The 126881-nt window shown below is 42.3% G+C and overlaps 3 protein-coding genes and 1 non-coding gene across 4 annotated transcripts; 1 reads left to right on the top strand and 3 right to left on the bottom strand.

The window, feature by feature from the left end:
* Positions 1–1272: 1272 nt before the first annotated feature.
* On the bottom strand, positions 1273–3538 carry lyve1b (lymphatic vessel endothelial hyaluronic receptor 1b). Its single transcript, XM_060922943.1, has 6 exons — positions 3457–3538; positions 3040–3208; positions 2779–2918; positions 2177–2584; positions 1974–2055; positions 1273–1852 (listed from the first exon to the last, which is right to left on the bottom strand). The coding sequence occupies exons 1-6, from the start codon at positions 3536–3538 to the stop codon at positions 1687–1689; spliced, it is 1047 nt and encodes a 348-aa protein (XP_060778926.1). The 3' UTR covers positions 1273–1686.
* Positions 3539–9475: 5937 nt separating this feature from the next.
* Positions 9476–18205, top strand: LOC132888289 (trichohyalin). Its single transcript, XM_060924359.1, has 8 exons — positions 9476–9751; positions 10220–10360; positions 10512–10712; positions 10856–11043; positions 11122–11335; positions 17259–17357; positions 17439–17506; positions 17629–18205. Exons 1-8 carry the CDS (start codon positions 9476–9478, stop codon positions 17786–17788), a joined length of 1347 nt encoding a protein of 448 aa, XP_060780342.1. The 3' UTR covers positions 17789–18205.
* Positions 18206–18284: 79 nt separating this feature from the next.
* Positions 18285–82791, bottom strand: eif4g2b (eukaryotic translation initiation factor 4, gamma 2b). Its single transcript, XM_060924358.1, has 21 exons — positions 82722–82791; positions 49652–49763; positions 49484–49549; positions 46187–46312; positions 45953–46055; positions 31604–31735; positions 31434–31500; positions 31198–31349; positions 30977–31087; positions 30696–30878; positions 30447–30585; positions 30172–30326; positions 29885–29983; positions 29486–29599; positions 29270–29374; positions 28907–29122; positions 27050–27308; positions 26675–26879; positions 25757–25965; positions 25540–25661; positions 18285–19493 (listed from the first exon to the last, which is right to left on the bottom strand). Exons 1-21 carry the CDS (start codon positions 82789–82791, stop codon positions 19428–19430), a joined length of 2811 nt encoding a protein of 936 aa, XP_060780341.1. The 3' UTR covers positions 18285–19427.
* On the bottom strand, positions 29677–29846 carry LOC132888502 (small nucleolar RNA SNORD97). The gene has a single exon (XR_009654937.1). It is a non-coding gene; the product is annotated as a small nucleolar RNA SNORD97 (small nucleolar RNA).
* Positions 82792–126881: the final 44090 nt, after the last annotated feature.

Raw genomic sequence — 126881 nt, 5'->3', positions numbered from 1 at the left:
TGACCCACTTTTAACGTGCCGAGTACCGACTGTAGCCGGTAACAAATGCTAATTAGCTTGCTGTCAAAAGTGCAAAGACCTTAAATTGCTCTGTGTAAATTAGAAAATGGCGCAACTTCCTCTGTAGCTGTCAACGGACAAGCACAGACTTGTCTTGAGTTTTGAGCCGATCACAACAGGGCAGCACTGTGGCCTGAGGTAAAACATGATAGTTTAAGTTTGTTTAAATTACAAAAATGAGTACACCCAATGACTGTCTCATATACTCTTCATATACTCATACTGTTTAAGTAATGCAATAAAACTAATCTTTAACAGTGGTACTTACTCAAACTGTTTGCATAGAATGAACTTTGGGGTTAACAGTGTAAGTGTTGCAGTGTTCTGCAAATTTGCAATTTAATATTTCAGATCTTGAGACATGAAAGTGCTATTTTAAAAAAATAAAAGGTCAGAAATGTTTTCTTTGTCGTCTATTTAGTTCATTTTATTTCCTCAATAATTTTCCTTGATTGAGAAATCGGTCTGGGCTCTTATGGGTTAATCAGTAGCCTGCATGCTAGTATATGTTCCATTTACAGTCAAACATTTTGATGTACTCCAGGCTCAATTTTGATTAATCAAAAATCTGCGTAGTAGTACAGTCTGAAGATGCTCTTGCACATTTGGTGTCAATTGAACAAAAATTATGGGAGGATATAGGTTTAATAAGTTTTTAAATTTTTGAAGTGAGTGATGGATTGATAAGTTTAGATGTGTTCAATATTTTCTTATCTTCAGATATAATAGTGTAGGAGATGTTTCTTTACCTGCTTGATAGCTTCAACTGAGACTCCAATCTTCCTCAGAAGAGTCATTAGTCCTTAAATTAAATTCATTATAGACGTGAACTTAAAATCATTGTTTTATTTTATGGCCTTGGTGCCCTGGCTTTTGGCCTTCGTGCCCTCAAAAAATTGACAGCATAAAAGGCCAAGTGGCCTTGCCCCTAAAATGACGAAATTCCAGGCCTGGTTTATTCTTTCAACATTCACTGGATATGAGCAATCACATGCTCTGATTGGCTACTCTACTACTAGGATATCCACTCATATACCATGAGTAGAGAAAAAACTAAATGGTGGCGCGTGTTGCCGAACCAACCGAGGAAAAAATAAAAACACTACTTGAAAACAAAACCCCAAAAAATAAAAAAAAGCAACATGGAATGAAAGTACTGAATGGTAAGAACATGTCTTTTTTTATTCTTCAAGAATTATTATTATGGTATTTTTCACAAATTGCTACTGTCATTTTGCCGATTTGTTTACATTCTAAGTGGAAATGATTTTGTTGGATGTTTTGTATAAAGTTTTTATTTATTGAATTTGCAGAAAAATTAAAATAAAAATGATCTGTTTCTCCAAAGCCAGTGAATGTGTATAGAATAAAACAATTATTCCACTCAATATTGTCATACATGGCTTATAGACTACTTGGCGCTACGTGCCTTGTCGGCTATCAGCTCATGTACTATACGACTTGATTTCGTGGAATAACTGTTAAGTATCTGATATTTACAATCTTTGATGTTGTTCAGAGCACTAAAGCATCCCTTCCCATCCTTTCCCATCACATCTCATCCCTTCCCATTCGATCCAATCCCATCCCATCCCATATCCCTTCTCATCCCAAGAAGAGCTGCTGTTAGGATGCTATTGTGTCATCTTCCATCTGGAGAGTTATATCATCACCACAGTTCTCACTGTCATTCTGCATGTTGAAATGTTGCTGCTCTGTGTGTTTCCACATCTCAGTTTCGAACATATCTTTGTGGCAAATTCTTTCCCAGGAAGAAAGACGGTGTGGCAGTCTACTGAAAAAGACAGCGCATGTTGAACATCAAACAGTAAACTATACTTGACCAGGTGTACAATGACATCTATGTTAGTTACTTAGGGGAGCATAGTATACACTGGCAATTTAAAACATACGTCTTGAAACACCAAACTGCTCCTGCTACTGTCATGGCCAGGAGGAGTATCCCAAAAAGGATGACACATGTCATGGACACTACTGTAGGGGATGGAAAGACAAAATGTTAGTGCTGAGAATTTTAATGAACACTAAGGAATTCCCAACATATTTACAATATGATATTATTTTAAAATGTTTATAAATTGTGATTGAGCTCTACCTCCAAAGGAAAATCCTTTACCAGAAGGGGGTTGCTCTGTTTCATTAGAAGAAATGGTTACAGAGGAAGAGTTAATGAATGGATGTGAAAAAAGTTCTGTAGAAGAGAAGGAAATAGAAAAAGATGAGGAAATGGAAGGCTGATATCCAGTACTTGGTAGGGAACTAGAAGGTGGAGATGTTTGAGATCTCTTTGTGGTCATAGGGGTGACAGTGGAGGAAAATATTGTGGGTATCACAGAAGTGGTGAAACCAGTGGAAATGGGTTGTGGAGATGGGGAGGAACCAAGTAAGGTTTTATTATGCTGAATCAACAAAAAAAACGATGGGGCGGTTGTTTTAGCATCAGTCCTGCTGACAGACACCGTCGTCATATTTGGTTTGGTGGATGTTGTTGCTTCAGTTTGATCTGCAAGTCATGGGATACATATTTAACCTCACATACCACACATCTTGATAGTATTAATTATTATATGCTAGATTTTTGTTCTGAAATCATTACAATACGATCTTAGAAATGTCAGAGATTGCAAATAAAATTACAACTAACCATGAACAAAAACAGCATCTTAATAATAATAATAATAATAATAATAATAATACCTGTTGAATTGAAGCAAAACACATCAAATAATTGGCTAGGAGGGCAAAACCAATCAACGAGTCCAACTTTGTCTTTGCCACACTTTGGATTTTTCTCAATTCGAGGAATAACAGCAACTTGCTCCATAACCCAACCATATCTGCAAACCATAAATATAGACTAATTTGAACATAACATTACTTATGATATCATTTCATCAGCACATTTGGTTCTCCATTAAATGTCAAACCATTATCCCAAATTAAAGTATTTAATTGTACCTGCAAGTCTGTAAGCCATTTCTCAGTGCAGTTTCCACTTGAGCAAGCGTGGCTATACTAACACCCAGACTTGTGCACACATCTATCGCTGTAGTTGCATTAAATCTGTATGGTTGGTTCTTGAGCTGGACTATAAATACTTTAGAGATTCCACCATTTTCTGGATAAACTGTAAAATCCCAGAATTACAGGCATTCAGCAACACACTGAGCCAATACAAGCTCCAAAAAGCAACTTGTTACATGTAGTACTATTATAATTATAATTGCAATAAAAGTCATCAACGTGGTTCTTTCCATAAAACCATTTCTTTCCTGTGATATATATATATATATATATATATATATATATATATATATATATATATATATATATTTTTTTTTTTTTTTTACAGTATATTAATGAATTTTGTCTTACCTTGGATCTGGCTGAGATCTACACCGGCTGTGCTAACCACCAGAGAGAGAAGAGAACACAAAGCTGAACATACTCTGGACATCATTGTATCACTACTGAAATTTTGTTTTGCACAGAATGCACTATATCATTATACAAACAGAAGGATACAGGAAACAGGAGACTGAGGATGTTCTGCTAGGAGACCTTCTAAATGAGGGCAAAAGGGTATGCATACACAAACCAAAGGTCATAACACAATGGTTCAGTACTGAATGCACAATACAGAATGCTTCAAAATGTTATCAAATATTCTTTCTTTTTCTGTGGTTGGCAGGTTTTACAGTTGCACAGAATAAATTCCTGAGACCTGTCATCTCATCACCCTTTTGGCTTATGCATATAAATATAATGAGGGGACTCATGATGAGCCAGTGTATGCAAAGTGCACTCCAAATATAGCTTAGTTAGCAATTCTATCAGAGGAATTTTACTTGTGTGTAAGTGCAAGGGCAGGACAGGCCAACTTCAAACTCAACAAATAAGTCAAATTTAACTTATTAAATCTTGCACATATCCAAAGCAGGAATTGGTATTAAAAGTACGTACTGTACATACTATATTTATGCAGTAAAAATGTCTGGAGTGGGGGGAAGAATGATCAGAATACCACAATAAATCAAATAGAGTGTTACATCTTTCAGGCACTCCAAGGTCCATGGTTAGAACCTGAGTTTGGGTCACTGACTAAGCATAAAATTGCATGTTCTCCCTGGCTCTATGTGGGTTGCCTCGCATTTCTCCTGCTTCCTCCCAAACTCATGCCAGTAGATAGATGGATTGGTAACACTGAACTGTCCCTTGGTGTGAATGTATGTGCACATAGGTGTCCCATAAAGGGTGTATTCCTGCCTCATGTTCAGTAGTCCTGGGAAAAGCTCTGCGACCCTGACTGGGATAAGAAGGTTACTGAAGATGAATGAATAAACAACTCTTTCAGACACATTGATAAGTAGTTCTTCCTCCTGCCTAATTACCCCATCCATGTTATATTTCCCATTTCTGTAGTTATTTTCACTCCAGGAAGCACATTCTTTTTCAACTTCCTGCTGCTGACCAAGTATAACATTTAGTATTACACAAATATTTCATGTTTTTTTTTTCTTTCTTTTTTTTAACTAAAAGATGAATTGACCAGTAATGCTCATATAATTGTGCCAAACTGAAGGCCTTACCAACTCACTGGCCTAAGAGTGCATGTGCTGCAGAAGTGTTGTGGTGTATTTAGGGCATTAAAGGCATTCTTAAGAAATACGAGATAAGAAATGTGAAATATTTTCTACAGGCCAAGATTCCATTTTGCTTGAGATTTTTTAGGCTTGTCTTGCACACTGACAAGTGATTTGACAGCTTTTCTATCATGGCAGTCATGTAATTTCAAATATTAAAAGTTCATTTGTGGGAATTTTTTGATCCATCACATAACCATCATTTTGACATCAACAAGCTTCTTAGGATGCAAACTTGCCAAGGGCGATGATATAACATTCAATGTGATGACATTTTTAGTTGAGAAAAGCTAAGAATCCCCACTCACAATCGGCTCTGAAGGTACAAACCACACTGCGACTCACATTTCAGATCCCTGTTTCATTCCATTTTAGGTGTTACTGTCTTAGATTACAAATCATAAAAGTAAAAGACCACATTAAATTCAATACTGTACGTTTTCAGTGCTTCTTTTGCATATAAAATAGAACCATCTAGAGTTGCAGACGGGTGACAAATTAAAGGAAAAACCAACATAAAATGTGTTAGTAAGCTGTTGTGGCAAAACAAGCTTCCAGAACAGGTTTACTGTAAAGGCCCAGTCCCACAATACCAGTGTATCAACTCCAAGTCCAGTCTCAAGTTCCCAATGCTCAAGTCCAAGTCATTAAAGAAAATTTCAAGTCGTGTCCAAAATTTCAAGTTGAGTCCGAGAACAAGACTCCAACCGTACCATTTGATGGTGGCTGTTGCTACCTTTATGTAAAACTGTCTCTGCTACTGTGTCGGACTAACATTACTGCTTGACTGCCCCATTTTAGTTAACAGGCTACAGATAAAAAGCTTGTTCATCACTCAACAAGCAACGCCCACTATCAACAGGGCAAATAACATGAGAGATGGTTAACACTAGCTAGTTCATCGCTCAGCAAGCAAGCTCCGCTATCAATAGAGTAATGAACATAATGTGTTACTTACTTCTCTGGTCTTGCCAAATGACGATTGAAGTTCAAGGTTGTCCCCATTGTCTCCTCGATAGTTCTTCTACATATGGAACACATAGCAGTGCATTTTTTCCCACTGCACGAGAAGTCTGTATAAGCAAAGCAGACAATTTTAGGGGCTTCTCTCCAGGCATTTTAGTGCCATTAACGTTAGTTTGTTCCTGAACATGACGTATGAATAGGTGAATGTGCATTCTCTTGCACAAAATTAGTCTCAAAATTAATGTAAATATAAATATCTTATGGGGTGGCATGGTGGTGTAGTGGTTAGCACTGCCGCCTCACAGCAAGAAGGTCCTGGGTTCGAGCCCAGCAGCTGGCGAGGGCCTTTCTGTGTGGAGTTTGCATGTTCTCCCCATGTCTGTGTGGGTTTCCTCCGGGTGCTCCGGTTTCCCCCACAGTCCAAAGACATGCAGGTTAGGTTAATTGGTGGCTCTAAATTGACCATAGGTGTGAGTGTGAATGGTTGTTTGTCTCTGTGTGTCAGCCCTGTGATGACCTGGCGACTTGTCCAGGGTGTACCCCGCCTCTCACCCATAGTCAGCTAAGATAGGCTCCAGCTTGCCTGCGACCCTGTAGAACAGGATAAGCGGCTACAGATAATGAATGAATGGATGGATAAAAATCTTACGCCAAATTATTATGGCATGTTACAAAAAATAAAGAAAAAATTGTCCTTGTCTCCAATTTACGAGTCCAAATGCAGTTAATGCACGAGTCCGAGTCATCAGTGCCCAAGTCTAAGTCAAGTCACGAGTCCTTAAAATTAGGGCACAAGTCAGACTCGAGTACTACAAGCCTGCACAATCCTGATAACTATAACTACAACTATAATGATAACTATAAATAAATTGGTCCCCTGCAGTTTATGTGGTTGGTGGTCACACCAGACAAATAACGATACCTATAGCCCAGGTCTGGGTTTATCAGTATCAGTGCGATTGCTTCTGGAGCCATTTTTCCAGGCCTGGACCTGATCTGATAAAACATCTGACCAATCAGGTAATTGTTTACATGTGACATTGCCTGAACGCGTGCTATTTTCCCCGGGTGTCTGTGTACATCCTTGTTGCATTATGAAGTCACGGAATATGGATTCACGGAAAGTAAAAAATATATAATACAAAGCACAGATCTTTTATTCTTGGATATGTGAATTTCCATGAAATATCAACAGTAAATTAATAAAGTAAACATATAAATGCAGGTAAGATATTTTAATGATTAACTTCGGTAGTCCAAACATTTAATTGTTTTAGACTTGTTAATTTTTTATCCATGATGCATCATCTGTTTGAAATCCGTAACCAATCTGTAATATACTGAAACGTCCGTGAACCAATCCATAAATTATTAGCATCCGTGATGCATCCGTATTAAAATCCATAACCATTCTGTATTTTCTATCCTTATTATATTTCTGTAGTCTGTGACCTATCCGTATTGTATCAACCACTGGAGTATGTACATGAGTTGTTTTGAAGTCCAAGCTGTACCGTATGACCCAGAATGACATGCTACTACTCAGAAAAAACTTCCATGACTATTCCTAAGTTGTATGCATTTATTTACCTGAGTAGCAGGACCAACCGATATTATAGTTGGGATTATAGTTGTGGTGTGACTGCTCCAGACTGGAACTAAATTCAGGCATAGGTATCATCATAGTTATAGTTATGGGTGTTGTGGGACTGGGCCCTAAGTTGTCATCAATTATACAAGTTTCTAGAATTGTACTGGAGAGATGAACACCATTCTTCCAAAGGATATTCCCTCCATTGGTGTTTTGATGATGGTGATGGAGAGCACTGTTAATCCAACACATCAATCCAAAATCTCTCATAGATGTTCAACTGGACTGAGAACTGGTGACTGCGCATACCATAGCACATGATTTACATCACTGTCATCTTCACCAAACCATTCAGTAAGCCCTTGTGCTCTGTGGATGTGGGAGGGGTCATCCTGGAAGAGACCATTCCCATCAGGATAGAAATGTTTCATCATAGGATAAAGGTGATCATTCAGAAGAGCGTTGTGTTGATTTGCAGTGACTCTTCTTTCTAAATGGGTAAATGGACCCAAATCATGTCAGCAAAATGCCAACAGAAGGATATTCTGTATTTCCTTACAGTGTGATTATGTCCTGCAGTTACATTTCAGGGCGGCACGGTGGTGTAGTGGGTAGCGCTGTCACCTCACAGCAAGAAAGTCCGGGTTTGAGCCCCGTGGCCGGCGAAGGCCTTTCTGTGCAGAGTTTGCATGTTCTCCCCGTGTCCGCGTGGGTTTCCTCCGGGTGCTCCGGTTTCCCCCACAGTCCAAAGACATGCAGGTTAGGTTAACTGGTGACTCTAAATTGACCGTAGGTGTGAATGTGAGTGTGAATGGTTGTCTGTGTCTATGTGTCAGCCCTGTGATGACCTGGCGACTTGTCCAGGGTGTACCCCGCCTCTCGCCCATAGTCAGCTGGGATAGGCTCCAGCTTGCCTGCGACCCTGTAGAACAGGATAAAGCGGCTAGAGATAATGAGATGAGATGAGTTACATTTCAGTCACCTGAAGAACAGCTGCTTTTCTGTTTTAACTTACGTGGTGCACAAGTATCACAGTTATCGAATATGTGCTTTCAGTCACCGTTTCCGAACTTGTTTATTGATGTCTTTCCCATAGACCCACAGGTCTAAATGTCACTTCAGTCGAGTCACTTCCGACTGAAACACAAGCCTGTCTTTGTGACTGAAGCTTCTGCCATCTATGGCCCAAGAATGACCCCTGCTTTTAAAGTCACTCTCTTTTTACCACTGGTCTTGATTCAAAATCAAGGTTAATTGGACCTGCATAGCATTTTTATACATATCACAGAACATAGACGCATACTGTATGTACTTAGGTAATATTTCCCCACTCTGTTTTTCCCCTTTGTCATCATTTGTACATGGTGAATTAAAAAAAAAAAACCTTCACACCGACTGGCAACATTTTACTTTCTCCTTGTACAGCCTTGTCATTTTTAAAATCACCCTGTACAGTATATGACTTCCAAGCCTATTCTTTACATTTTGGCCAGTGATAATTTCTCCAAAAAAGGCCTAGTTACAGCACTGCAGCCATGGTCAGTAAAAAAGGTGAACAAGACAAGTAGAGCTTGCTCAGCCTGAATAATACATTGGTAACGGAAACGCTTGTGAATCACTCATGAGCATGGCGCTTGTAGAGTTTCAAGTGCTTTCATGCAGCCTGTGATGGCACTGTTGCCTAGGAGACCTGTGGTATTTTTATGGTCATGCTACTATTTTAAAAAGTCACAACTTTTTTTGTGTTTACATGCTACTCTACCTTTGTAGTTTCACTATACGAATCAAAAGGTGTTTGAAAACGTTATCTCCTTCTGTATATAATGACATTTAAAATAACACATTAAAAGTTTAAATACTAGTGTAAATTATGTAATCAGTATGTTTTCTTTAAAGAGTAAGACTAGTTACAGCAGATGGAGGTGGATTTGCTGGTATTAGTTATAGTAGGAATGGGCTTTGTTTCATCCTCTTTGCATGAATAGAGTTTCTCCGCCTCATGAAAAGGTATCCGATGGCCTCATTGATTATTAACCAGAACTGTCAGAGCGCAAGTCTTCACATGCCTGACTGTTAATAGCAGGGAGTATTTTTGTAAACTCCAGCTCAGCATCAGCCACACACTTTACATTGTTATATTCCCAATCTTAAAAGCCTTGAAACCTGGTGTATATGAACAGCACCCAATCGCATCATGACCATGAGGACTGTCTCACATGGGGACCTACAGAATCTGTCTCTGTCAAAACTTCCAGCTTCGGACAACAGTATGTTCAAATCCTACTCGGGCAGCAGCAATGTGGGAAGTCGATTTGGAAAGGAGAGCGTGGAGGAGATCAAGGCGATGTCTAAACCGTCTCATCCCCCTCGGAGGCCTGTGAGAGCAGTGAGGCCGGTGAGTGCTCTCAGTGTCAGCGGCTCCTTCCTCCAGATTAACCATCTGCAAGGAGAGCTGGTACGCAAGAGGAAGGTGAGTGCTGACTGAGGCTAATCAAAAATGCACAGAACTGATGGTTATTTTTATGCTGTACTCCATGTCTTGGGCCATTTAGTATGATTTATGTGGTGGGGTAGGAAGTTCTCTGTGTCACACCATGGTTTATGGAGGGAGTTACACCACACAACTCAACTCTAATGTGCAGTTTCACTACCAGGGACAGACAAATCATAAATTTATTAGCATACTCACAGGGCAAGTGAAAGCTCTAAAGTACTTGCCCAGTCCCGTATTTTTGTAGCCCATTAACCTAACTGAGTAAGCCAAAAGTGGTACCTAACGTGTGACAACATATGGTGAGCTAGTTAATTACATTAATACAGGCTAAGTTAAACAAACGAGTACATGTTGCACATTAGGCTTGATCTCTAGACATAAAATCAGAATGTCTTGCTTCCAAAATCTACTTGTTCACTCCTGAATACCTTCCCATGTCATTAGGAATGTGAGGACCTAAAGAAGGAAAACAAGTACCTATCCAATGAGATTCACATGGAGAGGATCATGATGAGAACTGAGAGCGAGATTACCATGAGGAACCTTAGAAACCTCAACCAGGAACTACAGGCCCAAGTTAAAGAGGTACACGATTTCAGATACCCACCATTAAATCAGGATAAGTAGAAAAAAAACAAACAAAAAAACAACACTACTTGCTCTGATTTATTAGCAGTTTGCTAAATCCTGTACTATAGATCATTGTAGACTCTTCCGCCCCTCTTGGTGTTAATAGTTAAAGCAGAAGCTGCATGTGAGCCAGCAGAGGGTGACTTTGTGCTCCAGGGCAGCAGAGGAGGCAGACAAGTCACGATGCGAGGCAGAAAAGAACCGAACACTGGCAGAAGCTCGGGCACTCGAGAGCAAGGGAGAGAGAGATGCGGCACTGGTTGACAAAGAGCAAATCAGTGAAGAGCTGCACAATATGAGTAAAGAGGTACACACACATCTACAGTGGAGCGCTAGTGTGAAGTTACATGCCTCCTCTTTCTCCTCTGTATTAATGAAGGATGTTTGTCCAATGACACACACTGTGTAACTGTAATTAACCATCAGATTCCATCACACTGTTTTCTATAGCACAAAAACATGCAGCTGCTTCTAGCACAGAGTGAAAAAAATTATTTTGAGGCCATGTTGAAACTGGAGAGGGTGTCTGGAGAGAAACAGTTTCTCCTTAAGGAGACCAAGGGTTTGGAGGATGAGAGGAACACACTACGGCAGAAATTCAAAGAGCTGACTGACGAGCATGCAGCTATCAAAGAAAAGTGAGAACATTTATCATTGAATGTAGGAGATGCTGCTGATGTGAATTTGCACTAACATGTACAGTATTCTGGCTATAGGGAGGTGACCTGGAGACGCAGGGCTGCTGCCGCTGAGGAGCAGCGCGAGAGAGCCATTAAAGAGCAGCAGCAGGCTGAACATGAGAGCAGACTGGCCAAGAGAGAGAAAGACAAATCAGTTAGTGAGTGTCTCAGCTGGCGGGAAAAACACCAAGCTCTAGCAGACATCTTCAGAGCACAGGAGGACCTCGTATCACAGAGACAGAACAAAGCAGTAAGTCTCAACTAGACTGCATTTCCGCAGAGAAAATGCAAAGTGTGCTTGCTGAGCTGTAGCAGAACAGCTATCATGCTAGCATGCTAAAAGCTAGCATGCCAACATGCTAATGCTAACATGCTAACAGTTAGCATATTAACATGCTAACATCATACTAACATGCTAAAAGCTAGCATGTTAACATGTTAATGCTAACATGTTAATAGATAGTTTTCACTGACATCACGGCATTCCGGGGAATGCCCTCCAGCCGCCATCTTGTGGGGCAAACAAAACGGACCATCGCCATTACTGGCTACATTATCTCGGACGAATTTATGAAGTTATATAGTCAGTTTTCTAAAATAAATATCAATGTCGGCAAAATCAAGCAAACAGTAGTATATAGATACATTAGACGACATCTCACGACAATGGTATGCAGCCAAACTGGCCTTGATTGGGGGAATTGACCCCTACGAAGTGGAGAAAGATGCATTTTCAAGTGACTATGCAGGGCTGCCAAAGCCTGAAACTGCCAAAGCCTGCTCCAAAGCTTGAAACTGACTTCATCAAACTTTAAAGGCTGTCTGATATATACAACTTTATATATTCACAGCGCGCCTTTTGTCGGATGCCGCCTTTTTCACGGCTGAATCGCGCAGATCAGATTTTTTTTTTTAGGGGGGCGTTGGAGTGTCTGATTATAATTTCAAAGTAAATTCTGTATTAAAATTACTAAATAAGCAAATCCGTTACAGTCCATGAAACAGGAAGTATAAGGATGAGAAAAAAAACAGTTTAAATCGCAAAGCTGCGCATATTTGCGCAGTCCTGCACACCGCTCGGGCTGCGCAAATGTGCGCAGCTTTCCGATTTAAACTGTTTTTTTTTTCTCATCCTTATACTTCCTGTTTCATGGACTGTAATGGATTTGCTTATTTAGTAATTTTAATACAGAATTTACTTTGAAATTATAATCAGACACTCCAACGCCCCCCCCCCCCCCCCAAAAAAAAAAAAAAAATCGAATCTGTGCGATTCAGGCGGCATCCGCCAAAAGGCGCGCTGTTTGCATCCCAAACACAAATCAAATCATACAGAATAGACCTAAAATGTTTTTCAAAAATGAGAGCGAAGTGACAAGTTTCAAATAGAAATGTGACAAACGAGCGATATTAAGTGTACATTACAATGTAAACGTACACTCAGCGGTTCCAGTTAGGCATTCTCCAGAGATTGTTTACATGATGTTTTGGTTTCCAAAAACAAACTTAAACACAATTGATTGTTTATTTAAACAACTTACCACTTATAAAATGATCGGAGCAGACTTTGCTGTGTTTGGAAGGCTGACAATCCTTGCGGTTGATTCTCGCAAGCCATAGATTTCTCCTTTGTATGCTGCGTTCTTTGTTTACTCGCCTTCGTGCTCCCGTACAGTGGGAATTCCATAAAAGCTCCACTTGACGTCATCATCTGACCTATTACGACAGCCGTGAATACAACAGGTGTGCACCATTGCTAGCTTTAAATAGCCTGCTTGAGTTCTTTCGAAGACTTTGTACTCGCGCATTACAATGTGTGCTCAGTGACCCGTACGGTAAGCTTGACCTGCAAGATGGCCGCCACTAGGGAATCCCCGACTCTGTGACGTCATGTGAAAACTATCTATAGATAACATGCTAATAGATAACATGCTAACAGCTAGCATTCTAACATGCTCATGATTAACATGCTATTTGTTAAAATTCTAACACTTTAAGGCTAATATGCTGACAGCTATCATGCTAACAGCTAACAGGCTAACATGCTAATGGCTAGTATGTTAACTTTTAGCATGCTAACATGCTGAGGGTGACATGTTAACAGCTAACATGCTAACAGTTAGCATGCTAACATGCTCAGGTGAACTTGCTAACAGCAAACATGCGAACTCTGCATGCTACCATGCTAATCCTAACATGTTAACAGCTCTCATGATAACATGCTAATGGTGAACATGCTAACAACTTGCGAGCTAACAGCAGGCATGATATCGTAATGGGTAACATACTAACAGCTAGCATGGTAACACATGAATGCTTATATGCTAATTGCTATCATGTGTGTGTGTAAGTATTCCTAATAAAGTGGACATTGAGTTGAAGTTGATTTGCTGTCAAAGTCTCAAATGAGCAGATCCTTGGCAAATGCATCATCACCTATGGGGGAAGGGAGGAATGACTCAGTCAAGCTTTCATTGATTAGCGGCAAAATGGAGAAAAAATGGACGGATGAAAGGCAAGACAAAGACGAGTGCAGGTCAGAACCGATATCATGTGTGTGATGGGTGATTTGGCCTGAGGTGCCATATGAAGTTTGGTGGATGTGTGGTGAAGTGTTACTGAGCAAAGATGTGGCCTGAGGCATCAAATGAAGTTTCTTGAAGTTTGGTCACTTGGTTAAAAAAATTGATGGAGAGTGAAAGTTTTTCTCCTGAAACACCATTCATTAGTGTGCTTGCAAAAGCACACTATTGTTCTTCTTAAGTTTTATTTTTATTATGATTATTCCGTTTCACCCGTTTTTTTGGATCTACTACTGTTCCTAGGGCTTTCGAGATAGAGACACCGTTCCAATGCTGAAACGTGGGGCCCGATCTGGAATGGTGTGCTTGTTAAAATGGTTGCACTACCCCTTGTCGTTCATTCGGTATTCCCGTTTTTCGGCAAAATTCCGTGCCATTGAAATGAATGGGTAGAACTTTGGAGTGATGTCATAAGGAGCTCCTCCACTCTAGATGTTAGAGTGGGAGTAGCAGAAAAAAATTAAAACTGCGATTTTACAGCCAAACTCCATGTTTTAAACACTGTAAAACCTCTGAATTAAATTGAAAAACATACAAAAAGGGTGGAGGAGATTTCACTGTGCAAAGTGCAGTGAAATCTCCCTTCAAAATGATGTGAAAGAGACTTTGAGCCAGAGAAGGAGTGAGAGCTGTTGACCAAAGCCATTTAAAACAAGGATTTCAGAGCGCGACGCGCTCTGAAATCTCACCTCATCTCATTATCTCTAGCCGCTTTATCCTGTTCTACAGGGTCGCAGGCAAGCTGGAGCCTATCCCAGCTGACTATGGGCAAAAGGCAGGGTACACCCTGGACAAGTCGCCAGGTCATCACAGGGCTGACACATAGACACAGACAACCATTCACACTCACATTCACACCTACGGTCAATTTAGAGTCACCAGTTAACCTAACCTGCATGTCTTTGGACTGTGGGGGAAACCGGAGCACCCAGAGGAAACCCAAGCGGACACGGGGAGAACATGCAAACTCTGCACAGAAAGGCCCTCGCCGGCCACGGGGCTCGAACCCGGACCTTCTTGCTGTGAGGCGACAGCTCTAACCACTACACCACTGTGCCGCCCCGCTCTGAAATCCTTCTTTTAAAACATGACACTATGTGACAATGTGTATTGGTGGGGATAGTGATTGGGTGAGAGAGAGATGTAGAGAAAGAGAGAGAGACACAGAGAGGGAGAAGCAGAGAATGTGGTTTCATTTGAGCAAGCACACTCCAGCAGTTTCTGCAGAGGAAATGCAATCTAATTTTCAATGGGGCCAAAAATCAATGCAAGCCTATGGAGGAAAAAGGGATGAGCAAAAAGAAAGGAAAAATATGAGTGCGGGTCAGAACCGATTGCATGTATGTGTCGGGGGAGTTAGCCTGAAGTATCACATGAGGTTTGGTGCATCTGCGATGGAGCGTGTCCAAGTAGGAAGATTCGATTCATGAGCCCTATTCATTCTCTATGGGAAAAAAACCAAAAGAAAAACAACAAGAACAAAAGAACGGGCGTGTTGATCCAAAAGCTGTATACAAGCACACTACGCCACTTTGGGCCAGATGTCTCAGAGTTGGAACGGTGTCTCTATCTCAAACGCCCTAGGAGGAGGAGTGGATCCAAAAAACGTGTCAGAATAAGGCAGAATAAGTAAACTTAAGAACAACAATAGTGTGCTTGCCTTTGGCTGCTGTGTGCTTGAGCAAGCACACTAATAATGGTCCAATTGGAGACAGAATGTCAGATTCTGAACTCCCATCTCAACCTATTGGAACCATTGCTGGTTTATAAATGAATGCAATCAAGTGCATGTGTGATACACTGTAAAAAATGATTTGTTGTTTTAACTTAAAAAAATTAGTGCAAGGGTTGCCTTAAGGGCTGCCTTAAAATTTTGAGTTCACTGAAATTAATATAGTAAGTTCACAACAATTTAACTTACTATGTGAATTCCAGTGAACTCAGAATTTTAAGGCAGCCCTTGCACTAACTTTTTTAAGTTAAAACAACAAATATTTTTTTTACAGTGTAGGGCTGGGCGATTAATCAAGTTTTATTTTCAATTACAAATTTGGCTTCCAACATTTCTGTAAATAAGATAATCAAGAGAAAACAATTATTGTGCCCAAGGGCATAACATTGGGTTGAACATTAAGGGGGTTCTAGGGGTGTGCAACCCACCCTCCCCCACCCCAGAGATTTTTTTTTTTTTTTGCAAAAAAGCCATCTAGTTATGCCATAATTTATCAGTATCCCTGTTATTCTGTGATAATTATTGCAGCATTGATAGCTGTCAAGACCCTGGCAACTGGAAAACCCCTAATTATTATTTGCTAGGAATAATTAATCACTTGATATACCTTATTATAGCCACATTCACTGGATATGAGCAACTGCATGCTCTGATTGGCTACTCTACTACTAGGCTATCAGCTCATATACCGTGAGTAGAAAAAAACAAAATGGCAGAGCGTGTTGCTGAACCAACCGAAGATTAAATAAAAACTCTACTTGAAACAAAATCCCCCAAAATACAAAAAAGCAGCAAAATATGGAATAAAAGTAGTTGACGGTAAGAATGTATCTTTTTTATTTTTCAATAATTATAGCATTTTTCACAAATGGCTACTTGCATTTCGCTGGTTTGTAAAGCGGAAATTATTTTCTTGGACGTTTTGTATAAAGTTTTTATTTATCGAATTTGCAAAAAATAAAAATGCTGTTTCTCAAAATCCAGTGAATGTGGATATAATAAAACAGTTATTCCACTCAATCTTGTCGTACATGGCTTATAGCCAACTTGGCGCTACGTGCCTTGTCGGCTATCAGCTCATGTGTGACTCGATTTCATGGAATAACTGTTAAATTTACCTATAGCAGGTTGATATACCTTGGTGTTGAAAAAAAGTTGTTTGCTAATTTTAGAGAAAACCAACTACTTTATCATGTTTTATTTTACATTCATCACGATAATTATGTGGGTGGTTATATGGGTGAGTTGTGATTATCCCCCCAGTAGTTTACGTCCATTATTATACCACATTCTGTTCCACAATGATGCTCTCGTTTTGTCTCGTGTTATAAATCCAGTGCACCAACTTTTCCTTTACAGCGGTGCCCTTTCACCCCCAAAAAGCCTGCTGTGGCATGTTTAGTTCAGCTCGAGACAGGTGCAGGATAACAAGAAGAGATCCTCACCTACAAAGCTACTTCACTTTAACTCCAGTCAATAATAAAGCTCATACATGGGAACTGCTGACTTTTATTCTGCACATGACAGAACAGTAAATTCTCAAGCGAGTTATTTACCTGCATGTTATCAAAACACTGATTTATCCTAATGATGCTAAGCTATACTACACTGTGCTAGCATGCAGTCATTAACTTACTTCAGTTTTAGAGATTTCACATGTATTCTCTATTAAACACCATTATATTTAACTACATTTAGTTCAAATAATTTTCTTTAAAATGTCAGGCATGAATATTAACAGGTTTGTAGTGTCCTTGTGGATGTATGAGGTTAACAGGACATTTATTATTATTAATGTGTACATTGACCAAACAATCAAACAACCCTAATGTGTGATTAATTTTTTTTTTTAAATCCAGTGTCAAGCAAACATAAAAAGTTACTTTCTTTGTATGGCCGAAAGTGACCAGAGGATCAAGATCCTAAAGAACCATGATGGAACTCCAAGAAACTTCACGGTACTCTGTTTTCCACCATAAACCTTTACTAATCACAATATGACCAGGTCTGATTAGATTTTTTTTAAAAAAACATCTTAGGAAGGAGATCCTGTGTATATTTCAACAGCCCAAGTACATGATGAGGATTCAGAAAACAGCTCAGGAAGGTACATCACTGAATCACATGAGCCATTTTCTGCTACTCTACTGAAATCTTTTGAAAACTTCAAAACACCTGATCACCAGACAAGCCTGAATTGGCTATTGAAATGTGCAATTATTTTTTTAGGACCCTTCTCAGAGTTGCAGCTCCCACAGCAGGAAGAGACTCTGGACCAGCTCACTTCAGTGAACTGTCACCAATGGCAGTAGATCCACATGACAGCAGCGCTCTGAGGAGAAGTAGAAAAGTGGTTGAATACTTCTGGATTCCCACTGACCAAGAATAATCTGTCATCAATGGTTTGAGGAGTTTCAAATACATCCCTGATTTTTTTTTTTTAAGGTATGAAGCCAAGATGGATACACACTACCATGGATATTTTGGAACTTTCCAATTTTAAAACTGCCTTACATGGTGTGATAACAGTGGTCTTACAAGTTGATTGCATATTACACTGTACAAGATCATGCCAATTATTTCTGTGGCAGATATCAGTGATGTTTACGTTTGCTCCAAGTTAAATTACACAAGTAACATTTCATTCTCACCATCATGACAGTGATGACATTTTGCTTTTTGGTGACTTTAGTTGGCCCATCTTTTGCCACCAAAATTGGCTGATGCTCAATGCATAATATTAACTACAGGTTTTAATATGATCAAGGATTAATTTCATTTTTTTTCATCTGCAACAGCATTATCATGAGGAAATTAAGTGTAATGGAGTCTTCTAGACCAAAGCAGTCTTCAGTCTTAATACAGCATTAAGAGGAAGCGTAAAGTTTGATAGTTGATTTCCTTTACTGAAAGTGAAACAGTAGAGTAGCATACAGAGCACTAAAAACCTTACCATGACATGACTGAGTTATAATAGTCTTACACATAGCCACAAACACCTCAGAAAAAAAAAAAATGGTGTGAAATCAATGCAAATCAAATAAATTTAAAACACTTGTCAGTAACAGGTTTCCTGTGCATTACTTATTGACAAGGGCAAAAGCCTTTCACTTATTCTGAATATAAAAAGCAGAATAATGGGTTATCTATTCATTTTTAATATTTAACGTTTAATTTTTTAATGATTAAAATATCCACTTTGTTGGATTTTTGTTTTTAGTAGAATTTATATCCAAGGCAATAACAGGCGACTGCATCTACCATTGCAACCACATTGCAATAATACTGCAGAACATTTGTTATTGCAACACTACACTTACCAAAGGCATCACTTATCCATCACAGAGTCAAATGGTGAAGTCAACACAAATGCAGGAGAATAAGGACATCATCTGTCACCATTTTGAATTTTTCCTTTCTTCCTAACAATCAACAGTATTCGAACATTAAAGCTTTGCTGCAATTCCTGGAAACAAGTAGTGTGTTGTACATGATTTTCTATACGAGGTAGAAATGGACAACTACTAACAGGTTATAGAAACAAATCTCTGATTACAGTTTGAAGGTCATGCATGTTGAAGGATAAACAGACAGACAGACAGACAGACAATGCACTGCCTAAAGTCACATGGCCTTGTGTGCTCCTCGGAAGCAGCCATCTAGGATGAATCAACCAAATTTGTTCATAAACACAGACATGCTAAAATGATTTAAATCATAATCACACAGGCATTTATTGTTGTGCTAACAAACCTAGGACTAAAACTGCTGCTCCAGTTTAGCTGTCAAGCAAGCCCTTGTATGTAACTTTCCACCAGTAAAACAAACTGATCTATATTAAAGTAAATGTAATGAATAGAGCCTAAATACATTAAACAGCCAAAATTTTGATTACAATAATACACGTTTCAATGTGTTCACTGGATCTAGCAACATAGCAGAATGTGTTGTGGAGGTGAAAAGCATGTGCTGTTGCAATGGGATAACCAGCAGGGTCTAGTGGATTGTGAGATGGGTGATTTTTCCCTTCAATCAGCCTCCTCTTCTGACTCCTCTTCCTCAGCTGTCTCCAGCCATGTTAGCCACTGATTCACCTAGAGAGAGAGAGAGAGAGAGAGAGAAATGGCTTTAGTGTTACATATACAGCCACAACTGTAGCATTAAGCTTACTGTATATGAGAGAGCAGAGTATCAAACAAATTCATAACTTAAAGCTCATAGGCAACGGTTTTAAGTTTATGCACATTTGAAACTTTATATGTTAAAAACCCCTCTGTAATTTTCTTCTGGTCCCAAGAGGCATTGTTAATAAGTAATAATTAAAATAAGTTAGCGCAGATCGTGGCAAATTTCTGTTCGGCTATTTTCGTGACCACTCGGCGCGTGACGTCATTTAAGACAAACTGCTTGAGTTGAGTCCACTTCCGTTTACTTGCATTGCCGTTCGGCTTGAGTGCAGACGTGCATTCAGGAATTTAAAAAAACAAAACAAAAAAACATGCCTTATTGTTGTGCAGTGAACTGTAACAACGGGACCGGTTCAGGAAGAAGTTTTTACCTTTTACCGAGAGAGGAGAAGAAGCAGAGAGAGAGGATTGGCTTTTTCCGAAAAAGGAGAAGAGGCGGAGCAAGAGGGTTGGCTTTTTCCGAAAAAGGAGAAGAGGCGGCGCGAGTGGGTTGGCTTTTTCCGAAAAAGGAGAAGAGGCGGAGCGAGAGGGTTGGCTTTTTCCAAAAGAGGAGACGAGGCGGAGAGAGTGGATTGTGTGTGTAAAACCAGAGGGTTGGCTTTTTGTGGAAGAGGAGACGAGGCGGAGAGAGTGGATTGTGTGTGTAAAACCAGAGGGTTGGCTTTTTCTGGAAGAGGAGAAGAGGCGGAGAGAGTGGATTGTGCGCGTGAAACAAAATCAAGCAGTCAAAGAAGCAACGGAACAGCAACGCTCAAGCAAAAAGGAGAAGATTGGAGGTAAACATTTTTACTTTTGCTTGCAATTGACAAGTCAAGAATCCTGAGGGATCCTGTACAATCATTGTGGAAATGAGACAAAGGGATATTTCCTCGCTCAGAGTAGGCTATAAATAGTATAATGCCGCGGATGGCAGGCTAATGTAGCCTACCGGTGCACTGTCAAGTAATCGTTCCCTATATCCACTAGGGAGGGCGGTTTAATTATTCTTCAAAAGGGCTCTTATTTATTATTACGACGAAAGTAGGAATTTATCATAATTACCAGGATAAATCGTTTGGGTGCGTGTCTTATTGAGGTCTGGGGTCACCGCGATCAGAGTTGGCCAAGTCGCTGTCCGATTCCGAGCCCACACGGTCAAACCAGTGAGCCACATTCACCGACTGCTTCGCAACGGCCATAGGTTCATACATGTATGATTTCACCTCTCGATATTCAATCTGGAGAGTTCCTACTTCAAAATCGCTATCGCTTTCAGACATTTTACACAAACTCTCACGACCAAAGTCCGTATATGCGTGCTCAGTTTGCAAGTAAACACAGAACTGCTCCCGGTCTGTTTGGCTTAAACGACATCACGACGACGGTCCCCTGGCGGTGAAAATGCGCATAAGTGAGATGTAAACAAACATTCGTAAATTGGGCAAACCAGTATATTTTAACCGTTTTATTCAATTTTAGGGTGCAAATTAGACACTAGGAAGATTGAATTCGCTTTTTGGGTCATTCTTCTAGAAAACAAAGTTGATATTCTATGTTTCACCTCCGACCATTAAGTTCTTTTCACATACAAAATCTGTTAAAGCCAAATAAAACGCCAAAAATAAACTCCATTATACAGACAGATAATATCCATACAAGACACGTTTGAGTATTCATTTGTTCATATTTGTACCCATATACTGTGTATATATTTTATTTTAAAAGAAAAACAACTTCCCTGGGCACTGCCATCTCACTCTCTCCAAGGTTCAAATATTGCGCTCCGAGTACAAATTACGTGAGAGATTGTGATGTACCTTACACACCACATGACTGACTTGGCCCTAGATTGAGTGGATACAGCACTTCAACATTGTTGTAAACAACCCTAAAGGTGCCCGAACGTGAAATGTTTGGGTGTAAAAATAAGTCCAATCATTGCAAAGGGAATTTTTTTCCCCTTAACCAACCCCAATCCTACAAAGGATATTACAAGCGGCCAAATGGCTGCATTTCATTGGCACTGGTCACATTGTGGACAAATTTCTTTTCAGCAAGCACAAGGTTGGTTTGTGAAGACTACTTCACAGCAGAACAGATTACAGAAACAGGAAGAAAAGAAAGGCAGTAAGGCGAACAATAATTCAGACTCTTCCATAACCATAATGCAATCTGTCAAATGCACTTGGCCAAGCTTACATGCATAAGATCACACAGCAGCCCTATCAATAACTGCTGGTAATTTTTTTGAAAACTTTATTAATCCCAAGAGGATAATTAGGCTCTGCTTTGACAGTAAACAAGGGTTTTTTTTTTGGATTGGCCTAACATGCATTGTCTTTAAGGGGAAAAGGGGAAAAACCCCATGTTTAGTCACTGTGCGTGTTTCAAAGTGTACTTATCTTTTGATTTATCTTGTTGGCTAAATTGTAAATGTCTCAGCTGACTTCTTATTATCTATGTGGTTTAGTAGTGTTTGATAAGTAAATATTTATTTACAACATATGTAATAGATACTACTTAAACACATTAAGATACTTATACCCTGTCCACACTAGGGATTTTGTACCGATACAATACTACTTTTGTACCGCAACACCTGTCCACACTAGCAACTGTAGCGGTATAACTGTATCGGTATGAAACCCACAAATGTATGGGTTTCGTACCGGTACAGTATCGGTACTGTAGCGCTTCGCTGTAGTGTGGACAGATGAAGCGGTTCTGTATCGATACAAATATAATACGCATGCGCAATGAACCATTCCTACTTCTTCCGGGTTATTCATACAATACAATACGCACATGCTTTCCAGCTGTAAATAAAACGTCAAAATGGCTCAAAACGACCGTGGAGCTACATGGAGCAAAGACAAAGTCAGAATCAGAAACACTTTAATTGCCAGGTATGTGGACACACACGAGGAATTTGACTCCGGTTAACTTAGCTCTCATAGTACAAAACAGATAAAAAAAAAAGCGTAGACACAAAATCAACAAACAAGCAAACAACAACAACAACAAAAATAGGTGCATAGTGCAAAGTAATCCAGGTAAGTCAAGTATGGAATAGTTAAATAAATATAAAGTATACAGTGTGCACAGAATGACGGTATAAGTGTTCAGATATTTTACAAGTGATATTACTGATATATGAATCTGGATTTTAGCTGTTTATCACAGAAAGGATTTCCCTTTTGGTGCAATATGGTGCATAGTGCAAAGATGAATAGTAAATTTAAATAAGTATAAATATAAGTAACAGTGAGCACAGAATGACAGTATGAGTGTGCAGTTTGTTGGAGCTTTGGGGAGATGAGCGATGCCAGGAACAGTTGAGGGGTACACATCGAAATATCTCGGAAGGAAGTTACTCGGTAACCACAGAAACATTTCGGGCACGCGCATTTCAACTACCGTGAAAGAAAACCGCAAACATTTCTCGCTAGTGTGGACAGATGCACTAAACTGTACCGGTATACTTTGTATCGATACAGGTACAGTGGGGCAAAAAAGTATTTAGTCAGTCACCAATTGTGCAAGTTCTCCCACTTAAAAAGATGAGAGGCGCCTGTAATTTTCATCATAGGTACACTTCAACTATGAGAGACAAAATGAGAAAAAAAAATCCAGAAAATCATATTGTCTGATTTTTAAAGAATTTATTTGCAAATTATGGTGGAAAATAAGTATTTGGTCAATAACAAAAGTTCATCTCAATACTTTGTTATATACCCTTTGTTGGCAATGACAGAGGTCAAACGTTTTCTGTAAGTCTTCACAAGGTTTTCACACACTGTTGCTGGTATTTTGGCCCATTCCTCCATGCAGATCTCCTCTAGAGCAGTGATGTTTTGGGGCTGTCGCTGGGCAACACGGACTTTCAACTCCCTCCAAAGATTTCCTATGGGGTTGAGATCTGGAGACTGGCTAGGCCACTCCAGGACCTTGAAATGCTTCTTACAAAGCCACTCCTTCGTTGCCCGGGCGGTGTGTTTGGGATCATTGTCATGCTGAAAGACCCAGCCACGTTTCATCTTCAATGCCCTTGCTGATGGAAGGAGGTTTTCACTCAAAATCTCACGATACATGGCCCCATTCATTCTTTCCTTTACACGGATCAGTCGTCCTGGTCCCTTTGCAGAAAAACAGCCCCAGAGCATGATGTTTCCACCCCCATGCTTCACAGTAGGTATGGTGTTCTTTGGATGCAACTCAGCATTCTTTCTCCTCCAAACACGACAAGTTAAGTTTTTACTAAAAAGTTCTATTTTGGTTTCATCTGACCATATGACATTCTCCCAATCCTCTTCTGGATCATCCAAATGCTCTCTAGCAAACTTCAGACGGGCCTGGACATGTACTGGCTTAAGCAGGGGGACACGTCTGGCACTGCAGGATTTGAGTCCCTGGCGGCGTAGTGTGTTACTGATGGTAGCCTTTGTTACTTTGGTCCCAGCTCTCTGCAGGTCATTCACTAGGTCCCCCCGTGTGGTTCTGGGATTTTTGCTCACCGTTCTTGTGATCATTTTGACCCCATGGGGCGAGATCTTGCGTGGAGCCCCAGATCGAGAGAGATTATCAGTGGTCTTGTATGTCTTCCATTTTCTAATAATTGTTCCCACAGTTGATTTCTTCACACCAAGCTGCTTACCTATTGCAGATTCAGTCTTCCCAGCCTGGTGCAGGGCTACAATTTTGTTTCTGGTGTCCTTTGACAGCTCTTTGGTCTTGGCCATAGTGGAGTTTGGAGTGTGACTGTTTGAGGTTGTGGACAGGTGTCTTTTATACTGATAACGAGTTCAAACAGGTGCCATTAATACAGGTAACGAGTGGAGGACAGAGGAGCCTCTTAAAGATGTTGTTACAGGTCTGTGAGAGCCAGAAATCTTGCTTGTTTGTAGGTGACCAAATACTTAATTTACCAATTAATTCATTAAAAATCCTAGAATGTGATTTCCTGGATTCTTTCCCCCCATTCTGTCTCTCATAGTTGAAGTGTACCTATGATGAAAATTACAGGCCTCTCATCTTTTAAAGTGGGAGAACTTGCACAATTGGTGGCTGACTAAATACTTTTTTGCCCCACTGTATACCACTATCGTACCAGTATATATGTGAACACAGCTAAAATGTAATAAATACATTTGCAGTAATGTTCAAAACTGAAGTCCAAACTGGACATGGCTATGGAAATGAAGTTTAGGGTGTACGGAAAGCTATGTAATTTAATATTTCTAAAATGTCATGAATACACACACACACACGTATATATCACACGCTGTATTGCCTGCTGCCTCATGCCTGTGAAGGAGAATGAGCTGGAAAAACACCACGCGCTCAAGTTTACACTTATGTATGGAAACAGCCGAAGTTTATCCTCATAATATTATAATGAGCGAGGTTGCAATGACCATGGTGGAACCAGCAGCTTCCAACACAGAAGCTCGCTCAAGTGAGCCTTCAAGTTCACAGATGCGTTTAGGTTTGGAATATTTCAATTCTCGATTTTTATAAAAATATTTTCAAAAATATTTCAGTTTGTCTAAGTTTAGGAGTCTTTGTTCAATCCGGACGATTCGCCATGTTTGCTGTAGCTCCGCGGCCGTGACCTCTGATCTGCACGACCTCACATGGCTTTTCTGAACTGGCTGCTGAGCGGTTTGTAAACAGACTGACACGTTGTTAGGACACCCCACATTAGGAAATGAAATGTATTGAAACAAGATGATGCATGCCAGCTATGGGGATGGGCATCAGCTCAAACAATTCAGAAAAGGGGAGTGGATTAAATTATTCCTGAACCAACACATCAACCTGCGTCACTTTAAAATACAACTCATGTTCTTTCAAGCAAAACAAACTTGTAACCATTTTTACAGGATGATGAATACCAAAGGAATTCCTTTGCTGTTTTCAAAATACTGCAGTGTTCTAGAATTCTATTGGGGTATAGAGAGTTAAACAATATTACCTGGAATAAGGCTTTCCCTTTTCCAGGGAACTCTTGGGTAATATCTTCTTTCCAAGCAAGGAAGGCATCTTCTTCAATGATCTCCATATCATAGAAGTGAACAAAATAACGAAGCAACATGCCTAAACAGGATAACCCAGAAAAGAGCACACAGATGATGAGTTTCTCAATCCTCACATGAAATGTGCTTAACGTGTAGAAGCAGCATGAGGCTTACCTTTGGGAAAAGCGTATGTGTTGCAGTGCACCTGTAAAGCATACAGGGCACTTACTTGTAGGTCAGTGTGGTCATGGAGGAACTTTTGCATAACTGGCTTGAAGGATAGAAGCAGCTGTTTTTCCTGCTCCAGTTGCTCTTTAGTGGGGGCACCCAGGTGGTCATCACCCTCAGATAGGCACAACTCAGCTGAGATGTACTGCAGGAAGCTGAAACACAAAAGAGGGATGAGGCACTACATCACAGTACTACTTGCTAGACTGTGGACTAAACTTTCATACCATTATATTCATGGATGCAAACGGCGCGCCTTTTGGCGGATGCCGCCTTTTTCACGGCTGTATGGGGGACTTGTGTGAATCGTGCAGATCCGATGAGGTTTTTTTTTGGGGGGGGGGGCGTTGGAGTGTCTGATTATAATTTCATCAAAGTAAATTCTGTATTAAAATTACTAAATAAGCAAATGCCGTTACAGTCCATGAAACATAGGAAGTATAAGTATGAGAAGAAAACAGTAAATCAGAAAGCTGCGCACGTAAAGCCAATTGGCTGCACGCCATTATCTGCTGCTGGCTGCACTTCACTGCACGCGCAAGGATTTCCATCAGTCCAACGTAAGTTACGTAATTGGCTTTACGTGCGCAGCTTTCTGATTTACTGTTTTCTTCTCATACTTATACTTCCTATGTTTCATGGACTGTAACGGCATTTGCTTATTTAGTAATTTTAATACAGAATTTACTTTGATGAAATTATAATCAGACACTCCAAGGCCCCCCCCCCCAAAAAAAATAACTCATCGGATCTGCACGATTCACACAAGTCCCCCAGACAGCCGTGAAAAAGGCGGCATCCGCCAAAAGGCGCGCCATTTGCATCCATGTATATTAAAATACTAAAATGTTTTGGTCTCCATACCTGGTCATGAGAATGTTGATGAAGCCCTTGTCTGTGTGAAGTTTTGGTGAGATGTTGTCCTTAATCCATTTGTAAATGCTCTGGGGAGCAGGGTCTGCCTTGATCTGCTTCAGAAGCTCTTTTTCTAGTTTCATCAGGGGAAAGAGAAAGCTCAGGCCCTTCCCTTCAAGAATCTCCACCATGCGGTCCTTATTCTGATCAATTTCTAAGAGAGAACAAGAAAACACCCAGAATCTTAGTCAATGACAAAAAGGTTCCATTTATTATTCATTTATTTTGTTTTAATTGACTGATCAGATACACCAGTTCCAATTTGATGGTAAAAAAACCAAATAAAACAAAATACACTTATGCATGTTAAAGGGAAGTGCACACCTGGGAGCATCTTCTGCATGTTAACCTTGCTCTGCTGGAAGTGCTCAGTGAGCCAATCACGGTCCTTTAGTTTGGATGCTTGCTGTAGGCACAGCAAGAAAAGTGGGAAGTGGGTGCCATTTTCAAGGGGGTGGGCCAATTCTGCAATGCTGACTAACTCAGCAATAACAGCCCGTGCCGCAAACTGAGCCAGGTAAGATTTCACCAATGGTATGTCTGTCTCAATTTTGGGGCACTGATCCAACACGTTCATCAGAGCCTGGAAGAAAAAAAAGAAAGATGTACAATATTTACACAACAGTGAAACATGAATTAGGGATGGCAAAAACTAAAAAAAAAAAAAATCTTGACCGACCACCGAGCCTCATTAGCCGGTTAAAGTCGGTTAACCTATGAGTTTAAACAGGGATGCAAACGGCGCGCCTTTTGGCGGATGCCGTCTTTTTACGGCTGAATCGTGCAGATCCGATTTTTTTTTTTGGGGGGTGGGGATGTTGGAGTGTCTGAATAATTTCATCAGAGTAAATTCTGTATTAAAATTACTAAATAAGCAAATGCCGTTACAGTCCATGAAACACAGGAAGTATGAGAAGAAAATAGTAAATCAGAAACCTGCACACGTTTTCGTGGAAGCTGCGCAAATGTGCGCAGCTTTCTGATTTACTGTTTTCTTCTCATACTTCCTATGTTTCATGGACTGTAACGGCATTTGCTTATTTAGTAATTTTAATACAGAATTTACTCTGATGAAATTATTCGGACACTCCAACGCCCCCCCTAAAAAAAAATCGGATCTGCATGATTCAGCCGTGAAAAAGGCGGCATCCGCCAAAAGGCGCGCCGTTTGCATCCCTGTTTAAAATTCTAGAATTGGAATTATTAGAATCTATTCTAAATCTAACCGCGAGCATCTGCACATTCAGTCCCAGTCGCTGCCCTCCACTCACATTACCTTTTCTACAGCGCGAAACATTTAGTCAAACGCAGCACTGATGTCGAGGGGTTTGTATTGGAGCGGAGGACAAATGGCTCCAGCTTAGAGACAGTTTCAGTTGGCTATGATGGCGTTGAAAATAAAGTCAAGTGCTAGAAGAAGTACATAACATTCAGTGATGGGAATAACGGCGTTAAAATAAAGGCTGTTATAACGCCGGGTAATCTAATTAATTAGCTACAATCGTTATAACGCCGTTACCAATATCAACACGCCATTACTGCATGGTATTGAAGTTGCTCTGAAGCCGTCACCGACTTGGCTCACAGACATAAAAGCTGCGTTTGTCACTCCCCCTCCAGACACCGCTGTCATTTCATTCTTTCCCCTTCCCTCCAAAAGTCAGCATCTGCGCCTTTAGTTTGTGTGGAGAGATATGATCTGCAATAACATGCATTGTTGGCTACAGACCGAAACATACTTTCAGAATGCACTGGCCAAGGCAGGACTAAACTCGATGTGCCTTCTAATAATAATTAAAAAAAAAAAAAAACAGAATAGTAATTTGTAAGCTAAAAAGCCTGTGTCTACACTTTTCTTTCGCCGAGTGGCAGCTGTCTTCAACTGGGGCGGGAGGGCGGGACATGACTGAATGGGTGTTTCTGATTTGTCAGCTGTCGTCCTTACACCACATGGCATGCCCCAAGCGTTTACAACACAGAATTCCAGGTTCTCCGCTCCAAAATTGGCAGCTTCAAAACGATTGATTTTTTTTTAACCGACAAACAAAAAAAATTAACCGGTTGACGTTGATTCGGTCAACCGGTCATCGGTTAACATCCCTAACATAAATTAGTACAAAAAGATCCAAAATATTTGGGGAATCGCATGCATCTATTCAGAATTTAGGCATGAAATTTTACCTGCATGAAATTTTCTCCTGTAACAAGTCCTTCTGTGCGTAGGGCGTGAATCAGAGTACCAACATGTTCCTTATCCTCATCAGACCACTCCAGCGAACACAGAATAATCTTACTCAACAACTCTGGCAGGAAATGTTTCGGAGCCTTCATCTCTCTCACACTATTGACGGCATCCTCCACGTTCTTACTCTTCAGGTATTCCGCTATTAAGGTTTCCTAAGGGCACACAGTAGTCTCAATTGTGACTGACTGATTGATTAATTAATTAATCCACCACGACCACCCCGACCACATTTCAACAATAAAAAGTGTACATGTATACATAAGAAAGCATACAATAGAACCTGAAATCTAAATACATACTGTCATTTTGAGCAACTCCTCCTTGGTAGGGGCAGGCTTCTTAACGGTCTTCTGAGGTTTTTCTTGGATCAGAGGAGGATTAGTTTTCAGACCAAGCTGTGGAGGCTTCAGCATTATGGACACACACACAAGGAAGTGAAACAATTAGGCTTCCAAAGACACACATCCAGTCAAATCATAAATCTTTTTACTCAAGTATTTATAGAGGTGAGCAACCTGTCCAAGTGGTGGTGTCTGAGCACTGGGTGGCATCATGGTGGGAATCTGAGGCTGAAGCTTTGACACTTGGTTCTTATTCAACATGAATGACTGAGCTGGTCTCAGACTGATCTACAGGGCATAAAGATGGTTACATCAAGTTGGTGCCAAGTGTACACTGTGTTCACATACATTGTGGGGGGGGATCTGCACCCTCATCTCTCATAATCGCAGTCAGCGGACCAGTTGTCAGCTTCCGAGAGGAGAACAGAAGAAGAAAGAAAAACAGAGGAGAGGAAAAAGAGAAGAGAAGAGGTAGAAAAGCTGACATCCAGTAAAAACCCTCAGAATAACGCGTCTTTTTATAATCACTGGGTGCACAAAGTAACAATAGATCGTTTTCTCCTTGTAGTTTACCTCATCTGCATTGAGCTGTCCTTTCTTGAAGCGTGGGTGCATGTCCTTGGACTGAACTTGCGGCTGGGCGGAATGGATCTGGAAATGCTGATTCTGTCCCTAAGGTTGGAAAAGGGCTCACTTGTATTAGAATACCTGAATGTACTCAAGTAAACTATCTACAGAAGCTTACATGTACACAGTTGCAGTATTAGCTGTGTTTAATACTTAAGTAACAATGTAATTTAAACAAGAAACACTACATTTTGATATTAAGAGCTTGTTGTCATTATAGCCCAATGGCCTACCTGATTAGACTTCATAAAGGGGTTAATAGCCAAGTCAAACTGAGATGGCTGTGCAAAAGCCATGTGGCCGTTGAAAAGCGGGTTTGTGCGGTGACGTCCCAGTGTGGGCGAGAATCTGTCCTGGATCACTCCTGGACCAGTTCCTATTCCACTGCCTATGCAAATGCATTAAGTAGATGTAAATAAAATATACATGAAAACTAATGAAAAGGCTAAAAAGAAAGGTGTTCCTTAACAATGATGTACAAAATATTCACTGTTGATGCCAAGCTCACCTGGCATTTGTCCAAACATGTCAGCCAATCCTCCCAGAGTTTCTCTGTCCAGTTTCATCTTGAATGGCATGAAGGGCCCTTCCAGAAAGAAGTCCATTCTAAATCCATGGCTCATGGGTGGAATGAAGACACCCAATTCCTGGAGAAAGGATGACATTTAATTACCTACTGCCAAGTCAAATAAGGTGAAGAAAAGGACTGAAGAGTTTCTTAAAACAAAAGATTAGGAAAGACAAAGCAGTAATTCACCTTCACTGCTTCCTGATGAATCTGATTAATCGTCTTTGGTCCGTTGTCAATAAAGGCTTTGCGAGGAACCCAATTGTTCTCCCGTAGCTCCAGCGTGTCTTGCAATAGGAAACGAATCCTGGCTGGCATGTCCTTGTTGTTCATTAAGGATCGCATGCGACCAAAGTACTGATCCATTAAAGACTGTGGGGTTTAGGAAAATTTGTTCATGATTACCAAAAATTGGACAGTAACAAAAATTATGTGGTGGTATCAATGTTCCTTAAACCCTGCCCATTTACCTTGGCTTTTTCATGATCAAGTCTAGGACCCACAGTTCTCATTATCTGACAGAGGCACTCCAGATCTTCCCCCATATCCTTAAGCTGGATCCTCTTCTTCTTTTCCAAAAGCTTAAGGGAATTTAAAAATAAGAAAAATAAAAAAATTAAAAACCCATGGACATAAAAAAATACCATAACATAGGAAGAAAAAAAAAAAAACTGTACCACATAATACTTACTGTTTTGATGCACTTATGAAGGATAGATTCATGGATGAGATCAAGTTTGCCAAGTTCCCCAATGAATTTAATGTTACCAAGCATCTTGAGCTTAGCAATGGCACGCTGCTCCTCTTCTTCTGAAGTGAGAGGGCCATCTTTTTTGTCGTAGACTACAAGAAGGAGATTGAAGGGTATAATTGTTCAGCAACAATGTCCAAAATCATGAACAAAGAGGGGAAGTTGGCAATACTCACTTTCAACATTTTTGGTGCGGTTCTCAAATTCATCTTGAAGTTTGGTAATCAGAAGTCTTCTGAAAGTCTATAAAGCATGATGCAAGGCAGCAGGATTTAGTCACAAAACAGTGAAAAGAAAAATAACCTTCATACACAGAACAAAACAGTTCACTGTACTGCAAACTTACTGTACTCTGTTTTGGAGGGGTTTGAATCTCAGGTCCTGGGCCGTCAAAGTTTGGTGCATCCTCTGCCAAACGCAGACATAGCTGAGCATAGAGCGAGCTGTATTTTGGCTCTTCTAGGGCTTTGTCTACGATCTACAAACGGAGATAGAAGACGACAACTGGAATATAACAACAAAATTGCTACGTAATGAGGAGCATTAAGCTTTTGAAAATCTGCTGCAAGGACAATGTTAAATAATTAAATGCAAGCATGATGGTAAATTCTTTCTTACTCAGATCTACAGTATATAACAACTTAAAAAAGTGTCCTTGAAAAAAGTAATCAAAAATAATGTTAATGCTTTTCAATGCCTTAAAATCTTAAAAAAAAATTTTAAAAATAAAAAATTAATTATACATGAGAGAAAGGCAGGAATTTCTCTACATCTTTACTTCCATTTAAGATGCTAGGATATGCATGAACATGTACAACCCCAATTCCAAAAAAAGCTGGGACGCTATGTAGACTGTAAATAAAAACGATGAGATAATTTGCAAAATCATAGAAACTCCAGGTTGTCCCCCTTTTCTCGCCTTCTTTGGCTAGTGGTCCTATGTGTGATGTAGATGTGACGCACTTTCGAGTTATGGGAAGTTGTCAAAAAGAGTATTGAGACCATTGAGCTCTAGCGCCAGGCCTTTTCCAGGAAATAAGAGTTTCGGTCATGGTGACAGCATGTATGTCAGTGTCGGTTCGGAGGTTTCAGTTTTGAAAACTGTAAGAGGTAAGAGTAGAATAATATAAAGTACAGACACTTGGTATATTTTACTTCTGTGATTTTTAAAGCTCACAGGCAACGGTTTTAATTTTTTGCACATTTGAAACTTTATATGTTAAAAAACCCTCTGTAATTTTCTTCTGGTCCCAAGAAGTATTGTTAATAAGTAATAATTAAAATAAGTTAGCGCAGATCATAGCGAATTTCTGTTCGGCTATTTTTGTGACCACTCGGTGCGTGACGTCATTTAAGACAAACAAACCGCTTGAGTTGAGTCCACTTCCATGTATTTTCATTGCCATTCGGCTTGATTGCAGACGTGCGTTCGGGAATTTCCAAAAAAAAAAAAAAAACCCCATGCCTTATTGTTGTGCAGTGAACTGTAACAACGGGACCGGTTCAGGAAGAAGTTTTTACCTTTTTCCGAGAGAGGAGAAGAGGCAGAGAGAGTGGATTGGCTTTTTCCGGAAGAGGAGAGAGGCGGAACGGGAGGGTTGGCTTTTTCCGAAAAAGGAGAAGAGGTGGAACGAGAGGATTGGCTTTTTCCGAAAACGGAGAAGAGGCGGAGCGAGAGGGTTGGCTTTTTCCGAAAGAGGAGAAGAGGCAGAGCGAGTGGGTTGGCTTTTTCCGAAAAAGGAGAAGAGGCAGAGCGAGAGGGTTGGCTTTTTCCAAGAAAGGAGAAGAGGCGGAACGAGAGGATTGGCTTTTTCCGAAAACGGAGAAGAGGCGGAGCGAGAGGGTTGGCTTTTTCCGAAAGAGGAGAAGAGGCGGAGTGAGTGGGTTGGTTTTTTCTGAAAAAGGAGAAAAGGCAGAGCGAGAGGGTTGGCTTTTTCCGAAAAAGGAGAAGAGGCAGAGCGAGAGGGTTGGCTTTTTCCGAAAAAGGAGAAGAGGCAGAGCGAGAGGGTTGGCTTTTTCCGAAAAAGGAGAAGAGGCAGAGCGAGAGGGTTGGCTTTTTCCAAAAAAGGAGAAGAGGCAGAGCAAGAGGGTTGGCTTTGTCCAAAAACGGAGAAGAGGCGGAGTGAGTGGGTTGGCTTTTTCCCGAAAAAGGAGAAGAGGCAGAGCGAGAGGGTTGGCTTTTGCCAAAAAAGGAGAAGAGGCAGAGCGAGAGGGTTGGCTTTTTCCAAAAAAGGAGAAGAGGCGGAGCGAGTGGGTTGGCTTTTTCCGAAAGAAGAGACGAGGCGGAGAGAGTGGATTGTGCATGTGAAGCCAGAGGATTGTTTTTTTTTCCAGAAGAGGAGAAGAGACGGAGAGAGTGGATTGTGCGCGTGAAACAAAATCAAGCAGTCAAAGAAGAAACGGACCAGCGACGCTCAAGCAAAAAGGAGAAGATTGGAGGTAAACATTTTTACTTTTGCTTGCAATTGACAAGTCAAGAATCCTGAGAGATCCTGTACAATCATTGTGGAAATGAGACAAACAGATATTTCTTCGCTCAGAGTAGGCTATAAATAGTATAATGCCGCGGATGGCAGGCTAATGTAGCCTACCGGTGCACTGTCAAGTAATCGTTCCCTATATCCACTAGGGAGGGCGGTTTAATTATTCTTCGAAAGGGCTCTTATTTAGTATTATGACAAATGTAGGAATTTATCATAACTACCAGGATAAATCGTTTGGGTGCGAGTCTTGTTGAGGTCCGGGGTCACCGCGATCAGAGTCGGCCGAGTCGCTGTCCGATTCCGAGGCCGCACGGCCAAACCAGTGAGCCGCATTCACCGACTGCTTCGCAATGGCCATAGGGTCATACATATATGGCTTCACCTCTCGATATTCAATTTGGAGAGTTCCTACTTCAAAATCGCTATCGCTTTCAGACATTTTACACAAACTCTCACGACCAAAGTCCATACACATATGCTCGGTTCCCAGGTAAACACAGAACTGCTCCCGGTCTGTTTGGCTTGAATGACGTTACGACGACGGTCCCCTGGCGGTGAAAATGCGCATAAGTAAGATGTAAACAAACCTTCTGAAATTGGGCAAAACAGTATATTTTAACCGTTTTATTCAATTTTAGGGTGCAAATTAGACACTAAGAAGATTGAATTCACTTTTTGGGTCATTCTTCTAGACAAAGTTGATATTCTACGTTTCACCTCCGACCATTGCCTATGACCTTTAAATGGTTCATTTTTGGATTACACTTCATTTTTGTGGCTACTGCCTCATAGAGTAAAATATATGCTATATTTACTGTATGGACATGAAGGAGCCATTCCACCGAATCGGTGTCATTTCCGTCACTAGAAAATTATATGTATAAATACACATAAAAATATACTTTAAAATAAATTTCCTTATTACACAGAATGTCCTGCACATTGATCTGATTTCAAATTTAAGATATATAATTGTAAGGATTAATAAAAACTACCTAAAACACTGAAAAATAACATGTTACCTGTCCCCGCACTCTAACTTTATACTTAACTATGAAATATTATGATTAAAATCCTTCAGAAACAGTATTTCTTTTGCACTGTTGTGTGACTCCATATCCTATCCATGGTTTAAATATATTTTTTTCATAAGAAATCCACAATATCTTAGTTAAAATACACATTTTAGTTGTGTCCCTGGGCTTTCACTCAGTCCTGTTACCCAAACATATTACCCCATCTGACAAATTTGGAAAATTCCATAAATCACATGCTCAACAGGAAGTTACATCAGTTGTGTCTTCTGAAGGCCATGGGAAGACCAAGGCCGAATCCCATTTCACCCCTTGGACATACCCCTTGGCCCTTCCCCTCCATTTTGCGCGTTCACGTGAAGGGGTAGGGGTATCCCAATCCCAGTTAACGCGGAGGGGTAGGGGAAGGGGTAGGGCTTCTGTACCCCTCCAAACGGAGATTTTCCTGGAGCTGACTCCGAACGAAGGGGTTTGAGTGATTTCCCACAATGCCATGCGGATTTCAGCGAGATTTCATGCGGATTTCAGAAAGATGGCGGTTCCCGCGGCAAAAGATTGTCATAAATGTATTTTCTCCATTATTTACGTGTTTTAAGTTGTTATCCAGAGGAAACACGCCGCTTGATTCGCTTTCGAGCTGAGAATGAGCAGCGATTTCTGAAATCCAAGCTGCTGCTAAAAAGCTTTGGGAGTGAGTATTGTTTTCGGTTGCTTGACTGCGTACGTTTTGTTCTGTTATTCTCGCTTTTATTGTTTACATGAGTGTTCTGACACCTCATTCTGTCGGATGTGGTGCACGAAGCGCCAAAGATATCCCATTCAGTGGTGTTAGTTAACAAATCACACCCTGCCAGCAGAGATTTCTGGTTCTGCCTCTGGCTCTGACTGTAGCGGCTGGTCGCAGCCAGTGACGCATTTGGTCGCGTTTTGCTAACGTAAACGCTGACGGAGGTATGCGATGACGTATGCGATCGTTGAAGGGCTATCCCAATACGTAGGGGTTGAATTTCAAGCCCTATCCCTTGTAGCTCAGTTTCAAGGGGAAGGGCCAAGGGGAAGGGGGAGGGGTAGAAATTAGAATTGGGATTGGGCCCAAAAGTTAGTTCTCTCATTTACTTTTCTGTATATTTGATGATTTTTTAACTTTGACTGATAAGGTCAATGTCAACATACTGTCCTGTTACTTAAATTATTTCTTAGACGATACTTGTTTATCTTAAAAATACAGATTTTTGGTAAATCACTAGAATGTGCCAAGTGTGGTCATGCTATTAGCGATGACGCCATGTGGCTTAATTCCATGTATTAGCTAATCCTAGGCTAAAAACTCAGTCCTGTTACTTTCAGAGTTTTGGTAACAGGACTGAAAAAAATGCAGCCATCTTTGACTTCCAAACCTTGTAATGTAGCCTGAAGTTGACCAATACACATTTTGAATAGTTAAATGTGTGTTATTATAATCAGTGTTGAAAAGATATAACAAATTAAGTTTAATTTGGGAGTGGTACAACAAGCAAATGGCACCCATTCGGTGGAATGTCCCATATCTTTAAATTTTATTTATAAGCAGTAGCCACATGTACCCATAGGGTACCTACGTATTTTTTAAATATATGTTAATTTTGAATTTGATGTCAGCAACACGTTTCAAAAAAAAAAGTTGGGACAGGGGCATGTTTACCATGGTGTTGCATCACCTCTACTTTTAACAACACTCTGTAAATATTTGGAAACTTAGAAGACCAACTGCTGTAGTTCTGAAAGAGAAATGTTGTCTTGCCTGATATACAATTTCAGTTGCTCAACAGTTCGGGGTTTCCTTTGTCGTATTTTGCGCTTCATAATGCGGCAAATGTTTTAAATGAGAGAGAGGTCTGGACTGTAGGCAGGCCAGTTTAGCACCCGGACTCTTTAACTACGGAGCCATGCAGTTTTAATATGTGCAGAAAGCGGTTTGGCATTGTCTTGCTGAAAGAAGGAAGGCCTTCCCTGAAAAAGATTGTGTCTGGATGGCAGCATATTGCTCTGAAACATGTATATAATCATTCAGCATTAATGATGCCTTCCCAGATGTACAAGCTACCCATGTCATGTGCACTAATGCACCCTAATAGCATCACAGATGCTGGCTTTTGAACTGTGCACTGACAAGCCGGATGGTCCCTCTCCTCTTTAAGCTGGAGGACATGGTGTCCATGATTTCTAAAAAGAATTTCTACTTTTGATACTCAGACTTCGGGAGAATTTTCCATTTTGCCTCAGTCCATCGTAAGAGCTTGGGGCCAGAGAAGGTGCCAGTGTTTCTGGATATTGTTTATATATGGTTTTAACTTGCATTTGTGGATGGAGTAATTAACTGTTTTCACAGATGATGGTTTTCTGAAGTGCTCCTGAGCCCATACAGTGATTTCCACTTCAGACAAATGTCTGCCTTTAATGCAGGGTCGCCTGAAAGCCTGAAGATCACAGGCATCTGATGTCAGTTTTCAGCCTTGTCTCTTGCATACAGAGATTTCTCCAGATTCTCTGAATCTTTTAATAATATGTACAGTAGATGATGTGATCCCCAAATTCTTTCCAATTTTACACTGAGGAACATTTTCTTAAATTGTTGCACTCTTTGCCCATGCAGTCTTTCACAGAGCAGTGAACCCCTCCCCATCTTTATTTCTGAGAGACTCCGCCTCTCTGAGATGCTCTTTTTATACCCAATCATGTTCTTGACCTGTTGCCAATTAACCAAATTAGTTTAAGCATAACTTTTTCAGTCTTTTGTTGCCCATCCTAACTTTTCTGAAATGTGTTGCTGACATCAAATTCAAAATAAGCATATTTTTTCAAAAAACAATAAAATTTCTCAGTTTCAGCATTTGATATGTTGTCTTTATACCGTTTTCAATTAAATGTTGGGTTTCCATGATTTGCAATTCTTCACATTCTTTTTTTATTATTTGTTTTCCACAGTGTCCCAACTTTTTTGGAATTGGGGCTGTAATTTAGAAACAGCCTTCCCGAACAGCTAATCAACTAGGTAACTAGTAAATAAGCTCACATTTGTCCCAAGTCAACACATGCACTGCCTGGCCCAAAAAAACAAAACAAAACAAAAAAACAACCAACCCCCCCCCAAAAAAAAACCCCCTTACTAGTCACATTAATATTTTGTTGGACTACCTTTAGCTTTGATTATGGTGCACATTTGTTACGGCATTGCTTCAACAAACTTGTGCATCACCACAATATTTATTTCCATCCAGAGTTGTATTAATTTTTCACTGAAATTTTGTTTTGATGATGGGAATCTCAAACCACTCTGTAAAGTCTCCTCCAGCACATCCCAAAGACTTTCAATAGGGTGAAGGTCAGAACTCTGTGGTGGCCAATCCACGTGTGAAAATGATTCTCATGCTTCCTGAACCACTCTTTCACTATTTGAGCCCTAATTTTATGCCCGTGCCATTAGGGAAAAAAAAATCAATTTGACTGGATTATCCGATCTTCAGTGCGTTCACAGAGTCAACTGACTCCATTTTATAGCTACACAACATTGCTGAGCCTCGACCTGATCAACTGAAGCAACCCCAGATCATAACACTGCATCCAGAGGCTTGTACAGTGGACACTATGCATGATGGATACATCGCTTCATGTGCTTCCCTTCTTACCTGGACACATCCATCACTCAGGAACAGGATAAATCTGGACTCATTAGACCACATGATCTTTTTCCATTGTTCCAGAGTCCAATCTTTATGTTCCATAGCAAACTGAATCCTTTTCTTCCGATTAGTCTCACTAACAAGTGGTTTTCTTATGGCCACGCAGCTGTTTAGTCCCAATCCTGAGTGTTCTGGTCACATTTTGTGTGTGGAAATGCTCTTACTTTCACCATTAAACAGTTACAAGTTCTACTGTTGATGTTGTACGATTCAACTTCAAGTGTATAAGTGCTCTCCAATCGCAGTCAGTCAAGATTTTTTTTTCCGGCCATATTTCTTCCGCAAAAAGTTGACGGTTCACCACTATCCTTCCAGGTTTTAATAATACGTTGGACAGTTCTTAACCTAACTCCAGTAATTTTAGCAGTCTCCTTACTTGTTTTCTTTGCTTGAAGTAGGCCAATAATTAAAAAGGACGCATCTTCTGATGCGATTGTTAAAGAAATGAGAATCTACTCACTGCATCAGTTAGGGTTAAAAGAATTGCTGCCAGCTGAAACATAATTGCTGCAGTAATTATCCAACCAAAAGCTGTGTGTGCTGGAGAAGACTTCATGGTGAAGGTGCACTGTAATAAAAGTTAAAGGTTCTCTAACAAAGTAGTGCGTGACTTTTTTTGGCTAGGCAGTGCATGTTAATTTAATAAACCTTAAAATCCTAAACATTAATGCAGAGATCACATTGACCAGTGGTAGTACCGGCAGAAGTGTCAAATTTTCTGTTGTTTGGCCACAGAACTGTTGATACTGCTAGAGACGTAGGAACAAAGCACTGGTTCAAGTTGCACTTGATTCAGTTGAGAATAACACAAGGCTCATCAATGTCAGTGTAATGTATCCTCGGAACATTTCGGGCAATAAGACCAATCAAAGCAGTACGGTTCTTATAGAGGCAAGATGTCTGAAATGATAAGAGGAGTGTTCATGGAAGTGGTGTCTCATGGACCTAAACTGAATGAACAACTCTCCCTCTATTAAAAAAAAAAAAAAAAAAAACACTTGTTTCTCACCCTCCAATGCCAAAGCTACTAAGAGCAAAACTATTATTGGGCGTTGCGTTATGTGCTTCCGTTGCAGTTTCATTTGTTCAGTGTGATCTCCGCCTAAGTCCACAGAGCCTCTCTGATATCACACCACAGTGAACTGTGAGGAAGTTACTGTATTGAACACAAATTTTATTCAATTCTACTTATCTAGTGTTTTAACAATGGGCATTGTCACAAAGCACTTTACACAAATCTGGATATAAAATTTACGCTCATCCCTATTGAGCAAGTCAGAGATGACAGCTTTTATTTAAGGGATTGATCAATATTTGCTCAGCATGCTTGCAACTTGTCTTGGCTAGGTTCAGTTAAATCTTTGAAATTTATCTTTGCTCACACATCTGCTCTCTGTTTTTCAGGCTATCCTGATCAGCAATTCTCCATCACCCACTGAAGTGACCCTATCACCCGCAGACAACTCAGCTTCCTGAAATTACAATCATATTGCTACACCACTCTCTTGAGAATAAAATAAAATTTTATATATATTTTTAATTACACACTCATGTTTGTCTTTCAATAAACTGAGACATCTCTGAATAACTGTGTCTGACTCAGTGACTGTCGCTCCTGGATCCGTGAGGCAGAATCTTCTTGAGAGCAGAGGACTATATCTCTAGATCACACATCCTTTGTCTATTCAACTTTCTTCAATACAGACAAATTAAAACCTATCAGGAATATAACACAGGCTTGCTATTATAGTAAAATAAATCAATGATGTGATGTTACCATCCTGACGTTTAACACCCTGGAGAGGAGATTCTTATAACAGCATTTCCCAGAGTTTTATTCCTCTCATACTACAGCTATTTTTTTTTTTAAAGAATTTTTATTTTTTTTTGGGGGGGGGGGGGGGGGGGGGGGCTTTTTTCACCTTTATTATCGGATAGGACAGTGTAGAGACAGGAAATGAGCGGGAGAGAGAGACGGGGAGGGATCAGGAAATGACCTCGGGCCAGAATTGAACCCAGGTCCCCGGATTTATGGTATGGCGCCTTATCCACCTGAGCCACGACGCCCCATACTACAGCTATTTGTCAATTATTACATATTTTTAATTCACTAAACAACATTTTATCGGTTTTATTACATTCATCATACCAAGCAATTATGTTTTCTTTTTATACAAAAAAAAAATAAATAAAGCCATAAATATCTGGACACTGAAAAAGTTGTTCATTTTAGCTGTCTAATACTTGTCTGTTGAAGAATTTACAAGCATCACCATATACTGGGTTTCTTCCCTGGTGATGATTTGTCAGGCCTTTACTGCAGCGGTCTTCAGTTCCTGCTTGTTCATGGGGCAATTTGCCTTCAGCAAGTAAAACACATGTTTACCTAGGTGCAGGTTTGGTGACTGACTTGGCCATTGCAGAACATTCCACTTCTTTGCCTTGAAAAACTCAAGTTGATTTTGATGCATACATCAGGTCACACTTCAGAATTCATCTTGTTACTTGCAGCTTGTTCCACCAACAGTCATACATGCCCATGCCATAGCATGAGGTGGTTTAATTGTGATCGAGAAGTCACTGTCCTCTACACAGACTTTACTTGGGTGGTCTGGACAGGTATATTAACTGCTGCCAAAAGTATATTTGGCAACCCATTTTTTAAAATCTGTCCAAGAGCATGATGGCATCTGCAATCGATTAACTAGTGAACAATCTCCCCACTCTCCATCCCCCCCATACCTGTTCATTCTATAGAGGATTTCGGCCTACGTCATTGTTTCCATAGCGACAATATTTATGCCGCCATTTTGACGGTCACAAATATGGCGACTACCGGTAGCGATACACTGTTGATCATGACGAAGTCTCATTGTCGAGTATTTTATCCGGCCTAGATGACGCGAGTAAGAAGCAATATCACCCGAAAATCAATGATGCTGGTGTACGTGATCCGTACACGCTACCAGGCTATCTTTTTCTGGCTTTGCAGCGCGGGTGATCTTCCTGACCTGCAGTCAGGCGTGTGGGAAATACCAGGGAAAAAACATAAAAGAAAAAGGAGCGAGATGCAGAAAACACCTTCACTATCAAGCGACGTAGGGCATTTACAGGGCGAGCAGAGGGAGAGGTATTTGCAAAAATTGAGGTTAGCAGGCTTAGAGAACGACGTTTACCTGCTTCCACCAGGATTGTTCACTGACGTACGGAAGTACACGAAGCCCTCGTCTTTACCTGACTTCGGCCCACATGATCTGTATACCTATGTCATTAAAAACCAGGCTGGGTAACATGCCTACATCAGCGGGTCGTCTCTGGAGCCGGTGGTCGCCATCTTATTACAGCTAAGGTTTGTTCACATTTTCATTTACTTTCGGTCCTCAGGATAAACAAAATGTTATTAAATGTCATTGAAATAACTTCTTAGTCTGTTGAGACATGGCCCGTTATAAATTTGCTGTTACCAGGCAATGACCAAGAACTGTATTATTAGGGTCGGTGTAGTTGCAGCAGTGCACTAGCAGCTAGCTGTTAGCACTAGCTAATGTCAACAACATAGTAGCTGGTATGTTACTGTAGCAATGTTTACGTTCAGTCATTTGGATGACTGTTAAAACCTTTCAGCCTCAAGTTTTTCCTTTACTGTATTTACTAGTTTACTGAGCTAGCGCGCTCGCTCCCAGCCTGCCCGAGCGCGCTAGCTCAGTAAACTAGTAAATACAGTAAAGGAAAAACTTGAGACTGAAAGGTTTTAACAGTCATCCAAATGACTGAACGTAAACATTGCTACAGTAACATACTTAGCTAGCTTGACCTTCAAAATGGCGGACACCGGGGCATCACGTGACCTGTGACGTCACGTCGAAATCCTCTATAGAGATGAAAGTGTGAAAGTGGAGCAAAGAACAAAACCCTGAACTTTTGAAAGTCAAACTAAGATGGGGGGGCAACGTCCCCCGAAAAAATTTTAATAACACGCAAAACCCTGCATTTTAGTACTTATTTTCACAAAAACAAGTTATAACTTTTAAGCCTTTTTCTTTCATGTACATTAATGATTAACATGTCAAAAATCTCATCTCATCTCATTATCTCTAGCCGCTTTATCCTGTTCTACAGGGTCGCAGCTGACTACGGGCGAAAGGCGGGGTACACCCTGGACAAGTCGCCAGGTCATCACAGGGCTGACACATAGACACAGACAACCATTCACACTCACATTCACACCTACGGTCAATTTAGAGTCACCAGTTAACCTAACCTGCATGTCTTTGGACTGTGGGGGAAACCGGAGCACCCGGAGGAAACCCACGCGGACACGGGGAGAACATGCAAACTCCACACAGAAAGGCCCTCGCCGGCCCCGGGGCTCGAACCCAGGACCTTCTTGCTGTGAGGCGACAGCGCTAACCACTACACCACCGTGCCGCCCTACATTAGTTTGTATTGTCTGTAAATTTAAACACACCAATGAATACCAAATTTCTCATGTAAATCAGGGGCGTAGCTAGGATTTTCGGGGGGGGGAGTCACACACTGACTGGCAGCCTGAGTACATTATGTAACAAAAAATAATTACCATTGCTAGTTTTAGGTAGCTTAGAAACCTGCTCTTCCATTATTGCTGTTTCTTCCACATTTTCTTGATGCTGTGTTCTAGAAACGGCACTAAAACTTAGCTTCGAAACCACAAAATGCAACTTTGATGGAAAAAAAAAAATATATATATATATAAAATAAATTGCTTACCTCTCTTCACGTCGAAAGAAGGAGGAAAGTTTTGCTTGTTTTGACATGGCGAATTATTAACACGAGGAAATACTTGTAATTTGCAACTAAAAAGACTACAGCTACACTGGCAGCTTGAACATGCTTTCTAGTGCGATTGTGTTGTGCTTGCGCAGAACGGTCTCAGTCCTGCACGCCTTAGCTCATGCACCTGAAGGCGCGCCTTGGGCGCGCGCGCCTAACGAGTTCCGGCATGCGCGCCGTTAACAAAGAACACGTCTTTAATCAATAAACTATGTTTGGGCTATTTAAGGACTGCGCCCATGCAAGGACGATGCGAAGTATTACGCCGTGTCTAGGAACGCGAAAAATAAATTTCTCCATTCGGAAAACTGGAAATTTTCAAGAGTTTTGTCAAATATCCGGATTTCCGGGTAAATCCAGAAGACTTTCATCCCTGATTCTACTACTGCGAGAAGGGTCTACTGATAATCGCACGTTCTTTACGAAACAGAGACGGATGTTCTCTGATATTACATTAGAAGATGTGGACACAGTGCATATTTTACAAGTATGGACCAGATAAAGCAATTCCAGTGTTTCCCCCCCATACATTTATTTGTGGCAACCTGCCACATTGATTTTCTATTTTTCCATATTTAAAATTGGTAAAATCTGATTTCATTGTAGAGCTGCACGCAGCACACCAATTCACTCAGCTCCTCCTCTCACACGTACTTTTCACCGCAGGAGATAGCTGGCAAAAGTCCTGAATCAATCTGGAGTTCACAAATGGTTATGTACACCACGCAATTTTATCCAAAACTGATGCATTCAAGTTAATACCAATAAGTCAGTCTATTTATGTTCTTAACGCCGTCAATCCTGGAAACCAAACTCTTCAAATAAATCATTAGCAAGCAGGTAAAGAGCCTATAGCAAGGATAGCTATAAGTTAATGTTAGAATACAGCTGGTTGCTGAGGTCCTCACACTGTACATAACTTCCTATCAGCATTGACTGCTCATGCAAATGGATTGTCAGTCACAAAATATTTAGCAATTAAAATATTTGCAGTAGAGCACAACCCTCTTTTTTCCAGCGTTACTTTACTGTGGAAGATCACTAAAAAAGTTATTCTGTCAAGTCCAAATATTTGTGGACCTGGCTTTTTTTCTTTTCTTTCTTTTTTTTTAATGGCATAAACAAATGAGCACCACACAAGTCTCTAAAATATGTACAGTACCAGTCAAAAGTTTGGACACCTACTTATAAGTTTTTCTGGATTTTGATTGAACAATGCTGAAGAAATCAAAACTATCAAATAACATATGGAACATATATGGAATTGTGTGGTTAAAAAAAAAGTTTAACATTTCATATTCTTCAAAGTAGCCAGCATTCACCTTGATGACGCTTTGCACACTATTGGCATTATCTTAACCAGCTTCATGAGGTAGTCACCTGGAATGCTTTTCAATTAACAAGTGTGTCTTGTTAAAAGTTAGACTAACTTCTTGCCTTCTTAATGTGTTTGAAACCATCAAACAGTAAATAGTCCTATTCGACAACTGTAGTAATCTACATTCAGTGCGTTTACATGCACATAGAGAAAATCGAATTTCTGCCGTAGCTCGACTGAAATCGAAGTTCTAAATGCCATGGAAACACCTTAAGCCTAGGTCACAACCGGACGTACGATTTTTTGGCCGTGCGATTTCTGGCGTTTCCCAAATCGCTGCGTTTTTTTTTTTTTTTGTTCGTGGAGAAAGACGCACGTTGGCCGGAAGTTTATCTTGCAACCTGAAAAAAACGCAAGTGCCCGTAGAGTTTGTTTGACATGACAAAGAACCTCTGCGGCCGGTCTGCAGCTTGAAAATCAGCACGTCACACGCGCGCTCTCCGTGCGTTTCACGCGCGCCCTCCGTGCGTTTCTTGCACGTAGACTGGCCGTAGGAGCACATACGGTCGGTTGTGACCGAGGCTTTAGCTCAGCTGAAATCGAACCGAACTGGATTTCTCGTAATCGAGCTACGCGACCTAGATTATGTGATTGTAGCCGAGCTACTTGGTGCATGTAAACCCTATCGAGCTACGTAGTCGAGCTACTTACTTCAGCACTGCCCCTTCCGGAAGTGACGAGTGACGAGACCACAAGCGGGAAACACAACAGCCTCGGTTGGCATGACAACAGTAGTAGTAGCGAACAGCAGAAGAGGTCAGGAGGAACAACATCTCTCGATGTTGCTGTCCTCGTCGTCGTTCTTCTTGTGAACACGGAACTGATAACTTTGTTTATACTCTTGAATAGCTCTTCTTCATGACGACAACCGGAAGCGTACCAACACGATGGGGCGTGTAGCGCCACCTGTGGCTCGGGTGCACAATGTACCTCACACAATAGCTCGATTTCCTTGTGTGCATTGCTGGGACCCTTAGCTCGATTACCGACAGTAGCTCGATTTGGATGTGCATGTAAACGCACAGTGTGTCACGAGCCGCTCAACTAAGCAAACAAACAGTCCATCATTACAACAAGAAGTCTCTTAATTAACAAAAATAAAGAAAAACCTTTGAATTAGAAGGTGTGTCCAAACTTTTCACTGGTACTGTCCATAAAATAGAAACGATAACATGTTACAATAAGCACATTTATAAAAACCTATGGTTTTCTTATAGCTGGCAACACCAGAGCTGCTGTTATAGAAAATTTAATTTTTGTTTCACCTACCAGCAAGATGATTCCTTTGAGGACGAGCTTAGAATCTACACCCACATTGAGGAGCTCAAGGCATAGCTTGTCAAACTTTTCAGGGGTCAGTTTATTAAGTATCCTACCAAAAGAAATATTCAAAAAATAATTAATAAATCTACGCATCGTGTTTAAATATATCTGTAAATATCTAAGCTTGACAGTATCAGTTGACTCATGAAACAATAGAACAAAAGACCTACAGATACTTACCCTCTTACTTTTCTAAATGTTGCATCCTGATGCTCTTTTTCATCAGTGGAGGTGACATCTCGTCTAGTGCTTCGTGAAGGAACCCATTTCTGAACGCTAGGCCCTGGGGTTTTCCCCAGGTACTCGCTATGGGGAAATAGTCAGGGTTATGTTAAGCATGGTTATATTAAGCATGGTGCAGAACCTATAATTATCCATCTATCTATATTTATCCATCTACAGACACACAATGTTTTCAGCTAAAGCAGAGGTTGGGTCAATTGTAAATAAAACTTGACCAGAAGTCATTTATTATTTTTGGTCAAATTGTATATTCCATCATCTTGTACTTTATGTGCAGTATAAAGTGAACTGCACGCAAGACTGCACACACACTGATGTTAATTTCATAACAGTTGTATGATGTATGCTTATCCACCTTATTTTCAGTGTTCCAGTAGACTTGGACTGTTTGAAGGTTTTTGTCCAAGACTTCCAGTTAGTCAGTTCCAGTGATTTTAGCTGGCTAGCTTGTGTACATTACGACATCTATCGACAATGCCATTTAAAGTCTCATAGTTCATGTTAACAGTTATGGATTCATTGAAAACTGCCGTTTGTGCAGTTAGGGGTTGCTATAATAACTGCATAAAACAAAAAGTTCTCAGAGCAAGTACATTTTGACGGTTTACACACCACAGCTGCAATGTGGACGCAAGATGCCACAGGATCTTCATCCACCTCCTAAACCTAAGCAGCCTTGTGGCTTTAGTTAAAAGAAACTTGTTCTCTTCATTTGGTGTTTTTTTTTTTAAACTTTGCAGAGAGAAGCCTGAAGGAGGAGCATCCGTATCCAAAGAAAAGGATGGGCAGGGTCTCATCAGGAGGATATAAAACACAAACGCAAGTTTAACTTGATTCACATGCAGTTTAAATGTTACCAAGATTAGCTAGTTGCTGGACAGCCCAGTGGTGTTCAGTGTCCCCCAAGTTATTTCAGGAGTTTATTCTCTAATATAAATCATGAGATTGGCTAGCAAGCAAACTAACATTAGCGCCATGTATTCATAACATTTGCTTGCATAGTAAACCATCTATGCTCATAACTCAGAATTAGCAGCTAACAAAAGGCAAAACATATAGCTGTGTAAAAGTAGAGGTTTTCCATTTATACTTCTACTTGCATTAAAAGCACAAACATACTTGGAAATGTACTTGGGCATCAAAAGTTAAAAGTACTGCGAGTTGTTGCTAAATGAAAAGCTGAGTGGCTGTAGACGTGTAGGGTTCCCGCTGGCGCTCGTCAACGTCAAACATAATCCATCAGTGAAGAAGAGAAAGTTACTAGCATTTGTCACAGTGACGAATGTCTTTGTCATCATTCATTTTTTCTAGAAATCCCTCCACAAATCCCTACATTTACCAAAATCCACCCCAAGTGAAGAAACAGTGGAAGGCCGGAGTGTAAACAATGAGCACGTGCTTGTGACCAAGTTTTTTATATATATTATATAATATATATTTATTTATTTTTTCAACTACACACAATGACCAAATGGGCGCCAAGCTTTTCACCATTTGCAATGCGTCTTAATTGGCCTGGTGTGGGATGTAATTATCTCTGCGTGAACCAAACAATGGCACAGTCTAAGCTGACGAAGGTTTTGGGTGGACTTCTTCAAGCACTGAAGATGATTTAAGGACTGAAACAGCCACGGGGGAGGCACGCTCAGAGCCCCGACCGTCCTCAAGCACATCGGACAGTGTTAGTAATACAGGGGTCAGTGTACAAACCCCCCCGCTAAAGTGAAAGTGCTGTCAGCAACTGAAGGGCTCTATGTTTCGGGCAGCATGACATGTTGAGTTCCCGTGGCGAACGCTGTGGCACCATTAGGCCCCATCACTCGGGGCTATAGCCCCAGGTATTTTCACCCTCATAAAAGATTAACAGAAAACAACTGACTTGAAAATGTTGTAATATAATAATTTAGTGGTGTCTTTGTGGTCCTGAAGGAGAGATATGAGAGTGAGAAATGAGATTTCTATGAAACTGATGATTAATTTTACTAGTGATATTTACGTCAATTGACAAATGCCTCAGTTTCCTGAGACATTATAGGTGTTGGTAACTTAATGAGACAGAAACTGAAGTACATACATTTAAAAAGAGCAGTGCAAAAATCAGTAATAAAGATGTCATAACCTTTGAGTGCGTGTGTGTAGGTGATAATATTTCTTGTAAATTTAGATAACCTCCTCAACCTATTGATGCCAATATACCTTAAAAATATAAGCCCCAGGAAAATGTGACTTAACCCCTGGTCTTTTCAATAGCTAGAAACACTGTTGGACTAATGTATGATGAAAAACGTGATTGTAAACAGACGGGAAAATCAAATTCCTTCACTGTTGGTTGTTCCAAGACTCTTCTTGACTCTGTTCAATTGTAAATCAAATTTTCTGTTGAAGTAAAAAGGGGAGTCCTAATACCTCTTTTGAATGATTCCCTGCTAAAATAACCTTAAGTAAGCTCAAACTAAAGAGGTTTATTTTAGCTTGATGGTGCTCAGAGTGCCCAAAATCAAATCTTTCTTTTTAGAGGCTGGAGTGGAGCCCAAATTTTATATCATAATGGAGAGGCCTGTATCTGTACAAATATCTGAATTGTGCCAGTTTGGTTAGTATAAACCTGTATTAAATCCACTTTTGATAAGTCGGTAACTGAGGAAAAAAAAAAAAAATACAGACTAAGAAAAAGTGAAGGATACTTCTTTGACTTTATTTTTCAAGGAAAAGAGTGGAGAATATTTTTCAGAACCCAGAGGGAACCCTGGACACGAGTGAGTTCACTGTTCACGTCTTCCCCCACAAAGGCTTCCTTGGGTCCCCCCTGCCGCACAGGGGACTGGAACACACAGATCTTACCTGGACCTAAAGTAATGGACTAATGCTTTGCTTCCTGGGTATGTCAATAATAGTGTGTGTATTAGTCATACCCATGTAGTTAGACATTTACCAACTCATCCAGTCAAAAAAACATGGCAACAAAACAAAGTGATTTTGTTTTAATCAATTCTTCAGTAAAACTGCCCTAAATATAAAGACCGCTGTGGAACTCTAGGAGACGTTGAAAATGCTGATCCACCGGAAAATCTGGGATGTGTAAGAGGAATGCAAAACCAATAATAAAAAGGCCTTTAAACCCAGCTGCTTGAAGGATTTGGCAAAACCACTAGGGCTGTATTGCCTAGGCCAGCATTATTTAATCAACTAATAATTACAAAATACATACATGTTTTCTACTTAATAATAACTGACCCGTTTCCAGCAGTCTTGGGATCGTGCTCAGGTGCACCCCGACCTCCTCCTTCCCCCGAAGAAGCACTGGAACAAAGGAGAAACATAACTCGACAAATAATCCCTGCAGTGCTTGATGTTCACTAATAGGTTGATCAAAGATGCGACCAATTAATTGAGATCACACACCTGAAACGAGAAGAACCCCCTTCTGCGATCACACTCTCCACTTTGGCGGCTTGATAACGATGAATCTTCCAAAGAATAATGAAAAAAAGGGTGGGGTGGAGGAAAGACCGAGCTACAACACACACACACAAGCATAAACAGCATTAGAGGACTGCAGCAGAGCATGAGCATCACATTTACTACACCTACTAATCACGAATCACTGATCAATACAACTAGATGCACGTTACATGCGCCTTTAATAAGACACAATCAACCCCTTACTGAGGTTTCAGCCGGTCACAAAGGCCAGGCTTTTAACCAGCTAGCATCCTTGGCCTACAAGATTTTTTTTTTTTACAGACCAACCCCCTCACAAAATATAATAATTTGGTAAAACACAAGCTATATGCGATGATTTAATCTCTCAGAGAGGAGTTCTACAAGCAGTATTATCTCGCTAAATAACGAATCCTATCAAATGTGCCGTGATAAATTCAGCGTGTCGCATTTTATAACTGCGCATTTTCACCACAGCTAAGCTAAGCTAGCTCCAGCTAACCGGCTAACCTATAACAAGATATTGTTTCCTCAAACCAAGAGATAGTTCTTTAACAGAATCTAATACAGAAGTTTAATGATTGTAGACGGAATAATTTAGCTACAGAGCTTAGCACAAGCATCAATGTTGATGGAAAAACACGACGCCATTTTATACCGTTAGCTAGCAGCTAACTGCGTTACTTTCTCGACGCGCTAGCGCTGCTCAAAGCCAGAGCTGGGACTGAAAATCGGCTAACAGCCATTTTGAAAGGTTTACCTACATTCTGTCTCCTCTTACCTTTACCGGGGCAACTTCAGCTTTGAAGATTTTTTCCGACCAAAAAGAGAAATTTGAAGAAAAAATAAAAACAAAGAAAGGCAGGTAAAAATGTATACACGCCAATCTGTATAAAAGGAAACACCCTAGATATCTCCTCACAGAGCTCTCCAGCTAGTTATCGACACAGCAGCACGGCGCACATGACGTCAGCAATACGGATGTCGTGATATACCGGTATGAAGACCTCGGCCTGCTGTATTACTGCGTTCCCACTGAAAACCGTTTATTTACCGTTATAATGCTGTAATGGTGTTGTGTGGGAATGGGAGCAAAACTGTAAAGTCATCTTTTGCCATGGTTCCAGTGGGAATCGAAAGCAATAGATTAGTGTATTGTGTCATTGTTGGCGGCGATAATGTGTTTCCTAAAGGTCTTAAATATACTTGTGCTGGTAATGGGCAGAAAGGGCCGGCATGACCATCTTCTTCCTCCTTGTCCAGTACTGCTGCAGGTCTTAGGGTCTATGTGGACCCTGTTGATACATGTCATATTAATTGGGACATAGTTTTACGCCGAATGCCATTCCTGCTGCAACCCTCCCATTTTATATATATATATATATATATCTCATCTCATCTCATTATCTCTAGCCGCTTTATCCTTCTACAGGGTCGCAGGCAAGCTGGAGCCTATCCCAGCTGACTACGGGCGAAGGGCGGGGTACACCCTGGACAAGTCGCCAGGTCATCACAGGGCTGACACATAGACACAGACAACCATTCACACTCACATTCACACCTACGGTCAATTTAGAGCCACCAGTTAACCTAACCTGCATGTCTTTGGACTGTGGGGGAAACCGGAGCACCCGGAGGAAACCCACGCGGACACGGGGAGAACATGCAAACTCCACACAGAAGGGCCCTCGCCGGCCCCGGGGCTCGAACCCAGGACCTTCTTGCTGTGAGGCGACAGCGCTAACCACTACACCACCGTGCCGCCCATATATATATATATATATATATATATATATATATATATATATATATATATGGGAGAGTTCGCCAAACTCGGCACGGTGGTGTAGTGGTTAGCGCTAGAGCCCTGCACTCCCGCAGGAGTCCCGCGGGACTCGCGGGACCCGCGGCAAACATACCTGTCAACCCTCCCGTTTTTCCCGGGAAATCCCTTATTTTGACTTATTTCCCGCTGTCTTCCCGTTTTTTTATTTTCCCGAAAATATCCCGTATTTTGACATTATATAAAAGTCCCGTATTTTCACAATATAAAAAAGTCGGTAGGTCCAGAATTCATGACGCGCCTCTGACAGGAGTTTACAGCAGGAAGTCGGGCCATGAATTCACGTCCCCGCCCTCTCAGGCATCAGTAATTACAGAACTACGTCCGGAGGCGAGGCTGAACAAGTGATTAGGTCTGAGGTGAAGATGGCGATGCTAATAGCTAAGAAAAACATTAGCCTCTCTTTCTTTGATGATTTCAACAAGTGCGTGGCTGGAATGTTCCCAGACTCTTCCATCGCAAAGAAATGTTCCATGGGGAAAACGAAAGCCTCCCAAATAATCAAAGGTAAGCTACACATGTTTACATTAAGTATGTCCTGGCTAAGACCTCATAAATAGCCTAGTGTAAACTAATTGGTGTATTAACTGTTTTATCCACTCATTGTCTATTTTATTTTCTATCTGAAACTTACCCATTTTAAATCACTCTTGGTTTAATATTTTATATTACTCTTTATTACTCTTTATTACTCTATCTATCTATCTATCTATCTATCTATCTATCTATCTATCTATCTATCTATCTATCTATCTATCGTTCCGAGGCCATGACTATGGTAAAACCATAATAAATTGCAATGGAATTGAATTTATTGACTGGTTATATAATGACCTTTCTTATTTTAACATATGATACGTATTTTAGCCCTTAATTTGGGAAATAACTGGTACCACTGAAAGCAAATAAAAATAAATGTATAGTTTATTCACAAATGCACTCTATAAACCATAAGCATATTGAGTTTGGGTCTTGGCTATCACCAACATGCACCAGAGTACAGGAAATCACAAATACTAGATAGAAAATTGCCCCCCATTCAACTACACACCCACTTTTGGTGAAGGGTATGACTTTCCGAAATTTTCCCTTATTTTGAGTTAAAAATCTGGGAAATATCCCTTTTTTTCAAACCTCAAAGTTGACAGGTATGCACAAAGCAGTGCGGCGCGGGACAAATTTTGAAAGCTCATTGCGGGCGGGAGCGGGAGTGCACATATGCGGGCGGGAGCGGTGATAAGCTGCAGTCCTTCTAACTAAAAACGTGTTTAAAATAAAATTTATAAATTATTAATTTATGTCTATCATATATAATTTGTGCTGGATATTTAATTTGGCATTAATAAAAACATTTTAAGATGCCTAAATTTGCAGAGAGAGTCAGATTGCCAGATTGAGTGAGGAATGGCATCTTAAATTTGCCATTGATCACCCTAACGGGAAATCCTTTGATCACTCTAATGACTCGCCGTTCACACCCAGCCTCCAGTGACCCACACTAAGGCCAAGTTTACATTAGACCGTATCTGTCTCGTTTTCTTCGCAGATGCACTGTCCGTTTACATTAAAACGCCTGGAAACGCCGGGAAACGGGAATCCACCAGGGTCCACGTATTCAATCCAGATCGTGTCTGGTCCGGTGCTGTGTAAACATTGAGAATACGCGGATACACTGTGCTGAGCTCTAGCTGGCATCGTCATTGGACAACGTCACTGTGACATCCACCTTCCTGATTTGCTGGCGTTGGTCATGTGACGCAACTGCTGAAAAACGGCGCGGACTTCCGCCTTGTATCACCTTTCATTAAAGAGTATAAAAGTATGAAAATACTGCAAATACTGATGCAAATACTGCCCATTGTGTAGTTATGATTGTCTTTAGGCTTGCCATCCTTCCACTTGCAAGTGGTAAGTGACGCACATGCCCGATATGCACTAGGATCACACACACAGCGGCTCAGTCCCGAATCACAGCTTGTGCGCTTCACTCGCGCGCTCTGTGAGCTGCGTAGGGCCGGATTGCGCACCCTCCAGAGGGCACTCGCTGTTCAGGGCGGAGTGATTTGGAGTGCAGGATGCCTGCGGAGCCGAGCGTATCCGTGTATTGGCGTTGCTGTGTGCACGCGAATCGTGTATTGGCGTTGCTGTGTGCACACTAATCGTTTTAAAAACGTTAATCTGATGATCCGCTGATACGGTCTAATGTAAACCCCACCTAACATGATGCCTCAATGACACCTTAGATGAGCTGGTCATCAGAATTCTGATTCTGATTCTGATCCAGGAGAGGATAAATAACTCTCGTACGTTTCCGATTCCTTTCCTTTTCCGTGTTTGAGATCTCCGATCATGGCAGAAGAGCAGAGCTCCTTTACTGTAGCTCACAGTGCTTCAAAAGTAAGTGCTGCTTTAAAAAGAGGTACATTTACCGTTAAAAAGTCAAGAGTCCTGAAAAGAAATGTAACTAAATGTAACTAAAAGAATAAGTTCAAGAGTGCGCTCCATCTCTCCTTTCACACTAATTATTCATAGGAGACGCACCACGGGAGAGCGCATACTTAAATGATTAGCCTACTTAAATAATTATTATTATTAGGTCTACATGCTGCCATTTCAACATTCCGAATTCAGAAACAAGGTAAATAATAACGAATGTGAGCTGTAGATATTTATGCTCAAATCCACTCAAAGTAGGGGGCGGGGCACCATCACGCTGTGTCAAGACAAGAACTTTCCTGAGAAATAACGCGAACGTCTGCATCATGCGGGATTTGAGGGCGGGAGCGGGACAAAATATGGCAGGCGGGAGCGGGACTGAAAATCATAATTCTTTGCGGGCGCGGGCGGGAGCGGGACTGAAAAATCATAATTCTTTGCGGGCGCGGGCGGGAGCGGGACTGCACAATGCGGGCGCGGGCGGGAGCGGGACTGAAAAATCCGACCCGCGCAGACCTCTAGTTAGCAAGAAGGTCCGGGTTCGAGCCCCGTGGCTGGCGAGGGCCTTTCTGTGCGGAGTTTGCATGTTGTCCGCGTGGGTTTCCTCTGGGTGCTCCGGTTTCCCCCACAGTCCAAAGACATGCAGGTTAGGTTAACTGGTGGCTCTAAATTGACCGTAGGTGTGAATGTGAGTGTGAATGGTTGTCTGTGTCTATGTGTCAGCCCTGTGATGACCTGGCAACTTGTCCAGGGTGTACCCCACCTTTCGCCCGTAGTCAGCTGGGATAGGCTCCAGCTTGCCTGCGACCCTGTAGAACAGGATAAAGCAGTTTGAGATGATGAGATGAGTTCGCCAAACTTGAGCATGATGTAATATTGCGCACGCGCATAAAATTGGTTGGCAAGAACCATTCACAATAGCCGACAAATTTGCATCATCACCTAGTTTTCATAGCGATTTATCGCAGTATGCAAGTTCGTTGCCAACTGATGCTAAGCAAAGATACGTATGCAGCCAAGCTTCTGTACAACAGTGGCACCAAAGTTTTGCCTGATCCTTACGCCGTTACGGACAAATGGGACCCAAATCCGAGCACCTGGCCTGACCTGACCTTCAGCGATATCTATTGTATGTGATTGACACGCCTTCAATATACACAAAAGAATCAATGAAAGCCTACAAGTCTCTTGATGCATACAAGTAAGTGTTATTCAGTTGTTTTATTGAAATACTCATTTATATTTGCTTTTTGTGCCTAATAATAAGACAAAGATTAAATAGGCACAATATAATCTTTGAAACATAAGTTAATGTTGTTGCTTCACACGCACACACCAAAGATATACAATACAGTACTAAACTTAAGCAAGTTCTACATTTAGAATGCACAAGCAGTGTTTTAAATCCAGGCTATGCTATTTATCTTCAAATACATATCAAGAAAAGTTTGACCAGTCTTCTAATGTCAAATATTTATACTGCAAAAAGTACATAAATTTGCCGCGAGTGCGTTTGCGGAAATCGTACTCATGTGTACTGCATACAAATCAGCTGTTTGTGCGTTTTTACTCATCTTTTGGTTGATATCTAAGCAGTCTCATAGCACAACAAATTATTTCTGGTGAGGAAATTTTATCAAACATCATAATATTAAACTGCAAAACAAAATAATAAAAAAATCATGTACATATCATCAGATATAAAGTGTTGAAAGCAAACACAGTCGTTGTCAGTAGGTTCCCACTTGTCACGCTTAATTGCTGCGATCCAAAGCATTCGGCGAGCTTCAGGTTTCTTTGGTATACAGTAAAAGCTCTTGGGATTATTCTTATCAAATCTGTATGTACAGCCGATAACACGACACTACCATAATTAATTAATGACCCGATAACTCTGATCGGCCATTTATAAATAGCCTCTTGCCAACCAAAACATCACGTGACCATTTTGTGACGTCACGGCGAACGCTCCCATATCATCATCCATCATCTGTAGCCGCTTATCCTGTTCTACAGGGTCACAGGCAAGCTGGAGCCTATCCCAGCTGACTATGGGCGAGAGGCGGGGTACACCCTGGACAAGTCTCCAGGTTATCGCAGGGCTGACACAGAGACAAACAACCATTCACACTCACATTCATACCTACGGTCAATTTAGAGCCACCAATTAGCCTAACCTGCATGTCTTTGGACTGTGGGGGAAACCGGAGCACCCGGAGGAAACCCACACGGACACAGGGAGAACATGCAAACTCCACACAGAAAGGCCCTCGCTGGGCTTGAACCCAGGGCCTTCTTGTTGTGCATTGTGTGTGTGTGTGTGTGTGTGTGTGTACGATACACTGATGATGCAGCCTTGGTCTCACATACTGCTGATGGCCTCCAGACTCTAGTAAGCCAATTTCACCAGGCCTGTACTGCTTTTAGGCTTACAATCAGCCTGAAAAATACCCAAGTTCACACCCAAGGAAGCATGGACAAACCACAAATAAAAATCAGTGATTACACCCTTGAAGCAGTTTCCCATTTTGTGTGTCTAGGTTCTGGATAGTGGATAATGAAATCAACAAATGGATTGGAAAAGCTGCCACAATGATGTCCAACTTGGAACAACGTGCTTGGGACAACAGCAAACTTCTCCTTTCTCCTTTCCACCAAAATCCAAATATATTGTGCCTGCATCCTCTGCACACTTTTGTACAGCAGTGAGTCTTGGACCACCTACTCCTACCAAGAGAAGTAGCTCAACATCTTCCACATGCGCTGCCTACGTCAACTTCTGGGCCTAACTTGGAAGGACAAAATTACTAACAATGACATCCTAGAGAAGGTCAAACTTCCCAGCATGCTTACCATCCTAAAACATCGCAGATTATGCTGGCTTGGACACATACATAGGATGGCAGATGGTAGAATTCCCAAGGACATTCTCTATGGGGAACTCACCACTGGAAGTCGTAAAACCGGCCGCCCACTTCTACGCTTTAAGGACGTAAGCAATTATAATAAAAGCCTACGACATCAATCCTCGTTCATAGGATCTCAAGGCTAACGACAGGAAAGTCTGGAGATCAGCCCTCCACCATGGTGCCGAAGCAGCAGAAAACAAAATCAGGCCGATGCAAAGAGGGGGGCGCAGAAAACTCCAGACACAGAGAAGCGACCTAATACCTAGCTTTGTCTGCAGCAACTGTGGGAAAATCTGCTCATCCCATACTGGGCTTTATAGCCACAGTCGTCATTGCAACCCTTAACCCCAAACTGACCCAAGTGCATTCCATAGTCTGCATAGACTGAAGGAGGCTGAAGTGTGTGTGTGTGTAGAATAGAAAGCATTATATTTTATGCTTTCTATTCTATCATAATGCATTCCATTCTACTCTGTTCTGTCAAATTCCCTTCAATACCACATTCTGTTCATTCATTCATTCATTCATTCATTATCTCTAGCCGCTTTATCCTTCTACAGGGTCGCAGGCAAGCTGGAGCCTATCCCAGCTGACTACGGGCGAAAGGCGGGGTACACCCTGGACAAGTCGCCAGGTCATCACAGGGCTGACACATAGACACAGACAACCATTCACACTCACATTCACACCTACGCTCAATTTAGAGTCACCAGTTAACCTAACCTGCATGTCTTTGGACTGTGGGGGAAACCGGAGCACCCGGAGGAAACCCACGCGGACACGGGGAGAACATGCAAACTCCACACAGAAAGGCCCTCGCCGGCCCCGGGGCTCGAACCCAGGACCTTCTTGCTGTGAGGCGACAGCGCTAACCACTACACCACCGTGCCGCCACATTCTGTTCAATGCTTTCTATTCTATTCCCATTCATTCCTTTCGATTCTGTTCTAACCGTCATAATATATTCTGTTCTATTTTGATGTGTTCCCTTCTTTTTCCTCTTTTTTCTCTTGTGATGTATTCTATTGTATTGTCATGACTGCCTATTCTGTGCATAATATGTGGAGTGTTCTGGTCTGTGTTTTCAGGATGCTTCTGTCATATTCCCTTCTTTCTTTTAATCTATTCTGTTGTATTTTCATGACTGTCTGTTCTTTTCTACAAACTAAAAAGAATGTGTAGCATTTTGTCATATTCTTTTCTACATCTTCTATTCAACCATATTCCCTTCTGTTCTCTTATAATATACTTGATTATATTGTCCTAATGTCTATTATATTATTATTATTATTGTCATGCTCTCTTCTGTTCTGTGCACATGCACTCTATTCTCTATGTTCTATCTTAATATATACTAATTTGTCATATTCTATTCTCTCCTAAGAACAGGATAAGCGGCTACAGATAATGGATGGATGGATATTCTCACCTAAGTTATCCTACTCTATTCTATATTTTTATTCGTCATGCATTATACTGTCATTCCTAGTCCTGGGTATGACTTTAAACTGCAACCAGTGGTGAGTCTCAGGTCCAGGAGGACTTGAGTATTGGGGAAAATGGAATTACCCCTTAATCACCATAGCTCCCAGGTCCGCTCTGACCCAGAGTGGTAGCACCTGCCTGGGTTCCAGCTATGGGTTAAATAGTACATTACCAATAAGGCACTGGCAGCAGGGCGCTTTTCGGTGCAATGTGGCAAATGAACCCAACAGGGTCAATGGCACACCACCAGATGGCATGCGGAAGAGCCACTCAAATGACCAATGGATGGCATCACTCAGCAAGTCAGTTGTCACTGCAGGGCAACTTCCATACCCGTCAGGTCTGTGGCACTTTTGTGCACCACTTGGCATCAGGTCTGGATGGGGGGACAATGTTTGTCTTACCTTACTGCGCAAAGTGCTTCATTAGGAAAGGAGAATAAGTCTGGTGTGGGCCTCGTGGCCCATCTGCGTTTCTGCATATCCTAATGAAGCAGTCATCATCGGTAGTGATGGACAGCCGACGACGATTTCTGGGCTTGGGAAACCACCATTCACACTTTCGAGTAGCCAATTAGTCTAACTGCAGTTCATTGGACTGTGGTGGAAACCGGAGCACCCAGAGGAAATCCACGCAGACAGGGGGAGAACATGCAAACTCTACAGAGAAATGCCCTTGTCGGCCACTGGACTCAAACCCAGAATCTTCTTGCTGTGAGGTGACAGTGCTAACCACTACACCACCATGGTGTCCCTGGCCGGCATGACCTGCTGGCACAAAAATAGTACACTACATGTGATTTTGGATCGCATGGGAATCTGCTCCACTCGTGGACTGACTTACCACGAAGGAAGAGGAACACAGTTTGCTTTTAAATTTTGAGTCTGTAATTTCTAAAAATAAAAACAAAAATTAATTCCTATTACGAACAGGAAAATAGAATGACCAAAGGTATAGAGGTTTTTCACCCACGTGACCAAGTCATGTGAGGCTGCCATTTTGGAGGTCACGGCTCGAATCAGTTTGAATGCGAGGAAGGCGACAAACAAAAAACAAAAGAAAAAGGAGCGAGATGCAGAAAACACCTTCACTATCCAGCGACGTAGGGCATTTACAGGGCGAGCAGAGGGAGAGGTATTTGCAAAAATTGAGGTTAGCAGGCTTAGAGAACGATGTTTACCTGCTTCCACCAGGATTGTTCACTGACGTACGGAAGTACACGAAGCCCTCGTCTTTACCTGACTTCGGCCCACATGATCTGTATACCTATGTCGTTAAAAACCCATCGCCATACACAGGTATTGATCTGAAAGCGTATGAGTTTGGATGCCTACAAATATTTTGTGTCAGGCTGGGTAACATGCCTACATCAGCCGGTCGTCCCTGGAGCCAGTGGTCGCCATCTTATTACAGCTAAGGTTTGTTCACATTTTCATTTACTTTCAGTACTCAGGATAAACAAAATGTTATTAAATGTCATTGAAATAACTTCTTAGTCTGTTGAGACATGGGCCGTTATAAATTTGCTGTTACCAGGCAATGACCAAGAACTGTATTATTAGGGTCGGTGTAGTTGTACCAGTGTACTAGCAGCTAGCTGTTAGCACTAGCTAATGTCAACAACATAGTAGCTAGTATGTTACTGTAGTAATGTTTACGTTCAGGCAATGTTTAGCAATGTTTACGGGCAGGCTGGGAGCGAGCGCGCTAGCTCCCGGACAGGCTGGGAGCGAGCGCGCTAGCTCGGACAGGCTGGGAGCTAGCGCGCTAGCTCGGGCAGGCTGGGAGCGAGCGCGCTAGCTCCCAGCCTGCCGGGAGCGAGCGCGCTCGCTCCCAGCCTGTCCGGGAGCTAGCGCGCTCGCTCCCAGCCTGCCCGAGCTAGCGCGCTAGCTCCCAGCCTGCCCGAGCTAGCGCGCTCGCTCCCAGCCTGCCTGAGCGCGCTAGCTCAGTAAACTAGTAAATACAGTAAAGGAAAAACTTGAGACTGAAAGGTTTTAACAGTCATCCAAATGACTGAACGTAAACATTGCTACAGTAACATACCAGCTACTATGTTGTTGACATTAGCTAACTTGACCTTCAAAATGGCGGACACCGGGGCGTCACGTGACGTCAGGTGAAAAACCCCTATAAGTACCATTTATGTCCTTTTAATTATCAGCTAAATAGACTAGAAAATGTGCTATTAGGAAGCTGAATGCACTGACTTAAGGATGACTCAAGCACTTCATGTTGTCATGGTACCGTTGACAATAATATGTAAGGTGCATAGCTCTCCGTTCATGTGGTCGGCTATTTGACCGATTGTTCCAGCACAACACAGTTCCTTTTAATGATATAGTACATTATGTCCATTATTACTTATCTATTGCTCACAGAACATTCTTGTTCTTCATACTTATTTGCTAAAATGGGTCGCCAAATTAATGTCCCGCCTACCCAAGTAAAGTGTATATATCTGAATCCAAATAATCAGTATGCACTGTCAGTTAAGTGCCTAGTACCTGATTGTTCCTGTACATTCTGGTATGTTTGCATACTACAGATGTAGTAGATCATCTGAGTACCATTCGATTACTGTTAGATGCCTACTGAATATTTGGAACAGTGAACTGGAATAATATAGTTCATTGATTCAGACACCCTATGGATTAAGACGTTCTGTTTTTTTGTACTATGCAATAAAGCAGTATGAGTATTTGGATGCAGCCTATGTGTAGGAACCACTGTGTAAATGATGATGATGGAATTACTGACACCTACATGATCTGAATATTAATACTGCCTCACCGTAAAGTGACCGGCAGCACATTTAAAACAACAAGGAAAGAAAATATTGGCAGATTTGGCTGGAAATTGGAATAAATATGTCATATCGGGGCGGCACGGTGGTGTAGTGGTTAGCGCTGTCGCCTCACAGCAAGAAGGTCCTGGATTCGAGCCCCGTGGCCGGCGAGGGCCTTTCTGTGCGGAGTTTGCATGTTCTCCCCGTGTCCACATGGGTTTCCTCCGGGTGCTCCGTTTTCCCCCACAGTCCAAAGACATGCAGGTTAGGTTAACTGGTGACTCTAAATTGACCGTAGGTGTGAGTGTGAATGGTTGTCTGTGTCTATGTGTCAGCCCTGTGATGACCTGGCAACTTGTCCAGGGTGTATGTAGGCTCCGGCTTGCCTGCGACCCTGTAGAACAGGATAAAGCGGCTAGAGGTAATGAGATGAGATATGTCATATCCAGTTTCGTTATTTTTTCTTCAGTGTTTTACACATTTCGTGGTGGTTCATGTTCTGTAGCATGCCATTAAATACCATCAAATGGGAATGCACAACACCCATTACTTTACCATTATGGAAAATATAGTCCCATATCATCATTTTCTGGCATTTCATATTGTATTGTCTATTTTGTGTATTGTTAATTAGTTTATATTAAAGGTAGGGTTGGCAATGTTGGAGAAACCAGCTGCATTTTGAATGTCCAACTGAAAAATCCCATCTCCTCCCTTCAGGCCTCCTTCCAAAGCCACTCATTCAAAACACATGCATGCACTGCCTGCCTACTGTTGGAGGGGAATGAGTCCATAAGAGAGAGCATTGGGGAGAGGAGCATAGCGCATCACTGTCATATCCAAATACCTCATATCTCATTCACATGTAAGGAAACACCTAACATCATCATAATGAATGTAAACAACAAACATGGATATTGTTAGTACTCACAACTTCAACTCCCTCAGTGGTCACCATCATTGAAAAGCTTTTGTTTGATCTTTATCCAAGCTCTTTTTTGTCATAGCCTTTTCTACTTTTTCTTTTCTGGCTTTGTTTAGCAGTGCGAACTGTTGTAGGTATAACGTTAGGTATAACTGGAAATTCTTGTGTGACTAGCTTGCTAGATTTAGCAATATGTCTGCCTATCCTGGTGGAAGACTCCAGTCATGCGCAATGAGTGCATGGTCAAGTAAGCCATCCAAACATTTTATGTGGACCGAATGAAATGATTGGACGGGCTTTTTGCAGCCCTGCAACTGCCACAGATGACAGATTTTTTTTTCTTTTTATTGTCAGGGCATTTGATTTATTCATTGCTGTCATGATGTAAATAGAATTTCCAGAAATATAACAAAAATGCTTCTAAAATAAATTGCCCACCCTAGCTTTAAGGGTTTAAAATAATGCCTGTATTTGTACTTGTTTAGTGCTCCAAATATTAATATCTATTTATATTTGTATTTAAACTAAGAATGGTGTCCTGTGGGGCGGCACGGTGGTGTAGTGGTTAGCGCTGTCGCCTCACAGCAAGAAGGTCCGGGTTCGAGCCCCGTGGCCGGTGAGGGCCTTTCTGTGTGGAGTTTGCATGTTCTCCCCGTGTTCGCGTGGGTTTCCTCCGGGTGCTCCGGTTTCCCCCACAGTCCAAAGACATGCAGGTTAGGTTAACTGGTGACTCTAAATTGACCGTAGGTGTGAATGTGAGTGTGAATGGTTGTCTGTGTCTATGTGTCAGCCCTGTGATGACCTGGTGACTTGTCCAGGGTGTACCCCGCCTTTCGCCCGTAGTCAGCTGGGATAGGCTCCAGCTTGCCTGCGACCCTGTAGAAGGATAAAGCGGCTAGAGATAATGAGATGAGATGGTGTCCTGTGCACATTGTACAGTCTGCAAGACAGGAGTGGCAGCTCCATAAATAAAAGCATATATTTGTGATTAGGTTGGGCTACTGGAGCAAAATAATTAAACAAAAACATGGTTGGTACATCTAAAAATTCACAGCATAGTCTTAATGAACATGATCTTTGTCATGTGAGCAGGATTGCTTTGGAAGAGATTTGGTGGTGGAAAAGCAAGTCAGATTCCAAAAACATAGGCTATAGCAAGTCAAGGGAAAGTGTAAGTATGGTTAAGTCATCGGGTATTTCGGGTCTTTCAACATCAGATACCCTCACCCAGGTGATCAAGTCCTGCCTTGTATCCAAATAGCTTATATTCCATGGATTACCCACTCATCCTTCAGCCTTGCCAACAAGTCTAACATGACCAGAACCACACTGGACTCTCCAGTGGCTAAGACTGTGACAAACCCCACTGGTACCGTTAATGCATGCTCAGTGCCAATGGTCCCACATGGATTTCACCCCACAAATACTGTATGCCTACCTGACACAATCAGATGCATCCATGCATTAATGCATGGCATCGGCACATGTTTCACCGTTACAGTGTCTTGCAAAAATATTCATCCCCCTTGGTGTTTGTCCTGTTTTGTCACATTACAAACTGGAATTAAAATAGATTTTTGGAGGGTTAGCACCATTTGATTCACACAACATGCCTACCACTTTAAAGGTGCAAATTGTTGTTTTATTGTGACACAAACAATAATTAAGATGAAAAAACAGAAATTTGGAGTGTGCACAGGTATTCACCCCCTTTCGTATGAAACCCCGAAATAAGAGCTGGTCCAACCAATTCACTTCATAAGCCACATAATTAGTTTGATTAAGGGTAGTACCTCACTGGGCTGCAACAGCCCGTGACTAGTTGGAGACACAGCAATTGCGATAAAATATGCAAATTAGTGACAATTTTCACTTGGAATCACACTGAATTGATATTCGCATATTTTACCGCAATTGTTGTCTCCAACTAGTCGCAGGCTGTCGCAGCCCAGCTTTCCCTCGGCAGGCAGGGAAGTAGAGGAAGCCTCACAGAACCTGACTTGAAAAGGGTTCACGACGGCTTTGCAACACCAATGACGCATTTGCGGCTATTTTGAGAGAAATTTTGTCGCACGAATTTTTTGAACATGTTCAAAATTTCAGCGACGAAGGAGCAACACTTTGCGACTCATGCAAGGAAATTGAGAAGCCCTACAAATCTATCAAGACACTTTTGAAACTCTCTCGCGAATGACATTCGCAATTTGTTGCAAGCTGTCGCAGCCCAGTGAGATACTGGCTTAAGATCCACCTGTGTGCAATCAAAGTGTCACATAATCTGTCACATGATGTCTGTATAAATCAACCTGTTCTGGAAGCACCCTGACTCTGCAACACTACTAAGCAAGCAACATGAAAACCAAGGAGCACTCCAAACAGGTCAGAGACAGTTATGAAGAAGTATAGATCAGGGTTGGGTTAAAACATCCCAAACTTTGAATATCCCATGGCGCACCATTAAATCCATCCATCCATCCATCCATCCATCCATCCATCCATCCATCCATCCATCCATTATCTGTAGCTGCTTATCCTGTTCTACAGGGTTGCAGGCAAGCTGGAGCCTATCCCAGCTGACTATGGGCAAGAGGCAGGGTACACCCTGGACAAGTTGCCAGGTCATCACAGGGCTGACGCAGAGACAAACAACCATTCACACTCACATTCACACCTACGGTCAATTTAGAGCCACCAATTAACCTAACCTGCATGTCTTTGGACTGTGGGGGAAACCGGAGCACCCGGAGGAAACCCACGCAGACATGGGGAGAACATGCAAACTCCACACAGAAAGGCCCTTGCCAGCCACTGGGCTCGAATCCAGGACCTTTTTGCTGTGAGGCGACAGTGCTAACCACTACACCACCATGCTGCCACCATTAAATCCATTATAGCAAAATGGAAAGAATATGGCACCACTACAAACCTGATAAGAGAAGGCCGCCCACCAAAACTCCCAGACCGGAAAGGAGGGCATTAATCAAAGACGCAACAAAGACACCAAAGATAACACTGAAGGAGCTGCAAAGATCCACAGCGGAGATAGGAGTCTCTGTCCATAGGACCACTTTACGCCGTACACTCCACAGAACGGGGCTTTATAGAAGAGTGGCCAGAAAAAAGCCATTGCTTAAGGAAACACATTTGGAGTTTGCCCAACAGCATGTGGCAGACTCCCCAAGCACATAGAAGAAGATTCTCTGGTCAAATGAGAATAAAATTGATCTTTTTGGCCATCATGGGAAATGCCATGCGTGGCGCAAACCTAACACCCTGAGAACACCATTCCTCCAGCGAAGCATGGTGGTGGCAGCATCATGCTGTGGGGATAGTTTTCATCTGCAGGGACAGGAAAGCTGGTCAGGACTAAAGGAAAGATGGATGGCACTAAATACAGGGCAATTTTGGAGGAAAACCTGTTTGAGTCAGCCAGAGGTTTGAGACTGGGATGAAGGTTCACATTCCAGCAGGACAATGACCCTAAACATACTGCTGAAGCTACACTGGATTGGTGCCTGCATCCTCTGCACACTTTTGTATGGCAGCGAGTCTTGGACCACCTACTCCCACCAAGAGATGTAGCTCAACACCTTCCACATGCGCTGCCTACGTCAACTTCTGGGCCTAACTTGGAAGGACAAAATTACTAACAATGACATCCTAGAGAAGGTCAAACTTCCCAGCATGCTTACCATCCTAAAACATCGCAGGTTACGCTGGCTTGAACACATACATAGGATGGCAGATGGTAGAATTCCCAAGGGCATTCTCTCTGGGGAACTCACCACTGGAAGTCGTAAAACCAGCCGCCCACCTCTACGCTTTAAGGACGTAAGCAATTATAATAAAAGCCTATGACATCAATCCTCATTCATAGGATCTTAAGGCTAACGACAGGAAAGTCTGGAGATCAGCCCTCCACCATGGTGCACTGAATTTAAGATAAATATATTAATATTAGGATTGTTAATTGCTAGCTTAAAAGATTCTCCTTTTGTGACCTGTAATTAGTAAGATACTCTAGATATGAGACCAGAGACTATCTTGAATCAAGTTGACGGCACATGTAGCATTGCAACAAGTTTATTTTTTTTCCCATTTCAACATTCAAACATTAAAACATCTCTTAAGATTCCACTTCCCCAGGACCTCAGGCACAAAAAAATAATAATAATAAAAAAGTCTACGCATTTTGACTTACAGTGCTTACACAACGCCAAAGCAACGGTGCATTTTGGGGGCACTGACTATTCATGTGTACGAGGGGTTTACAAGATCAGGCACAAAAAAAACCCCAAACAAACAAACAAAACCCAAACATTGAACTTAACTCACAGCATTCCAAAAAGACCTCACTAAAACGCCCTCCACTTACTCATAAACTTTTTGAAGGCACTTGTCTGGTCTAGAGTATGTACAGCATCTAGAAGGAGCTCAATCTGAATGACTGAGTAAACAGTCGCAGTAAGCTAAAGATATGCAAGGTAACCAAACGTCTACGCATTTTGACTTACAGTGCTTACACAACGCCAAAGCAACAGTGCATTTTGGGGGCACTAGATTCAAAGATTTCAGTAAAGTTCATTTATTCCCAAAACAAGCATACTTTTGTTTTTTTTTTCTTGAAACAAGATGAACCGCATTTGACAAATGTCCAAAATGTACTTACTTGTTTAAAAAAACTTGTTTTATTTTCAAAAGTGCTCCAAATAAGACTTTTTCAAGACATTTTGTCTATACAAGATTTTCAAGATGGACTGTCTAAAAACTAGCCTTTCTAGCTAAATGAGGTTTTGCTTGTTGGGCAATTATGTCTTATAATAAGGGTGGCTAGATGTTTTGACTTGAAAATAGACAAATAAACTTCCTATGATTTTTATTTTTTGCAGTGTGCCGAAGCAGCAGAAAACAAGATCAGGCCAAAAATTCATTTTAATTCCAGCTTGTAATGTGACAAAACAGGACAAACACCAAGGGGGATGAATACTTTTGCAAGACCCTGTATCTAAGTTACATGTGTCCAAGGATAATTTCTTTTGATCCACAGCCATCTAGATGCCTTCTCTGCTGCCTCTGTGGTGGTTCTGATGGTCTTCATCTTGTGCACACCTGTGATGCCCAGGAAGCTGTAGGCCTTCCACAGGGACTGAGCTTTAAAGCCTCTTCAGCCCACCTCGATGGGCATGGACCTGTTAGGGTTTTGCTGGGAATCGAACCCGGATCACTGGTGTAGTGATCCAGCAAACCCCCACTAGGCCACCAGGGGAATGACTCAAGTGCAGAGGCGTGAGGCGAAAGTAGAGTATCAAAAAACAGTTTATTTACAAATACACTATATACAATCCAGGGCAAAAAACAAAAAGTATAATCCAAAGGTTCAAAGTCCAAAAAATGAGAAAAGAAGAGGCCACATGCAAAACGCTCAGAAGATCCAAAAAGGTAGTACAAAGTCCAAAGAAAAGAAAAGGCAAAATGCAAAACACTCAGAAGATCCAAAAGGGTAGAACAAATCCAAAGAAAACAAAATACCAAAAAAATACAAGAGCATAAGCACGGTACACGGGAAAGAGGAAACAAACCATAGGTAGCACAAAGACTCCGTGACTAGGGACCAAACTGAGGGAGTATATATACACAAAACTAAATGGGAAACAGGTGACACTGATGAGGACAAACAGGCAATCAACATAAACACAAAACACAGGAACAGTGGCGGCCTCTAGAGGCCAAAACAAACAAGACAAGATAAGGAAATAACAGCGGCCTCTAGAGGCCAAAACAGTCCCGAGCGTCTCCTGACGTTCCCAGGGCGATCCGGATGGGCCGAATGGAAGTCCCGACAAAGTTCCTTATCTAATACATCCCGAGCGGGGACCCAGCAGCGCTCCTCAGGGCCATAGCCCTCCCAGTCCACTAAATATTGGAGCCCACCGCGGACCCAGCGGGAGTCAAGCAGGCGGCGCACAGTGAACACAGTCTGACCCTGGAGGATGTGGGGGGGCGGGGGATTCCTAGGGGCAGGGGCATACGTGGACGACAGTACGGGCCGCAACAGGGAAACATGGAATGTGGGGTTGATCCTTAGCGTCCGTGGTAACTGGAGCCAGTAGGAGCCAGGGTTCTCCCTGCGCACAACTTTGAAGGGACCAACGTAGCGAGGAGCAAGCTTGCGATTCTCCACCCGCAGCGGAAGGTCCTTGGCGGACAGCCAAACCCACTGCCCAGGGCGGAAAACGTGGGCAGGCCTTCTATGGCGGTTGGCCTGAGTCTGGTTTGACCTGGAAGTCTGGATGAGGGTCCTCCTGACCTTGCTCCAGGTCTTGCGACACTGCCTCACATATTGGTTGACCGAGGGCACCCCAGCATCCTCCTCCTGGTCCGGAAACAGAGGTGGCTGGAACCCGAATTGGCACTGGAATGGCGACAGCTTGGTGGCCGATGACTGCAGGGTGTTGTGGGCGTACTCTGCCCATGGCAGCCAGGTGCTCCATGATGTCCAGTTATCCATCACCAGGCCTCGCAGGGTGGTTTCCAGGTCCTGGTTGAGCCTCTCCGTCTGGCCATTGGACTGGGGGTGGAACCCAGAGGAGAGGCTGGCAGTGGCCCCGATGAGCTTGCAGAAGCCGTGCCACACTCGGGAGGAGAACTGGGGCCCCCGGTCTGAGACAATGTCCTGTGGGAGACCAAAAACTCGGAAGACATGATTAAAAATAAGTTTGGCTGTTTCCAGAGCAGAAGGGAGTTTGCACAGTGGTATGAAGCGGCAGGCCTTCAAGAATCTGTCGACAATGACCAATATGACAGTGTTACCTTGTGAGTCAGGAAGACCCGTGATGAAGTCGACTGCCACATGGGACCAGGGACGCCGGGGAATGGGCAGGGGATGCAGGAGGCCCTGGGGATGCTGTCGTGGGTTCTTGGTTCTGGTGCAAACATCACAGGACAGGACGAATGACCTCACTTCCTTATCCATGCTCAGCCACCAGAAGCGTCTTTTCAAGAAGTCCAGGGTCCTCCGAGCTCCCGGGTGGGCGGTGAGAGGGGACAAGTGACCCCACTGGAGAACCTTGGCCCGGGCTTGACGAGGGACGTACAAGAAGCCCGGTGGCCCCGTCCCAGGACCGGGGTCCTGGCGTTGAGCCCATCGGACGATCTCCTCGACACCCCAGCGGACAGGGGCCACAATCCGGGACACAGGGATGATAGGCCCAACTTCATTCTCCCTGTTGGTGGCAGAGAACAGCCTGGAAAGTGCGTCAGGCTTAGTGTTCTTAGAGCCGGGGTGGTACGATAGGGTGAAGTTAAAACGACTGACAAACAGGGCCCACCTAGCCTGTCGTGGGTTCAGTCTCTTGGCTTGCTGAAGGTACTCCAGGTTCTTGTGGTCCGTCCACACCAGGAATGGATGTTGCGCTCCCTCCAGCCAGTGCCTCCACTCCTCAAGGGCCAGTTTGACCGCTAGCAGTTCTCGGTCCCCCATATCATACCGGGACTCTGCAGGGCTCAGGCGGTGGGAGAAGTATGTGCAGGGGTGCAACTTCCCCTCCGAGCGTTGAGAGAGAACCGCTCTGACACCATTGTCTGAGGCGTCCACCTCAACGACGAATGGTTGAGAAGTGTCCGGGAGGACCAGAATGGGTGCCGTGCAGAAGCGGTGCTTGAGGTTTTTAAACGCCTTTTCCGCCTGAGGAGACCAGACATAAGATCCACCAGTCCTTTTGGTGAGATCTGACATGGGTGCTGCTACAGAACTGAAGTTCCTGACGAACTTGCGGTAAAAGTTAGCGAATCCTAAGAACTGCTGAACCTCCTTGACGGACTCGGGAGTGGGCCAGTCCCGGACGGCCAGGGTCTTGGCTGGGTCCATTTGGAGTTGTCCCGTCCATACAATAAATCCCAGGAAGGAGACCTCGGGGACATGAAACTTGCATTTCTGGGCCTTCGCAAACAGATTGTTCCGTAGCAGCCTCTGGAGAACCTGATGGACATGGTGGCGGTGCTCCTGCAAGGTCTTTGAAAATATTAAGATGTCATCGAGGTAGACGAAAATGTGCTGATTGATCATGTCCCTCAAGACGTCGTTGATGAGGGCCTGAAAAACAGCTGGTGCGTTGGTGAGTCCGAAAGGCATCACCTGGTACTCGTAGTGCCCTGACGGGGTGTTAAAGGCAGTCTTTAACACCTGTCAGTCTTTCTCCCTGTCGGATACGGATGAGGTGGTATGCGTTCTGTAAGTCCAACTTGGAGAAGATGGTGGCGCCTTGGAGCAGGTCGAATGCTGTGGACATCAGCGGAAGGGGATAGCGGTTGCGCACAGTGATCTTGTTAAGGCCCCTGTAGTCAATACATGGTTGGAGCCCCCCATCCTTCTTGCCGACAAAGAAGAAGCCGGCACCAGCAGGTGAGGTGGAGGGTCGAATGAACCCAGAGACCAGGGTGTCCTTGAGGTATTCCTCCATGGCCTTGCGTTCTGGCTGAGAGAGGGAGAACAGTCTGCCCCGAGGAGGGGTAGTCCCAGGGAGCAAGTCGATCACACAGTCGTAGGCACGGTGCGGAGGAAGAACGGCGGCCCTGCTTTTGCTAAATACTTCTTTCAAATCCCAGTATTCTGTGGGAACTTGAGATAACTCAGTGAGATCAGGAGGCTCGACAGGAGACACAGGAGAGCTAGAGAGCAGACACGAGGTATGGCATGCAGGACCCCATTCCACAACCTGGCTTGTTACCCAGTCTATACGAGTGTTGGGGGGGGGTAAACCAAGGAAGGCCTAGAACAGGGGTGGGCAAACTTTTTGGCTCAGGGGCCACATTGACTTTTGAAATTTGCCAGGCGGGCCGGGCCAACACCAAATTCATACATATCGAACATAAACCGGAAAAGCTTTAGTGTTATTGTAAGGCCTTCACTGACAGAGACCCAAATGCAGATCAGATTGACATTTATTTTAGTTCTCAGTCAACAAAGACAGAGCAGAAAAATGCTTGTAGTTCAATAGATTGGCACTGGATCCATCCAGAAAAGTAATACACACACACACACACACGACAGTAAGAAAAGTAGCACACTTAATTCTTAAATTATATCTTTGAGCTGCCAGGATGAGTAGGATGCCAGTGTATTTGTATATTTGTATCATTTTATACATACAACTAAATTGCATATCATTAAATTGAACTAAATTACATATCAGTACATATCATTTTTGTACATTTCACTGAACTCGTAGATTTACACCTGAATTTTTTTTTTTTTAACCATCCACTTCCAGCCTGCCAGTACAACCAACCACCATTAGTAGGAGAGGTACCACACCATTCCAAAATGTTTGCAGTTCAACAGTTTGGGTACCACACCATGCCAACATATTTGCAGTTCAATGGTTTGGCACTGGATCCATCCAGCCCACAAAATCAGACAAAACAGCTCAAGAAAGCAAAAAACTCCAAACTGGTTTTCAGGTTCAAAGTCACTCACTGAAATATTTCCAGTCCTCAAAAAATCAAAACACAGGTTCCAAACAGGTTTTCATATTCCAAAAGGCCACTCATAGATCAGAATAACCTCCACAGGCAAAAGTCCAGGAACAGATATAAGCAGAAGCAAGGTCAGCTTCTCATAATACACCTATAATAGCAGACAGGGACATAAATGAGGGGTGGAGCAGACACCCAAAAGCACATGGTACTTAAAAACAAACACCAGCACTACAGCAGCCACCCATGACAACCAAAATTACTAAGAGTTATACTTTTTATATTATTATGTCTGTCAACATGTGACTACCATTTTATTACAGCTCCAACATAGTTTTAAAAAGAGAAAGTGTTAATACTCACATTCACTCAGCAACCGCTGAGCTGTATTCATCCGTGCTTGCGCTGACTGGTTGTTAGCATAATTAGCATGCTTGGAGGAAAAGTGCCGTTTGATGTTATAAAACTGCAACAGTTTCTTTGCAAATAAGGCATACAGCCTTTGATCGGACTTAAGCAAAAAAATATTTAGTTGTCCATTCTTTATTGAACACCCTGCACTCACTGTCCACTTTTCTTTTTTTAGGACCACTCATTGTAAAGTTTTATCCTGTGTTCTCGAGATCATCAGTGGCACTGGCGCCAGAATGACTTCCATGGCACGCGCTGCACCACTCTGCAAATGTAATCTCGCGTGAATACGACTGACTGAAAGACGGATCTCTAGAACACCTGTCTACGTGATAACACTGACGCTTATAGTTTATAGATCTGCTCAATCGTGTTTATATGATTGTCTTCCGCGGGCCGGATTAAAAACGCCAACGGGCCGGATGTGGCCCGCGGGCCGTAGTTTGCCCACCTCTGGCCTAGAATCACCGGGAACTCTGGTGAATGAATCAGATGCAGGGATATTTCTTCTTTCTGAGCTTGAGACTGGAGAAAGACTGGAAAAGTAACTTGGGTGACTCTTCCGTCACCTAAAGCTTGGCCATCGAGGGCAGACACAGACAACGGGATTTCAAGAGGAGCAGTAGGAACATTGATACTTTGGGCAAAGTGGATATCCATAAAGTTTCCCGCCGCCCCGGAGTCTAACAAGGCCTGATAAGAGTGGACGGACTCACCCCAGGAGATGGAGACCAGGATGTAGACTCCTTGGCCAGGGAGTTCGGGAGAGAGGGTAGGCCCTGTCACAACCCTCCCTCGGCTGGATGGGGCGGTCCTTTTCCCGAGAGCTCGGGACATGATGCTCGGAAATGGCCAGGCTTGCCACAGTAGATGCAGCACTTGTCCCTCCTTCTGCGCTCCCTTTCAGCTGCGGAGAGACGAGTACAGCCAACTTGCATGGGCTCTGGACAGTCACTGGAGGAGGTAGACGGGCTCCAGGTTGAGGCAGTGAGGCCGGGGAAGCTCAGGACTCGGTGGTGCTCTCTAATCCTGTTGTCAAGACGAATAGCATGTGAGATCAGGGTTTCGAGGTCACTTGGGCATCTGATAGAGGCCAGGCCGTCTTTGATGGGGTCAGACAAACCATGGTGAAAGGCTGAAACCAGGGCAGCCTCGTTCCATCCACTGACTGCTGCGGGCATCCGGAACGCGATGGCATAGTCTGCGACGCTTCCTCCTTGCCGGATGGACATGAGCTTTCTGGCTGCATCTGTACTGATGTCCGCCTGATCGAAAACACGAAGCATCTCTTCTGTAAACAGCTTGAAATCAGAGCACTCGGGTCCCTGTCTCTGCCAGATGGCCGTGGCCCAAGCTCGTGCCTTACCAGCTAACAAAGTTATCACAAAGGCGATCTTGCGGCGATCCATAGTGTAGGTGGTAGGCTGGAGCTCAAAGGTGAGTTGGCACTGGGTAAGGAACTCCCGGCACTCACCGTGCTTGCCGTCATACCTCTGTGGTGCAGGAAGGCTGGGTTTGCGAGGTGAAGGAGGCAGCGTGGCGGAAGGCACTGGAGCGGGAGCAGATGGTGGAGCAGGAGCCTGATCAGGATGAGGAGATGCGGGCAGAGGAGTCAGCTGTGCCAGGGTTTTCCCAATTTGCTGAAGCAGTACCTCGTGGCGAGCAAGGGCATCACGTTGGCTTGCAAGTGTTCTTCCATGAGTGTCCATGGTCGCTCCGAAGCATGTCAAAGCTGCCATAATTCCCTGAAGGTTGGCTGGGTAGACAGTTGAAGCAGCCTCTGCTGAGTCGGTCATGACGGAGTCTTTCTGTTAGGGTTTTGCTGGGAATCAAACCCGGATCGCTGGTGTAGTGATCCAGCAAACCCCCACTAGGCCACCAGGGGAATGACTCAAGTGCAGAGGCGTGAGGCGAAAGTAGAGTATCAAAAAACAGTTTATTTACAATATATACATTATATACAATCCAGGGCAAAAAACAAAAAGTATAATCCAAAGGTTCAAAGTCCAAAAAATGAGAAAAGAAGAGGCCACATGCAAAACGCTCAGAAGATCCAAAAAGGTAGTACAAAGTCCAAAGAAAAGAAAAGGCAAAATGCAAAACACTCAGAAGATCCAAAAGGGTAGAACAAATCCAAAGAAAACAAAATACCAAAAAAATACAAGAGCATAAGCACGGTACACGGGAAAGAGGAAACAAACCATAGGTAGCATAAAGACTCCGTGACTAGGGACCAAACTGAGGGAGTATATATACACAAAACTAAATGGGAAACAGGTGACACTGATGAGGACAAACAGGCAATCAACATAAACACAAAACACAGGAACAGTGGCGGCCTCTAGAGGCCAAAACAAACAAGACAAGATAAGGAAATAACAGCAGCCTCTAGAGGCCAAAACAGTCCCAGTCCTAACAGGACCATGCTCTCCACCCCATTTGTGGCACTCTTCCTTCAAGTTTACATATTTCGTTGGCCTCCTCAACCCTGTCTACCAAGGCCGCTGTAAGCTTCAGCATTACCACCTGCTTTGATGTTTCTGAAAGCAGCTCTGTCTAGTCCCAGGATAGTCTCTGATGTTTTCTGGGAATCAAAGCTGCTACCCCAGGTCTTTGACTGGGGCTTTAAGCCTGCTCTGATGAAAGCAGTTGCCTGCTGTGCTTGTAGGAGGCACTTGCTCTGGTTTCTGGCACTCTGACTGGACTAGGAACTTGATGCAGAAAGACTTACCTTCAGTAATCTGAACCAGCAGATCTTCTGATCTAATGCTTGTTCCCATCTTTTCCATGCACCTTGTTGATGCACCCCCACTATCTGGCTTACATGCAACTCCTCAACCCCAGCTCTGACCTTCTTTTGGACCAGTTGGGACCTGTATTTGCACTAGGTTTGGTCATAGTGCATTGTTGTAAAGCTACTGAGCCCTGCTTGGCTGGATGCCACTGTCCCCATGAGTGGCTCACTGCCATAGCTATTACTCTGCCTGGTCCAATGCATCCTGTGCCTTTCATTTCCTCCCAGTTCCCACTTTGATGTCGGCCTGGGAGACTTTTGTGATGCTTGAATTCCTGTAGTGCAGTACCTTTCTTGCCCCGGGTCTTCCAGAGACTCTTGATAGGCTTCTTGGTTACCCCTTTTCTAGCAAGGTGGTTCCAGGGCCAGTGCCTAATCTCAAACCAGTTCTTTGCATTTTGACAGCCAAAGAACTGGCTCTTACCAGGAAAACTGGTTGCAGAGTGACACCATCTCTTTGCTGGTTGAGAACCAAGAATCACGTATGTCAGAGGCAAGGGATGGGATTATTGTGACCAACATGACAAGCTAAAACTTTGTGACTGCCATTAAAAAAACAAACAAAACAACCCCCCCCCCCAAAAAAAAAAAACAGAGGTAGTGTAGCATCTAGTCTGATTAGTCTGAAGAAGAAGAAGAAGAAGAAGAGACAACATGGTCTGTCGTTGTTGTGCTTGGTGTTAGCAGTGCTAGCATGGCAGGCTAGTGGTGCTAGCATGGAGGGGTCACATGCTAGTGGGGATGACTAATGGTGCTAGCATGACAGGCTAGCAGTGCTGGCTAGCAATGCTAGCAGCAGGGCTAGCGGCTGGTAAAGCAGTGTGGTATACAGTGACGTAATGACGTGGCCCTATAGCCAGTGGAAAAGCAAACCAGTTCTTCAAAGTTTTGCAAGTTGAACCAGCACTAGCAGCAGCCCAGACCTAGCAACTGGTTCACACTGGTGGAAAGGAGGTATGTGACTGGTGTTATCTTAGTACCTCCTGGTCAAAAGCATCTGAGCTTTTTTTGGTGGAAATCACAATTGATTATTATCAGTTATTTTATATTTTTAGTTATTTTAATAGCCTGTTTTGACTAGTGCATGTACAGAATGAGTTTAATCTAAATCTCAATAATTCAGAACCAAATACAGTAGTCCTAAATACAACCCCAATTCCAAAAAAAGTTTGGATGCTGTGTAAAATGTAAATGAAAACAGATTGTGATGATTTGCAAATCATGGAAACCTTATAGACCCCTTTCACTGACGTCACCCGAAACCGGAAGTAAACAGACCCTGCGCCATTTTGGAAGACCAACAAACTCGTGATTAGGGGGAAATAAGTGAACCCACGGGAATAAAGTGGAGTGGCAAACGACTTAAACAAACAAATCTGAGCTGTTTTATTTATGATTTATTGGCCCAACAGTAGACTTGAAAGAAACCTGTGTGAGACTTGGCAAAAAACTGTGGATATAATGGATAAATCTGTGCATGATCTGTGGACACTTTGAGGTAAGCAAACGCAAGAAATTCAGATTTAAAACATGTTAAATTGGCCCCAAGTTGATAACTGTATGAGGAGCAAGCCCCCCAGACTTCTACAATTTAATAATAATAATAATAATAATAATAATAATAATAATTTAGGATGGTTTGGGGCTTGCTCTCCCTCCTATTATATAAATAAAGCATAGTTGTTGTGTAGGCATAGATCATAAATACGTATTATTTGGATAAATTAACCTAAATTATGGATACCTTAATAGTAACAAAAAGTATTAATTTTTCAACTGAAAAGATATATTATTAAAAGATAAATATCAACAAGATTACCTTGGCCATAACTATGTGTAGGTTATTCTTAACAACAGCTGTAATATCACGAACCAAGCCACTAACAACATAATTGTAAGCCTGTAGCCCTTTGGAGGCTTTCAAGTCATCAGCAGTGTAGGCAGTGTTCGAACTACAGGGGTACTCGGGGGATCCGAGATCCCCTGAAACAGACATGAGATCCCTTGAAAACATGATTTGGGAAATGTTGGGGGGTCTCTAAAATATTGGCAAAATGATGTTTATTGACATAGCAATCGTGTGTAACGGAAAGCATTTGCATATCCGAAGTGTTGTGTTTACATCAAAGATAAAATAAACCGATATGACAACGACTGCTGCTGCCAGGTTGGTTGTTGAGTAGCCTGACTGTTTTTTTTTTCTTGCGTGTGGTATCATTGTTGACGCGAGGTTGTTTTTTGAACATGCCAATGCGGACACGATTTCCCCTGATGAGTTATGACTTCAGATGCGATGCGTGTGTGGAGGTGTGGAGTCTGCGTGATATGTGCATAAGATAGGCTTCTCATGTGTTTGGAGATCCGCGCTCTGAGACAAGCGCAAGCACACACACCCCCAAGGGAAAAAAGGGACCTCCTGAAAATATCGGCATAGTTCGAACACTGAGTGTAGGCACTGGGTGTAAACAACAAATAGTTTACAATGTCTGGGTAGCAAACAGATGGCAGAATTGGTGTCCGGTCCTCCTTATGTTTCCATTCTCCCTTGCCCCGAGTCTTATCATATGGGTCAAACCCATCAATCACAGCCAGTTTCTCCACATACCGTGCCCTTTCTGCAACTGGTAATGTACTCACATAACCAGAATTATCATCCATCGTGTCACTTTACTCTCGCTCATACTTTGTTTTATATTGTGAGTGCATGTACTTGGTCTTCCAATATGGCGCCTAACAAAATCTCGCGGCGCGGTGACATCATGTGAAAGGGGTCTATAGGGCGGCACAGTGGTGTAGTGGTTAGCACTGCTGCCTCACAGCAAAAAGGTCCTGGGCTCGAGCCCAGCGGCTGGCGAGGGCCTTTCTGTGTGGAGTTTGCATGTTCTCCGTGTCTGCATGGGTTTCCTCCAGGTGCTCCCCACAGTCCAAAGACATGCAAGTTAGGCTAATTGATGACTAAATTGACCGTAGGTATGAATGGTTGTGTCTAAGGCCAAGTTTACATTAGACCGTATCTGTCTCATTTTCTTCGCGGATGCACTGTCCGTTTACATTAAAATGCCTGGAAATGCCAGGAAACGGGAATCTGCCAGGGTCCACGTATTCAATCCAGATCGTGTCTGGTCCGGTGCTGTGTAAACATTGAGAATACGCGGATACGCTGTGCTGAGCTCTAGCTGGCGTCGTCATTGGACAACGTCACTGTGACATCCACCTTCCTGATTCGCTGGCATTGGTCATGTGACGCGACTGCTGAAAAACGGCGTGGACTTCCGCCTTGTATCACCTTTCATTAAAGAGTATAAAAGTATGAAAATACTGCAAATACTGATGCAAATACTGCCCATTGTGTAGTTATGATTGTCTTTAGGCTTGCCATCCTTCCACTTGCAAGTGGTAAGTGACGCGTATGCCCGATATGCACTGAGATCACACACACAGCGGCTCAGTCCCGAATCACTGCTCGTGCACTTCACTCGCGCGCTCTGTGAGCTGCGCAGGGCCGGAGTGCGCACCCTCCAGAGGGCACTCGCTGTTCAGGGCGGAGTGATTTGGAGCGCAGGATGCCTGCAGAGCCGAGCATATCCGTGTATTGGCGTTGCTGTGTGCACGCGAATCATGTATTGGCGTTGCTGTGTGCACGCTAACCGTTTTAAAAACGTTAATCTGATGATCCGCTGATACGGTCTAATGTAAACCCCACCTATGTGTCAGCCCTGCAGTGTACCCCACCTCTCGCCCATAGTCAGCTGGGATAGGCTCCAGCTTGCCTGTGACCCTGTAGGACAGGATAAGTGGCTACAGATAATGGATGGATGGATGGATGGATGGATGGAAACCTTATATTTCATTGAAAATAGTATCAACATATCAAATGTTGAAACTGAGATGCTATTGTTTGAATAATACATGAAGAGTGTGGTTCTAAAACACAATAAGTGCCATTGAAAAAAATCAAGTTCCTGCCAAAAGAAATTTAGCATTTGATCACTATTCAAAAGTTCCAAAATCAATTTTATGCAAAATGTGATATCCACCATGTTTCTCTGCATTGTATATCCCCTTTCTTTCCAAAATGCAACAAACACCACTATCAATTTTCAGTAAAATGTGTTATCTCTAACTTTGATGTGTGTGTGGAATACTCTTTCTTATCTTCATGTTTTATATTATTATTCCAGTAGCGAATGTAGTCCAATGTTATTTTCCACTTTGAATGTACCTGATTCCTCCTGGGATCTAGATATGCTACTTCATATATATATTTAGGCACTGCCTAAAAGCAGAGCTCCTGATGAGTATAAAATGTGTTAGTAAATAATCCCACATTATTTTTTTAAAAAGCAAACTAAAAATAAGTGCTGGATAAAAACCCATCTATCTTATGGAAATAAAGATACAAATTTTGTTGTCTGGTGGTCAAATGTTTAAAATATGTTACCTTGCACTTACAATCGGGTTCCCTATGGTTGCAAAAGCCACCAAAAATCAGGTTGATGCATTATCATGTTCTCTTAATATGGGGCTGTGCTTTGCTTTGCTATAAATTTAACTGTACATGCTGTACAAGGGTGTCCAAACTTCTAAATTTATTGTTCAAAATAAAAAGTTCGTCCTTAAAAAAAAAAGTTTCCATGTAAACATCTGACTGGGCCTATTAACTTTCCCTAGAGCTTTGTGTGTAAAATAGATTGGGGCTTGTAGACAACAAGATGAATGTAATTTGGGAAAATCTGTGGTCCAATATTAGAGATTGTCCAAGTTTAGAGGCTGTCAAATGTGTAGATCAACTTTAGGCCTTGTTTCTAATTATATTCCTCACACACACACACACACACACACACACACACACACACACACACACACACAAAATATTTTTATTAATGTCATGGATATATCACATTTTGGAAAAAAATAATCTTTTTTTTCAATAAAGTTTCAACTAGAAAATAGTGGTTTTCATGCTACCAGTTTTTTTTGGTAAAGAAAATATATATTTTTTTCTCAAGTTTATCTCAGTGGATTTATCACATTTTGGAACCAAATTCTTCATATGCTCATTTTGAACTTGATGTCAGCAACATATTTCAAAAAAGTTGGGACAGGGGCATGTTTACCACTGTGATGCACTATCTCTACTTTTAACAACACTGCCCTGTGAACTGAGGAGGCCAATTGCTGTAGTTTTGAAAGAGAAATGTTGTCCCATTCTTGGCTGATATATAATTTCAGTTGCTCAACAGTTCAGGGTCTCCTTTGTCATATTTTATGTTTCATAATGTACCAAATGTTTTCAGTGGGTGACAGGTCTGGACTTCAGGCAGACCAGTTTAGCGCACTGACTCTTTTACTATGGAGTCATGCAGATGTAATGCATGGAGAATGCAGTTTGGCATTGTCTTGCTCAAATAAGCAAGGCCTTCCCTGAAAAAGAAGCTGTCAGCATGTTGCTCCATTATCATTCAACATTAATGATGCCTTCCCAGATGTGCAAGCTACCCATGCCATGTGCACTAATACACCCTCATACCATCACAGATTCTGGCTTTTAAACTGTGCACTGATAACAAGCTGGATGGTCACTCTCCTCTTTAGCCTGGAGGACGCAGCATCCATGATTTCTAAAAAAGAATTTCAAATCTCGATTCGTCGGTCCACAGGACAGTTTTCTACTTTGCCTCAGTCCATTGTAAATGAGCTCATGCCCAGAGAAGGTGGTAGTTTTTCTGGATATGTATGGTTTATGGTTTTAACTTGCATTTGTGGATGCAGTAATGAACTGTGTTCATGGACTGTGGTTTTCAGAAGTGTTCCTCAGCTCATGCAGTGATTTCCACAACAGAATCATGTGTGTTTAATGAAGTGTCACCTGAGGGCCCAAAGATCACATCCAATGTTGGGTTTTGGCCTTGTCCTTTGTGTACAGAGATTTCTCCAGATCCTCTGAATCTTTTAATGATATTATGTATGGTAGATGATGTGATCCCCAAATTCTTTGCAATTTTACATTGAGGAATGTTATTCTTAAATTGTTGCACTGTTGCCCACACAGTCTTTCACAGAGCGATGATGAACCCCTCCCCATCTTTACTTCTGAGACTCTGCCTCTCTGGGATGCTCTTTTTTATACCCAATCATGTTACTGACCTGTTGCAAGTAACCTAATTAGTTTTTTTTTCAACATTACACAACTTTTTCAGTCTTTTTGTGTCCCTGTTCCAACTTTTTTGAAATGTATTGCTAGTGTCAAATTCAAAATGTGCATATACTGTATGTTTAAAAAAAAAGTTTTCTCAGATTCAACATCTGATGTTTTGTCTTTGTACTATTTTCAATGAAATGTAGGGTTTTTGTGATTTGCAAATTATTGCATTCTGTTTTTATTTACATTTTACACAGTGTCCCAATTTTTTTTTCTGAATTGGGGTTGTATATTCTTAGGCCTAATGTGTTCTGTAGTTAGTTCAGGAATAAAAACACAATGGCTCCAGTAAATAGCCAATTATGGTACACACTGACATAAGGAGCTTAGTTCATTAAAATATATAGGCACCATTTATACAAGAGACATTGTGGACATGTCCCCACCACTTTTTGGTATGGCACAAATTCTTTAGTTAGTTGAACTTAATAATGAATACAATTACATTGGCACATATCATTTCATTAAAAAAAGATCCAACATACTTACTGATTGATAAATCTGAATCGTAACATTTACATTACTGTTATAAACTCTTTAATGTGTGATGTACAACAATGCAGTTTTAGTTTAGACACAAACACACACCCAGGGAGGTAATGTCTCCAGTTCTGCAAGTTTATTGGCTACAATCAAAATGAAAAGGAAGGAACAGTATTATGTGTGGCTGTATGCGGTGTGTTAGTTCTGTTAATAGAATAAAAATTCAAATTAAAGTTCAATGGAATGTTAACAGGAAAAATCACGTCTCTCTTCATTAACATGGTGATTTTTTTTGCTGACATGGATCAATGGAAAGCAGACACAGGTAAGACAAGCTTTTGTGTTATGTTCCTGATGTTTTAATCTATGTACAAGCAGTTATAATGTCTACTAACACTTCTTAGAAAATCAGCTTACATCTAATTTGACATAACTGAAGTTAACCCTTTACTGCACACATTTTGCTGGTACATGATAAAATTGATTCCATATGATTTTTGGTTTGTTTTGGGATATTTTATTGTCAAAACTTTTTTTTTTTTACCACTCCCCACCCCAACATATTCTTTTCATTGCCTAAGGGTAATATTGTGTGACGGTGGTACAGAATCATAGGGAAACTTATTTTTTTCACAGATCATAAAACAATGTTCAGAGAGCAGTGCAACATCAAAAGATATTTTAAAAAAAGTCATCAAATCATTAAGCGAAAGGCTTAAAAAGACTTTAAACTAGTGCTGTCAAAGTTAACGTGTTAATTTTGGCGATTAATTTTAAACATTTAATGCATTAAAAAAAATTAATGCAATTAACGTGGTTTTGTTTACTTCCGGTGGCGGCTGACCCATAACCTTTGGTTACGTGTGTGGGAAAACCGGGCAGAAACAGCTATCCTAACTAAAGGAGAGTCTATGGCGGAAAGATGGATAAGGGCGAACTTTTAGGGGGAAAGTTTAATTTTAAAAAGTTGCCCGACAGCTCGTTGGACAAAACTAAGGCAATTTGCAGTTTGCAAAGCCGAATTTAATTACCACAGAAGTAACACGTCTTTAGTGTATCACCTCAAAGCAAAACACCCTGCTGAAATTACCTCCACTGGACCTCGCCAGTCTACACTACAGGAGTGTGGCACTCGTGGGCGAATAACGAAACCTGTAACTGAAAAGTTAACCAATTCCTTGGTTACTTGGATAGTTAAAAACTGCCACCCAGTTAGCACAGTAGAGGATGATGGACTGAGAGAAGTAATTTGTGTTGCATTGGGAGATACCTCTTATAATTTACCCTCGAGAGGAACCATCGTGTCAAGAATACACACTTTGTATGAGGATGAGAGGGCACAGCGGATGAACATGCTTGCGCAGGTAAGTTATTTATTTATTGTTTCTCCTCCCACTCTTTCTTTCTCCCTATCTCCTGTGTAGAGTATGTGTACCGTTTTCTCTCTCCCTCTCTCCCCTTCTCTCTTTCACCTGTGTGTGTGTGTATGTTGTTCTCTCTCTCCCTGTCTTTTTCACCTGTGTGTGTGTGTAGTTGTTCTCTCGCTCCCTCTCTCTTTCACCTGTGTGTGTGCGTGCACAGGTTCTCTGTGTTGCTAATAAAGATTTACTGAAATGTTTAACACCTTGTGCTTTCCATTGCAGATATGTGACTGAACTGCTGGGGGGAGATCAGTATGTCTCCTGTTCAGTGGTCTTGCCAGCCTTATGCCACTTGTTCAGAGTTATGGAGCCCTCAGACGATGATCCAGTTTATGTTCTGAGGTTCAAGAAGGCCTTTACCACAGACCTAGCTCAACGGAAGGATAGCACCAACCTCAAATGGCTGAAGATCACTACTGCCCTTGACCCTAGGTTTAAAGACCTTAAGTGCCTTCCAAAAGATGAAAGGAGTGAGGTATGGGCTTCAGTACATGATCTGATGATGAGAGAGACACGTGCACAACAACCATCTGCTAAGACAACAGAGGAGCCGTCACCAAAGAAGAGGAGGGCGTCCATCTTGCTGGGTTCTTCTGATTCAGATACAGATGACGAGGAGGAGTCCATAGAGCATTGTCTGGATCGCTACAAAGCAGAGCCAAAAATGGACATAGAGGGGTGTCCACTACAATGGTGGTCAAAGAGAGAGGGAGAACATGCCAGGCTGGCACCCATTGCATGCAAGTACCTGTCAACCCCTGCAACTACAGTGCCTTGTGAGAGGTTGTTCTCACTCTCAGGCCACATCATTCAAAAGAAGCAAGCTTCTTTGTCCCCCGATAAAGTAAACAAACTGGTCTGCCTCAGTAACTGGCTGAGTGTAAAGAAGGACTAAGTAAATTATGTCTATGGAGTGAAAAATTTTCAATGTTCTGAACTTTCAACAATATCTTTGCTCATTCTTTTTTGTATTTGCACTATGCATATGTGCACCTTAAGCCATTAAAATGGTTTTTGAATTTAAATATACTTTGTGTTTACATTAATTTGATGATTTTACATAAATATTCAGTCTTAAGTAGAAAAATGCAATTATTTATTGATAGATTAATCACAATTAATTACATAAATTTGTGCGATTAATTAGTTAATTTTTTTTAATCGATTGACAGCCCTACTTTAAACATATTTACATAATGGATTTGATAGAGGCATAGGTTTGTATCATGGAGTGTGTCGTGTCACATAGTGTCATATCATGTCCTTTATGCAGTGAAATTTCACTCTGTGTGAAACTTCAGAAAGCAGTTCTTCTGTGCTGTGAAATAAGGGTGAACATTACACTTTTTGCACATCAGTTTGGGTGTTCCTGGGCATTCAGGAACCCTGCATTTTCCCTTCTTGTCACAAATTATTTGCCACTGTGAGGCATTGTCCAAGCAGATATCCTGGTTAGGGATGGGATCTGTGGGCTCCTTCTTTCCCTTCTCCTCCTCATACTGTTGGAAAATCCCACCACTGGTTTTCCCTCTCTTCCTGGCATCTTTTTTGGATTTGAAGGCATAAAGGCGCATGAGGTCACTTCTCGTCATTCCATTGCCAACACAGTCCCATCTGCAGATTAGCCAACATGTCACCACTGCCATATCCATCAAATGAAACACAAGGTGGTGATACCACTTCTTTGACCTGCTATTGGTGCAATAAAAAGCAGTCAGTGAATCCAACAAGTCAACACCTCCCATGTGCTGATTGTATGTGGATACTGCTGCAGGGCATGGGGCCTTGGTTTTCTTTTGGCCTCTGTCCCATCCATCAACATGGGATACAGGGTGAGCACCTGTGTGTTATTGAGGAGCGTGACTGACTTGTTGTCATACCAATTGACTGCATACAGCTGGGTATCTCCATCATAAGCTGCTTTTTCCGAGAAGGACCCGTGGTCAGATCTTTGCAGATTTGGGATCTGCCTTACATGCTGATCCTGCTCTTTTTTTTCCCAAAGAATTATCTTATGTCCATTTTTTTGTGTCAAAAAGTTTTAAAAGAAGTAAAATTAGCATGCTAAGCATACAAACCAGAATCATACTAACACCAACATACAGTGGGGCAAAAAAGTATTTAGTCAGCCACCAATTGTGCAAGTTCTCCCAGTTAAAAAGATGAGAGAGGCCTGTAATTTTCATCATAGGTACACTTCAGCTATGAGAGACAGAATGAGGGGAAAGAATCCAAGAAATCACATTGTAGGATTTTTAATGAATTAATTGGTAAATTCCTCGGTAAAATAAGTATTTAGTCACCTACAAACAAGCAAGATTTCTGGCTCTCACAGACCTGTAACTTCTTCTTTAAGAGGCTCCTCTGTCCTCCACTCGTTACCTGTATTAATGGCACCTGTTTGAACTCATCAGTATAAAAGACACCTGTCCACAACCTCAAACAGTCACACTCCAAACTCCACTATGGCCAAGACCAAAGAGCTGTCAAAGGACACCAGAAACAAAATTGTAGACCTGCACCAGGCTGGGAAGACTGAATCTGCAATAGGTAAGCAGCTTGGTGTGAAGAAATCAGCTGTGGGAGCAATTATTAGAAAATGGATGGAAGACATAAAAGACCACTGATAATCTCCCTCGATCTGGGGCTCCACGCAAGATCTCACCCCGTGGGGTCAAAATTATCACAAGAATGGTGAGCAAAAATCCCAGAACCACACGGGGGGACCTAGTGAATGACCTGTAGAGAGCTGGGACCAAAGTAACAAAGGCTACCATCAGTAACACACTATGCCGCCAGGGACTCAAATCCTGCAGTGCCAGACATGTCCCCCTGCTTAAGCCAGTACATGTCCAGGCCCGTCTGAAGTTTGCTAGAGAGCATTTGGATGATCCAGAAGAGGATTGGGAGAATGTCATATGGTCAGATGAAACCAAAATAGAACTTTTTGGTAAAAACTCAACTTGTTGTGTTTGGAGGAGAAAGAATGCTGAGTTGCATCCAAAGAACACCATACCTACTGTGAAGCATGGGGGTGGAAACATCATGCTTTGGGGCTGTTTTTCTGCAAAGGGACCAGGACAACTGATCCATGTAAAGGAAAGAATGAATGGGGCCATGTATTGTGAGATTTTGAGTGAAAACCTCCTTCCATCAGCAAGGGCATTGAAGATGAAACGTGGGTGGGTCTTTCAGCATGACAATGATCCCAAACACACCGCCCGGGCAATGAAGGAGTGGCTTCGTAAGAAGCATTTCAAGGTCTTGGAGTGGCCTAGCCAGTCTCCAGATCTCAACCCCATAGAAAATCTTTGGAGGGAGTTGAAAGTCCGTGTTGCCCAGCGACAGCCCCAAAACATCACTGCTCTAGAGGAGATCTGCATGGAGGAATGGGCCAAAATACCAGCAACAGTGTGTGAAAACCTTGTGAAGACTTACAGAAAACATTTGACCTCTGTCATTGCCAACAAAGGGTATATAACAAAGTATTGAGATGAACTTTTGTTATTGACCAAATACTTATTTTCCACCATAATTTGCAAATAAATTCTTTAAAAATCAGACAATGTGATTTTCTGGATTTTTTTTTTCTCATTTTGTCTCTCATAGTTGAGGTATACCTATGATGAAAATTACAGGCCTCTCTCATCTTTTTAAGTGGGAGAACTTGCACAATTGGTGACTGACTAAATACTTTTTTTGCCCCACTGTATCTAATGCTGGGGAATGCTAATGGACAAAGAACAGCTAATCAACTAAATTAACCTTGCAAAACTTGGATGCCACTGACACAAAGTGATGCAAACTTAGGTGGCAAGCTAGCCAACAAAGGTAGACAGCAACTGACGCAAGAGCACTTATAACCAGTGCCAATGGCCACATTTGCGAACATCACCTCAAGATTTAGCTAGCAGCTAAACCAAAGCTAGTTGTTAAAGTAATATTAAGTCAAGTTTATTTGTATAGCACTTTTAACAACAAACATTATCGCAAAGCAGCTTTACAGAAAATTAAAGACTTTAAACATGAGCTAATTTTACCCCTAATTTAGTCCTGATGAACAAGCCTATGGCGACAGTGGCAAGGAAAAACTCCCTCAGATGACACAAGGAAGAAACCTTGAGGGGAACCAGACTCAAAAGGGAACCCGTCCTCATTTGGGTGAGAACAGATAGCATGATTATAAATAATTTGCTTCTATAACAGTGTCCTATATAGTTACAAAGTATAACTGTGTAACCAGGAAATTCATTATAATTTTAGCATGAAGTCTATTTTGTTGAAATTATAAACTGTTCATTGATGAAAACTTGAGTGCAAAAACTGTTCATGACAACTGCAGTCCTAAAGTTATCATATCAGTTGTAGTCCTCAGCCATAATAGCATAACTGTAAGTGTCCAGAGCCATCTTCTAAGTGCGGCTTTTGACTGTCCGTATGGGGCTGTCCTCCACAGGATCAATGTGATGAGACTTCAGCCAAACGTAGGGCAACAGGATGGATCAGGCGAGTCCAAGGAGCAGAAGAGGTCAGCATCACTGGTGTCTCAGGATCGACATGTAACATGACAGAGACAGACAGAGGGAAGAGATGGGGGGGAACACAGGTTGTTAGGTATGCCCCATATCACCTAATGAGTAAGAATAATATACATTTTACACTGAGCGCAAGCAGGGACCCTGTCAAAAATAACTGACAGCATCCATACATCCCAGTTTACCAAAACACTATGCCTGAGGACCCTCCAAATCTCCTCCTTAACCTAATAAAAACTATTAACAAAAGGCTTGACTAAAACTATATGTTTTCAGCCTAGATTTAAACACTGAGACTGTGTCTGAGTCCTGAACATTACTTGGAAGGCTATTCAATAACTGTGGGGCTTTGTAAGAAAAGGCTGATGTAGCCTTCACTATATTAGGTACCAACAGACACCTTTCTGCACCTTTTGATCTAAGTTGGCCTGGTGGGTCATAAAGGACCAGAAGTTCGCTCAGGTACTGTGGTGCAAGACCATTCAGTGCTTTAAAGGCCAATAGTAGTATTTGATAATCAATGCAACATATTACTTACTAGTTCAACAGAAGGTGGGCTAGCTTAATGCCTCTCATGCAGCCTTTTACCTCTGTTTTAGCGCTCTCCATCAAGTAAAAGCCAGTCCAAGATTTACTCTTGTCTGATCTCTTGCTTGGTCATGCTCTCTTTTTCTTGTTCTGGCTTCCTCTTATAGTGCCTTCTTTGGTCTCTTCACCTTGACTGTCATAATGTCTATGCCAAGAATTCTGATTTAGCTTCTTCTTATAGGTAGTGTCGCTGCCCGATTTTGAAAGCTGCCCATGGTGCAGTAAAGTGATACACAGTTCTCATTTTGCTGTAAAGCAGTATGCAGTTCTCATAAGAAGTCTCGGGGATGCACCACCTTTGTTACATAGTGCTTTAACTGGCAAACTAGGTGCAGACACAGAATGGAAGACAAGCTATTACAAGTCAATGTACCATCAAAATGATTTTGAAGCTGCTATATGAAGGTAAAATTCTTACTTAATGTTGCTTAAAAAGATCATTATTAAATCTTTGCTGAGGATGTCTGTGGAATTTATTTTAGATTTAAAACAATCCCTTTCTTACAGAGCTCTAGACTATCTCAGAACAGAAGAGGGTCAACTCGTCCTCACTCAGAGTACTGTTGTTTGTCAACCAGTTTCAGTCAGTTCAATGTGAAAAAAAGAAACCCCTTACAAAAATATGATTAATCTTATTATCTTAAAGTGTACTTACTGTAAAATGCATAAAAGTATACATAGTATACTAAACATTACAAATTTGAATTTGTAAAAGGGATCAAAATCTCCACATACAAATTTAGTCAAGTCAAAGTCCCTCTCACACCAGAATCTGGATTTCCCAGTCAGTCTCCTGTCCCAGTACTAACTAACTCTAAGGCGTATGGGTGCTGCGCCGATCTCCGTTTCGATAGCCCTCGGCCTCTCGCCCATACAACTAAAGTGACAGTGGGGGGCTAGTCCTCTGGTAACCACAAGAGTTTGACTTCCCCACTTGCATCTGTATTGCAGCGTGCCTTGCCAGACAGTAGTACTAGGTACCATTTTTATGATGGTCTTTGGTATGACCCAACCGTGAGTAGAACTCGCAATCTCCCGATCGAGAGGTGGACACGCTAAGCCAACTCGCAGTCACATACATACAATTTAACATGCTTGATAAAAATCTATTATGAGCATACTGTGTACTGGATTAAAACATATATAAAATATATAAATGATAGTCATAAAAATGAGGTGGTATATGAGAAGAGCTCTCAAACAACTCAAGCCCAATATAACAAAGTTTGAACCATAAAAAATACACAAACACATCCCATGAGTCACTACCTTTCTGTCATGACTTCTGCAGCTAAACAACTCCAAAATAAGGATACATTGGCCATCATTCACAAGATATCCATCAAATTAGACAGCCTTAACTGCAAGCTAAATCTTCATCAATCCAAAATCCATTGCTCTTTTATTATAGTATTATGTCAGAATCTTTCATTCCTCTGTATGGTTTATTTACACTTTATTGGGCTTGGCTCTCTCCCCCCCCCTCCTCTGAGTGGCTGCAGCCCTTGCCAATAACTGTGCAGTTGGACTTCTTTTATGTCTGAAATTGGGGCATAATCAATTTTGCTGTATTACTTGTTCTGGCATTATGACAGCATATCTCCTGGCAATTCCAACCTAACATCACTGCCACAGCACTTACTGTGAATTGCTATTACAGAATTGTCAGGCTAACTCACAGCAGCTTAGGAACATATTATAGAATTTTTTTTTCTTATGACTCAGTAATTGTGTTTTCTTCTTCTTCTTGTTCAAAAATCCTCTCTACAGGAGCTTTAATGTGGCGCTTATATCAGTGAATATTTTGTATATTTAGTAATAAAGTTCATAACTGCATCATTACTAATACATCGAAAAGTAAAATGAGTTACTTACTTAGAGTATTTGTAGATACAATAATTAGGGATGCTAGTTTACTTACAGGGAAGTATAGTTAACATTTGTGTACTAACATACTTCTCTCCAAGCATACATCAGTATACAGTTAGGTCCATAAATATTTGGACAGAGACAACATTTTTCTAATTTTGGTTCTGTACATTACCACAATGAATTTTGAACAAAACAATTCAGATGCAGTTGAAGTTCAGACTTTCAGCTTTAATTCAGTGGGTTGAACAAAATGATTGCATAAAAATGTGAGGAACTAAAGCATTTTTTAAACACAATCCCTTCATTTCAGGGGCTCAAAAGTAATTGGACAAATTAAATAATTGTAAATAAAATGTTCATTTCTAATACTTGGTTGAAAACCCTTTGTTGACAATGACTGCCTGAAGTCTTGAACTCATGGACATCACTAGACGCTGCGTTTCCTCCTTTTTAATGCTCTGCCAGGCCTTTACTACAGCGGTTTTCAGTTGCTTAGATGATCTGGTATGCTTTGGATCATGAGCTGTACCACGCCTTTGCCATACTTTTTTCTTTCCATCATTCTGGTAGAGGTTGATCTTGGTTTCATCTGTCCAAAGAATGTTCTTTCAGAACTGTGCTGGCTTTTTTAGATGTTTTTTTTAGCAAAGTCCAATCTAGCCTTTTTATTCTTGAGGCTTATGAGTGGCTTGCACCATGCAGTGAACCCTCTGTATTTACTTTCATGCAGTCTTCTCTTTATGGTAGATTTGGATATTGATACGCCTACCTCCTGGAGAGTGTTGTTCACTTGGTTGGCTGTTGTGAAGGGGTTTCTCTTCACCATGGAAATTATTCTGTGATCATCCACCACTGTTGTCTTCTGTGGGCGTCCAGGTCTTTTTGCATTGATGAGTTCACCAGTGCTTTCTTTCTCAGGATGTACCAAACTGTAGATTTTGCCACTCCTAATATTGTAGCAATTTCTCGAATGTTTTTTTTTTCTGTTTTTGCAGCTTAAGGATGGCTTGTTTCACCTGCATGGAGAGCTCCTTTGACCGCATGTTTTCTTCACAGCAAAATCTTCCAAATGCAAGCACCACACCTCAAATCAACTCCAGGCCTTTTATCTGCTTAATTCAGAATGACATAATGAAGGAATTGCCCACACCTGCCCATGAAATAGCCTTTGAGTCAATTGTCCAATTACTTTTGGTCCCTTTAAAAACAGGGTGGCACATGTTAAGGAGCTGAAACTCCTAAACCCTTCATCCAGTTTTAATGTGGATACCCTCAAATGAAAGCTGAAAGTCTGGACTTTATGTCCATGTCCATTATATAACTAGAACTTGAATATGTTTCAGTAAACAGGTAAAAAAAGAAAATTTGTGTCAGTGTCCAAATATATATGGACCTAACTGTAGGTTGCCAGCCACTGTTCTGTAGAACCCACCTGATTCAACTAATTAGCTAATTAACAGGACAAGGGCTTCTTCACTTTGATTTCACATTTTACCAGCAAAGATATTTGTGTCAGGTCTAATCTTCACTTTAAGTAAAGGAACTGAATGTTTTAGCCACTTGCTGGCATTAAATACCCGACGTTCTTCCGCATGCACTGATCAAAAAGTGTGCTTTACTGATTATTTCTACCTGTTCTGGGAGCAATGAAACCATTTGAGGATGGATGGGGTTCATCTAAACAGAGTGCATCTAAATCCATGTGCTTACCTCTTAATTTAACCTCTGGCCTCCGGCTCTCCATTGCTGTTATCTGGAAAAGATTAGGTAAATCTGGGAAATGGAGAGCAACATTTTCCACCCAGTATAACAAGAATAATGCCATGGATCATTCCCAGCTTCACCCTCCCTCCTTGCCTCTCAGAGATACATAAGAGATCTTACATAAGCCAAGGATGCAGATGAAAGGGATTAACATTTAGGAGCAACTGGGTCCTTATCCCATCCCCCTTTCAGTATGGACCCCCTGCTATTGATACACTGCTTTTCTTGCTGCCACCAGAATCTGCCAGCGAGAAGCAGCTTTAAAGTCTGCTGTAGAGGCTTTGCACCATCACATGACCCCATAGCAACGGTAACTACGCTGTCATGACAGGGGGCATGCTTGTAGTGCTTCATTCAGCTGAGTTAATTATTATTGATCAGTATGGGAAGATTTTGCTGCATTTTTGGATGTGCAAATTGTTTTGAATGAAACTAAGACATCAGATTTTTTAATTTATTCCCTTAAACTGTAGACCTCATTTAAGCTGGGGACAAAGGGGACATGATGAACCTGGTTTCCCCAGCTTAAATGAGGTCTACATTTTCAGGGAATAAATTAAAATTCATCATCGGGGGAAAAAATAGAGAAATTTCTAAACGTAGAAGGGAAAATGGGGGGGGGGGGGGGGGGGGGGGAGATATTCGGCAGGACTTGTGCCAAACAGAGGTCAAAAACCCAATGGTATGCTCGCTTTTTTCCTACGAATGTAAGAATAAAAAAAATGTAATTTCAGAACTGCAGCAAGGTACTCATTCTTATACAGCGAAGTGAACATGAGCATCAACACAGCGGCTCGGCACAGCCTAATCTTCACCGAGACTTAAACAGTGCATTTACATTCGGGGATCCTTTGGAGCACGTTGTGCGTGCGCTTGGGACCCAGTCATTATGGGAAACACCTGATGCAGATCTGAGTGTAATCAGCATGCGCAAATAAGGACACAGAGGCTTTGGGAAGTCTTATCATTATCACGGTCATGTTTGTTTGTAGCCATGTTTATGACACTGCTTTCAGTTTCGTTTTTGTAAATATCACGCCTACTAATTAACATTCCTCCTGCACTTAAATCTGTCTACTGCCACATACCTGACAGAATATTTCACAAAGTCTCTGTGAAAACAGTGTGCTGATTGTGCTCAAATCAGCATCAGGTATTTCCCATAATGACTGGGTCCCAAGTGTGTGCACAACATGCTCTGAAGTATTCCCGGGTGTAACTGCACTGTTTAAGTCTCAGTGAAGGTGAGGTTGTGCCGAGCCACTGTGTTGCTCAAGTTCACATCACTGTATAAGAATGAGCGCTGTGCTGCAGTTCTGAAATAAATTTTTTTTTAAATTCTTACCTTCATGGAAATAAAGCGAGCATACCATCGGGTTTTTGACCTCTCTGTTCAACACCGAGTCCCATCAAATTTTTTTTTCCCATTTTCCCTTCCACATTTAGAGATTTCTCTCATTTTTTCCCCCCAATGATGAATAACTTTTGGTAAATTAAAAAAAAAATCTGACGTCTTTGTTTCATTCAAAATTATTTGCACATCCAAAAATGCAGCAAAACCTTCTCATACTAATCAATAACAACTAACTTGGCTGAATGAAGCACTACAAGCATGCCCCCTGTCATGGCGGTGTAGTTACCATTGCTATGGGGTCACATGATGGTGCAAAGCCTCTATTCCTGTTTTCACCAATATCAGGAGGAAAAAGTGCACTCAAAGCTCACAGATACTTTATTTAATCTAACTCTAGTTGTGTGGCAGTCACAGTGTGTGTCAGACAATGCTTTTAGTTCACTCCACTTAGCTTTATTAAATGTCAGGTCTCTAATAAGTCATTACTAATTAATGATTTTGTTATCAAGAATAACTTTTTTTTAAAAACTGAAACATGGTTAAATGAATACAATAGTGCAGCAGACCTCACTGAATCACTTCCCTCAAACTTTCATTTTATCAATGAGGTTCGAGTCCTTAGGAGGTGGAGTGGCCACTTTTGTTAATTATGTTTACCAATGCAAACTGTTGCCAGTTTGGCTCCTTTGAATATGTTGTCCTTCACCTGAGATCCTGCTATCGGGTAATATTAGTAACCATCTACAGGCCCCAAAATATAATGCAAACTTTTTTGACGACTTTATTAATCTATTGTCTACTGTGTGTATTGAATGTTATGGTGAGTAATTTTAATATTTATAATTTTAATCCTAAAGATGGCAGTACTAAGGAACTTTTAAGCATCCTGGACAACTTTGGAGTCTTTTCCCCCCCAGCATGCAACAGATTCAACACACAGATTCAATAAGGGACATATTTTAGAGCTAATTATTTCCAAAGGTGTATGCATTTCTGAGGTTATGGTGACCGATGTCGATGTCGCCCTTTCTGATCATTATTGTATTTTCTTTAAAATGATCATCTCTGCTAACACCAGCAAAATTAAAACAAGTAATCAGAAAGCACAATATTAATGAAAACACCTGTATATTATTCACACAGGCTTTTATACCCACACCAGTCCTGCCTTCAGTTTCTGATGCCATTACCCCCACAAAGAACAAAGTTATCTATGCTGAGAGAAAAAAGCATCACGGAGGAATACCACAATAAGTCCAAAAAAGAGAGTGTAGACAGGCAGAATGCAAATGTCAAAAAACCAAACTCCAGGTTCATTAAGGCATCTTTAAAGAAAGATTTTGCAAATATAAATCAGAACTAAAACAGGCAAGGCAGTTCTTTTTCTCCAAGATTATTACTAATAAAAAAACAACAACAATGCACACACCTTATTCACTGTCGTTGACAGACTGACAAATCCCTCAGCATCAGTTCCTCCTGAACCGCTATCTATTAAATCATGTAATTACTTTGCATATTTTTTCACAGATAAAATTCTAAGGATCTGACAAACAGTTTGTAACTCCATCTCAGGTGAAATGGCCATGTCACTTGTGCCTCCGAACAAGACTAGTCTAGTTAATTTGACAAATTTTCGTCCCTTAGAATTTTTATGCAACCTTAAAGCTAGACGGCCTTTCAATTTCATAAAATCAGTGAAATTTAGTTCCCTCTGAAATTTGGTCATTGTGATATATGTTTATTTCTGTAATATCTCACAAAATATCAGGCCATTCTGTGGCTGAGAAGTTATTTAATTTGAGGGGATTCCCTAGCAAATAATGTGCATGAACTCACTCGCTTCACACAGTCAAGCAGACAGAGGAAGTCCGTGTGTGCATGCGCAGGTTTACCTTGACCATGCACTGACAGTGACATCATTCTGTCGCTAAACGAACAGCTGATCACACCAAGGTGCTTGCTGACCACTGATATTTATTAGTTTGGTTCTGCGTTTTCTTTCCTTCGCAACATGACATCTTTTCTTCCCGCTTTCCATTACTGTAGTTGGTCTTTCATGTTTTATTTGCATACTCACATCCTCCATTTTTCTTTCCTGTTTCAAATTTTTATCCCACAATGCCTTGCAAACGGGGAAAGCCCACCATGTGATGCATGATGCAGTATCTTGACTTGGGCCATGTTGAAGTAGGAAAAAATAGCAGAGAATTTAGGGCCATGTGGCCCTAAATTCATTAATTGTTCTATTTAAAAAACAAACAAACATACAATTGGAAGTCTGTGATTCGAATTCAGTAGCTTTCGGTCCACTAAACAAAAATAACTGGGTGTCAGGGAAAATTCTTTTTATGACCTAAACTTGAAAAATCTGAAAGGAAGTCTACCTTTAACAGAAATTGTCCGGCATCTTAAATCTACTAAATGCTGCCTTGAAGGGCCCTGAAGACTGCAGTTATTAAACCTCTCTTAGAAAAGTCTAATTTGTATGACTCAGTAATAAATAACTATAGGCCCATATCAAGCCTACCTTTTTAAGGAAAGATAATTGAAAAGTCTGGTTTTTAGCAACTTAATGTCTTCTTGGTGCAAAATAATTTTTAACGCTTTACAGACTGGAGTCCGACCACACCACAGCACTGAGAGTGCCCTTGTTAACGTTCTAAATGATATTCATCTGAGCAGTGATGTATCAGAAATTTCAGTTTTGATATTACTGGATCTTAGTGCTGGATTTGACACAGTTGACCAAAAGATACTGTTCAGCAGACTGGAAAAGTGGGTGGGGCTCTTTGAAACTGCGTTAAATTGGTTTCACTCCTATTTACAGCTATTTACAAGATAGGGAATATTTTGTGTCAATTCGTAATTAGGAATCTGAGAGAATAAAAATCATGTGGGGTTCCTCAAGGGCCCATTTTTGGACCTCTTCGATGGAACATCAACATGCTCGCTCTCGCTCAGATTATGGAATATTACAACATCTCCTACAATCATTATGTAGATGACGCACAACTCTACTGTATATCATGTATCACCACATGATTACAGTCCCTTATCCTTGACTTGCAAGTGACGTCAAAGCAAAATAGAAACCCAGATGTCGGCCATGTTGGTGGATATACAAATGTGGGGTCAAGTGACCATTCCATACAAAACATAGTCATGCGTGCGCAACTCTCTTTGCTTTACCACTGCTTTAAGCGTTCTTTTAGCTATGCCATATCTTTGTGCTGTATATGGTTGTGGTCACAACAGTACTTGTGACCATGGCATGTTCCGATTTTTTAGAATTCCGTCCGTGATTCAGAAAGAAGGCAAGGAAACTCTGAGGCTTAGTATGGAGAGGAGACGAGCATGGCTGAACAACACTGACAGGGCTGATCCAACAGAGGCTAAAACCAAAACAGCTCGTGTTTACAGTAATCATTTTATTTCAGGTGAGATTCAAAAGCTTTTTCACTAATATCATGGAAGAATTTTATTTTGTGGTCTAGAATTTTGCTATAAAATGAGCATTCTCTTGTCGTGGTTCACTCGGTTGTTGTTGTTATAATTTTAACACGTGTATTACTGTCACGGTGCAGGCAGTTATGGACGTATGCGCAGAAGAGGAGTGTAGAGCAAACAGTGAGCAAGCCAAAACATGAGATGTGAATCAGGGTCGAAGAACTAGCAATGGTCGGGCAAATGGCAAACAGGGCAAACGAAGAGAGGAAACAAGAGAAGAGAAGCTAAAGTCGAAAAAACGTGCATCAGTCAGAAATAAACAAGGCTTGGTATGTACTGGGAAGGGCAGAACAATATTTCACAGTGAAGTGGTGTGAGAGTGGGGTTGAAATAGGCAGAGGGACTAATAGGGTGATGAGTGACAGCTGTGATTAATAGTCAGGAGACAGAAGGTGCTGTAAGTTCTGGGAAGTGCAGTTCATAGAGTCCATGTTTGTAGTTTGGTCGAAATCGGCAGGTTTACTGACAGAGCCCCCCCAAGGAGCTACCACCAGGAGCTACAGATTTTCTAGGGTGACCCCTACCTCTGGGTGCAGGTTTGTTGGGATGTGTGGCATGGAATTCTTGCTTGAGAAGTGGCTCAAGGACGTCCTTGGTGGGAACCCAGCTCAGTTCCTTGGGTCCGTAACCCTCCCAATCTACCAGGTACTCGATCTGCCCTCTTCGTCGTCTAGAGTTGATGATTTTGTTGACCTGGTAGATGTGTTCGTCCTCCAGTTCGAGGGCTGGGTGTTCCTGGCTGGGTGTGTTTTCAGCAAGAGGGCCCAGGATAGCAGGTTTCAAACAGGATACATGAATTGTGGGTGATAGTCTGCTGTGAGGGGGGTGCTCTAGCTGATACAACACTTCGTTGATGCGTTCTGTGACTTTGAATGGCCCAGTATATCTTGGTTGTAATTTCTTGCAGGAATTGGATTTTCTGAGATTTTTGGTTGCAGTCCATACTCTGTCCCCTGGGTTGTATACGGGTGTTTCTGCTCTGTGTTTGTCCACATACTCTTTGTATTTGGCATTGACCGTTTCAATACATTGGTGTACCTCTTCCCAAACTGTTTGGCTGCGTGAGGCCCAGTCTGAACCTGGTTGGGTGAGTTGTCCCAAGGGAACAGGGGTGGCTGGCAGCCGAGTATGCACTGAAATGGTGTTAATTGGGTTGCTAAGTGCTTGAGGGAGCTCTGTGCATACTTGGCCCATGGAAGGAAGCATGCCCAGTCCCCCTGGTTGCGCATACAGAATATTCTTAAGAAACAGCCGATCTCCTGATTGGCCCTTTTGACTTGGCCATTGGACTAAGGATGGTATCCAGATGTGAGACTCACCGACACTCCTAATCTCTCCATGAAGTTCTTCCAGAAGCATGACGTGAACTGTGTGCCCCTGTCACTGACAGTGTCTTCTGGGAGACCATAATAACGGAACACTTGCTGGAACAACAGTTCTGCAGTTTGGGACGCTGTGGGGATGCCAGGTAACGGAATGAGTCTGAGGGCTTTGGAAAAGCGGTCAATGGTTACCATGATGGTTGTGTTACCTAGTGAAGGAGGGAGGTTGGTGATGATATCGATGGCAATGTGGGACCAGGATCCCTTGAGGAACTGGGAGGGGACAAAGTTTGCCAGCTGGAGGTGTTCTGGGAACTTTGGCTTGGGTGCAGGTGGAACTGGTTGATTTCTGTGAGCATGTTTTCCCACCAGTACTTATTCCTGATCATCTAATGGGTGTGTTGGCTGCCAGGATGTCCAGTAGTTGGTGGGGCATGGGCCCACGTAATCAGTTTGCTCCTAAGATGTTTGGGTACTGTGGCAGTGGGGGCATGGTCAAGCGCTGGTCTGTGACAGGAGGGCGGAGTCAGGGAAGGTAAGTGGCAGAATCACTACACCTGATGGCAATTAACCTGTGTTTGTGTGTGTCTTCCCAGTGACCGCGCCCTATTTAGGTAGGGAGAGCGAGAGCAGAGGAGCTCATCCCTGAACTAGATGCCGGTTGTGTGTGTGTCTGTTTGGTGTTCAGATTGTTCACTGAAAAGTGTGGCAATAAAGCCTATTTTGAACCTGATCTCTGTCCTGCCGTCCTCTGTGCTCCACCTACACATACTGAACTGCCACAGTGGTGCCGAAACCCGGGAAAAATTGGAGCGCAGCAGCCAATCAGCCCCATGGAGTCCTCCCCGTTCACCGACCTGGTCCACGCCCTCGCCACGGCCCAGCAAAGCCAGCACCAGGCGCCAGTCACCCTCCGAAAGGAACAAGAACAGTGCTTCGAGGCCCTGGTGCTGGCCCAGCAAGAAGATCGAGAGGCGTTCCGGCACCTCCTCGCGTCGGCGGGGTCCACCAGCGCTCCCACTGCGGGCCCGTCCCCCCTCGCCCTAACCAAGATGGGTCCGCAGGATGACCCCGAGGCATTTATCACGCTCTTCGAGCAAGTAGCAGAGGCCTCGGGGTGGCTGACGGAGCAGCGCACGGCGCGCCTCCTCCCCCTGCTAACGAGAGAGGCACAGCTGGCCGCGCTACAGCTCCCCGCCAACCGCCGGCTGGCCTACGCGGACCTCTGCCGGGCCGTCCTCCAGCATGTGGGGTGCACCCAAGAGCAGCAGCGCCAGCGCTTCCGCGCTTTGCGCTTGGAGGAAGTCGGCCGGCCGTTCGTGTTTGGCCAGCAACTCCGGGACGCCTGCTGGCGGTGGCTGAGGGCCGACAACTGCAACGCCGAGGGAATCATCGACCAGGTGGTGCTGGAACAGTTCATCGTGCGCCTGCCAACAGGAACTGCGGAGTGGGTCCAGTGCCACCGCCCGGCGTCGCTGGATCGGGCCATCGAGCTGGCGGAGGACCATTTGGTGGCTGTTCTGGCGGCAGGACAGCAGACAGCCTCTTCTCTTCTCTCCTCTTCTCTCTCTCTCTCTCTCTCTCTCTCTCTCTCTCTCTCTCCCCCTCCTCCTGTGTCCTGTCCTTGCCCCATTCCCCCACTGCAGAGGCAGGGGCCGGCACCACCCCAGCCGGCCCGCCGCACCCACGGTGCCCTCCCATTTCTCCCTTCTGTGTCTGTCTCTCCCCTCCCTCAGGTGAGTGAGCCCCAGAACACTGGTGCAGAGAGGAAGCCCGAGCCGGTTTGCTGGTGCTGCGGGGAACCAGGCCACCTCCAACAGCAGTGCACAGCAATGGAGGTGGGCACGGTGGTTCGGATCCCCGACGCGCCAGGAGCCGCCCTCGATTGGGCCGGAGCGTATCGCATACCGGTGAGTATTCAAGGGGATACATATCAGGCGTTGGTGGATTCTGTTTGTAATCAGACCTCAATTCACCAAAGCCTGGTGCAAAACGAGGCATTGGGGGGAGCACAGGGGGTGAAGGTGTTGTGTGTGCACGGGGACGTTCACAGCTACCCTTTGGTGTCGGTCCACATTTTTTTCTGAGGGGAAAAATTTATAGTGAAGGCGGCGGTTAATCCTTGCCTTACCCACTCTTTAATTTTGGGGACTGATTGGCCGGGATTTCGGGGTTTAATGACACACTTAGTAAAGAGTGGGTCCTGCCATTTAACAGGGGGAGGTCCTGGTGTTGCTTTGGCGGGAGTAGCTGTCACAGAGCCATCTACGTCATCTCCGCGTCAGAGTGAGGAGCCGCCGGCCCCTCCTCTCTCTGTTGGGGAATCCCTCGCAGATTTCCCATTAGAGCAGTCGTGAGACGAGACTATGAGGCATGCGTTTGACCAAGTGAGAGTAATCGATGGTCAAACGCTCCAACCGAACGCCACCCCGTCCTTCCCCTACTTCGTGATTATGAAGGATAGGTTATACCGAGTGATGCAGGACACTCAAACTAAAGAGCGAGTCACGCAACTTTTAATTCCGAAGAGCCGCCGGGAATTGGTATTCCCGGCGGCTCACTTTAATCCCATGGCTGGACACTTAGGGCAGGATAAGACACTAGCCCGAATAATGGCCTGATTCTATAGGCCGGGGATTCACGGCGATGTTCGTAGGTGGTGTACGGCGTGCCGCGAATGCCAGTTAGTAAATCCAGCGGCCATTCAAAAAGCGCCTTTGCGCCCTCTACCATTAATCGAGACCCCGTTTGAAAGAATTGGGATGGATCTCGTCAGGCCATTAGATCAGTCAGCACGAGGGTACCGCTTTATATTAGTTCTGGTGGACTATGCAATGCGATACCAGGAAGCGGTGCCTCCGCGCAATATCTCAGCACGCAGTATTGCGGAGGCGCTCTTCCGTGTTATCTCCCGAGTTGGAATCCCGAAAGAGATTCTGACTGATCAAGGCACCACGTTTATGTCACAGACACTGCGCGAACTGTATGGGTTATTGGGGATTAAGCCGATCCGCACCAGCGTGTATCACCCACAAACGGACGGTTTAGTGGAACGGTTCAATCGCACCCTCAAGAATATCATTAAAAAATTCGTAAATGCGGCCGCTTATCTAGATGATATCATCGTCTATAGTGATGACTGGCCGAGGCACCTCGAACATCTGAGGGCCGTCGTTAGGTTGCTGAGGCGAGCAGGGCTCACAGCCAACCCAAAGAAGTGTGCAATTGGGCGGGTGGAAGTACGGTATCTGGGCTTCCACTTGGGCAACGAGCAGGTGCATCCCCAAATTAATAAGACGGCAGCAATTGCGGCCTGCCTGAGGCCCAAGACCAAAAAGGGGGAGAGACAGTTCCTGGGGCTGGCTGGCTATTACCGTAGGTTTATACCTAAGTATTCGGACGTCACCAGCCCGCTGACTGATCTCACTAAAAAGGGGGCACCAGATCCGGTCCAGTGGACGGAGCAATGCCAGCGGGCTTTTTCTGAGGTAAAGGCTGCACTGTGTGGGGGGCCACTTTTACACTCCCCTGACTTTTCTCTCCCCTTTGTGTTGCAGACCGATGCGTCGGACAGAGGGCTGGGGGCGGTTTTGTCCTAGGAGGTGGAGGGGGAGGACCACCCCGTCCTGTACATCAGTAGGAAGCTGTCGGTGCATGAGGGGCACTACAGCACCATAGAAAAAGAGTGTCTGGCCATCAAGTGGGCGGTCCTCACCCTCCGTTACTACCTGCTGGGGCGCCCTTTCACCCTCTGTTCGGACCACGCGCCCCTCCAGTGGCTCCACCGCATGAAAGATGCCAACGTGCGGATCACCCGTTGGTATCTGGCACTCCAACCCTTCAATTTTAAGGTGGTCCACAGGCCGGGGGCGCAGATGGTCATGGCGGACTTCCTCTCCCGTCAAGGGGGGGGGGGGGGAGTCGGCTGCAGGCCGGACGGCCGCCCCGGCCTGAGTCGGGCGGTGGGGGTATGTGGCAGCGGGGGCATGGTCAAGCGCCGGTCTGTGACAGGAGGACGGAGTCAGGGAAGGTAAGTGGCAAAATCACTACTCCTGACGGCAATTAACCTGTGTTTGTGTGTGTCTTCCCAGTGACCGCGCCCTATTTAGGTAGGGAGAGCAAGAGCAGAGGAGCTCATCCCTGAACTCGACGCCGGTTGTGTGTGTGTGTCTGTTTGGTGTTCAGATTGTTCACTGAAAAGTGTGGCAATAAAGCCTATTTTGAACCTGATCTCTGTCCTGCTGTCCTCTGTGCTCCACCCACGCATACTGAACTGCCACAGGTACATATAGGAGACTGGGTGGAAGATCGTTGAGAGTCTCTGACTTCTTTATCTATGTCCCAGGTAATTGACTGGATGAAGCACTGAGGAGGAAGTACTTTATGGGATGGGTACTGGGGTCTTGGAGCGTGGGAGCAAAGTTTCGTGATAGGGCATCAGCTTTAGTATTCTTGGAGCCAGGACAAAATGAGATGGTAAAATTGAACCTGGTGAAGAAGAAGGACCACCTGGCTTGGCGAGGATTTAGCCGCTTGGCCTTTCTGAGATATTCGAGGTTTTTGTGGTCAGTGAGAATAACAAATGGATGAGTGGCTCTTTCCAGCCAGTGTTACCACTCCTCAAAGGCCAGTTTTATGGCAAGTAGTTCCTGGTTTCCCACATCATAATTTCTTTCTGCTGAGGAGAGTTTTTTGGAAAAGAATGCTACTGGATGGAGTTTCTGTTTTTCTCCGAAACGTTGCAATAGCACAGCTCCAACTCCCGTGTCAGATGCATCAACCTCTAAAACAAAGGGTTTGGTTAGATCTGGATGTTGCAAGATGGGAGCTGAGGTGAAGGCTTGCTTGAGGTGACCGAAAGCTTCTTCCACCGTGGGGTTCCAGTGAAGACGCTTGGGCCCCTTCTTAAGTAGTGATGTTAGTGGGACAGCGATGGAGCTGAAACCCTGAATAAAATGGGGGTAGAAGTTGGCAAAACCTAGGAAATGTTGGAGTTCCTTAACTGACGTGGGAGTGGGCCAAGACGTGACCGCAGAGACCTTGGATGCAGCCATGCTAACACCTTCAGAGCTGATGATGTAGCACAGGAACGATATATGGTGCTGATGTAACTCGTCCATCTCTGCTTTGATGTAGAGGTGGTTATGGAGTAGATATTTGAGGACTGTCCTAACGTGTTTGATGTGACTCTCTTCATCTGGGGAATATATTAAGATGTTGTTGATGTAGCCGATGGCATATCTGCCTAGCATGTCCGGTAACACATCATTAATGAGACACTGGAACATGCTAGGTGCCAAAGAGAGGCCATACGGCATTACCCGGTACTCAAAATGGCCAGAGGTTGTATTAAACGCTGTCTTCCACTCGTCACCTTTCTTTATTCAGATGAGGTTGTACGCACTGCATAAGTCAAGCTTGGAGAAGATCTTAAAGTGCGTATTCTGGACCAATTTCGTGTTTTTTTTTTATATGAAAGTATGTCCCTTTACACACTCATCCAGAAGGGTAATTTTGCACAAGGCCATCTGTCTACAGCAGAAAAAAAAATAAAATAACAAAATGCATCTGGAAAAATCCCAAGGGAGTCTGGAGCCAGATTCGTGACATTATTTGTGAAAGCATGAGCAGGCTGCGCGAGCTTTGCATGGTTTAAGTGCACAGCCTGTGTAGACGAAGCGCTCCCATTTCTCTCTCATTGTCCAGTCTTTTGGAAAATGATGAGTACTAATCCCATCAAGATTGGTGTTGCTACACCCTCCTATGATACATCTGTTAACCATTTTAATAATTACGTGATAACGTTGAAGAAATTTGCAGAAAACCACCAGGTTGTTTTCTCATAAACAAACCAGTGCTGACGTAGGATTCAGAGGGAGGTGTCCCGCAGATGACGTCACGAAAATCAATGTTTGCCGGGAAATTCAAATGCCAGGTTTTTTTCAGAGGCGGACCAATTTGCCTCAAATGGCTTGATTTCAACTGAATTTTTCTGGTATTGCGCAAGGTAAAAAAATTGCAGAGAATGCAGAATGTTACAGATATTTGACCAAAGTTTAATATAAAATAGGAGAATTACATTGATCTTGCTCCTGAATTTTTTACCTGTGATATGCACTTTAACTGACTTGAGTTGTTCTGTCCTCCTGTTACCCCTCCTCTCCCCCAGAGGGGAGTTGTATAGTGCTTTTCTCAAAACCCAAGGTCGCTTTACAATTATAGAAAAAAAAGGTCCACCAAATAAAGGTCAGGATGTCATTCCAATGGTGTAGCAGCCACAGTCCCACCAAAAGGTGCACGAAAACAAGTCTCGCACCGCCTGCATAGCCACTGTGACGGCACCAGGCAACATCATTCGGAACACCACGCCATGGATCCACAAAGTGAGCACAGACGCATCGCCACACAGAGCGATGGCATGTCCCAAACTGCCTGCACTGCTGCCACAACGCCACCGAGCAACATCGCTCAGAACATCACGCCAGACACTAAAGCACTGCTGCAGAGAGCACTGGACAGCTATGATGTTAAAATGAGTAACAAGCTCACTGCAGTCCATAGTGAGGAGCACAGGCATCACCCACAGTGAACCAAGGCCTGAAGGGAACCAACACCCAAAACTGGGTCTGGAGCTACACCACAACCGGTGGACAAAATCACTCAAACAGAAACGTACATCAAACTACACAAACACAAAAAAGAAAAACAAAAGAGAAAATAAAATAAAAAGCGCTGGTGAGAAGCGGTAGCCAGAATGTGCACGGTGTACTCTCAACCGGAAACGGAAATGAAAAAAGTAGTGTAGTTCATAGAGTCCATGTTTGTAGTTTGGTTGAAGATGGCAGGTTTACTGAGAATTACCATTTCACTTTTGGAGCACCAGCAAAATTGTATGATAGAAACAATCCATACTGGGCACCCACTCAGAAAATGGGCTATGTTTTATCAGCCAAACCAGATAGAACGTGATATGTGGGTATTTTATTGTCAGTAGAAGTGTCTTAGCTTCAGAAAAGTCCATCATCATCATCATCCATCATTATTTGTAGCCGCTTATCCTGTCCTACAGGGTCGCAGGCAAGCTGGAGCCTATCCCAGCTGACTATGGGCGAGAGGCGGGGTACACCCTGGGGCTGACACATAGACACAAACAACCATTCACACTCACATCTACGATCAATTTAGAGCCACCAATTAGCCTAACCTGCATGCCTTTGGACTGTGGGGGAAACCAGAGAACCCAGAGAACCCAGAGGGGACCCACACGAAGAGCATGCAAACTCCACACAGAAAGGCCCTCGCCTGCCGCTGGGCTCGAACCCAGGACCTTCTTGCTGTGAGGCGACAGCGCTAACCACTACACCACCGTGCTGCCCTTTCAGAAAAGTCTGACTTTTTAAAATAATATGGGTCAAAATCATACATATCTATCTGCTCTTTGTATCAAAACTTCGCTTGACCGTTCAAATCATGGTAATAGTGACAAAATTCAACATTGTTTACAGACATACGTTCAGCGGCTACCATCCTAGTTGCTTTGTCTATCCACCATCATGGCAGATGCTTATGACATAGCACATTTTCTTCACGTGGCTGCACGTCATCTATATTCGGTGATTAAGTGCATTGAACAAATCAATGAGTGGGTGTACCAGAACGTTCTCCAATTGAACACAGAAAAAACTGAAATGATTGTCTTTGGCCCTAACAAAGAAAGATTAAAAGTGAGTGCTTATTTTGACTCCATGACACTAAAATATACAAATCATGCTCTAAATCTGGGTGTCATTATGGACTCGGACTTAAATTTCAACATTCATATAAAGACAATTACAAAATCAGCTTCCTACCACCTTAGAAATATAGCAAGAATCAAAGGATTTCTGTCTAAACAAGATACAGAAAAGCTTGTTCATGCGTTTATTTTCAGCAGGCTAGACTACTGTAATGCTGTCAAGTCTTCAATCAGACAGCTACAGCTTGTCCAGAATGCTGCCTCCAGAGTCCTTACTAACGCCAAGAAAGTGGAACACATTACACCAGTTCTCAGATCATTGCACTGGCTTCCTGTGTGTCAAAGGATAGATTTTAAAATACTATTAGTTGTCTATAAAGCACTAAATGGTCTCAGGCTGAAATACATCTCTGATTTAATTGTTCGTTACAAAACATCCAGAGCTCTCAGGTCATCTAGTACTGGTTTACTCAGTATTCCCAGGATGAAAACCAAGTGAGGCGAAGCAGCATTTACCGTAGTTTCTATGCTCCCCAATTGTGGAACAAGCTTCCAGAATACCTGAGACCTGCTAATACTGTCAGTTCATTCAAATCAAGGATTAAAACATTACTGCAACTTTCCAATAAATTAGATATGCGATTTCTTTTTCATCTTTATTTTTTTAACTGCTCATGTGCTTGCCTTTACTTTTATTTTTTATTTTTCTGTCTTATTGTTTTTCAAATGAACTCCATTTAATCTTATTTAATTTCACATAATCTTATTTAACTCTGTCTTCATTTAAACTAGTTATTTGCTTTCTTTTGCTTTTGTTTAGTTTCTTATTGCCATTTAATGAATGTTTTATATTCAGCTGTAAAGCACTTTCAATTGCATGGTGTCTGAATGGTGCTATATAAATACATTTGAAACTGAAATTTAATTTATTTTGTCATGACAATACGAGGATTGAGTTTTGTATTGTGGATTATCACCAGTCCATGAGGCATTTTGTATAACCCCAATTCCAAAAAAACTGGGACTCTGTGTAAAAGGCAAATAAAACAGAATGTTATGACTTGCAAATATTTTTTGACATATATTCAATGAAGGGCGGCACGGTGGTGTAGTGGTTAGCACTGTCACCTCACAGCAAGAAGGTTCTGGGTTTGAGCCCAGTGGCTGACGGGGGCCTTTCTGTGTGGAGTTTGCATGTTCTCCCCGTGTCTGTGTGGGTTTCCTCTGGGTAATCTGGTTTCCTCCACAGTCCAAACACATGCAGATTAGGCTAACTGGTGGCTCTAAATTGACTGTAGGTGTGAGTGTGAATGGTTGTTTGTCTCTATGTATCAGCCCTGCAATGACCTGGCGACTTGTCCAGGGTGTACCCCGCCTCTCGCCCATAGTCCACTGGGATAGGCTCCAGCTTGCCAGTGACCCTGCACAGGATAAGTGGCTATGGATAATGGATGGACATTCAATGAATACAAGACAAAAACAAGATATTTAATGTTCGAATTGACAAACTTTATTGTTTTTATACAATCATACTGAATTTGATGCCTGCAACATGTTCCAAAAATGTTGAGACGGGATGTTTACCACTGTGTTACATCACCTTTTCTTTTAACAACACTCAGTAAGAATTTGGGAACAATCATGTCACTTTTTAATGTAGTGCCACCTGAGGGATCGAAGGTCATGGACATTCAATTTTGATGTTGGAACTTTTCCCTTTACGTGCAGAGATTTTGCTGAATTCTCTGAATATTTTGATGCTATTATGGATTGTCAGTGGTGAAATCCCTAAATTCCTTGCAGTTGTACATTGAGAAATGTTGTTCTTAAACTGTTGGACTATTTACCCTCGTAGTTTTTCACAAAGTTGTGAACCTCACCCCATCTTTGTAAACAACTAAACCTGTCCAATTACCAATGAATCTGTGTATCTGTACAATCTTCCAAACAGGTGAGCATTACACAACTTTCCCAGTCTTTTGTTCCCTCTGTCCCAACGTTTTTGGAATGTGTTGCAGGCATCAAATTCAGAATGAGTGTAAATTTATGAAAAACAATAAAATTTATCAGTTTGAACATTAAGGGCGGCTTGGTGGTGTAGTAGTTGGCACTGTCGCCACACAACAAGAAGGTCCTGGGTTCGAGCCCAGCAGCCGACGAGGGCCTTTCTGTGTGGAGTTTGCATGCTCTCCCCATGTCTGCGTGGGTTCCTCCGGGTGCTCCGGTTTCCCCCACAGTCCAAAGGCATGCAGGTTAGGCTAATTGGTGGCTCTAAATTGACCGTAGGCGTGAATGGTTGTTTGTCTCTGTGTCAGCCCTGTGATAACCTGGTGACTTGTCCATGGTATACCCCGCCTCTCGCCCATAGTTAGCTGGGATAGGCTCTAGCTTGCCTGTGACCCTGTAGGACAGGATAAGCCGCTACAGATAATGGATGGATGGATGGAGTTTGAACATTAAATATCTTGTTATTGTATTCAATTAATTATAGATTGAAAATGATTTGCAAATCACTGCATTCTGTTTTTATTTATGTTTATCACAGCATCCCAACTGTTTTGGAATTGGGGCTATAGCAGGCAGATAAACAACTTTTGTATGTATTCAGCATTGCTCTGTTTTTCATTGATACTACTTACACTTTTTGGCCAAAGGTTTGTGGATGCCTGACCATCACACCCATATGCACTTTTGAACATCCCATTCTAGATTTAGGCCCTGTCTACACGGCAACGGATTCAGGTGAATGTGATAAAATTGTTTATCGTTTTGGCCTGGCATCCACACGGCACCGGCGTTTTGGGTGCCCCAAAACAAAATCTTTTGAGAACGGGTTCCAGAGTGAAAAAATCTGGCAACGGAGCTGTTGCAAAGTCATCTGGATGAGTAGAACAGATTTGTTTACGATGATGTCACAACCACATGACTGTCAGTGCTTCACGCCGGGTAGAAGTGTAACGAACTCGATGCGAGTTGTCAACAAATCCTATAACTTGGTTCATGAAACGCGCTTACAAAATATTTTCACTGTGAATATTTATTGTGTAATGGTGCAAAGTGTGAGAGAGAGAGAGAGAGTGAGAGAATAGCCCTTAGGGCAGAGTCTTTAGTCTAAACACTGCGGAAGCAGTACCAAACCGCGCACCGCCCATGCACTTTCCAAAAACAAAAAAAATAGGAAAAATAGGAAAAAGAAAGGAGCAATCTCACCTCTTCAGATGTTGGTTTAAGTCTGACAATATATTCCTCAAAAAGGGCATAGAAGAACAAAGTAATCCATCAACGTGTAGCATTCAATTTATTCCGGACCATTAAAGAATTCTGGAGGCTATCAGAATGTTGGCGTATCGGCTTCCATCTACCCCCATTCATTCCTCTTTCCGCGTCTTTCGTTTTATGCTACTGATTAATAATCAAAACTTTATGTGGCTAATGCTACAGAAGAAGGGGTTTATGTGCATGCGTCTACTTCTATTGTTCTGGTGTCTCCGATGGGACCGTTTTACAGTGCACGTAGAGGTGTGGCATGTGTATTGCATCGTTTTCAGCAAGTGCTGCATTCCCATATGTACCTGAAATTTTACTGATCCGTTGCCCATGTGGACGCGATATTTTAAAAAAAAAATCTCGTTGCCGTTGTCGTGTGGATGTAGCCTTAGTCCCCCCTTTGCTGGCTTTCGCTAGATTTTGGAGCGTGGCTATGGGGATCTGCCTATTCAGCCACAAGAGCATTAGTGAGGTCAGGCACGAATGTAGGGTAAGAAGGCCTGGTGTGCAGTCTACATTTCAATTTTTCACAAAGGGGTTCAGTGGGGTTGAAGTTAGGGCTGTGTGCAGGACACTCGAATTCTTCCACTCCAGCCTTGGCAAACAATCTTGGCCTTTGTCTTCATGGACCTTGCTTTGTATTTTATGTTGCAATGAATGGGCTAGGCCTCTTGTGTTGTGCTCGAAATTAATTTGCACCATGTTACTCCTTGACTACAACTGGTAAAAGCCACTGAAAACACTCCCTCAACCTGAAATTTCAACTTGTTGGCTTCAGACAGTTTTCTCAACTATCAGTTCCTTCCTTGTTGATGGAGTAACATCAAATCAACATGGTCTCTCACACTGTGAATAATGCAAAGTACCCCTTCTCTAAATGTTCATTAGTTACTAGCGGTATTGGCTTTAAATCAGTTACAGTAGTAAAGAGACACAGTACTGACCATACTAGTCGCTGTTTTGAAGAGTGTGAGAGATATTGAGATCGCTAACATTAGAGATGTTAGTGATATCTCAATATCTTAGTGATATCTCACTAAGATATCACTTAGTGAGATATTAGATGTTAGTGATATCTCGTATGTAAACCGGCTTACTTGTTGCTAATGCTACTCACTATTGTCTGCTGGCTAGCTTATTGCTAAGCTACTCGTTATTTTCTGCTGTTGTTGCTGTACTACAATTTACAAAATATTGCATGGATGTTTGAAGTTCACTATAAAAGAACAGAACTAATAGCCACTCATATATGGATGTGATGGTCAGGCGTCCACAAACGTTTGGCCATATAGCGTAAGTATGTACGATCATTAAAATTCCATGTCTTCCTTCTCTGAAAGGAGAACTAACCCAGGGCTGCCAACTTTTCAAAATTCCTTGGAGTGAGATTTTTTTTTTGGGGGGGGGGGTCGACGGCAAAATTTTTCCGCACACCACGCAGTAAGTGGGAATTTTGTATTCAGTTTGATATTCACTTGTCCCCCTCCATTCTGGTGTTTTGTTTGTGGGTCGTCCAGCTAGAGATGGACGATGGGGGGGGGTTTGAGATTTTGGATTTAGTAGATGTTCCTGCATTCTGGTGGATTTTTGGAGTGGCCTGCTGTGCCATACCTACATTCTTACACACCCTGACTTGCCAGGCCTTCAGCTTGTGGCCAACAAAAGCACCAAGTTTTGGCTTAAAAGCCCCCACACTAGAAAACTACAGATGACTGCCAATGTTCCTGTAGCCCTCTAGACCTGTGTTTCAGATTTAAAGGCAAGTTCATGTTTGAAAATATTTCATCAGCTAAGCCTAAACACCTTCTGAATTGAAACTAAATGTTAAGTTTTTAATAACTGTTGCAAAAATAAGATTGTCCCTCACTGACTATTCATTATGCATTTAAGGGCTTTCCCCACCACTGGGTTCAGCAGAAGATTGGCATGGGGAAAAATATCAACAGCAAAAGAACAAATAAAATGCTTAAACAGTAAGCAAAATGTGCATGTGCTACAAGAAACATTAAAATGATCAAGTTTGAACAGTATTGAAACACAAAAAGCTGAACCTTGGCCATTGGTGGGAATGTGCACACAAAGTTGGGCTTAAAAATTTTGGTCATACTTAAATAAGCTATATTAATATATTTCTTATTAATTTATTTCTTATCTATGTTTCTTATTAGTAATAGAGCATTCGTCAGGGCCTGTTATCTGACAAATATTCTCTACCTGTCTTGCCCTCTTTGAAACCCTGTCTCCTCAGTATATTGCTCTCTGTCTTTTTTTTTAATTATTCACAACAAGTTCAACTTCTTTGATATTACAGGTGACCATGCTTTATTTACTTTAACTGAGCAATTACATACATCATAAATAATTAAAAATAAATACCCTGTAAATAAACAATAGGTATGGTGGCTAATGGCTCTTCTTGCATTTGTAATATTATCTCTTACTTGCTTTATTTTACAACATTTCCAGTATGGCTTCAAATAAAGTCATAAAGTATGATAACGTACAGTAAACAAACTAAAAATGCGCCTTAATAAACGTGTGCTAAGGAGGTGCTCTCCCGTGCTGCTTGTTGGGGAAGATAGAGGCTGCGGCACGGCAGTAGGCCTATAATGATTTAGCATGCCTAGTACACAGCTCTCGAAATGGCATTGTGGCAGTTCATGTAAATGGGTGGAGCACAGAAGGACGGCAGGACAGAACTGAGTTCACAAAAACTCTCTTTATTCAGCTTTTCAGCTGCAAACACATACGCAGACACACGCACACACATCAGCTGTCTGGTTGTGGAGAGCTTCCCTCTGCTCTCACTCTCTCTCCTTAAGAAGGGCGCGGTCACTGGGAAGACACACTAATGCCGCTTTTCCACTACAAACGCGGCTGAGTCGTGCCGTGCCGAGTCGAGCTGAGTCGAGCTGAGCGGGGCTGTTGGAGTTGCATTTCGACTACAACCGCGCTGAACCGTGCTGGCTGGAAGTGGGTGGACACACTGGGTGGAGTTAGCGAAAGTGGGTGGACGTCATGTGATGTCGTTAAGCAGCGCAAACAGTGACATCAGTGACAGTGGCGGAACAAGTCAGAGCCGGGCCGGGGGCGGGGCAAATGACCGGGCCCTTTATTAAAGCTTATCATAACATCATTTTAGGCTACAAAATGTCCGCAACTGCGGTGTTTACCAATTTCAACACTACCGGGTGCAACTATGTTATTTAGTACATCAAGTCCTTCAAACGAACATGTAACTCAGAAACAAAAAACATTAGGATACTGTACATGGCTCATAATAAAACATCAATAGCCTATACTGCGCACATTATTTGAAGGGCATACGAATGAGCGCTCAGAGGTTGCAACGGTGACAGGAAGAGTCAGAAATAAAAGGAGGGCGGTGCAAACCTCACTGAATGCACTGTGTTTACCAATTTCAACACTACGGGGTGCACATTAAGTCCTTCAAACAAACATGTAACTCAGAAACAAAAAAACATTAGGCGACATACTGTACATGGCTCATAATAAAACATCAATAGCCTACTGCGCGCATTATTTGAAGGGCATACGACGAGCCTTGCGCTCCGCGAACTCGTCCACTATGCTCTGTATGTCACTGATTCAGTGATCTTTTCAGCGGTAGTCTCACGACCCGAATAGTAAACAATAAACATGGAGGACATGGAGTCGTTAGTGTTGCTGGTCTTGGTGCTGTGGCTTGTTGTCACCGACAACGCGGACAGATACTGGCAAGAGCGTATAGATGAGGCGAGGCGCATAAGGCTTCAGAAATTCTCGTAATTCATAATTATTATTCTTACGGGTTTGCGGTGTTTACAGATCCCAGCGTGCTCGTGGGGCGTGTGTGGGCATGTGAGGACACTCCTCCTCACCAATCAGTGCACAGGGGAGTGTCTGCTCACGCCCCTAGCCCCACTCGGCTCGCTTTGGCTCGCTTCAGCCCCACTCCAAAACGGTGCGAGTTTTAGGGGCTAAGCAGGGCTGAAGCGAGCTGAGTCGTGCTGGTTTTTGGTAGTCGAAACGCGAGCCGTGTCGGGCTGAAGTGAGCTGAAGCGAGCTGAAGTGAGCTGAAAAAGGGTAGTGGAAAAGGGCCAAAACACATCAATTAAAGGCCCGGTCCCACTGGCCGATGGACACAAAATGTATGCAAAAAGGACACAGCGGACGAGCAAAATTTCGGGGGTGGCTCTATCCGTTTTCATCCGCTCCAGAAATGGACAAAATTGGTGAAAATTTGCGAAAACAGAACGGAAAAGAATGGTCGTGGGTAGTATATAGCGGGGATGTTAAACGCATGTTCATAGGAAGCCTAGCGGATGAAAGCGGATGGAAGTGGATGACAGCTCCGAAGGGGTTACCGGTGATAACTGAGAAGCGGACGCATAGCAGAAAGAGCGGATGCATAGCGGAAGAAGGGGATGCATCACGTACGCCTAACGGAAACAAAGGGGATGTTGCGCGGATGTATATCGGATGCAGACCGATTGTCCGCTAGGTGTCCTTATACATACTCTAGACATACTCCAGACATCCTAAATATACGAGATACATCCCAGATATAAACGCTTTGTCCGTTTTGAATACTTTATATACGAGATGCATACGCTTACATCCTTTCTATTTCCGTGCTACTAACGATGAATAGACGTTTCATGTACCTTATCTTTCCTCCCTCTTTCTGTTTTCAGCTGCAGCGGATGTGAGTTGCGAGGATGCCCAGAGGATGCAGAGAGGATACAGCAGACGTTTAACGGATGATAACGGACATAGAACGTTTGTTGCTCGTATATGTCGCGGATTTACATTGTACACGGCGGAAAGTTCATCCGTTATAAAAGTTTTGTGCAGCTCAAAACTTTTTGCGCGGATGAAATCACAGTGGACGGATGCTCGATGGATAGAGCGTATGAAGCACGTATGCAATGAGTACACAACGGATGCATAGCGTTTTCCAACGGATGGCAAAGATTATTTTACGTTTTACATCCTCTTTGCATCCGTAAGTGCAGTGGGACCGGGCCTTAACAACAGGTGTCGTGATTCTGCCACTTAACTTCCCCGACTCCGCCCTCCTGTCACAGACCGATGCTAGAGCACGCCCCCGCTGCCACAGGCATTAAATATTCTCACAACACTTATAGGCTATAACGATTAAGAAACTTTATATAAATTCATAATTACGCCAGTAACACCACACATCGGCATACATATGTACAAACCTGTCTGAGACACCCGTCTTCAACTCGGATACCTTCTTCTCCCTCCTCTTCCTCTAAATTGACGGTAGGCAATTATCCAACTTCCGGCGAGTGCAGCATCATTAGATGCGCCACCTACCATAGGGGAGCGTGTACAGAAGGGAACACCTCTCTGTCTGTTTAGCCGTGCGTAAGGCGTAATTGATCGATCGCAAGTGGTTGGCGCGACGCAATAGGTAGCCTAGATCAGATAGATAAACTAGATTTTTTTCTAGCGTGAGAAATCGGAGTTGGGCGGCACGGTGGTGTAGTGGTTAGCGCTGTCGCCTCACAGCAAGAAGGTCCTGGGTTCGAGCCCCGGGGCCGGCGAGGGCCCTTCTGTGCGGAGTTTGCATGTTCTCCCCGTGTCCGCATGGGTTTCCTCCGGGTGCTCCGGTTTCCCCCACAGTCCAAAGACATGCAGGTTAGGTTAACTGGTGACTCTAAATTGACCGTAGGTGTGAATGTGAGTGTGAATGGTTGTCTGTGTCTATGTGTCAGCCCCGTGATGACCTGGCGACTTGTCCAGGGTGTACCCCGCCTTTCGCCCATAGTCAGCTGGGATAGGCTCCAGCTTGCTTGCGACCCTGTAGAAGGATAAAGCGGCTAGAGATAATGAGATGAGATGAGATGAGAAATCGGAGGTATGGCGTGTGAGTGTGTGAAGACAGTCAAATGCGTGTCTCTCACGCTCATTGCGTGAGAGTTGGCAGCCCAGACTAACCACATATAATAATGCATACAGTTTCAGCAACACAGACTGATTTATAAATGCTATGCCATATATCAGATGTGTGACATTTGGGAAAAGACTCTGATTTGACTTCTTGACTTCCATCATTTATAGCCACAATCCGTAAATGCAGACTGTACTCTGTAAATTGTGTGAAAAATAGACCACATTCTGCATTCAAGAATAAACAGTTGATGATGAAAGATCCGCATTGTAGATGTTAAAATACAGGCCATTCATCTTGCTGTAACCGATTGTGATTTTCACAAATTATTAAAATATTTCTTTGTCTCATTTAACTTTTCCCCTGAATCCTGTGCTTCCAAATTGTGGAGCATTTGTTTATGTTAATGTTGTATTGACATTTCTCCAGTCTATTTATACAATATGTATATGCACATTTACGTTCCCATGAATATCAAAGCACAACTCATTAATACCATATTTGTGCCAACCCTGACATACCAGTGCCAGACATGGACTCTGAATAAAACCTTAGAAAGAAGAATAGCAATCTGTGAAATGAGATGTCTAAGAAAAGCAGCCAACAAAAACAGGCGTGATAGAATAAGGAATGAAGAAATAAGGAGAATAGTGGACACAAGATCGAGCCATGATCACATTCAACAACAACATATCAAATGGTTTGGCCATCTCAGTAGGATGTCAATCCATCATCCTGCTTTTAGAGCCTACAACAAAAGGAGCTCAAAGACCTGAGCTCGAGGGCGGCCTTGCAAACGCTGGATTGACGGCGTGAGGGAAATCCTCAGAACCTACGACCTGTCTGCTACAGAAGCTGCCCACCAAGCCCTTGACTGGCGTCTCCAACTCCTTGCGACACCTCAAAGTACAAGAAGATAGAAGAAGGAGAAGTATGTGCACATTTTCTCTACCTCAAAACTACCAACCGAACCTAAATAAGACATCCATCATTGGCGCTCAAGTGTGCTGTCTTACAGAGTTGATTTTTGTACTTAATTAGTTTCCCACTAAGTGGCAGTAGAGATACAGCAAAAAAATAAAATAAAATAAAATATTTGAAGGGTCTCATCGAGGGTGTTTCATATGTTTCTGCCCAGGGTTCCCAGAATAGGCTCCAGATCTTCCACAACCCTAACCTGGAGAAAGTGGTTAATGAATGGATGAATATTTTAGGATTTTCTTCTAAATTTTCTTGAGTACTGAATCCAATTGTCAGGCCCTCTTACTGACATTTTACATTATATTAACACCATGCAGTTTATTTAAAAAAAACAAATTACATACAGTATATGTTTACCTTTAATAATTATTACATTATATTGCTGTTTGTGTGCAAGCTGAATATTTACTGGTCCAGAGCTTTTTATCTTCAGTTGCAGTAAAGTAAGAAGATTATTTCACATGCAGTCCACAGGAAATTGGCATGAAAATCAAATCTAAAATCATAAACACTATATCATCCAAAAGGTACATTGGTCTATAAGCACAAATGTATTTGCTGCATATCAATATGACATTCCCAAATCAGAAAAAAGTTGGGATGATATGTTGAAATTGAAATTAAAACTGAAAACGATTTGTAAATAATCTTTGACTTATATTGCATTCAAAACAACACAGCAGTAAATTATTTGATGTTTTACCTCATGACTTTTTTTTTTAATAAGCACTTATTTCAATTTTGGTTCTTGTAACACTTTCCAAAAAAAGTTGGGATGGTAAAGCATTTACCATTTTGTAATGTTGCCATTCCTTCTCACAACACTTGAAACATGATTAGGCACTGACCAATTGTTAGACCATTTAATGTGTTATTTTGTCCCATTCTTCTTCACCACACATTCTCTACTGGGACAGAGGAAACAGGCACCCTCTTCTTCCACAGTCATTCCATTGTAATGTGTGCAGAATATGGTTTTGCATTGTCTTGTTAAAATCTCCCTGGAAAAGATGTCATCTTGAAGGCAGAATATGTTGCTCCAAAACATCAATGTACTTTTCTGCATTAATGCTGCCATCACAGAAGTGTAAGTTACCTTTGCCAAGGGCACTGACATAACCCCATACCATGACAGAACCTGGCTTTTGGACTTGTTGCTGGTTACAGTCTGGATAGTCCTTTTCATCTTTGGTCCAGAGCACATGGTGTCCACTTCTTACATAAAAAGAACTTGATTGGCCTGCACAGAGCCCTGACCACAACCCTACTGAACACCTTTGGGATGAATTGGAATGCCAACTGCACCACAGGTCTCCTCACCTGACATCAGTGCCTGACCTTGTGAATGCTCTTGTGGCTGAATGGACAAATCCCCACAGCCACATTCCAAAATCTAGCTGAAAGCCTCCCCAGAAGAATTAAGGTTATTATAACAGCACAGGTGGGACTAAAGCTGGAATGGATGTTCAAAAAGCACACATTGGTGTGAGGGTCAGGTGTTCACAAACTTTTAGCTGTATGGTGTGTGTGTGTGTATGTGTTATAACTGGTGGTACGGTGGTGTAGTGGTTAGCACTGTCACCTCACAGCAAAAAGGTTCTGGGTTCAAGCCCAGCGGCCAACGGGGGCATTTCTGTGTGGAGTATGCATGTTCTCCCCGTGTCTGCGTGGGTTTACTCCAGGTGGTCCAGTTTCCCCCGAAAGTTCAAAGACATGTGGTGAGGTTAACATGGGGCAGCCTTGGGCTGAAATGCCCTTGAGCAAGGCACCTAACCCTCAACTGCTCCCCGGGTGCTGTAGCATCGCTGCCCACTGCTGTGTGTGTGTGTGCTCATTGCTCACTGTGTGTGTACATTATACACTCTAAAAAATGACACATTGTCTGAACTTAAACAATTGAGGTAACAATTTGCATCGGTCTTTTTAAGTATTCCCAACAAAGCAATTATTCAGTTCCGCTGACTCTTTTTTTAAAGTATGCTAAACTTAATTTCAGTTGACTTCTAAAAGCTTAGGTAGGTTGCACAAACTTAATTTTCCAAGTACCAACTCAATTTGTTATGTACACTAAACCTAATATCAGGTGGGTTCTAAAAGCTTAAGCATATTGAACAAACTTAATTTCCCGAACAATGTTTTTGTATATTCTGTAGTTAAATTATTGTTTCGAGTAATTCTAACCAGGGCTTTGAACCGGTTCAAGGAACGAAAACGAAAACCGGGAACTTTTTCTATTTCACATGGAACAGAAACGAAACCAGAAACTTTATTATTTTTTATGTTCCGGAACAGAAACGCTTATTAAAAATAATGGTAACCGGTTAATACCGGTTTTTATTTCGTTCCTCAAAGTTTCTGTAGCCTACAAATAGTCATTCTTCTCCTGCGCAAGTTTCTATGACCCGCTGGGGTTCACTTCCTGTGTGACGTTCGCTGACTGAATGGAGAGAGCGGGAAGGTGGACTACTAGTGGGTAATTGCATTACTGAGTGTCTGAGCAAAGAAGAGCCTGAATGTTGCAACCTCCCTATTGGCTGTTTGTAAAAATGTATCAGTTGTTGCCCTTCCCACGGGAATCATCGCAGGCTCGAGAGACGAGACCTGACGAGTTCGTTCGTTGGTAGCAGAACAAAATGTCTGGACACAAATCGGGTTTTCAGAAAAGGAAAGAAAATAAACGGAGGGTCGAAAATACAAAAAAGGAGGCAGAAAATGCAAAACGAGTTTTAAGGTAGGACAAATGGTTACTTTTCTGAGGCAGCCCGCCGTGGCTGCCTGCAGGCTTATTTATTATAGCCCATTTAGTTAAAATAGTTGATATAAAATGTTTATAGTTATAGTTATGTGATGGTTGTCCTGATTTTGACTGGTGTTTTTTTTTTTGGGGGGGGGGGGGGGGGGGGGGGTTGCGCGATGTTGCACCCGGGTCCAGATTAGGGCAGAACCGGCCCTGGCTACATTTCAGCTGTAGTTTGTTATGAATGTATGTACTTGCATAGATGTGTACTTCCAATATGGCGCCTAACAAAATCTCGCGGCGCGGTGACGTCATGCGGTAGCCCTCTATAGGGCCTGACTCGCCTTTGGTAACACACTAAACGAATTATCTTTCATTTTTGGCACTTTTTCTGTTTGTGTAGATGGGAAGACGTACTGAGAATCCAAATCACCAACATTTGAAATAATAATTGTTTTGAATTATTTCTTGTCTTATTTAATGAAGGTTGTAATAGAATTAGCCTACATTTGGCTTAAGCTGGATGAGACAGAGACATAATTTTATAGCCATTTGTTAAACAGCTGAGAGGGAACGTAATTAACCGTTCCGGGAACGAAATTTTTTTTTGTTCTAACCGGTTCGGGAACGTCTATTTAATGGTGGAACCCAAAACCGGAAACGTTAAAATTCCGTTTCTGTTCGGAACGAACCAATAGGAAAAAAATTCCGGTTCAAAGCCCTGATTCTAACAAACTCGATTTAATATCATTTAATCCAATTTAAAATGTACCATATATGGTAACATTTTAAATTGGATTAAATGATATTAAATCGAGTTTGTTAGAATTACTCGAAACAATAATTTAACTACAGGATATACAAAAACATTGTTCGGGAAATTAAGTTTGTTCAATATGCTTAAGCTTTTAGAACCCACCTGATATTAGGTTTAGTGTACTTAACAAATTGAGTTGGCACTTGGAAAATTAAGTTCGTGCAACCTACCTAAGCTTTTAGAAGTCAACTGAAATTAAGTTTAGCATACTTTAAAAAAAGAGTCAGCGGAACTGAATAATTGCTTTGTTGGGAATACTTAAAAAGACCGATGCAAATTGTTACCTCAATTGTTTAAGTTCAGACAATGTGTCGTTTTTTAGAGTGTACACTGCTTCAGTTGGGTTAAATGCAGAGGACGAATTTCACTGTGCTTAAGTGTGCATGTGACAAATAAAGGCTTCTTCTTCTAAATATGCCATACACTGCCAAATCAGGTCTGGAAAATACAATAAAGATATGTTTGCTTTAGTTGGATTGTAGTCGTCCCCCCCACCCAGGAATGGCACTCAAGTGGAAACTGTGACTTGCATTACCTCTTTCATCTTTGTTCTATACCCCTTCATTAGTCAAGTCTACATGAATTAGATCTTATATTTATATGAAGACATCTTTTTGTTTTCCTGTGTTTCTCTTCAGGCAGGTATTTGTTGTTGTTTTTTTTCATTGTTTATGAACAGGTACTTAGAGGCTTTCATCTGTGGACAGTTGGTTGCTAATACTATTAACAGTTGGCTGCCTCATTGTTATCTTTAACAATACTGTGTAGGTTAGTAAAATTGCCTGTATGCTCTATGTTTCATCTGTATGCTGCTTGGTTTTGACATTTATCACCAACACAGAGAGCCAGTAAAGTAACAATGGTTGGACATTCCAACAGAAGAAATCGTAGCATTCCAGTTAGTAGAGGACCTGGGTTAGATATGTATGCAGATAATTTAGGAGAGGCTAAATCAACTGTTATAGGCTAATTTGCCCAAGGAACAACTTGGGATGTGTGCCAAAATCGCTATCCGGGGTGAACAGACCGAAAATTACCAATCCAAGATGGCTGCCGGTAGCCACATTGAAAATATAAACTTTTGAACCACTCACCACAGAAGTATACACAATACCTCATTTTATGGGTTTTTGGGTATGGGGAATCCATTAGTGACATCATTTTCATGACTGAAGGAAAAGGGAACAAGCTATGGTCAAGGGCAAGGTAAAAAAAAAAAAAAACACCAAAGATTGGCCAAAATTGCAGTTTCACAGAAAACATGAGAAAAACAGAATAACCCTACCTCAAACATGAAATCATGGAATTGGGAGACCTATGCACACAATTTAGGAGAGTATAAGAAAGCAAGCATTTGATTAATATAAAGAAATTGTATTTTCAATCATACTATTATGATCAATGGAATGTTACCTTTAAGTGAAAAATGCAAAACAAAACTTATTACTTTAGTAGGCAGCAATATCTTGAGAGCCTAAATGTTTAACAGCCAACAATACAACTTTTAACATCACATTATTACTGTTTATGTGTCACATAAACCAGGGTCAGGAACATGAAGAGTAACACAATAATAATACCGTAATACCAGTGGCCATCTTAGATTGGTAATTTTCAGGCTGTTTGCCCCGGATAGCGATTTTGGCACACATCCCAAGTTATTCCTTGGGATCAAATTAGCCTATAACAGTTGAGTTATCCTCTCCTAAATTATGTGCATACATGTCTAAGCCAGGTCCTAGACTACATAATCTAAAGCAGGAAGGAGATTGCAAACCCTAAAAGCACTTTTATTTTTTATTTTAGCAGAGTTTCAAGAACACTAATTTTCAGATTGTTGGTGTCTTGTTGTACTTGTATATCATTCATTTTCAGTAACTATACTAAGTAACTTTAAAAACGCACAATGGAATTCAACATGATATCACTTTAGATCCATGCATATATTTGAAATTTATGATATTGTATGTAATGCACACACATCTTGAAACATCGATAAAGGACATTTATTGTCAAACTCAAGAATTAATTCACAATAAAAAAATTCAAAGTGACAGTTGGTCCATGTTCGGACCGTCATGCTGGAGATTCTGGGTCTGTGTCGTCCAGGGGTCTCAGCAGCAGTGACTGAGGGTGTCAGGAATCTGTCACGGAGGTGAGCTAGCCTGATGTGCTGATCCTGAACTGGTGTCGTGACTCGAGGCTGACCAGGGCGTGGACGATCCCTGGTGCTCCCTGTCTGTCTGTAACGCTGACTCAAACAGGAAATGGTCGAATGATGAACACCGAAGTGCTGGGCGACCTCTGTCTGTGTACTTCCGGCACGCAACATCCCGATGGCCTGTTCACGTTGATTTTGGCTTAGGCATGGCATCTTCAATAATGACAATTTTCCCATCATTTCCCCCGGGTATTTATAGGCAAGATTGTGTGTGTACAGTGTATGCAAAATTTGTTTGAAAATTAAAGCCTGTCCATGTCATTGACACCCGAGTCATATTGTACGTTATTGAGTACAACTCCCTTAAATTCTGATTTGAGCACAGATTTGGAACTTATTCGGGCGGAACAAAGTTATTTTTCCATTGTGATATATTTCTTTTTTCCTTGAGATAAACTCAGCACGAATTCAGCAAGTTTTATCAATGTGCGTTTTTAAAGTTACTTAGTGTATTTTAACTTGGGTATGGTTCTGGTGGACAGGGTGAGACACCAGTCCATCACTGGGCACCATGCACACACCTTTACACTCATTAACCCATTAATCTATCTTATTGCAAGTTTGATCGCAAATTTGAATTCTGGCCCATCATTGGTGCCTCTGAACTCATGTATATAGAAGAGGGCAGATAGTGTTTTACCCAGAGTGTGTTGTACTGCCTTGCCAACAGTTAGAAAAGATGTGAAGGTTGGCTTCTTCTGTCTCAGAGGGAGCAGGTGTTTGTCTCATCCTCCCTGGTTGGTAGCTTCCACATGATAAAGGCGAGTTAAGTAGTGGGTGAGAACTGGCAATACAAAAACAACCAACCAACCAACCAACCAAACAAAAAACCCTATCCACCTAGGAGCATGTTTTTGGGAGGTGATAGAAAACTAGAGAACCTAGAGGAAACCCATGTGGATGCAAGGAAAAGATATGAAACCGTACAGACAGAAACCTGAGGACCCTGCTGAAATGTGAACAGTTTTAAAGTCCTTATTGTATTTGTATGTGTGCGCATTTCCAAAATTATTAACAATTTGAATTACATAAAGCATGACCTTCAACAGACCTTCACTAAAAACATTTCAATTGCCATTTTTGTTCAAATAGTACAAGGTACTTAAGTGTTCATGATGAAAAATAATTATGCCAAATCAAAAGTTATGCTAATTTCCTACAGCAATAACCAAACATTTAAGCACATAAAAGCTCATGTTGACCTTATGATTGAAGATGGTTAAATATCAAACAATTATTTGTCATTCTGCAACATTGTACTTTCTAAAAAAGAGGTCCTTGACGTAAAAAACAATTGCTAACGCAAATCTTCTGCCTCATTAATACTCTTCCTCCTTGTCGATGGATTCCGCTGGGTAACAGTCACTGAGCCGAGTCTCCAATGAGTAGCTCTTCTGCTCTGATGATCGTATCACCTTGAAATTAGGCCATGAATTATAGACTCAAGGTTTTGCGAAGGGCAGTCTTAGCCAGTTTGTGACATGACTGCACATTTGTAATGTGTTCTCAGTAGAAAAGGTAAATTGTATGTGAAAGACTCCAATAGAAAGAGAGGAAGAGGAATGAACAGTTCATTGTACTAAGCCAGGAGGTAAGAATCACAAAGTATAATTGTGGCCACTTGATGGTTTGAGTTTTACACAAAACAGTCATGACAGAACAACTGAATGCCTGTATAGGTAGATTTACTGGGGGACATGCTTTCAGGTGATCTCACTTCTCAGACAGACATCTCTGACAGTCTTCAAAGGGCTGGGCAATCTGATGATCATATGTTATGGACAATCTTTAATTTGGTATATGATCTGCAGATCAAAGCACCACTATGCAGGAATCTTACCTTAAAATATCAGCTTCAAAATAATTTTGATGGTACATTGACTTGTAATAGAGAGAATGGCTTGTCTTCCATTCCAGGTTTGCACCCGGTTCGCCAGTTGTAGCACTATGTAACTTTGGTAGGCCATCTCCAAGATCTCTTCTGAGAACTGTGCAATGCTTTCCAGCACCATGACCAGCAACACTACCCATAAAAATAAACAAAATCAGTATGCTCAGTATGGAGATCATGGCAGTTGAAGTGAAGAGACCAAAGAAGACACTGTTGCAGGAAGCCAGGAAGGAAAAAAAAGAGTGTGTGACTGAGCAAGAAACTGGACAAGAGTAAATATTGGACTTGGTTTTATTTGTTGGTCAGAGCTAAAAGGCTGCAAGACAGACACCAAGCTGGGCTTCTTTCGGTTGACCCTTGCTGTGCGTTGCCTTGCTATGTGTTGTGTTGTGTTGTTGAACTTGCTTGATGTTTGAAGTTGCTGACCCATTGGCTTTTGATCATAAGCCAAGTCAGTGCTGACAGATGTTTAACTGCTAGCTACATCTCAAGGTGATGTTAGAAAACTTCCTAGATAACACTCGGACATTGGCACTGGTGATAAGTGCTCTTGCATTGGTTGCTGTCTAGCTTTGTTGGCTAGCATGCCACCCAATTTTGTATCATTTGGTGTCAGGGGCATCCAAGTTTTGTGAGGTTAATTTAGTTGACTAGCTGTTTTTTGTCTGTTAGCATCCCCCAACATTAGATATGTTGGTGTTAGTATGGTTCTGGTTTCGTTAGTTTAGCATGTTACTATTCCAAGTTGTGTGCAATACTTGTGCAAATATTGACTTGCAGCATAAAAAGAAAACAAAACAAAACAATGTCTTAGCATGTATGTTTACTTCAAGACACAAGTAGTGATATGTCTCTCAGCTAACAAAAAACACTGACAATTCGACAGAAGAGTGCACATCCCTGATAGTGTTATTTATGAAAGATTGTGATGTAGGCTGTAATCTGTTATCCCTGTTTCATGGAAATTTGTAGTTTTTTTCAGATGATTAAAGTAATCTAACCTCAGTCCCATCTCAGGCTAGCATGCAAATAAATAAATTAATCTCACTCCACAAAGTTTGGACAGTCTTTGTCAATCTCACATCTAATAAGCCTTGACAGCTTGCAACCATGCAAACCTATCTCAGCTAGTTTGTAATAAACTACACTGCCCAATGAATATTATGTGCAGTATTCTCCTATATCATGTCGATATGTCGAATGTATATGACCTGAAAATGAAAACACAGTGTTTCAGCAAAACTAAAACTTTATTCTTTTTATGTTAGTGTTCATCTCTGATGTCACAATAAATCAAACTGTGCAGTCATATTTGTGTGAAATCCTGTAATAGTACTCTACTTTGTCAGTTGACTCATTTTTTGGTTTCTGCTGGTTCAGTATCCTTGAGCTTGTAACCAGATGCACATTCTCACAACTGCGAGATATGGAGGATTTTTTGTGACAGTGAGGGGACCTCAAAGTGTGACTTGTATTTATGTCAATGGCATAAATGTGATTTACACTCCACAACTGTAGGGAGAACCCAAAAGAAATAAATACCAATTCTCTCATAATGGGACTTTAAATAAATAAATAAACAAACAAACAGTGCTGTCCAAACTTTTCTGCGCCACATGAACTAAGCAAAAGCATGACTGGTTGGAAACTCACCCTCAGTGGACATGCTATGTATCTTGGAGGGGTTCCTTATCTTGCAAACAAAAGACAGCATGGTGGTTGAAGAATAGCAGTGAGTGAGCCAACATCCTGAAAGAAGAGTCAAAGTGGCGGCGATATGAATCACTTCTGGTCAGAACTTTCGGAATAAAATCAGAGCGAAATCAGGATGCAGATGTTTGTTAGTTGAGCCTTTAGCCTTGAGTTAAAGTGACAGGTTTCCAGGCAAACATATGCACAACTAGTCATGTGATCACATGAGTACAACTAAATATGTGGGGAGAATTGTAATTCATATCGTGTGTCATAATTCTGTCCCAAAAGATCATAATCATTTGGCCAGATTGCCCCCCCTTTGCTTCGAATTTGACCTCACAACTACTGGTCAGTAGAACAGAACTTTAATGCATATTTAGATTTTGTAGTTCATTTATACAAAACAAAAACAGCTTTTTCATAAATTGCAGAGCTTGGCTTCAATTACCATGCTATAGCAGGTGCCTAATTTATTATACTCTATTAAATAAAAGTGTTAGGTGTATTGCTTTGTCATCATAATGCACACAGCGTTAAGGTCAGTCCCATTATAGCACAACTCTGGGTTTAATGTGAACTGTAAGATTGTGATCTGTGGAAAGCATTCAGTAGAGTGGAAACCATTTCAAGTAAAGCAAATAAAACAAGAAAAGAGTTAACAGTGTCCTTTGATTTATATTCAAATAAGGAGTGCACAAAAAACTGATTTTTTTTTATCTTCCACCAAATATTAATACAGTGGAATGCAGTTATTGGCACACTCTGCATTATATTATTTACTTTGTTTTTTTTTTTAAATGCACTAAACTTATGGTCTTTATGGACATTTTCAACCTGCCCCTGTCTCAGGCAGTTGTTCCCACCACCTTCAAGACTGCCTCCATTGTGCCAGTGCCAAAGCACTCCACTGCCACAGCCCTCAATGACTTCCGTCCTGTTGAACTCACCCCCATCATTGACAATTGCTTTGAGAGACTGGTTCTGTCACACTTGAAATCCTATTTACTTGCCACAGTGGACCCACATCAGTTTGCTTACCGCCACAACAGGTCAACAGAAAATGCCATCTCCACGGCACTCCACTCTACTCTGACCCACCTGGACTGCCACAACTCATATGTCAGAATGCTTCTCATTGATCTCAGTGCAGCATTCAACACTGTGAACCCTGCCAAACTGATCTTCAAGCTTAGCCAGCTTGGTATTAGCACATCCATTTGCAACTGGACTCTGGACTTTCTGACTAACAGACCCCAGTCTGTTAAGTTAGACAATCTCTGCTCCACCACTACAACCCTGAACACAGGCATGCCACAAGGCTGTGTGCTGAGCCCTCTTCTGTTCTCTTTGTTCACCTATGACTGCATTCCTGTCCATGGCTGTAACACCATAATCAAGTTCGCAGATGACACCATGGTGGTGGGCTGGATCAGAGGTGACGATGAGTTAGCCTATAGGGATGAGGTCCAGCACCTGGTCACGTGGTGTGACAATAACAACCTGGTGCTTAACACACAAAAGACTAAAGAGATCCTCGTGGACTTCAGGCAGGTACGGAGCCATGTACACACTCCCATCTTCATTAACTGGAGCTGTCATAGAGTGTGTGTCAAGCTTCAAGTTCCTTGGTATCCACATCTTCGATGATCTCACCTGGTCCCTAATCTCCTCCGTTCTTGTAAAAAGGGTGCAACAGTGTCTTGACTTTCTAGGGAGCCTTAAGAAAGCTCACCTCTGTCCCAGGATACTGGTGGACTTTTACCATTGTTCCATTGAGAGCATACTCATGAACTGCATCTCAATATGGTATA

This window comes from Neoarius graeffei, chromosome 6, assembly GCF_027579695.1.
Source record: "Neoarius graeffei isolate fNeoGra1 chromosome 6, fNeoGra1.pri, whole genome shotgun sequence".
NCBI classification, from domain to species: domain Eukaryota; kingdom Metazoa; phylum Chordata; class Actinopteri; order Siluriformes; family Ariidae; genus Neoarius; species Neoarius graeffei.
This window is presented reverse-complemented; position numbering and strand designations above follow the sequence as displayed.

Coding starts and splice junctions, on each gene's coding strand:
- lyve1b (XM_060922943.1), bottom strand. CDS start 3,538: ATGTCCAGAGTATGTTCAGCTTTGTGTTCTCTTCTCTCTCTGGTGGTT. Junction 2,585..2,778: donor GTTTTGCTTCAATTCAACAG/GTATTATTATTA, acceptor CATGACTTGCAG/ATCAAACTGAAGCAACAACA. Junction 1,853..1,973: donor GCAGTTTGGTGTTTCAAGAC/GTATGTTTTAAA, acceptor CTTTTTCAGTAG/ACTGCCACACCGTCTTTCTT.
- LOC132888289 (XM_060924359.1), top strand. CDS start 9,476: ATGACCATGAGGACTGTCTCACATGGGGACCTACAGAATCTGTCTCTG. Junction 10,713..10,855: donor TGCACAATATGAGTAAAGAG/GTACACACACAT, acceptor TGTTTTCTATAG/CACAAAAACATGCAGCTGCT. Junction 11,044..11,121: donor CATGCAGCTATCAAAGAAAA/GTGAGAACATTT, acceptor TTCTGGCTATAG/GGAGGTGACCTGGAGACGCA.
- eif4g2b (XM_060924358.1), bottom strand. CDS start 82,791: ATGTTCATCCGCTGTGCCCTCTCATCCTCATACAAAGTGTGTATTCTT. Junction 30,586..30,695: donor TTCATCAGGAAGCAGTGAAG/GTGAATTACTGC, acceptor TCCTTTCTCCAG/GAATTGGGTGTCTTCATTCC. Junction 26,880..27,049: donor CATGCAGAAGATGCTCCCAG/GTGTGCACTTCC, acceptor GTTCTCTCTTAG/AAATTGATCAGAATAAGGAC.